Source organism: Aplidium turbinatum, chromosome 11 (assembly GCF_918807975.1).
Source record: "Aplidium turbinatum chromosome 11, kaAplTurb1.1, whole genome shotgun sequence".
NCBI lineage: Eukaryota > Metazoa > Chordata > Ascidiacea > Aplousobranchia > Polyclinidae > Aplidium > Aplidium turbinatum.
The window spans coordinates 8662455-8781351 of record NC_137482.1 but is presented as its reverse complement, the minus strand read 5'-3'; the positions used below and the strand labels follow the sequence as shown (position 1 = coordinate 8781351).

Below are 118897 nucleotides of genomic sequence, written 5' to 3'. Positions count from 1 at the left end.
CAACGCCCAGATGTCGACTCGACACCATAGAAAACCTCAAAGTCATTGCTTTTTGCTATCAACTATTAGGCTACTATCATATCTATGCTACTATTATTCATTCAATTCTTAATCTTCTGTACAGGGTTGCCAGACTGAAATTTGAAAAAAAGGCCAAACTCACCAAAAAAAAGGCCAAATTGAGGCCAAATAGGTAGAAAAGATGCCAAAAATAAGCCAAACTCAAACAAGATAAAGTAAGCATTGTAAGTCGTGACTCAATGTGCCAGAATTCGAGCTTGGATTTGTTCTTGTTGAATATCAGCATTTAGAAGCAGAGATGCCAGACTATGAAAAGGTCTTAAAGCCAAAACAATACAAAAGGTTTGGTTTTTGGTTTTGAATCTTTATCCTCGGACTGACAAAGCTTTGATAGGTTATTCTTGGTAGTTTTGCATACTTGTATTGTAGAGGCTTTTGACGCCGGGCTGGTTACCGAGATTGACAGAGTTAAATTTCCGATTGTTGAAGTGTTGTTGCTGGGGAATTATTCCAATTCCATCCATTGGGTACCGCTGAATGGAGAGCAGTCCTTAGAATGCGTTGCTCAAGCGCACACCCCGAGAGTCGAATCAGCGCCGCTTGATCTTGAAGCTTCTTCGTTCACGAAGTCACGCGCTAACCAACTGAGCTATCGGGGCGGACTTAAAAAAAGCCAAACAAGGAAAACATCCGATAAAAATGGCCAAATGGATATTTACCTGTTTCTATCAAAATACTGTCTATAATATTCATATTTCTTGATATTTTATGACTTGTAGCGGATTTTAATAAATTGTAGCAAAAATATTTCTGAAAGTAGCTCGAAAAATAACAAGTAGGCTAGGCTATAAAAGATCTGTAGCGGATGAGTTTAAATCCGCTACAGTGGTGAGATCTGGCACCACTGGCTGGCTTAGAGGTGAGCGCATTCTGACTCGGCGCCAGCGTCACATCACGAGCATAAAACAACCAGCGTTGCCTAATGGTTAGGGCAGAGGAGTAGTAATTTCGATTTTGTGGGTTCGATTCCCACCCTCTGCTAATACTATTATTTCTTCTGCAACTGAACTGAGTGCAAGAAGGATCTTAATGACTGCAATCAATCGAGTTTATAAGGAAAATTGTTACTAAAACACAAAGCAATTTCACATTGAAAAGCAGGCACTCTTCGACGAGTGGGTGATGTTAAAGTGCCTACGATACCTAAACAAGTAGCCTATAGCCCTATAGTAGGCTATAGAACATGTTTTGAACAATGGTGAATATGGTTTTCATCTGGTAAGGTTACGATATATGAGAAATATTGATTATTATGCATTTTGAAGAATAAATTTAAAAAAGGCCAAATTTAAGGCCAAATCTAGAAAAAGGCCAAATGTATAATTTCTAAGGCCAACTGACTTTAAAAAAGGCCAAATTCGAGAAATTTTGCCTTAAAAAGGCCAATCTGGCCACCCTGCTTCTGTACAAGATTTGCGAGGTTCAGTACTGCCAGACACTTCCAAATGAATTTCACCACAGTGACTTCGAAAATCTCCCAATCGCATTTTCATTTCACCGCCAGTTTTTCGCCAACTTGGAGATGATCTCTGAAGAAAAAAAGGTTTCACCTCAAAATCACGGTGCTTTTCGTCAATTTCTAAGGCACTATTTCTATTTCGGTTTTGATAAGCTTGTTTAGTGAAAGGAAGACAATTCAATTCAATTTATTTTTCTTTGTCAGAATGCAAAAGAAATGATATTGAGAAAAAGAAATACAGTAACAAAACTAACAAAAGGAAAAGGTGGCAAAACCTTAATGGTTTAAGACGTGCGTGAAAGGATCTAATATTGCGGTATATGCATCAATAAATATAGTTAAGCACGGCCACCAAACCTGATACTTTAAAATAAGTTGATGAATTAGTTAAGAATCAGTCGCCTCCTCGTTCCTGGAACAACTGGAGCGCCAATTCTTAAAGCAATGAGAACACGACTGAACCCAACATCACAAAAACAAACTAATATACACAGTTACACACACATATTGAAATTACATAACGGACTATCAAAACAAGGACTATTTACAGATTTCATACAGAAATAAAGTGTTCGCAGCAACGATATTAAGTAGCCTATATATTGTAGAACAAATACATAATATGGCAGCTCATTATCAAGATAAAATAGTTAAAAAAGCTTTGTTTTTTAAATTAATTTCCTGCGCATGTAAGAGCATAACAAGCATGATGATATAGCAGCGTGTTTTTGGTATTTCTAATAAGAGTTGAATCATCTTTGATAGCGTCAGTGAGGGATGGAGTGTTTTTGGTATCGCTAATGAGAGGTGGAGACTCTTTGGTAGCGCCGATGAAGGATGTAGTGTCTGAGTTGTTTCATGCATCTTTTCCAAACCAACCTAAATAATAATCTTACGAAAAGTCAAGCGATCCTCTGAACGAACATAATAGCTTATAATAATCAGGGGAGTAGTTAGATGCAAGCTGGTAGTAACTTAGTGATATATTCTTATCTGGCAAATATTAAATTATGCAATACGGTATAGTAGCTTATTCATGAAAGAGTAAAGATAGTAATCATCATCCTTATCCGGTCGGGTGTAATATATAAGATATACGTATAGTAAGATATGTTAATGTATAATATAGTAATATATGATATGTAGGATAAATTTACAAAAGTGGCATTTGGAAAGGCATGCTATACCAGGATATGGTGCAACAATCAATAATACAGTCAGATAATTAAAGAGTTACAGCATAGGTTGTTAGAGGTTAATTTTCAAAACGCAAGTGCTTTTTCAGGTTACTGCAAAATATTGAAAAGGTTTCAATTTCAGTGATGGTTTTCGGGAGATGGTTCCACACTTTAACTCCACTAAACTGAATGGATTGTTGAGTCAAGCTTTTGGAGAAGTAGGGGAGGAAAAAGTGATTGTTGCTTCTGGTTGATATTGAGTGCAAATTGTTATTAAGTTGAAATAGAGAATTAAAGCATTGGGGTAAGTGATTGTGTTTGAGTTTGAACATAAATTTTGCAGTTTCTATTGTGTATAGTTCGTCAATTGTGAAGAAATTATGGGATTCAGAGTGATTTGATTCATGTTTTGCAATCATTTTTATAAATTTGTCGCAAATCTTTTGAAGCTTTTTTAAAACAGTTACATGACCATGCTTCCATACACTTATGCAATACCGGAGATTGCTTTCAATTAAGGAATGGTAAAGGCAAATCAAATTGTTGGTGTTTAGGTAGGGCTTAACCTTGCAGATAACTCCAAAGTTTTTGCGAAGTTTTTGCAGTAAAGATAGCATGTGGGGTTTCCATGACAAGTCTTCGCTCAGCAAAATGCCCAGAAAACTAATAGTGTTGACACGTTCAATGGGTTGATTGCATATAGATAGTGTGTAAGAGAGGTTTGAAAGTTTATTTGTATTATTGAATAACATGTATTTTGTTTTTTTTACATTTAGTGATAACTTATTTGCTGCTAACCAATTTGTTACTCCTGTCATTTCCTCATTCGCCATTTCGAAAAGTTTATCATAATTTTTACTGCAAAAGAATAAATTGGTATCGTCAGCAAACATTATAGATTCAGAGTGTACTAAACATCTCGAAAAATCATTAACATAGATTAAAAATAATAGTGGTCCAAGGATCGATCCTTGTGGTACTCCATAACATATTTCTCTTTTAGCAGACATTGAGTGAGATACTTCTACAACTTGAAATCTGTTTTGTAAGTAACTTCTGAACCAGTCATGGGCTATACCCCTAATACCAAAATAGTACAGTTTGTTTAGCAGAATGTGGTGATCGATAGTATCAAATGCTTTGGACAGGTCCAAAAATATACCTAGTGTTGTTTCTTTTCTTTCAATTGCATTTGAAATTTTATCAACAAGATGTAATGCTGCATGACTTGTTGAGTGATTTTGTCTGAAACCAAACTGCTGACCATAGAAGAAGTTATTGCCTTCTAGAAAATTGTATATTCTATTGTACATTATTTTCTCAAGTACTTTTGAAATTGATGGTAATAAACTGATAGGTCGATAATTACTGCAGTCTTCTGCTTTCCCTTTTTTAAATACAGGTATAACTTTAGATGTTTTGAATGATGATATGAATTTGCCATTGGTTAAGGATAGATTAAATATATGTGCAAGTGCAGTAAGTATATTGTCTGGGGAAGCTTTTATAATTTTTGTTGGTATTTCATCAATGCCACAACTTAGTTTGGATTGAAAGGAAGAGAGAATTTGCTTAATTTCAAGAGTGGTGGTGGGCTGTAAAAAAATTGATTTACTAATAGGATTGGAAAGGTATTCTGAAAATTGTGAAGTTTTGTTTGGGATTTTGGGACCCCGACAAACTTCCTGTCCAATAAATTTCAAGTGGAGTAGGTGATCTTGCAAAGCTGGCATATAGGCCTACACAGTTCATGTTTAAGTATGCACAGTTCCACAGTTCATATACCTACACAGTTCATACAAAAATGATTTATTTCCAGCTTGTTTCTCTAGCTGCTTTGTTTAGCTTGATCACATACATGGAATACAAAACAAAGACTATAGAAACAGATTTGTTCTACCCAGATTTGAGACCAACTTTGGCAAAAAAAAAATCCATTTCTTGTGTGTCCATTGTCCAAGTGTGGAGTGACATTTCACACGACATAAAATTTTTACAGTTCCAGCGCTTTGAAAAGCGTGTTAAAGACTAACTCGTAGGCCTACGTGGATATACATGCACACTTTAAAGCAGTGGCTTTAAAACTGGGGGGCGTGCCCCCCAAGGGGCGTGCCCCCAAGGGGCGTGCCCCCCAAGGGGCGTGTGAGGCCCACAAGGGGGGTGCAAGAAATTGAAAAACTCAGCATGGATTATGACTAAACATGTCTTCACAACTACGCTGGACAGTCGATTGTTGAAGATGAAACTTTATTTTACAGTAGTATCAGTGTTTGTAGAGCGTGTTGTTGTCACATCTCGCATTCTTTGTGATGTTTTAGACGTTCCTAAATATTTCTGCGACGCAGAAAAAACAGTTACAGAAAAAACAGTTACCAAAAAAACAGTTACATCCTTTGCATTAATGCAACTTAGGCTACCTGGAAACGAATTGCTGTTCTGCGTAATGTTTTCTGATTTTTAAACAAGGTGGGGCGCAAATTTTGTTAAAATTGTAAAAAGGAGGCGTGTCTCAAAAAGTTTAAGAACTACTGCTTTAAAGTGTTTAAAGCAAAAGATCCTACCTTTCTCAATATTATTGAACCGTTTTTCATAATCCTATGTCTTTTACAGCAGTACCAAATCATTCTATTCATATCTGTTTTCCATCATAATTGTTACATTGTGATGGTGGTCTTTACGTCTTTCCCTTCACATATTGTAGTAAAACTTTGGCGAACGCTGTATAGCCTAGGGCAGAGATGGCGAACCTTTTTTAGTGCATGGGTCACAAAAGAGACCTTAATCCTTGAAAAAGCAAAAGTGGGTCATACATTTAATTACATGTTAATGCGAAACTTGCTGCTGCATCTTCTCTGCAAGTCTTATTATCCTTGGTTGGTAATCCGTAGTTTTTAGCTTCACACATGCAGCACTCATATCTGAGCTGAGACGATTCCGTGTGCTAGATTGTATAAAATTTTTGTGCGAAAATAAAGATTCGCACGAATATGAAGAACCAAACAACGTTAACAGAGCTACCGCAAATCTTTTCATAGTTTCAAACGAATTTGGCAGGGAGTTCCACTCTGTAAGAATTATATTTTCAGCATGGTTTTCAACAGCTCCATATCCGTTTTCATTTCAATTTTTTGTAGGAGATGATCTAAGTCTACAAATTTTGTTTTCCAAACTGCACTTTCTTGAAAGTCTATCATTTCCATTTCCAGTGTTGTACGTTGACGCCGTCAATTTGACGGCGTCATTTGACGGCGTCAACTTTTTGTTGACGCTGAGGCTAGCGCCGTCAATTTATTTTTCAGTTGACGGAAGTGATAGCGCCGTCAACTATTTTGCCGATTTTAAGCGTCAAGCGCTATGCGTCATTTTTTATTTTCATGGAAAAAAAATGAAAAATCTCGTTTCACAATTAGAGATTCACCTATGGTTTCACAATGTATTCTGGCCAGCGCAACTCATCCGAATTACCGGCTTTTGCGTTGGTTGGAATGGCTCCCTGGAATACACGCGGAAGAAGTTCGCCAAATGGTGATCAGTCTAGGGCCATTTTTATTTTGACCTAAAAAAGAATTTTTTGACTTTATTTTTATCAAATTTTGACTTTATTTTGACCTAACGAAATTGCTTATTTGTAAAGGTCACATTTCTTCCTTGAATTGATACTAGTTATCCAAACATAATATTTTGTCGATTTCAGACCCAAACGTAATATTTTGTCGAAAAGTCAAGGTTTTTATGGATTATAAAAAGTGCGTCGTGTTTTTCGGCGATAGGAAAATCTCCACAAATCTGTCTAAATTTTGCTGAAGACGATTTAGCTTGGCTATTCCTAAAATCCAAACTGTTGATTTTCGAAAAGAATATCACGTGTCGAGTCACATGACTGAAATCAGCTGAATCGCGAGTGAACATGTCACGCATGATTGCGTACCTCTTCGACGAGTGGGTAATGTTAAAGTGCCTACCGGGTTAATATGGTTTAATTGTGTCGCAGTTCCTGATTTACAATGCTTCCACAAGGATTTTGACAAAAATTACTTTCAAGAAACACAAAAAGTTTGTCAAAAGCCATAATTTGACAAATTTTGACTTTGTTGAAAATTTTGACTTTATTGTCAATTTTGACTTTATTTTGACCAATAAACTTCTTAGAAACAGTCCCCTAGGTGCTAAAAATAACTTTATTCTTGGATTCGTGGATAGACGAGGTCCTTAAAAATTTTTGACTTTATTGACTTTTGCGAGCCCTAGTGATCACCCATGTATTGAGAACGAGAGATCAGAGACAGAAAGCGAAAAATCCATGATCGGCTTCGCGGAACGTTGAAGATACTTTATTTCAAGAGCTTTATGCCTCTGAAAAGAGCGATGTTGGTGCAGTGAACCTGGTTAAAACATTTATACATGCTAAACTATCACAGCACGTTAGGAACAGTGATACCTTTCCGAGTAAACGTTTTCAATTTATTTTTGAAATACAACACACCAATACCAACCAGCGCTGCTGTGGAACGCATGTTTTCACTTGGAAAGGACAATAGCCTAGGCTATGCGTCCCAAACGCAGCAAATTGTCAGACAAACGTTTTGAAATGCTTGCTTTTTCTGTAAGGAAATAACTAATAGGCTAAGCAGCTAATTACAATACAGTCTCAAAACATAATATCTGCTCTTTATTTTTAGCTATTGTTAGCCTAAACTTGGTTGAAATATTTCCGTTTTATGAGACGCTGGCAAAAAATAGCGCTAGAAATTAGCGCTGACGCCGTCAATTTCTTTAAGAGCTTACGCAGTACTTTACGCCGTAAAGTTTTTAGGCAATTCGCGCTGACGCTGACGCCGTCAATTTATTTCAATGACGCCGTCAATTTATTTCAATGACGCGTGTACAATTGACACCGCCATCAATGACGCACTACGCACTGTGACTGGATGCCTGCGTCCCACTCCAACGGACTGCCTTCCCATCCTTGCAGGCATCCAACCTGCTGAGCTTCGCCGTAAAGGAGCCATGATTTCCCTTGCTCGTCGCGCACTGGACCCCGACCACCTCCTCCACAGTACATTCCAGCGCCTACCTGGAGGACAGCAGCGACTGAAATCAAGACGCCCATTTGTGCCCGCCGCACGACAGCTTCTGAACAACGTTGAAGATCTTGGAATAAGTGCGGCACACTGGACGAACTACACATGGAACATGGAGTGGCAAAACAACACCTCCCGACTCCGTGATTTCCTACCCGACGTCGATCCCCACCCTCCGGGAATGTCCCTCGCAAGACTTGCGTGGGACCGGCTTAACCGCCTACGAACCGGCGTCGGTCGCTTTCGTTCAGACATGTGCAAATGGGGCCTGGCTCCCTCACCGGGATGCGAGTGTGGCGCCACAGACCAGACAGTAGATCATGTCGTCCATGACTGCCCAATCCATCAACCACCACATGGAGCGCTTGGACTGAAGGCCCTGGATGACGAGACTGTCGAGTGGCTGATGACATCATGCCCAAACATATAGTCCAGAAGAACAGCTCATACGACGAAGAATGACGCGTACAACACTGTCCATTTCCAAGTTGTAAAGAAAAAGACAAGTGGGTCACTGAAAATCTGTGATGGGTCACTTCGTGACCCGCGGGTCAGTGGTTCGCCATCTCTGGCCTAGGGCTACTCAACTGGCGGACCACGGTCCGAATCTGGACCTTCTGGGTATTGAAGGTGGACCTCGGGCTTCTGGAAGAATAACCTCATTGCCACATTTTAGAGCCTTATTAAACAGATTTCCATTAGGGAAAAGCAATTTTTGTGATTATCCAAGGAGCTGGGGGCTTCGCCCCCAGTTCCCCCTACGCTTTGCCGTCTTCTCTGATGTGCGATCCACACAGCTACACTACAAAGAAACACAGTTCATTTTTTCTTTTCTTTGTTTGTGTCAGACAAAAATCCAAGTCGTGTTATGTACTACCTGAAAAGTGTTTCGGTGCTCGTAGGCTACTGGTTGTTTAATTTTCGTGGTTGCATATGAAATATTCACCGGACCGCAAAAATATTCAACTTGTCCAAATGGACCTTTGCTAACATTAGTTGAGTACCCCTGCTGTAGCTTATTTTAGCATACAATGACAGATTGGTTGTTGGCTTGAATTTTTACCCTTTGTTTTTTTAGTCTGAGGCTGGAGATTCAAACCAACAGGCAACAGCTGTTGTTGTTTTTTAATGTCAGCGGTTAAAACTTTTTTATTTTCTAAAGTAGTGTGCCTGCTGCCTCCGCACACCTGTGTGTATGAATGTGCTAGTTAGATTTATTGTTATGGGTGGTGGCTTGATAGATGAACGCTTGTGGTCTTTTGCTACCATCCTGATGGCGACATAATCTAACCAATAGCTTTAACTTACAAAGCATTGTTTTTGCTTTTCATTTACTCTGCTTCTTTATTTGTATGTGGCGCTATTGAAACATAATCTGATAGACTTGGAGCGAAATTCTACTTCGGTTTTCGTTATAGCTAGGCTATAATATTATGAAATATAGCAAGGTAGTCGCACATACCTAAACTCATGTTGTGCCATGCTTAAGTATAGACAGCTTGTTCAAGCTTTCAAATCAGGATTACTTTGTTGCGTGCCAATAATTTCTTGCCACGGTTTATTGCAAAACCTTTAACAAGATAATAAAATACAAGTTGTTGAGCTTGAGCCGGACAAACAGGTTATTATCGGTACCGTCCGAACTCCGAACAAGTAAGTTATTACGTTGACGTATTTGCCGTTTCATGCATGGTCTTCAGCATTTAATCGATACAAGCAGCAGCAAGCAAATTTCTTCAGTAAAAAAATCAATATATTTTCCAGAATCAGCTAAAGACTTAGTGTTCATTCTTACATTAGACGAGGTAAAATGCAATGAAAAGATGAATCAAACATTCTTTTTCTATTACATCATTGTTTTTTGTCGAGTGTTGCTGGAAAATAAATTTCCCGAATTAAACAATCTGTTCGCTTGCGCTACTGGTAGTGTCGTTGCGAGGGAAAGAAGTATAGTTGAGGCAATGTAAACCTTTGAAAAAACTTTTAAAAGATAATCTTTATTAAGCAAAACGTAAATTAACCTGACATCCAACACGCTTTTGCGAGCCACGAGATTCAGAAACGTGTAGATGCAGTTAAAACATCAAAGTGTTTCCAACATAATATCTGTTACATACAGTACTTTAAAACTTTTCACATAAACCAGACTTCCTGTGTAACCTACAATAACAAAGTACAATAGATATACATTTATTCCACTGAGAACATCCACACAATTTATTGTACGCAAGAAAAAGTACGTTATCATTATTCAAACAGCATATCAGAATGGTATGACGAAAACATGAAACCAAACAAAAGTTGAAACACTCGTCATGTTGAGGTAAACACAATTTAACAAACCTGTAATTCCAAGTCCTTGCACAAATAAAACAAGAAGCAACACAGAAACAACATACAGGGCAGGGGGAAGAAAAAGTCCTTGAACTTTGTTTCAAATTAATTATTAAACATAATAATTATTAAACATATTGAATCTCACTTATATGCCTTTTAATATGCTAAATATCTTGCTAAACTAAAATTTAGGTTTAATGGTAAAGTCTAAAATGAGCCAGAGAAGCCATCATTCAGCCATATAGCGCGAGGAAAACCAACTCTGAGATCATTAAGCTCTTAAAAGTTGCTAAACCCACCGTTCACCATGTTGTAAATAGTTTAAGGGACTTGGTACATCAGAAGATCGTCCTATGAGTGGAAGACCTCGCACTGCTTGAACAAAAAAGGGGATAAGGCTGCCCGAGAAAGGGTGAGGAGAAACTCAAACGGATCAATCTGTCAAATGGCCAAAGACATGAATGTGAGCAACACTTCAATGAGAAACACTGTGGAAAACAATCTTTAGTTGTTTCCTTACCTCACCAGATGATAAAACGGAGTTCCTTACACCTCTCCAAAAGCAGCACAAATTCCTCTCAGAGAACTGAGGACAGGCGTGGAAAGAGATCATTTTTTTCAGAAGAAAAACTCTTTACAATTGAAGCCCAGTTCAATAATCAGAATGATAGAATTTATGTAAAGTCTTCAACAGATATAAAGATGAACTGTAAGAACCGTTTACCGCCGTCAAAAACCATGGCATGGTGTGGGACGCCATCTCCAAAACTGGGAAGTCTCCTCTGATTTTCGTGGAACAAGAGGTTAAAATCAATATTCAGATCGCCACATCAACGATATTTTGGTTCCAGCCCTTGAAGAGATGAAGAAGCACAAAGATCAGCCCTTCTCATACACCATACCACACCTCAAGAAAGACTCAGGACTGGTGCTCAAGTCAACTTCCAAGATTCTGGAGCAAGGAAACGCGGCCTCCCTCTTCGCCTGATTTGAATCCCATGGACTTTTGTGTGTGGTCGTTATTGTAGGCAAAAGCCTGTTCTGTTGCTCACCCAAGTGTTGATGCTCTGAAGCAATCACTCCTGCAGGAATGGGCCAAAATACCCCAGGATGAGCTACGTGCCTCGGTCGAAAACTTCCGACAAGAATTGAGAGAGTTACCAAGTGAAGGGCGGCTACATTGAAACTATTTATTCCTAGTATTGTAAGCTCTCATTGTGATTTCTTTTTGATGAAATTTTATTAACTATTTATAAATCGTTTATAAGTTGGTCCAAGGACTTTCTGTTCACCCAGTATATGGCAAACTCGCCTTGCATTACACTTCAACCTCAGTTGGAAAAGCGCCCGAATTACAAAATGAAAAAACGACGAGATTAAGAAACACTGGGTGAACTCTGGGATCAATGTTTCATCTACATGGGGCTACATAAGCGGTTTAAAGCTTATCTAAGTAGGTATGTGAAATCGCCAGAATTAAGATTCAAACCAACCAATCGACATATTTCCAAAAAGAGAGAATGAAAAGTTTGAAAGCAAAAATAAAGAGAAATTGAAATGTGATGTCTGATCGAGTAATAACACTGAGTTTTCTTTGACTTGTTGAATACAATAAAGGCGAAAAATGATTGTAATTTGAACACAGCAGATTGCAACAATCCTCTCGGTACAATAAAAAACAACGTGCGAACGACAAGTCAAACCCACAAATATCGTGTACAATCGCCAATATACAGTACAATACAATCAGACAGCAATTTTTGAGATGATTTTTGCACTGAGAAGCTGTGAACACTGGCGCCGACTTACGGGGTTACGGGGTGGCCACGCCACCCCGTAACCGCTGTGGCGGGGTGGCAGCCACCCCATTTAGGTTACATTACTTACTGCAAATAAATGTAATTTGAACGGACGTTTAAATCTTTTTTTGATGATTGGTTTTCGCTTCAAGTCAACGTAAAGCAAGAGGTGAACCAATACAGTATTGCGAAGAAAATGATTGTTTTTGTCACAAGCATGATACTCGCATAACATCAAGCAGGCTACGTGAAGATTACGCAACATGTGGCTACGAGTTTTTTCCTTGTTGTTGTTGCGATCGTTTTATTTGTTACTTGTCATAAGTCATTGTTACATTTGTTAGGTTTACAATGGGATTTATTAATCAATAAAATACGATCTTTCCCTTGCCTCCCTCAAAAATCTTTTTTGAAAATTTTTAAACTGCTCATAATATCGCTATAAATTATGCCAGCTATAAAATACTTGGAAATAAAATTATCTCGATGATTGATAGCTCCACCCCCTAAATGAATATCAATTTTCAAATTTCATTAAAAAAATGCAATTTTTGAAACTTTTTGAGTTTTATTTAAAAAGTGCACTTAGTAAAGTAGCAGTTTCAACGTTCTGCAAATTTACACGTTTACATGATTCTATTCGAGGAAAGCTACACCGGTACACCCCCTGCCAATTCCCAATAATAAAAGCAACCTTTTTCAATTACTCAACATTTTGCATTTTGAATTATTTTCCGATTTCAATTGGAGTGTACTGTCATCTACTTCATGCTTTAATTTCTACTTTGTTATCTACTTCATGCAGTAATATTGCGTCACCGTGTCAATGCGTGACAAACTGTGAGGCGGGAATTTTTTTTTTTTTTTTTAAATTAAAAAAAAAAAAAAAATTATAATCCATCGTCGGTTTGTTCCCCACTAGTGGGGGTGGCCGATTGTTTCCGCGCAGCAATTGTTTTTATCCCTTTCATACATCATAGAAAAAATTACGAAAAGTCGTCCAGTAAAAGTTTTCGCCGACATTCCAGTTTTATTCAACTTAAAGATGCCACTGAAAAAGCGTTCAAAATTGCAGCCCTCCATTGAGTCATTTTTTGTTGCGTCTACCGTCTAGTCAGGATTTCAGCCAGCATGAAAGTGACCAAACGCCTGAACGAAACGAAAGTGTGCCACTGCCAAAAGGCGTTAGCATCATCAGGGAGGTGAAAGAACCGAGCACGAGCAGGATAATCGCTGTTGAAGGGAGGAGCTATCAAAAATCGTGGGAGAGCGACTTCCCGTGGCTAGAATACGATAGATGCAAAGATAGAGCATTCTGTCCGATTTGCAACTATGTCGCAACTGCTTGATCTATTTGCAAGCAATGAAACAATTTCATTAATGCTTCCAAACGTGGTCTGCATTGTGAAAATATACTTATCGTTGCCTTCCACCACCTGCGAGGCGATCGTTTAGTGCACTCAGGAGCCTAAAAACCTACTTGCGATCTACCATGACGCAACAGTGATTGAACCACGTCCTAATTGTAAATGTTTATCAAGCTGAAGCTTCACGGTTACAACTTGACCAGTTGATTAACAGTTGGATTGACAGAGCTGCTGTTCGCAAAAATACTTTTGCCAAATGTTAAGTGTCAGAGCAGCAACGTAACAATAAAATTCACGACATACCTCCTGTGCTTTGTTTTAAAGTTGCTTTATAAATTATCGAGCTACAAATCAGGTGTGAAATAACAATTGCATCTACGAAACACGCTTAGTAAAAATCAAACAAAAACATGCAGTTTGAAAGTTTTTAGGTTGCCATATTGTGCTATCCGCCACCCCGTGCAAAAATAAAAGTCGGCGCCTATGGCTGTGAATAATAACTATTTGAATGAAATAATATTTAAAACGGTTTGAGATATTGGCAGCACACGACAATACAGTACGTCTAGAAAAAAAATATGAAAGACCCAAAACATATTATCCCAATGCAAATTATCATGAACTACTGAGAATGCAAGTATCGTAAATTTTCACTATGTAGTAATGTGCAAAAAATGGAATAAAAATTTCATTACAGAAAAAAATAGCAAAGTGCCCAGCCACCAAACATTCAAGCGACTTTACGTAATCTGTTGTTAGCAGAACTACTTCAAAGAAGTTGGTCGATGAAACATATTTACTAACATTAAAACAAAAATCATTTCACGTAGCAAAGCACTAAGACAGGCGTTGGAAAGGGAGATTTCATATATAAATTCAATAACTGCATTTTCAAGCTAGCAAAATCTCAGGTTGAAATGGTTGGTGATTAAATTAAATTTGACTTAGCATGAAGCATGAATAAACTATACACAGCTCTTGCCTGTATTGAATCACCATCTTCTCACTGAATCATACAAAATTAGAAAACAAACAGCAAGCAATTGAATTAAACCAAATTAAAATATCTAATCGCGGAGTTCTTCAAAAGATTTTAAACATACTTTTCTGCCCTCTATTATGTTTCAAGTGAACTTTAAATAGTCTTTCGTGTTTTTGCACTGCATGTTTTAATAACGATTTTTTTCGGAAGAACCACAAAAACTATTTGCTTTGTTGGTGTACTGGATGTAGCTTAATTTAACAAAAATACAATAATAATTAACATAAGTGTCTTCATCTTCAAACAAAACTGGTGGGGCTAGTGGGCCTGAATTATATAATACTTATTCTAAAATAAAAAAAAGTAAATATATGTAGAAAACATAACACTGATGAGCAAAACAATAGTCACTGTGCTGTATACATTTTTCAATATACATTTGAAGTTAATTTTCAATATATATTTGAAGTTCAACAGTGTTAATACTAAGCACCAGACCGTAAATAAAAAAAATTCATGTTTAAATGTGTAATACTGTATCAACATATGCATTAGTGAGTGATTTCATTATAATTCAAACACACTTAATAGTACTTTAATTGAGTATAAATATAATAGCATATTTTACTTCTGAGATAAAAAGTTTTTTGAAAACAAAGTCATGCATAGCTGCATGACAAAAAACAATTGTATCAGATTCAATATATATAATTATATATATGTTTTGGTTGTTGAATAATTTCCATAGGGGTGCTTTTATATTCTCTACATGCAACAGTTACAATAAATGGCATTAATACCAAAAAAATGCAGTTATATTTCAACCAATTTTCTCTCTGTGCCACAACAAATAGATTTGAAGAGTTTAATCTAAAACAATCATGTTCTTGAGTTGATTATGCTTAAATTGCAAAGAATGATAAATCAAAATACTTAAAAGTCAACACCACATTATTAATTTCCAAAAAAGGAAATATAACTACGGTACCACATTATACTTACAAGATACTAAATGTTAACAAAATCAACACTCACTTGTCAAATAAACTTAGTTTTGAAAGTATACATGCAATTACTTTCAAAATTACATATGCAAAATAAGACATATACTTTATCCCTATACTTTTATACTCTATGCAATGCATACATCACTGGCTTTGCTTTACATGATGCTGCACAAACAGAATCAAGTCAATGTTGCACTATATTTCTTTATCCATTGTAAGAGTACCATAGTCTGAAACACTCATATCTTCATGTTGTAAAAACACAACTGGTCTGTCTTCACGTTGCTCCCATAGACTTGGCCTTTTGTTGTCAAAATCACTGGAATTACATCTTCGTAGATTGAATTGTGAAGTTGGAACACCACTGTCTCTCCAATTAGATCCACAATCTGTGCTTTTTTCACCCAAGACTTCTGATCCTAAGCTTTCACTGTTGATGGAAGTAATAAAGTCTCCTTTGGATTCAGAATCTCCTGTTATAGGACTATCTTTGACTAAGCCTTTTTCTTTTTTACTACAAATGTCTTCATTTTGGTCAGTATTTTGCAGTATCGTATTTAGGTTAAGATGATGGGAAACATCAATAAATGAGTGGCGCAATGGCTCATGATATATTTCATCCAGCGGAACAAACCATGCTCTTGGATGCCCATATGCATCAAGTGGTAATGACGATGCCACTCCATTGACAGATACAGGGCTCATTTCAGAAGCGGTCGATACAGGATAATACTTGGACGAGTCAGCATCGTACAAGCAAAGTAACTCAGCTCTTTCATTTAAGTCACCATCATAAGACAGCTGTTCAGTGCAATCATAAGAATCTGAGATGTGCAATGGAGCAGTTTCATACATTTGCATGGCATTGTTAGCAGAATCATGAGGTTCTGGTGTTTGCCAACCAACATGACTTGTATCACGTTGTGATATTGGTAAAGTGAAATGTTCCATTTTTTGCAGAACAAATTTTGTGAAACATTGGTCACAAATCACCGTTTCACTTGTGTCATCAGCAAAAATAGTAGAATTAGATTTAAAACAAGCAGCCTTCTTCTTACATTTTCTTCCATCTTCAACTAATGTTGACTGCAATGACGAAGAAACAACATCTCCATCATTTTTCAGAACTGCTGCAACAGTTGGTTTGCTTTTCAAATGATGTTTAGACAAACATTGTTGACAAGTCAACTGATGATTAAATGTTGAAAAATTTACATCGGTGCATGTTTCTTGCTTGGTTAGTTCTACCTTTATTTCTTTCTTTTCTTGAGGAAAAGCATTACTTTGAACCTCATTAAGTTCCGTTGTGGATGTAGATTTTGACAAAAAAATAGTGGGATAATATATGACAGAGGAGTCATGCTTGACATCTTGTGTGAAAAAATTGGACTTCCTGCAAAAGAGACCAATACCACATAGTAAAAGTAGCAATATCATGGAGGTGATTCCTATTATAACAAGCAGCAATATTGTATCATTAATTTCAAAATCCATTGAACTTTCCATAAAGTCATCTTTAACTGTTGTTTGGTTTGAAATGTCGATTGTTGACATTGTCCAAAACTCTCCAAAACCCGAGAATGTCATCATAAAACTGAACCATACTATGCTCTACCACTAATGTACAGTAAATGGATTGGTTTTAATTAATGGTCTTGCCATATCGTGCCTGCATCATAAATAAATAATGTGACATAAAGAAGCATAAAATATTTTTCTTGAAGACAGTTAGCCTACAAAACTTGAATAAAATTTTTGATCCCCGTTAGTAACAGCCTACAACAGAAGTACCGTAAATCATGCTGATGTTAACATTTTTATAAGTTATTGAGTATGGTATTCCATACAAATTTATTGATATAATATTAAATTAGACAGAAGCTATAAACTGGGATAATTTTGTTTAAAATCAGCACTACTTTGTTTAAAAATTTGGGCCTGCATCTGATGGAAGTCTAATATCTTCTTAATTATAACACTTGTGAGTTGACAAATAATCATAATAATCATGATATATTTTGAGCCTATTAGCATAACATACAGCAATTACAGCATACTGCAATCACAGATATGCCAAACAACCAGAAGCAGTGAAAAGACATACAGTCATGGAGTCAGCATCTTCCATTAGTTTGACATGCCAATTTAATGTTATGCCAAGACACAGCCACGTACACTGGAGCATGTTGATCGTTGAACTGACAACCTTTCGAGCGTTTGTTCCGAAGACGTCCTCATTATTTAGCTATCAACATACTTAACCAAATAAAATTTGCAAATTTGATATCTTACATTAGGCTACTATATGAATATTGAATACTCAAGTCAAAATTTAAGGACAACAAGCATAGAAATATAGACTATATATAGAGAGTGCAACCTAGTTCGTACCCGGAAAACATCGAGAGGAAAAATTAAAAAAGCCAAAGTCGCTGATTGCAGTTTCCACAAACATTTTAATATCTTCCCCCTGAAAAGATCGAGAGAAAAACGCAGTTTCCGCAAACAAACAAACTGAAAAGATTGAGAGAAAAAAATAGAACAAAGCCGAAGTCGCTGATCGCAGTTTCCGTTTTTCCGCAAACATTTTAAAATTTCCGTTAATGATCCTAAGAGTTTGCCGAAGTCGCTGATCGCAGTTTCAGCAAACATTTTAAAAGGGCTAGGAAAAGATCGAGCAGAAAAAATTAAAAATAGCCGAAGTCGCTGATCAGAGTTTCCGCAAACAAACAAACTGAAAAGATTGAGAGAAAAAAATAGAACAAAGCCGAAGTCGCTGATCGCAGTTTCCGTTTTTCGCAGTTTCCGCAAACATTTTAAAATTTCTGATAATGATCCTAAGAGTTTGCCGAAGTCGCTGATTGCAGTTTCCGCAAACATTTTAAAAGGGGTTAGGGTTAGGAAACGATCAAGAGAAGAAAAAAAAGAAGTTGCTGATTGGAGTTTCCGCAAACAAACTGAAAAGATGGAGAAAAAAATAGAACCATTTTTCCGCTGTTTCCGCAAACATTTTAAAATTTCCAGTAATGATCCTAAGAGTTTGCGGAAGTCGCTAATTGCAGTTTCCGCAAACATTTTAAAAGGGTTAGGGTTGATCAGAGTTTCCGCAAACATTTTAAAATTTCCGGTAATGATCCTAAGAGTTTTTGTTTGTTTGCGGAAACTGCGATAAGCAACTTCGGCTTTTTTAACTTTTCCTCTCGATCTTTTCAGGGTACGAACTGTTCAGGCCAAGAACCCCCCCTCACATCTATGCTCTCACTCACTTTCCTATTCTCGCCTTTCTGTCGCTTGATTTCTATTCTCGATATTGTGGGAATTGGACGTGAGTGCAGTGAGTTAGTTCTCAATTCTTTTAGTTAAAATTAGGTACCGGTTATCCGTTGATTCACAGTTGAACTTGAGTAGCAATGACAAAGATCACTGAGCTTCAACGTACAGTTCGGTATGATAAGCTTAGGCTAGTGGTAGGCCTATCCTTCCGGTTTAGAAAAGTTAGTTATAGCCTAATGCTATCTTATTATGGTGTCATAATAGTAGAGCTAGCTATGCTGTGTATGTGTGTACAACATAGTATACACACAGTCAGACTGAGTCAGTATCATGAATAGGCCTGGTATCTTGAAGTTTTTCATCAGTCTCAGATGATTGTGAAGACGTTACTGACAAGGAGAAAAAAGAGATAGCCTAGCCTATAGTGTTAAGTTAGCACATCAAGAAAAACTGCACTAAACACAAAAATAAATTTGTTAATGAATGGATAATTCGTTACGGTAGCCTACTGGATATTTACCACCTGTACATTTTCGATGTTAGTAATAGGTTAGGAGCCCGGGTAGGAAAAATGAGAGTGGTACGGTAATTGGTAAATGATGTCCAGGACTCCAGGTGGTAAATGTCCCAGAATCGACTAACTGATAAGCAGTTTTTTGGCTGGACAGTGAACGAAGGTAGTAAACCACGTCTATTGTATTGCTTTGACATACCGATGCTACCGGTAATGAAAAAAAAAATCAAGATTAAAATAACTTTAGTAATAAAATGTATCTGAAGACCCTTAACCCTTGTTCTGGCTTCTCGGTGTTTAGAGAATAGGACATACCGTATATTATTTGTAGGATCAATGTAAAAGGATTTTAACCAAACGTATAAAATCAGTAAAAAAGATAGCTTTACTTTTTACTACTAAAATAGCTTTAACTGAGATTATAATAACTTTAAAGTTATATTAGAACCTTTTTTAACTTAAATAACGTCAAAAATAACCTCGCCTATGAAGGAAATTTTGAAGGATTTCCGACTGAGAAAAAAGGGATTTTTCAGGACAAAAAAGGAAACTGAAGAGGATTTATCAATTGTCAGAAGTGGAAGCACTGAGTAAGACCTGATGACATCGTTAAGCAATCAACACATCACAATGTAGATTTTAACAACCTGTTTTTGCCGGTTTTTAGCCTGTTTTAGCCGGTCTAAAACAGGTTGTTAAAATCTACATTGTGAATGAAGCAACGATCATGCTGCTAAAAGCAAAACTCAACCAATCAATAAGTGGCTATCGTCAAATTGTGACTCTTCTAGCACTCAGCCAGAGGATTGATCTGTGCTTTGAACTTTGCTTGGTAGCCTACTTGCAGAAGAAAAAAGAGTTATACGACACGGGTGGAAATCAAACCTACATCATCGTGATACCTTTCGCTACCATCCTGATTGCCCCATAATCTAACCAACAGTTGTAGCCTACAATGCATTGTTTTGACAATTACCGTACGTTTACTCTGCTTGTTTGTTAATATATGGCTCTGTTAAAACAAAAATAAATTGACTTGACTTGATTTGATATATTCTCAAGCCCAAATCTTTTTAGCCACTCTGGCTACGATGACATTCTCAGCACTTATTATTATTATTGTCCGCCCAGATAGCTCAGTTGGTTAGCGCGTGACTTCTGGACTTAAAAAGCTTCAAGATCATGCGGCACTAGTTCGACTCTCGGGGTGTGTGCTTGAGCAACGCACGTTAAGGACTGATCTCCATTTAGCGGCACCTAGTGGATGGAATAGGCTAATTCTCCGGCAATAACACTTCGACAATCTCAATTCTGTCAATCTTGGTGACCGGGCCGCAAATATTTTTCTCACGAACTTGCTGTCTCACTTGCATATTTCTGTGAGTGTAGGCCTAACTATTACTGGTTACCGCACGGCGCGCGTAACTGTTTTCACCGATTCATTTTTTCGCGCGGTTTTCAAAGTCAGCAGCCAATTTTCGCCCCCCAGGTCCAAATCTAAACATTGAACTTGAAAAAACGAAGCCTGGAGACACACCTAGTCTATTCAAGTTTAAAAAAGTTGAGTAATTAAATTCATTCTGGTCACTCTAAAAGTAAGATTTTTCGGATTGATTAAGAATTAACCCCAACCCATTAGGCCTAACCCTAACCCTACTTTTTTTGAAAAGCTTTTGTGCACCGCAAAAATAAATTTAAAGAAACAAAATTGACTCCCATGGGCGTTGAACCGTTGTCCTCACAAACATAAGGCACAAGATGGAACCACTGAACTAAATACGCCAACGAAAAAATGATTGCATTGACACGGTATTAATACAAACTCTACGCGAAGTAACAGAAAGTTCGTGGGGAAAAAATTTGCTACCGGGCCTGTGTTAGTGATTCAAAGCCTCTACAAGTAGGCATGCAAAACTGCCAAGATTAAGCTCTACAAAAAGCCTTCCCAGTCCGAGGATAAAGATTCAATCAATCAATTATTATGCTTCTCCTTTTCCGGAAAAGGACAACTCTTCAAACCACACAGATGTCCGTCACTTCCTTGATTTTTTCCAACCAGTTCTTATTCTTAATATCTTTGAATCTTGCACTCTTCCTTCTGTTGTTGTATTTCTGTTGTATTCTTGTTTGTTGTGGTATCTAGATTGCAATGGTGCTATTTTGTTCACATTGTTTATAATTGTGCCGTATTCTTCTCGCAACAGACAAAATAAAAGTTTGTTTCTCTCTCTTCCATTCCACCCATACTCAAAACATCTCCAGTTTGTCCCCATACATAATGACTGTTCATGTCATTCGTTTTCCTTTCTTGGTCTCTAAAGTACGCTAAACTGCCAGAATAAAGCTCTCATAGAAGCTTTCCAAGTCCGAGAATTGAAATTAAATCAATCAATCAATTCAGCCAAAAATTTACAGATAGAAGATGTAAGAAGTTTGTGTGATAGATGGAATGGAAGATTTTATGATAGAATGGAAAAGGAAGAAAATCTCAAGATGAAAAAAACATGAGCTATTCCATCCCATACCATGATTGTTTCGAAAAAAATGTTTAATTGGAGACCAAGCTGTAGTCAACTTTGTGTTTATTTGCCCACTTGCTTTTTTTTTTATTTATGATAGTTGGCAGTTTGGCGTTCTATCTAAGTTGTCTCTGATGATGCATTGATAGATTCGTTGTGAGATTTTTTGTTCTCTTGCTGAGAAAGAGTTTTCGTAAGCTTAATCTTAGCAGTTTGACATTGACCTACTTGTAAGCGCCATTTAGCCCACCATTGACACCATAGGCCTAGTCACGAGGATTGGCAGAGTGACTTTTTTGGTGTTCAAAGTGTTGTTGTCTGTATATTATTTCATGCTCTAAGTTGTGTGTTGTTCAAGCGCACACCATGAGAATAGAACCATCGTTTCTTGATATTGCAGTTTTATCTTTTACTGCACAAAGTTGTGAGGTTGCTTGATCGCGCTTATTGCAGCAATAGTTGGCAGCAATAGTCGAGTGGTTAGCGCGTTGGGCTCGCAGTCGAGAGCCTGCATGTTCGACTCCAGCCACCCGCACTTGCTGTTGTTTCTCTGGGCAAGAAACTTTACGATAATTGCCTCTACCCAGTGATCGATTTCGAGTAATGGGTAGTACCAAATTTACGTCATAAGTAGAGTAGACAACCGGAAGCAGACATTGCCGTCGGCTGCAGCGTGGGTCAGGTGTACGTCGGAAGGCGTACACCGATGCATAGCGCTCAAGTCCGCTTTCCCGCAATGCAGGGTAAAGATATAAACAAACAAAAAACAAACAAATTGCAGGCCTGGATTGATTGTGGGAATCTTCATCCTCGGACTGGGAAAGTTTCTTTGAGAGCTGAATCTTTGCAGTTTCGCATACTTTTAGAGGCTTTGAACCACTGACGCAGGCCCGGTCACCAAGATTGACAGAGTAGCCTAAATTAAGTTTCCCCTTGTTGATGTTTTGTTGTTTGCGAGCTATTTCATGCACTTATAGGTGCCACTAAATAGGGAGCAGTCCTTCAATGCGTTGCTCAAGCGCACACCTGGACAGTCGAACCAGCTGTTTGATCTTGCAGTTTCTTCGAGAATAAAGTCGGGCGCAAAACCAACTGAGCTACCGGGGCGAACTTTTTTCGTAAGCATAGATTTTAAGTTCAAATGACCATGGAAAATCCCATTGAGTTCAAGTAGTGTTGCTGACGTTAGTCTATCCACTAGCAGTTTAGTTGTAAAAGGTTGTGCCCAATGAAAATGCAAACCTAAATTAACAAGAGAAATTAGGCATAGACTGACTTGCACACATTTTGTTTTCTTCTTATAAATTATTCTATAAGTTCTATTGCTGTTTGTTGAATGTTGAGCAACGACTTTTAAAACTGCCGGAGGGCAACTATTTCTCTTCATTGTACCGAAATAAAGGTAAGCTACAGGTTGTGTTGACTTGAAGAAGTGAAACGTTATCAGTACCGCTTTCTACGCATAGATTAATTTGTTATTATAGTTAATATTGAGTGTAATGTGCAAGATGTAAAATGTATCTGGTAGGCCGAGTGTAGGCTATTGCATTACTGCAGATTCTGCAATAAAACAAGGATCCAAGGAAAAAGTTTTGCTAAATTTATTATTGTTGGCCTACCTTTGGGCCAGGGATATCTAAAGATCTAGATATCCCTGCTTTGGGCGCAAAGAATTTTATCGAAATCGACGGCTTAAAGGTTAGGTCTATACCTAAACCTCAGTCAAAAAACACCTTTTCACTGGACAAGGCGCAGATAATCCCTTGCACTGTTTTTTTTGAGAAAAAATCCCGATGTTGTAAGCTGATAGTAAACTGACAAAATGGACTCAGCGCTTTTGTATTTTAAATTTTTGGTAAACTTAGGCTATGGAGTTTAGTCATACAAGGAGAAAAAAGTTGGTTGGTTGGTTTTGAATCTTCATCCTCGGACTGCAAAGCCTTGATAGGTTATTCGTGGTAGTTTCGCATACTTGTAGAGGCTCTTGACACAGCGCCGGTTACCGAGATTGGCAGAGTGAAGTTTTCTAATTGTTGAAGTTTTATTGCCAAAAAAATTATTCCAATCACTAGGAGCCGCTGAATGGAGAGCAGTCCTAAAATGCACTGCTCAAGCGCACAGTCGAAGTGTTTGATGCATTCCAACAAACTTAGGTTATGGTTTACTTATCACAGACATTTTGTTTTAATTTATCCTATTACCCCAATATTGCTTTTTCAGACTTACAAAAAGAATGGGTATTTATAACAAACTAAAGTTTTTTGGATTTCTTTGCATTGTTGTTGCGGTGATAATTGTTGCCACAAGCCAAGAGCTGGATAACAACCAAAGCTATTTTTTCTCAAACAAAACTTTTTTAAGTAACATTTTGCGGAAAGTAAGAATACTTCAACAAGAAAATATTCAATTGAAAGCTAAAGTAAACAAAATCGAAAAGAAAACAAAAGAATATTTACCTGTGCCATTTTTACCCGAACAAGATAGAAAACGGATTCTTATTACAGGAGGAGCAGGATTTGTCGGAAGTCATCTCGTAGATAAGCTGATGCTTCAGGGACATGAGGTAACTGTTGTGGATAATTTTTTCACCGGAAGGAAACGGAACGTTGAGCATTGGATTGGTCATGAAAATTTCGAATTGATTCATCACGATGTAGTGGAACCAATTTATCTAGAAGTAGATCAGATATACCATCTTGCTTGTCCAGCTTCACCCCCTCATTATATGTATAACCCAATTAAAACAATAAAAACATCCACGGAAGGAACTCTTAACATGTTGGGTCTTGCCAAACGAGTTGACGCAACTATGCTGTTGGCTTCAACTTCGGAAGTCTACGGTGATCCAGAAGTGCATCCCCAGACCGAATCGTATTGGGGCCATGTTAATCCTATTGGTCCAAGAGCATGCTATGATGAAGGAAAGCGTGTGGCAGAAACTATGTGTTATGCTTACAAAAAACAAGAAAGTGTGAACGTTCGTGTTGCAAGGATATTTAACACATTTGGTCCGAGAATGCACATGGCCGATGGAAGAGTGGTTTCAAATTTTATATTACAGGCCCTTCAAGGACAATCCATAACTATTTATGGAAAAGGAGACCAAACGAGATCTTTTCAATACGTAACTGACTTGGTAAACGGACTAATAGCATTAATGAACAGCAAAGTCACTTCGCCAGTCAACATTGGCAATCCTGATGAGCATACAATACTTGAATTTGCCCAACTTATAAAAAAACAAATCAACAGTACTTCTGAGATTGTGCACAAAGATGCTGCAACTGATGATCCTAAAAAACGTAAACCAGATATCACTAAAGCAATGACTGAGTTGAACTGGAAACCTGTTGTGCCCTTGCATGTTGGCTTAGCAAAGACAATTAAATATTTTGAAACTGAACTGCAGCAATCTATGGAAAACAAACGGAACGTTTTCTTGCCTGAAGAACTTTGATTTGATGGTGCCTTACCAAGCAAAGTTGTTAAAGCTTCTATAATATACAGTAAAAGCGTGTGCAAAGCAGTTTATTTAAGGTTTCACAACCTGATTATTCTCTATTTTCTTACTTAGGTTGTTTTAATGAATTAATGTGTCTTGTTGCATATTTTAACATTTTCGATTTTCTGTTTATTTTAGCTATAGCCTACTTAACCGTAGCTACACTTTGAGTTTTCGCGCAAAATTTTGTGAATAATTTTGTACGGTATTTAATTTTTGATTTAGTGCTCCGTGAAATGACGACTCAGATTAAGTGGATTGAAATTCGATCAAAACCTTCTTCGCGTCCACTTTCAAGAATGCTGTTGGTAAAAACACAGCCACGTGCTTCCTCAAGAGTTAAACACTTAGACACGTAGACAGGTCATCCACCAGCCACGCAGGCTAACAATCTGACTTGCCCAGAACAAAAATAAATGAAGAATGAAAAAGGTTGATGTATGGATGAGAACTGATAAACCATATTATCATCAAATTCATTAGGCTATCGCCTGTATCGATAGCTTAGTGCCTTAGTTCAGGGATTCATACTATGAATCCCTGCCTTAGTTAGTTAAGAACCTGACTTTCATCACGACCAAGCGCCGGCCGGCGTTGCTTCCACTCTTCTGATGTGCGCTTGAGCAACGCATTTCAAGCACTGCTCTCCATTCAGTGGTTTGCCTATCAGATAGATGTTTATTGGCTGCTGCAAAAAAGATGTAGGCTACGATAAATCAAAACACAATGTAGGCCTACAGTAAAACTGTTGAAAAGATCACAATTAAAAAAGAAAATGATAATAGTGGATGAAATAGTTTGGTTTTGTTTTGAATTGTTATAGGCTACTCGGACTGACAAAGCCTTGATAGGTTATTCCTGGTATAGTTTCGCATAGCCTATAGGGTACTTGTAGAGGCTTTTGATGCAGAGCCGGTTACCAAGATTAACAGAGTGAAGTAATTTGATTGTTGAGATGTTGTTGCCGAGAAATTATTCCGTCTTTATTAAGAACTTCTGAATGGAGAGTAGCCCTTTTGGAATGCGTTGCTCAAGCGCACACAACGAGAGTCGAACTTGCGGTGCTGGATCTTGAAGCTATTCACGAAGTCACACGCTAACTGACTGAGCTAACAACACTTTAACAAGCGAAAATTTCACTCTATTAAACACGGTGACCGGGCCTGCGTCAGTTGTTCAAAACTTCAACAAGTATGAGAAATAGCCAGGATTAGGCTCCTACTGTCTGTTGTGAAATTTAATTTATTATGGTGTTATTTTATTCGAATTGTTTGTAAATGTAGACTACCGTATGCTACTAGCCTATATACTGCATACTCTCACAACAAACGAATTAAAAGTTTTCTTTCTCTCTCTACCTCAAAGAAGTTTTCTCAGTCTGAAGATAAAAATTCTATCAATCGATCAAACAATTAACTATGATAAAACTAATTTGATGATGATTTGTTTTGAATTTTTGAATTATGAAGTTTTGATTTTAATGTAGTGCTGTAGCCTAGGCTACATGGCAGAAAATTAATACATTAAACACATAACTTTTATCAATATGGAAGATACACCGTGGAGTCACCGAAATAAAGCATAAGGATTTTGGCGTGTCCGGAGTCGGCCAGTTATAAACCAAGAAGTTGAAGTCGTACACAGCCCTGGATTCTTCTTGTAGCTGTAAGCTAACTTCTAACGCCAATCAGTAGGCCTACGGTACGTAAATCCTCAGAAAAGTATTGCTGTTAAATTTTTAGCTGAAATTTAGCTACAAGATTTGCAATTGGAGGATGGAAAGGAAGATGGAAAAATTTTGAGATGAAATAGAAGATTTGTTATAATTATTTATTTGCGCAGACAAAGCTGTCTAATCCAAAACAAAGCAACAAAATATTAGCCTATAGGCTACAAACTGCAAATACACAAAGATCACAGAGAGCCACTTTGGATGTCGTCAGTTTAAGAGCTCACCAAATATCTACTGTTACAAATTTACATACAACGAGCGTTGAAAGAATTGAAAATAGCTTATTCAGAACGATAAAAACAATCAGATGACATCAGATCTGGTATAAAGCGATTTGAGGAGTGTATGCAACGGTTAATAAACGAAACTTAGCTACAAAATGGTGGAAATCCATAGAGATGGAATAGAAAAAAATGTCAGGATGGAAAAAACGTCTTTCATTCCATTCCATAGTCTGCCTGAAATGCATTGCTCAAGCGCAGGGCGTGTGAGCACTATCTTGCCCTCCCCACCCCCGAAATTTACTAGTGGGTCCCTATATTTAGTGATGGCCCCAATATTTAGTGCTTACAAATAGGACAAGAAAGCATTAGGTTAAGACCACAAACTTTTTTAATGTAAAGAAACGTTCACATTCATTATTTTATCAAAGAGTAAACTACTCTCAGATTTCTACAAAAGGAAATACAATTTACAAGTTATAAGCCGACATTGCAGCTGATGATCGATGTAGAAAAAAGTTAGGAAAGGATCATAGTTTTAAAGTTCATAAAATAAAAATAAATGGACAATGTAAAATTTATTGTCAGAAGAAGTAAGGTCATAAAGGGGGTGTGAGAGCCTGCTCCCTAAATTTTTTACAAATGTAATCTTGTTTGGTTACTTTTTGGACATTTTTAGAAGCAATAATGTTTTTATTTTTATCGAGATGCACATTTTGTATGACCGTAGCTGCAGCCATAGGTCGCTATGTAGCCTATGTAACAAAATTCATCAAATTAGGCTATAGCCTAATAAGATTTGGTGAAAATGGTTGGGTTTAAAATTTAAGGTAGCTTACCATTTAAAAAAAAAAATCATTCACGATCACAGAAATATTTCAATAATTTTTTTTTTTTTAATTTTTATAGCCTAGTGTGGTAGCCTATAGACTAGGCTATAGCCTTTCAGCAGGTTAGAACTTCGATAATTCACTTCACCTTCACCTAGTCCTAGACTATAGCCTAGTAGGCTAGGCCTAGTCACGGCACATATAACTTCGCCCATCTCCATTAGCCTAACACTAAAATGTATCGATTTAATTGTAATTATACGCTGTTTGAGTGAGCAGTGTTTATTTCAGAATATTAGCCTACATTGTTTTCTTAGGTCTTTGTGTTAGGCTAGCCTACACAAAAAAATTGCCCACTTATTCCACTTCTGAAGCTATGCATGCTCAATATCGCTGGTTCGGTGAATAAAATGTGGTTGAGCGAGCAAAGCAAGAAGAAAATTTTACAAAAAAAAAACAAAAAACATATTAAATGAAAAAATACAAGCCAAAAACCCACGAACTAAATATGCACGGGCCCTTAGACGTATAGCCTAGGTGGGCCCCCAGCCGAGGTTTGTAGCCAAAATACGGCGTTGCATGATTTACGCTATTGATTATTATCGTGCTTCTGTAGCAGGGCTGTTCTTTTTCAAATGGCCAAAAAGCAAGAAACAGACTAAAATGAGTGGGCCCCGTCCGAAAAGTAGCCTACGGGGGCGGTTAACACGGCCCTGCTCAAACGCACACCACGAAAACCGAACCAGCGCCGCGTGATCTTGCGTCGGGCGCTTAACCACTGAGCTAACAGATTGGAGAAAAACTACTGTGTTCTGAGAAGTGAACAGTAGTGGATCCAGAGGGGGCAATTAGGGCGATTGCCCCACCTAAAAGCCTATTGACGGTATTTTTGCTAAGTCGGATTAATTATTAGGCTAATGTAGACCTACACATCACTGCGTTGTGTTGAAATCGTCCCCTCTAGAATTACTTGTCGGATCCGCCCCCGGAAATGAACAAAACTACTTATGCAACCACATTAAGTTAACAATTAAATTACTCTATACCAGTGGTAATAAACTTTTACAGAAGTTTAGCTTTGATGATTATTGTCACATAAGGTGCGCGACAGGCAATGAAATAAGCTAGAAGATGTGAAATGTACGACCCCAAAGTGTAATTTAAGACCCCAAACACTCAGTAAAATTTGTTGCTTTTCGGAAGTTTAATCTTTCTATTGTTCATTTTCTTTTAAACATTTTTGGTTCATTGAAAGTGTGGTGTGTTTCTCCAATAAAATATTTTTTAAATCTTCTCCTCTAAGAATTAAATGGCCGGTTATACTTATAATCTTTTTTACATCCTTATTGGGCATAATCTAACCTGCAGTTACACAATGTGTTGTTTAAAAACTTTTATCGATGACTAATATCGTCTTTCGCTGCTTCCTGTCTGTTGTTGAATATATTTGTACTGGTTTATATTTGTACCGTATAGTGTATACTATTTTTGCAGCAGACAAAATAAAAAGTTTTTCTCTCTCTGTTTGTAATTCGGTACTATTTAATTTATTGAAGTGTGAGATCTCAATCATCCGTAAATATATCTCTAGCGCGACCTTCAGATGGAAACTATGGAAACACGGCAACAGGTTTCTGCTTTCCCAATGGTGAGATGTTGCTTACTACTTTATCCTCTACTACATTTTCAGGTCAGCCCTGTGTAAGTCATCTTAGGTGGCACAGATTTTATGTTTCATTTTATAAAGTTTGCGGTGTGGTCTTTAAACATTTGATTGAATTATTGTGCTGAAATAGATGTGTAGGACACATTTTATCTTGCAATGGTCAAAAGTGTTAAATTTTGTTAGCTTATTTGACAAGCACAGGATTGTGTTCAGAATAGTCAGTAAACGCTTTCGATACGGTACCTTACTTGTTGTAAAAATATTGAAATTTATGTTGATTTTCATTATTAGTTTAGTTATTTTTTTTTATGCAAACATCTCATGGATTCACTTTGGCGTCTGTAGAAGTGACACCACCTTTAGTTTGTCCCAGGGAGCAAGTACAGCTAGATTATTCGTGCAAAACAGTTTTTTATGCATTCATAATATTATTCGTGCAAAAAAGTTTTTTATAATAATAATAATAAATATTTGATGTTGTAAGCACCGAGGTGCTTTTTCATCATTCTGATATAGGCTACATAACGCATTTGCTGTTAATTAGGTTAACAGCTAGTTTAATAACTAATCACTCTAACCGTCAATAACATCTGATAACATATATAAACTTTTAGAAGACATATTAGTGGGACCAGAAAATAATACGGTGATATATACATGAAAAATGCATACACAATAGTACTGTCACTTAATACATAACATCATAAGATGATTTCAAGGTAAATTTCAATGGATCGCTGCTCCAGTGCTTGTCAAGCCTTGCCTTGAATGCATTCAAGCTAAGTGCACTTATGACTGTTGGTGGTAAATTATTCCAGGCATTTACTACACGCACTGTAAAAAAGTTGCTTCTCAGCCTTGACATAGTTTGTGGCTTATACAATTTTAAGTTATGGCCTCTTGTATCATAGGTATTTGGATTCATTTGAAATAATACAGTATTATATAATTTACATCATAAAAACCATTTAAATATTTATACACTTGAATAATATCATGGCGAAGATGTCGGAATGCTAGAGTAGGCAAGTTTAATTTTTCTAATCTTTCAGAATATGACAAATGCCTTAATCCAGGAACCAATTTGGTTGCACGCCTTTGAACATTTTCTACTACAGCTACAGAGTACTTATATGTTGGGAACCAGATCAAATTATTGTATTCCAAAATTGGACGAATTAATGCATTAAAAAGAGTGACAAATACTGTGGTATCAAAATTAGATATAGAACGTCAAATCAGTCCTACCATACTGTTAGCTCTAGAAACCATTTTTTCTATGTGTTTTCTGAATGATAAGTCCTGATCAATAACTATAATATACCAAGGTCCTTGTAGTCACTCACAAATGTCAATTCCTTTCTTGAGTTGTCAGTATAGTCTTGAATCATGGTATACTTGAATGTTGGTGGGTTTTTTCCCATTCTTAAAATACAGGACTTTTCTGGGTGGAATTTCAATTTCCATTTTCTGGACCACTCATTCAGTGCATCAAGATCATTCTGCAGTTTTAAACAGTCACTTCTGTCCGTTATTTTTTGATATATTTTTGTGTCGTCTGCAAATAACTTAATATTACATTTTACACTTTCGGTCATGTCATTAATATAACATGCAAATAATGTTGGTCCCAATACACTTCCCTGCGGCACACCACTTTTAACACTTCTCCAATCTGAGTAGTGTCCATTCACAACAACTCTTTGCTTTCTTGATGTGAGAAAAGATTTTGTCCACTGCAGTACAAACTTTTCTATGCCATATGCCTCAAGCTTTGTCAACAACCTTTTATGAGGCACAGTGTCAAATGCTTTCTTTATGTCCATAAAAGCAACATCTACATTACCACCTTGGCCCGAAATTTCAGTCCAGTTGTCTAGTGCTTCAACTTGTTGAGTCATACATGACCTACCAAGCATGAAACCATGTTGGTGTTGAGAGAAAAATCCATTTTTTGTCATGTGCAGTGTAATTTGATTTCTCACAAGTGATTCCAGAATTTTACCAACTACTGAAGTGAGACTAATTGGTCTGTAATTTAGTGTGTAATTTGGTCTGTAATTTAGGCTTTTATGCATTTATAATGAGAGACAGTTCGTTTATAGCTCTTGCACTTGGTAAGTAATTTAAAAAAAATTTAATATTTAATTTAATGTTTATTGTCAAATTGATGCCAGTGCTAAAGGTGAGTCTTAAGCTGACAGGTGAAATTATGTGCTCACTTTTTCATGTGTGCCATCATATACCGTAGGCCTAGGGTCTTCTGCATTGTTGTCAACCAGCCTATCAATAACTTTTGCTGCATAGTCAATGGGATTTTATGTTGGTATATAAATATTTTGCACCAAAATAGGTGTAGATGTAATCTACAAGTTTCATTTTTTGACAAACTATTAAGCAGGTTATGTAAACATATAGCCTACCCTAGGCCAGTGCTACTTGAACTTTTTGATACAGCTTACTAGCAGAAATTTTATTGACATTTATCGTACAAGTTCAATCTTGGTTTTACAACAAGCAAATTTACCAACAATCTTTTATTGGCATTTCACCAATAGTGTGTGGTTTTTGAGTTTTTGCAATCTTGAACGCTACTTCAATAGATGCACAGAAAGCTTTCTATAGTTATAAGAGCATCTGTATGTTTGTTTTTGCACAGCTTTTAATTAATTTTCTTTAAAAAAAATTGGCATTTACCTTACCTAATTTAATTTAGCCTGTTAATCTCCAAAATTACACCAAATTAAGTTTTATATGAATGTTATAATAATAATATCATCCTTTTAGTTTTTCTACAAGATACAATGCATAAACAACAGTATAAACAGTAACACACTGACTACCAGACTACAAACTAGCTTTGGAAAAAGAGACGCAATTTTATTTTTCCTTTCTGCGGGGACTTATTAAGTGGTAAACGTAAATAATTTCAATTAATTATTTTGCTTAATTTGCTAGTTTAGCTTGACAAATCTTTTTTTTTTCTTTATCACATTGGGTACCGTATCCTAGAAAACTACTTTTTTGCAAAGTTTGACATTGAAATTTCTGTTATGGTATGTAATGTACGGTACGGTATGTGTGCATTTGTGTAGCTTGTAGGTTGTCGCAGCAGATGGAGTGTTTTATCATAGACACTGTAAAGATACAACAATTTTTCCTATGAACCAGCTGATTGCAGTCCTTGTGACACTTCTAGTACTCAGACAGAGAATTGATTCTTGCTTTGAAGTTTGTTTGGTAATTAAACAAGAAAAAAAGGAGCTGGTACACAAGCCCCCCTCCCCCCTTGGTAACTCATGACAAAGACAGGACTCGACCAAACATATAGGGTGAAACTACTTTACCTTTGCTTTACTGTTCACACACTTTAATCCACATGTTTTGGTCAATTCCTCTTTGTCATGAGTTTACCAAGGGGGGGGAGGGGGGGACTTGTATACCAGCTCCGAAAAAAAAAATAATGGCAGCAGTGAGAATCAAACTCACATCATCAAAATGATTAACTCCCAAATGGTGTTGACAAAACCATCTCATTACTCTGTAGACGCCAAATTGTTTGTTTAATTTACTTCTTATCAGAAAGTTTCAAGAAGAGTGCTCACAATATCACGTGGTTGCTGCAGCAACTTGCAGATTATAAATACGCCTACGCCGGTATAGGCTTAAATTTTTACATCAATTAAACAACCTATTGCGTACAACTTTGAAGTTAAAGTTTAATAAACATAAAAGCTTATACATGATATTATGGAAAGCATTACCTGACAAAAGAAGATAAAAGGCTAGAACAAAATAACAACACATTTTTATCTCATTTCATTAAGTTTTCTATAGTTACCGTACTTAATTTTATATAATTTAGTTTGCATTACTTCAGAATTTTAGGTAGGTATAAACAAAGAAAACTGTAGATGGTATCAAAATAGATTAATATTGTCCTAGTGGTTTCATCGCAATGGATGGGGATGTGGCTGGTATTAGAATCATACCACCAATAGTTGAATTTGTTGACATTGCTGCCAATCAAGCATATTCAACAACACTTAGTGTTCAAAATGTAAGCAAGTTTAGCAAGAAAATTCGATTCCATGCGCCAGGTTCAAGGGTAAGTAAATTCTATATTACGAACTACGGTACTTTTGTTTATTTTTTGCAATTTGTTGATGTGGATTGTATATATGGAAAATATGATTCTTTGCATGCAAAAAACTTGCAGAGCTGATTATGTAAAGTACATATGGAAACATTAAACATTTGAAAAGTACACATCTGAATAAAATAAATTCATATCACTCTATGCAATTGCCCAATGAACTTTAAATGCACTGGAAAACTATCTACACTAGAAGAAAACGGCACTATTAGAGACTTAGGTACCGTACTAATTCTAGGTACAGATATCGCTAATGTGTTCTATGTCCATTTTACAAATGCTTACAATGCTCTGAATTTGTTTTATTCAAGTAACCCACATTTCGCACATTTCAAAGAATTTAAAACTAAAATTTTGCTTATTACGTGAAGTTGTTTGTGTCTTGCAGTTTTCTGTAAGATTAATTCTTAAGTGGAAAAGTGAAATGCAATTTTAGCGACTTCATTATTACACATCCATAATTTCAAAAATAGTGTACGGTACGGTTATCACAAAAAATCAAAGTATATACTTATTGCTCACCACTCACATATCATTCCTGACAAAAAATGTTTTCTTTAGAAGTTTAAACTGTCTGTGAAGAACCCTGAAAAACCTGTTGCTCCCGGACTGGACGTCATTGCAACAATTGAGTATGAGGGAGATGCTGCTGAGGATGCAAGAGATCGAATCATTCTCTCTGTTGATGATGATGTCATTGAAATACCTTTATATGCGTGAGTTTTGAAATAAACTCTATTTTTTCTATGTACATTAATATGTTGAACCCGTATGCTCTACAAAAGGATGTTGTATGCATGCTTTATACGAAAATTAGTATAGATTTCAACAGCCTACAGTTTTTTCAGCTGCCTGTATGTTTTTTCATTACAAGTTTACTTATTTAATCTTGAGCACAAAATGGCACCAACGCATTTTTAATTCAGCAAATATTAAAATGCATTTGCATCACAAGCATTAGGCTATGCACTGACTAGGCGAAGCATTTGATATAATAAAGTTCATATTTAATATTATGTCTGGTTTACTCACTGTGTCTTTCAATCCTTATTTTTGCTCACTTAGCGGTGCATCTGCGTGTAACGTTCTTTTGTAGACTACGAAACATCTCTGAGTGCTATTGGAACCAAAAAGTAAACATGTCACAATGCTGAGTTATGAGGAAGATAAAATTACTAAAAAGCGTCGAGATCAAAAAGTTTTACACACACCGCAATACAATTATGCTTGTGGACTGTGGTACCGTATATGCTACAGTAGCTTGCAACTGCGCTAAGTTTGAGTGATTATGTTTCTGAAAAAAGATGTAATTATTCCTCAGTTGTAGCTACCAGCTCTTGTAAACTACTGTTCATTGTTCAAAGAGAATGAATGTTGTACTGTTCTAGTATCCTTGAACAAGTTTTTGAAATTACGTTAATTATTGTGAAAATGATGTAAATATTTCTAAGGTTAACTACACGGTATGCATATTAACATTTTATTCATTGTCCAAAAACGTTGGCAGTTTTACTGTATTCATTTAGATACACCCCAACCCCGTTACTGGACATCGAAGGGCCAGTAGATTTTGGGATGGTCGTGGCGCATAGCCGAGTCATCAGCCAAGAGGTAGCTCTTATCAATCACGGTTCCGTCACCGGAACATTCAACATTACTTACGACGGGAAGGAACCGATAGTGATTTTTCCAACATCTGGAGAAGTGCATCCAAAAACAATTCAACTAATAAAAGTGGATTTAGTGACGGATAAACCTGGAACTATTAACGAAACTGCAACGTAAAAATTTTTTCATTGCTCTTCTATTTCGTATAGCCTAATGTAGTAGCCTACTGTAGGCAGCAGTGGCCGAGTGGTTAGCGCGTTGGGCTCGCAGTCGAGAGCCTGCATGTTCGACTCCAGCCACCCGCACTTGCTGTTGTTTCTCTGGGCAAGAAACTTTACGATAATCGCCTCTACCCAGTGATCGATTTCGAGTAATGGGTAGTACCAAATTTAAGTCATAAGTAGAGTAGACAACCGGAAACAGACCTTGCAGTCGGCTGCAGCGTGGGTCAGGTGTACGTCGGAAAGCGTACACCGATGCATAGCGCTCAAGTCCGCTTTCCCGCAATGCAGGATAAAGATAATAAAACAAAAAACAAAAAGAACAAAAAAGTATTATTAAACTGTGTATATATATGTTTTTTCCCGAATAGTAGCCTAGTGATACAGACAATTTCTTGTCTGGAAAATTTGTAATTTTGAGTGTTTCAACTTTCAATGCACTTTGTCCTTTCGTTTTATTTAGTGTCTTCGATAAAAATAAACTAAATGAAAAAGTTACCTTAAGCCGCGGTATGATGCAAAAATTTGACAAAAGAATTTATTTTCATGTTTACAGAGTAAAGTTGGAAGGCATGAAAGATACCAAACTGGAAATTAAAGGATGCATTGTTGACCAATGCCTTCAATTTTTGGCAAGTGACCAAGAAAGTCCACTTTCTTGTGTCGCTTTTGGTCCAGCTTTTTATGGCACTGATCGTATTGAGGAAGGTTTTCTTTTCAACAGCGGCCCAGAACCCGTCAAGTGGGTTTCAATACTCGAAGAAGGTGCTGATGGTGAAGAAGCAGTAAGTTCCTTACGGGGTTTTCAATACTTCTTTTAGTGGATGTTCGCCTTTTCTTGTCAGTCAGTCAAGCAATTGATATTTTTAGGGAACGGATCTGACAAAGTCAACTGCTGCCATGCTGGCTACCTCACCAGTAGAACGCATCAGAGGACGTGCATATGACGTATTGACTTCCCTTGTATCAACCTTTCCCAACCAAGGACAAATTGGACCTTATCAGAAAATTCCAATCACTTTTCGGTAATCTAACGTACACAATCACTACATGTAATAATTACTTTGAATTAAATAGGCTATTAAATAATGTTTACGAGCTGTCAAGTATGCTTGCAAGTGTTGTATACGTAGCCTATCAAATTGTCTTAGCTTCTACAACGTAGATCGCACTATTGCAATATGTCTTTCCAATGTAGATATAACTAAACATTTTATGACTCTCCTCTCCAACGTGACCGGGTTAATTTTCTTAATCGTGTGTTCTTTTAGTTGTATTTCATGTGTTTTTTGTTTACTCAATTTGCTTGAACCGTATAAGGTATGGAAGCGTTGATGTGATGCTCAGAGATAGACAAACTGAACCGTATGGTTGAAACCAATAAATTGACTAGATTTGACCTTAGCGTTGTGCGTTGATATAGTTTCATGACATACTTTTGTTTGTTATTTTTAGTCAATTTGTTCAAATGTCATAATGTGGATAAGGAGACTTAGATTCAGCTGCTCTTTGGTTGTTTCTTATTGTAGTCCGAGCCCACGTTTCGCTAGGGAACGGTAAAAGAATTGGTCACTACCACAGAGCAAAACGAAAAAGTTTAAACGGAGAAGAATGTGTGAAAATATTTTGTTGTTTGTTCTCTTAGGTTCAGTCCTCGCTTCAATAGTTGCAACATCGGCTGGGAGGCATCAGAGAAACCGCCACCTCGCCAGGACTTCGCGTTATTCATGACTTTTGAAATGGTTGGAAGCAATGACAGTTTCATGTCAGATGCCGTCAAACGTACGTAATGTTTTGTTTTGTTTCTCTTGATATCTTGCTATCTCGTGTCATTCTAAATCTCTATAAAATAATTTACCTTCAATTTGTTAGCTGAAGAAGCTGCTGTCATAGAGTTGATTCTGAATAAATATTTTTTTTCTTTCGTGTGAGATAGGATTGTTCAGATTTCAGGGCAGATGGTGGAAAGCCAGGTGAGTGTAGCTTCGTCAGTTCTGTTATGCCACACATTCCATTTGGCGCCTTGTAAATGGGACATTCAAGAATGACATGGTCAGCAGTTCTTTCGCGCCGCACTAGCAGGCCGATGAGCGAGCCAAACCTACTTGTGCAATTGTGCATGTTAGAACGGAAGCGGCCGACTCCTGTTCGGATTCTCCTAAACTAAATAAATGATTTCAAGAAAGTAGATGTCTTTGCAAAATGACAGCCTGTAAAACAAATGTGACATCGCAGCACGGGTAATTTTTTTTTACTCTGATATTAACAAAATTTGATCGTAAATGTTTCTTTTTAAAGCAAATAAGAGGATTGAAGTGGCTGTGACTGCAACAGCTATTCCTGTGCTAATCAACATTCAACCGAGCAACACTTTCGATTTTGGGGAAGTAAGTTGCTTTGTCAAATTGTCATATAGACTGTAGGACTAGCCTACGGACTCGATTATGTATAAGTCTTCATTTATGCCATATTTGATTTTGAAATGGTATTATTTGGAATAATGGTTGCAGTGATACAAGGGAAACATAGGTATATTTCCTGTTATATATACACTAAACCTTCAAATTAGTTTTTTTTTTAACAAATTTCATTATTGTTTGGGAAAAAATGGCCGACTTCCACACAGTATTGATGTTGGTTACGACTTCCTTAAATATGGGTTTTAACTGTTTATATTTGATTAGGTGATGTGTGGAGATCATTCCAGCACTTTGTGTACACTCTCCAATGAATCTTCATTGCTTCCAATTAATATCCACTGCAGAAAAGTGGCCCATTTCAATGTTGTCCCCAAAAATGCGAAGATAGGTGCAGGAAGAAGTCAAGTGAGTAGAGACGAACTTTTCAATCAGAAAAGACAATTGATGATTTGTTTTTTTATTTATTTTTCTATATACCTTTCCGCTTTCACTTCAGTTTGTAAATGCAGTTATGCTCCAATATAGTTTTTATGAAAATTGACATGCAGAAATTTGTCTTTCTATTTTATATTGATGTACTATGGAGCGGTGAGATGGCAGACAAAGTGGTTGTAGTTCACCATCACTTAACTGTAGATTTGAATGAAAATCGTTATGTATAATATCTATCTTTACACTTTGGTTGACGCAACGTGTGTAGACGTTAAATTGACGAAACTGCTCTCTAAATTCCTCCAGGATCTTTTGATATCGTTTCAACCGAATCAAGCTGGGACTTTCCGACTCCTTCAAGTTCTGGACTTGATCGGAAAAGTGTGTGGAGTTAGCGATTCTGATGAAGATGTCACAAAACTTTACAGCAAATCCTTCCAGACTGTTCCAATCCAGTTGAATGGCGTGTCGGTTGCTTTGACAAAGTCTCGTGTCTTGAAGTTAGTAGCCTTGTTTTTTTCAAGATCACGATTTCAAAATATCTCATCTAACAAAAATGATGTTGTTATCGCAGTTTTAAGACGAATATTCTTGGTTTTATGCTGTCTGTATGCTTTGCTTTACACCTAAATGTAAAGATTTTAAATTGTGAAAAAATTGCAGATTGAACCCTGGCATTACACCGTTGCTGAACAACGAGATCGGACCATGTGGTGATGTCCAATTCGATGAGATCAACCAAGTGGTGCGCCAAGTCCGACCTTCCACCATAAACTCTGCAAAAACCAAACTGCACCAGTCCGACAAAATCCAAGACAAAGCGTTGGTAGCTTTTCCCAATGACAGGTATGCCGTGAGACAAACGTTGAGATATGAATCAGTCGACTGATCGTGTGCTTTTTGTTGATGTAATACAAAATTCACTTCTCTTCAAGCTGAGATGACGTTAGTTAGGCTATAATTTCTTCTCTTTTTCTTTCGTATGAGACATGATTGCTTAGATTTCATGGCAGGTAATGGTGAAGCGGTGGGATGGCGCAACTCCTAGCTCCCTCTTCGACTCACCGCTACCTAGGGTTTAAATTGGATGGGCATAATTGCTGAAGGAAAAGCTGATGAAAAAAACGAACTGGCCACCCTACTCTTTTTAGTTGCCGATGGCTTAGTAAACGAGAGCCTTATCTTCTTATGCCCGACGCTTGAATCAAGTATAGGACCACCTTTTTTAAGGGGAAGCCATGCTAGCGTAGCTTCGTCGGGTGCTATTATAGCATACATTCCCTTTGGTACTTCGTCTTGAAAGATTATGTGTGACTCTGCTTTCATGTCTCATGTTTTGGGCCTCAGGTCTCAAAGTATTCGTCCATCAAAGAGGGGCGAGGCCCATCAGACTCCTTATACCGGCATCCACAGACATACGTACATCGACCCCGATTACACCTACACTCCGGAAGAAGAAGAAGCTATCAAAGCACACAAAGACAAGTACAAGCTTTACTTGCAAGAACTTGGACAGAAGAGAAGGGAAGCTGATATAAACACGTCAGTCATAAGTAGTCTTTTTTCTTTTTTTCAGCAGTCTTTTTCAGTCTTTTTCAGCAGTCTTTTTTTTCAGCAGTAAATTTGGAAATCGAGTTGCCATGTTTGTTTTATTGATTTTAAGTGCTTTTATTTGGGTTTTTATTACTGTTCTTTTGTCATACGCAGTTAGATTAATAAGTGTGCTGCCATTTTCTGCTTACTTCACAATGCAGATATTAACGACCTGTTTTAGCCTGATGCTGCGAGTTCGCTGTGGTAATAGCGAATTGCACTAGCTTTCGGAACACTGTGCCCTAGTCATGTGCATTCGTCATAACACATGACTAGGAAACTGTGTTCCGAAAGCTAGCGCAATTCGCTATTACCACAGCGAACTCGCAGCATCAGGCTAAAACAGGTCGTTAATATCTACATTATGAAGTAAGCAACGATCATACTGTGCTGCTAAAAGCGAACCTCAATCTACAGTATTGCATTCTTCTGCTTAATTGTTTTATCCAATTTTTAAAGTATTTTTTAGTTTAGTCGGCTATTGTACTGAAAATTAAATAGTTTCTTAAAAAAGCCGTAGATAATATGACAATCTAGAAGACAAAACTAGTGTCATGATATGGCCGGGAAGTGCCAAAGAAAAACAACGGGGTTATTGCAACAGCACATTTTGTCAAGTTAGCTTGTCGTCTGAAAATCATCCAGAAACGGACATAAACCTGAACGCGACAAATCAAGTTAACTTGATTTGTTTTTGCTTCAGAGAGTTTAAAAAAATCAACAACGAAAAAGATTTAGCCATCAAGCCAGCTAACGGATTGCGACCACCAAAACTTACTGCAGCGGAGATAGAGAATTCAGGTATGATAGATTCACAAAATCATATCGTTATTTTTTCACCAATGTTGCCAGTCGTCGTCTGAGCTTCTGGGGCCGAGGGCCTATCCTTTTACCACCCCAGATTCACGATGTTCCCGGACTACACTGGAAGGCTGCTAGAGAGCAGCCAGTCTTTAGTTTCATCATCCATGACGCGCAAACCTTCCACTCCGTTAGGTGGCTTGAAGATGGTACAGTCATTGATGGTGTGGTCTGCGGTCTGTTCCTCGGCACCACATTCACTGGAGGAGGAAGAAGCCATTCCCCATTGGTGCATGGTTGAGCGGAAAAGCCCGACACCCGTAAGGAGACGGTTGAGGCGCACCCATGCCTGTCAAGTTGCCAGTAATACATGTAATTGTTTCAGCTTGATAGAAAATGATGAGGTGTTTAAGTCTGCAACTGCAATAGTTTTACTGCAACATTATGATGTTGGTTTATCAACACCAGTTTTTTTTTGTTTTAGATGACACATCATTATATTTTACACCAACAAAACTTTCAGTGTCCAACCAACCCGTGTTGCACGAAAAGCATCGCCTTCTCACAACAAGACAGTTGGTCAACCAGGAGCAGAAAGCCACTACTCGGCCGATCAGTCAAGGCCTCAACGCTGTTCCCACCACCTCAGTGGAGAAGTCAGATTGCAAACGAAGACTGTCGCCTCAGGTAAGGCCATGTGAGCCTTGGTTAGTTTAAATTGTTATCGTTGGACTGAGATAGCCTCTGAAAGGTTGTTCATGGCAGTTTTGCATATTAGTAGAGGCTTTAAGTTTAAACCACCGACACAGGCCTGGTAATAAAAACTGGCTGAGTAAAGCTTCCGATTTTTGAAGTATTGTCTGTGAATCATTTCATCCACTAGATCTTTGATTAGGCAAAGTTTGCACACAATAATTGTAAGAGCGTTTCATTTATCTGGGTTTCAAGGTTCACTCCCTGCTCATTTGCAAGAAATGGTAGTTGATTGTTTTCTTATCATCCAGGATCTCCACAAGGTGATAATCGGCCCTCCAACCATCGATTTTGGAGAGATATGTTTACGTTCCACCAACTACAAACAGCTGCATATCGTCAACAATCTCAACCACTACATCCACGTGCAAGTATGGGCATTTATACTGTACAGTATTTCATGCAGACAATACATTGTGTACAGTATTTCATGCAGACAATACATTGTGATTAGTTGAAGTGTAATAATTGTTTGCGTGCATAAAATAAGCACGAATTTTGCGCACGAAATTTTTGCCTACGCTTTAGCGCTTATTAATATGTTTAACACTTTGTTATGTGTTAAAATTCATATGTTATAATGTTTTTCTTATCTCCCCGTACACGCTTGTAGGTGTTGATCAACTGCAAAGAGTTGAGGCAAACATCTCCTCTTTCACAAGTGATCCCCGCCCTGTCGAAGGCACAATTCACACTTGTCTTTGAATCGAATGCTGAAGGAAAATTTCAGCGCTCAATTAGGTACGAAAATTGTTTCTGCAAGTAAGTTTGGATACTGAAAAGTTTGGGTGGTTATCAGGATATTTAATATTTATCGTTTCTAGTGCAAGTTGCAACATTCATCGTTTACTTTCACTTTCATCAGATGAACGTTGCAACTAGTGTTAGAAACGGTTTGTAAGTTTTGTGAACTTAAATACTTTTGCGTGCAGTACGTTATCCATGTTTTACATTTAAAACTTTATTTCCATGTTTTAAACAAACAACTTTGGTTTAGCTATTCGGTCAACTCTCAGCACGAGAGTCATGTATTGGTGCTAGCCAACATCGTGCCAGTTGCTCTCGAGTTGTCAGATTCCAATCTTGAGCTTAGCCCTGAACCCGGTCTGCCTGCTGATGCCGGATACAGGTGAGTATGCTGCCTTCTTGTTGCGAATTGTGACTCTTCATGTCGTGACAGTTTTAATCATAAACTTGTCCGTAATAAAAAAAAATTAGTTGCCACTACGCTAATAAGCAAGAAAAGATAGCAAAGTTGAAGATATGAAAGTTTTCATGACTTAAAACTCGTATAAAAAGTAGTTGGATAGCAGAAATATAATTCCACTTCTGCAGAATGTTTTGTTAATTTCAAAAATTTCCAAATAAATTTGTACAACAGATCAACAGTGACTTTAATCAATCGAAGAAACTACCCAGCTGATTTTACTTGGTCTCCGATACTGAGCGACAGAGGAACCGCCTTTTCTATCAGGCCTGCTACTGGAACTGTTGAAGCTTATAAAGATTTACAATGTGAAGTAAGTGCTGAGTTGCATTCTCCAGCACTATGCAAGGTTTATTCTTGACATTCCATGGACAACTGAGTTGCGGTGGATAAGTTGTCTGTGTCAATGCAGTGGTGCCCAACCTTTTGTAGTCACAGCCTTCTTTCAAAAAATCGTTGAGTCAACGGACTCGCAAACTTTCACAAGTGATTCAAAATGCCTTTTTTTTTTTAAATACATTTTTAGAACATGTGCAATGTGCATGCTAGTGGTTGAATTTCAATACATTTTCTTGAAATTGCTGGACTACCCTGATGATTCGGGATAATGTCGACTCCAAACTTGGAACCACAGATCTATGGTTACCGAAAAATGCAGGATAGCGAAGATATATCTAAAATTGTTATTAAAGCAGTTTTTGTGAACTTTCCTTTAACAGAAGTTAAGCAATTTCGTGTCACGATTCATAGCTACAGAGCACAGGTGGTACATTCCTGGGTGTACTCAAATAAGATATAGAAACCTAGCATGAAGTTACTGCAATCACGAAACGCGTGATTTGATCAATCGGTTCACGACTGCCAGCTGATATCTTTTAGGTTGTTTTTCACCCGAGCTATTTTGCGCCACTTGAAGGAGAATTTTACATGCAAGTCCAAAATGGCAACTCCATGAAGTTGAAGTGTCGCGCCACACTCGGTCCAGCCAATGTGAAGGTTGGTTCTGTGGAATATGTTTGATTAGCAATGTACAGTAGGCCTACTGTATAACCTACAACATATGTTACAAAATGTGTAACTGTAGGCTACCTACACTGTATGCTACGTGGCGTGAATATATTGACCTAGGCTGCTACACTATTACAAGCTGTTGCAAATGATAAAACAAAACTTTTATTTCCGACGTTTTGTCAGTTAGCACGACTTTCTTACCACGGGACGTTAAACGGTTAATTTACTTGTTTACATTAGTCGCGTAAGGAGACATCACAGAAACACGTTTTTCTAACTCAAACTGAAACGATAATGAAAACAATGTTCCAGTTTATTGAGCGCCGGATTCAATTCGCGAAAGTTCCACTGAACATGCGCACAACGAAGACGGCATTACTGCGCAATCCCGGACCCAACCACGCGATGTTTTACGTCATCAACTCCACACCTTTCCCTGGCATGACAGTGTCGCCTACACACGGGATTGTACCCGTTGGTGGAAACGCGGAATTCAAGGTAATGGAAGTAAATGGGATTGTTAGAGCAATCATGATAATATGATCATGATACAACTGTGTTAATCATGGAATGTAACAACATCAGCATCAGAGAATTACGAGACTTCGAACACATTGCAAAAAGCAACTCGTTGGAAAATGTCATGTTGACTGGTGGTTCACGCCAACCGAGCTAACGAACGACCAAAAATAAAATATTTTGACAACATCAAGAAAGTTACGAGAATGAAAATCATGTCGGAATTATTAATAAAGACGAAAGATAGAACAGAAATAGAAGGGAGTTTGTGAGGGAGGTCACAGTTAATTAAGCATGACAATATGTTAATCACGAGTTAAGAAGTTAATCATAAGATAGCTGAGAACTTTATTGCAATCGTTTTTTTTTTGTTCCTATACCAAATTTCTTCATTGTTGATTGAAGGTGTCACTGCTGCCAACCGCAGTGGTGAAATTTGACACCTGGATCCAAGTGAACATCCGTGGATGGAAGACGATTGAGCTGAGGATGGGAGGAACAGTGGAACCACCTGAGGTTGACATTGATGTCAAGGTAAGCTTGGAAGAGCACTCCGATTTTTTATACCAAAGCTTCGAGTAGAAGTTCGCACATAGCTCGAAGCTGCAGGTTTTTGTCTGATGCTCTTTAGGAGCTAACATCAGAATAAAATAAACCTCAATGTGGGGAAGCGTTTATAGTAAAAGAAAAACGAAATGTAAATTTGGCTAATCAGAATAATAGGCTTTATCTGCAACCAAAGCTTCATCTGCAACCTTTTCTTTGTTTACGAACGCTTGGTTACTCAAGTGTGGTTATGATTAACCTTTGACCTTGAACTTTAACAGGCCTTCAAATTCAACGGGGTCTACTGCGAATCTACTGTTTCTATTCCCTTTAATCTCATAAACCTCTCAACGACTCGTGTGTGTGCTGAAGTTGATCTTTCCAAACACACCGACTTCACACTTAGCATTCCAGAGGAGACAATTGACAGTAAGCTGACGCTATTGGGATATACATATACAAGGCATTAAACGATTCTGTCTGTTCTTTTTTGTCAAAACAATACCATTTGATGTCGAAAGGACAAGCAATGACGTAGTTTACTGAAAACAATAGACTATTTGAGTCTGGTGACCCGTTTAATTCTGTTCCTTTGTTGTTGCAGAAGAATCAAGCACAAACCTTGAAGAAATGTCCCCAAATAAGCATCTGATCGAACTGAGTGGCGAACAATCTCTTCCTTGCCAACTAATTTTCACCCCAACTTCGGTTTGTTTGATGACGATGTTGCATCGGCCATTCCTCTAATTTAGCTTTATAAATATAAACTTTTTTATTATTTAAAATCTAAAATGGCTACATTCGAGATGGATTTATTAAGCGAGTTTTTTTTCTGCATTCAATATATAAAACTTTATGGAAAAATTATTAAAATGTTTTTTTCTTGAGCATTTAAATCTGAAAGCTTTCATTATTGGACTGCTTATCAAGTACACCGTCAATTTGCTAGACTTTTCGTATTTTGCACCAATTCAAACTTCGATCTTGTTGTCTTGTAGGTCGCATCCTACGACTTCACACTCCCGGTCCTTATCAACAAAACTGGGGCCCCAAGCCCAGCCCCAAGTACGTTTCCCCCAACCCCCGTCCCTTCTGAGCGCCATATTATTACCCCAAGACCCATCCTCATGTCAATACCAACCCCAAGAAGGAGAGTCGTTGCAACTGCGCTCCGACCAACTTTAGTCCTTTCTTCACATGTGTGAGTAGATTTTTAGTTTAAACATCACTGACTTGGTTTTTGTTACTGTTCCAGTGTTCCTAGTTCATCATCTTTGGTATGCTCTTTCATGTTTTATTAATTTGAATGTAATATAGGTATTATTTGACAATAGAATTGCAGATTGCTCAGCAAGGAATACTTTGTGATGTCATTAAACACGTTGCCAAACACCAAGATAGACTATGTTATAATTCATTCTTTTAAAAGCAGGTTTCATACAGATGTTAACGTTAGTTTTGTGAAAACAAACACCTTGAACAGCTTAGTTTTGTTGAATTGAAATTTTAAAAATGCTTGTTTCAGCAATGCGGTCATTCTAGTGCTGAAATTGTTACACAAGCTTAAACATTTATGAAAGCCATAGCTCACCGCTCCGGCAGTTTGAGCACTCTGGCAAGGTGGGTGGCTAGGTGAAAGTATCCAAATGTGGTTCCTTGCGTACCACAAATGGAAAAATCACCACGCTGAATTACTTATATAGTAATAAGGCGTTCAAGTCCAATCTGCGTTTACACTGATGAAACCTTAAGGTCGAAACAGTGACGTCCTGTCTGCAGTTATGGAAACCATAATATGTTCTTCAGCAACAGCTTGTTTTGCTCTTACTTGGGATCATCAGAAGGTTTTTTTTAGCCTATTGAAATAGAATGAATAATTCTGGTTTTTAGCGAGTAGAGGTTTTTAGAGAGCATAACTAAGCTTAATGTAATTTGCTCTGCTCAGCTTTTTTGCTTGGCATTGAGCACTTTTTGTAATATTAATAACATTTATTGTTCTTCAACGACGATAGATGTGTGTGTGTTTCTGTGTGTTTGTGTATTGTATGTGTGTGTGCTCTTTATCTGCTGTTATTTTCATTTTTGAAAGTTTCAAAATGTACTGTTTTCCAAAACTATGATGATTGTGAGACACGTATACATTTTCTCAGTTTAAATTTCTCGCTCCCTGTCACCTACATGGAGATGAAACTTTCTGACGACATCGGCGGAAATCAACAGCCACTCGTTCTCAGTAACAACAGCGACAAGCCATTGCACTGGGAGATATGCGCCAGTGCTTCCAAGTCGTTCATAGAAGATTGCACCTTTGCGTAAGTAAACCTCCTTCTCGAGATGACTATGCAGATTTTTGTTTGGCGACTCATAATTCAGCACTGGTGACACTGATAAAGTAGCGTTACATTATTTACATACTGTATACTGTATATATATTTTTTTGTTCTCAAAGTGATAAAATAAAATAAAAACGTTTTTGACTATTTTTTTGTTTTCTTTTGCATCATGATAAATGCCTTGATTTTGCTTGGTTTTGTTTGCTAAACGTTTATCAAAGTAACTTATGCAGCAACACTGTGTGTATTTCTAACGAGGTTTTGTATTTCTAACGTACTGTAACTAAATTATGCATGGTGAAGAAAAGATGTCAATTTTATTCGCTTTTAAACTTTATAGATTTTTGAAGCCTGGGGGAGCATGGTTTCCGTTGGAAAAGATATCTGGAGATTTAAATCCTGGAGATTCTTACAAAATTTCCATTGTCTTTAGCCCAAAGAGAGTCGGAAAATATCACTACAAGTTACCAATCTATTTGAATGATGATAAGACCACACCCTACAGGTTCATGCACCAATAATTTGTTAATATTCCAACTTTGTAGCACTTTCTTAGCTTTTTCAGCTCACAGCCCATTTTTGCTGGCTATCTTTTGGTGGAAAATTCACTACAAACAGCTTTTGTAGCAAAATTACAATGAAAATTCCAGTGAGAAAACAATACAATCTTAACAAAACTTATGTAATTTACTGTTATGGGAAGCTTGGGATTGAGTGTTAGATGTGAGAAGATCAACGCAAGACTGGATCTGGGAAAGGTCTTGATGCAACTTATGGTATTCAAAGTATCAGTTTTAAAACTGGTGGTGGCCTTCCATATTCTTATCCACACAGTCTCGTTCTCACACAAGGTTTGTGGCATTAACTTGGATACTCACCCATCACATTTTCCTAAGGAAAGTATGAGTTAGTTCGATGGGAGGAGTTCGCTTAAAAACAGGAGGATTGCAACAAGTCGAAACGCTTTGTGATTTTCTTAAGGAAGCACACAAAGCCAAGTACGCATCGTGTGCTTACGGCACAAGATAAGCTCTACCGAACCTCTTAAAAAAGCATTGCGATTCACTGGTTAAAAGCGCTACGCACATAGAAAATAATGTGTGCACTGAAATAGCCATTTTCGAATACCTTCAATCCTTTACAGAGGAATAGACTGAATGTTACTGTATTGCTTGCGTGCGTCAAAGCCAGTTCAGCATATATATTTTTTTAATATACTGTAAGTAAACAGAATATACGCAGCAAGTAAATTTTATTTTTACGTACAGACATTTGACCTTGAAAGCTTTTCTTCAAGCGCCCAACATCCTGTTTAATCCTCTTGCTTTGGTTCTAACACCAGTTCCTCTTTCGACAACAGTCTATGCTGAATTCAATATGACGGCTAGTGGGTATATCAGGTAAGTGGTAACTACATTTCTAGTTTTTCACGATAATCTTTCACGGTTATGCAACTGAGTACAATGCTTCAATGGCTTGGATCTCTTTTGCTGCTGGAAGAAACTTTCATGAACGTTTTAAACCTTGCAACGTTTCCTATGATTCCAGTTCATCGGTGTGCTTTATATCGCATATTCTAGCCACCACCCTTTTTTTCCTAAGGCACATTATTCACAAGAAACGAAACTATATAAAATTACTGTTTAAAGAAATTGGTATTTTTTGTAAAAAATTAAAAACAAATTGCAACAAATGTTAAAAAGAGTCACTTTACAAAAGCCCACGTTCGATTTCGTCTGCAAGGAACAGCTTAAGTATGTAAATTAGGAAAACATGTCACATTCAACTTTATTGTCTTATAGGATGCAAACATGACCACTGACCAGGTATTAATTTCAGGGAGCAGAAGTTGAAAGTGAACGTACCTGACGCGGAAGGTGACGATGGTTCAAAGATCTCCTGTTTCTCTCTCGAATTTCCGCAAGGGTCGACTATTTCCGCGGCCAGCTTTACCGGTGAGTAAATTCATGCTTTCCAGTGGTTTACTTGCATTGCAAAAGTTGTTAAAGTTTGTCGAAACTTACTAACTGCTATTTGAACCAACGAGTTCAAAGTAAGATACCTTTTTGAACAGTTTGTTTTTAAGTATTTTAGTTGTTGCTGTTATAAAAAAGCGATGGCCAAACTCGACTACGTTTATAATCGTTCCCGTTGCTGTTCTGTGAGAACTCTTTTTGCCTTTGAAAATATTTAGACATCATGTCAACTTATGGTAACGTTATATCAACGTTTGTCGTTTCAGGAATTGATGAAAACGTGTCGGTGACTCTGCCATGCATTCTCACCTTCAGTTCGGAGAAACCAGTTTCCGCAACGGTTGACATCAGCATCACTGACGAGACTGGAAGGCGGTGAGTTTTCATTCAATTGTGTTTCCCAGTCAAGAAAATCTCTTTTTTACATCATCTCAAAGTCGCCAAACGTTGAAACAATGTAAAAATGCAGGTTTTGTTGGTTGGTTGGATTGTTAACTGACTATTAAAGCAGGAGATAATATTTGTCATAACATAACATGGGTCCAGCAAGAGGTAGAAGCGACAAACGCGAATTTAAAGTGTGCTCGACGCCGAAATGATATACTAAGGAGCAGTCGCTAGTTATTGTGTTTGTAGAAAACGCCACGTAGTCACATTGCTTGTATTCGTATGTTTGCTTTGTTGATTAATTGTAACTTGTTTTGCAGATTTTGTATTCCTGTTACTGCTACTGCAGACAACTGTCTTCTGACTGTCTACCCCTTCATTGCCGCGCATAGAAATGATCACCAAATTGTGTGCGAACAAGACAAGTCACTGAGGGGACCTACACAAGAAGCTAACTCCGGTAATGCAAAGCTATAAAAGGGTAACGCGTTCTAACGCGTTACAATTAATCGAACCCCCTAACGTTTCTCATTTTTTTACATTGATTCAACGACTTTATGCGTTGAATTAATGTAAAAAATATTTGATTTGTTGTCTGCGTTACAGCTCTTATTGAATTGCTTTCATCTTTTGACAAAATTTGTTTGCAGCTAGTCTCGGAGAAGCCGTACTGTTGCCTTGTACGTCACCGACGCGATCTTCGACCCGGGGAAGCACCAGCGTGACGAGTTCTCATTTTGGAACGACGAGTTCATCTTTCGACGAATCCACGGGTTCTGTGTCAGGTTGGTACCTTTGTTTGGTTGGCAGTTAACATCTTCAACGTAAGTGATGAGCATTTTGCTAACTACTCTTCTATTTTTGAGAGAAAAATTGATATATGCTTTCAAAATCCGTTTATAAAAACATCGGCCAGCTATTTTTGTGTTTTTCTTCATGTTAAGCTCTGTTCTATTTGATTGAGTGGCGAAATAGAAGCAACACTAACTACAAAGGTATTACTTCGCTTAGCAGAGACAGCGGTACAAGACCAGATGGTCATCTAAATTCCAGCTACAATCTTGTGCATGGTAGGCTACTACTACGGAACCAGATACGATATAAATTTTCTGTTGAGTGTTTCCTCAGATAGCTACACGATGAGTACGTCATATTACACCTCTTATTCGTTGCCAATATCGCCAAGCACACCATGTTCTATTGTATTTAAGTCGTCAGCAGGTGAGAAAGTCAGGTACAGGGCAGGTAGTTAGATTTTTGAAGACAAGTCAACGAAGAAACTTAGCAAGAAGATACCTCGGTACTCTGGAGAATTGGCTAGCCAGTCAGATTAGTCATTCAAGTTGAAATTGGTCAGGCAAACAGTCAGTATGTTTTGTAGAGGCAAGAGTGTGCAGAATTATAATCTCCAGGTCATTTCAAGAAGTGTATAGCAGAATAAAAACACAATACCAAACACACATGTGTCTGCTTATGGGCTTTGTGTTTTCGGTCACTCTGCCTCTAATGAGTTTCATTTGCGCGTATTCGTTTTTTTGATAGTTAGCAATGCAAAACTGGTATAAGCAATGTACTAGATCAACTACTTCATTTAAATATGAATCTTCACGTTTGGTGGTGGAGAAAAAGCGAAAATATAAGATTTTGAACTTGTGCTTTATTAGGACATGGCCTGGAGAGGATGCATCCTTTCGCGTTCACTTCTTTATTTTTATTTTCAGAGTCGGAATTTCTTCCCAACTCTCGGGATGGCGCCCAACAGGCTGCGCCTGATAGTCTCAACACTCCGTCGTCGAAGCAGCGAAACCGACAAAAACAATCTTCTTCAAAGGAAATGGCCCAAGATGTTGCGCCCATTCAGAAGGTACCTTCACTGACATGTACCAACGATAGTAGTTGAGAGTTTTTTCAAATCTTTTTTAAATGAACAGTCTACCACTCTACCTGGTAGTTTTTTTTAATAAATAACAAGGTTATATTTTGTCTTCTATCTCCGTGCAAAAACTAATTCATTTATTTATTTCCAATCCAGCTTGTCCGCATGAACCAGAAGAATACTGACGATTCGACGACACAAAGAGACCTTGTTTCTCGCTCTCTCGGTTCTGCCGTCTTCCCTTTTGAGAGTTCGGTTGAAGCGCACTTCCACCACGAGGTGCTGATGGCGGCTCAACGCTGGTTCTCTGCAAACGGTTGGCCCGGTGGACCTTTCCCGATAATCGTACCAGAGACGATACGAACGTAAGAAACATAAACGCATTTTTAACATTCAACATTTTAACTGTTTGAGTGTTTTTTTTTTATTTCTATTAATAAATCATATCATATCGCGCAAAACCGACAAGACATCAGCAAACGCTAAATTAACGTTGAAACAGCGTCAGCAAACGTTGAATCAATGTAAAAAAGAACGATCAGCATGACCCTGGTTCACCTGGTTTATCTTTACAGTCTCGTGTCGAGGAATATGAATGATAACGACGTGGGCTCAGCTGTTCGCAAACAAAATGTAAACGAGGCACGCAGGCCGTCGTTGCTAGGCGACAGTAGTCTCAGGAAAGACGTGAAGACAATCTACGACATGTTACAGCATTTGTGTGGAAGGTGAGCAACTTCACGTGTGTTGCCTAGACAGCAAAATCCGTAATTTTACATTACTTTTTACGTCTGCAGACGTTGAATTAATGTAAAAATGACGGATTTTGCTATCTGGGGTTCATTTGATCTATATCTAAAAAAAGAAACAACTCCCGAGAATTGTGGCCATGAAAGTTGTGTGTCTATGATTGAAAGTTTAGCACATAGGGTCGTAACGACAGCAATAAACAGCGGAAACAATTATTTTGTTCACGATAAGAGTGAATGTTTAAACTAAAACAACTACAAAACTGTCGTTACTACAACGTTGTGTTTTGAAGTCAGTGGGTTACTCTAGATACCGGTCTTTGTGCATTCCAGAGTTGTGCCTGGTATACCAGTCAACCAAGCTCTACCAGCCGACCCCAAGGAGAGGGTCTTACAACTACACTGGATGCATTCCACTTTGTTAACATTCTTGAGGTATTCTTGCTTTTACATGTCACTTCTCTAACATGTTTATTTGTCGATGTAGCTTAGTTATCTGTATTCTCATGAAAAACGCGTTCAATTTTTTTGTGAAGTTTTTAAAAATTTAAAGCGAATGATTTTCTGATGATGTTTTTTATGCTGCAGTGTCGCAACCTTCAAGGGATGCTTTAGTCGCTAACATCTTTGAGTGACGTTTCAGGGGCCAGGGAGCATCTGTGTCAGCGATCAGACCTGAGTTTCTGATGACACCTCAAGACTACCGATGCTGGGTCAAAGTTCGCGAGCGCGCGGCAGCCAAGCGTGAATCGAAACAGGAAGGAAAGACGTGCGGAAACGGTCCCATGGAGGCAGACGGCACGAAGCGAGTTGTTGAAGAGAAAGAGCCCACTTTGTCCACGATCCATATTGAAGATGAATTGTTCGAATCGGTGTCAAAAAGAGCGTGGACTGATTTGCTGCTCCAACTTTTCAAGGTGAATAACAAAGAAGACTTTGTGAGTAAGACGCTCTGTTTTACACACTAGCAACAGTGGAGAAACAAAAAATTACACGTTTTTTAAACGACGGATGAAGGTATTTTTTAATGATTTGTTCATCTACTGCAGAATACTACGAGGTGTAGTCTTAACTTACACTTTATACATACCAACAAGGCAGTTTCTAATCTTTTAGGTTCTGGTGCTAGCTCGTGTCACACCTAACCAATACTCCAGCATGAGGTCTTTGAGCAAAACAAGTCCTCTTCCCAAAGTTAATCCCGATCCTCTTGTCAGCAATGTCTACAGGTAGCACTGCAATATCATTTGTCTGCTATTCATTTACTAAGTAGTTAGATGTCATTTCTGTTTTGTTTTGCTTTTTTTCTTGTAAACTACTGTATAGACTAGACTTAGAGTATAATATTCAAAGGCAAAATGTTTTCATGGACTTAGTTTTTGTTCACACAATATGATCTTCCAGTAGATACAGATTAAATAAAATCGTTTTTCCAATTTTACGCCAAGTATAAATAACATTGAAACCTAGTTGTGTTACGTTTTTAATTTTTTTATGCCTCAGCTATGTTGATGGGTTTTTATTTTTGCTGTGATAGATAGAAACAAAAACAACTTAACTGAACTATATTTGTTACAAGTAATATTTAATGGCGGTAACAACACATTACAACCGCAAGGTATTTGTAAATAGATTCTTCATGAAAAATTCTGTGTTTATGCTGATTTGTGTTTGTGGACAGCGTCGGAGAGAGAATCATTCTTGCGTGGCTCAACCATCATTACGGTCAACAGCGCCACACGGTGTGGGGTGATCGAGACACGATCCCGCTCGAGAAATCGAAAGGGGCGCTCCCCCCTTCAAGATGGGTTGTCAATTTTGATTACGATCTATTGGACGGCTTGGTGCTGGCATCAGCCCTAGCAGCTTATTGCCCGTGGCTCGTGAGTAGATTTTTCTGCAATAGGATCCATGCCTGAACGCATTGACTTTGATTAATTTGTCTTGACCTTGAAGACATTTGTAGCCGAATTGATCGGTCTTATTAAAAAAAAAAAAAAAAAAACATTATATCTTATTACACTGAATCTGTGGCTAACGGCACAGAGTGCCCACGTCTGGATCGGCAGACGAGGTTTTTTGTTTTGTTGAGTAATAACATTAAAAATTTACGAAAATGCCTCTGAATTTTGCTCTTGCTCTGCACTCAGTAATCAAGGAATGAATTCAGGGTAATAGGCTTAATGTACTCGGAGCTCCTCTATACGACTGCTATAATCCTGTCTGTTTTGTAAAGCGTGTCTGCGATGACTACATCAGTGCCAAACAAAAATACCCATCCTCATTATCATTATATATTTTGCGTACTTTCAACAGATAGCGGAATTCTTTAGCCAAATGTACACCTCACCTGCCAGTCCAGAGCAATGCCTGCACAACACACTGATACTGGTCAAAGCCATGAGAAATGCTGGTATTGATTACGACATCCAGGCGACCGACATAACCGATCCAAACCCGATTTCACTGCTTTTGGTAATTTTAATTAACTCAAAAGTACAAAAATGTCATTTGTGAATTATAAATAACCTAAGCATTGCTTTCTTCAAAAATTAAACCGCGCAAAGCCTGAAAGCAGTCTCAGTGAAAGCAACATACGTACAACCGTAATTTGATCGCAAATTCTTACTTTGATTTTGTTAACAGCTGTGCGTGCATTTGTACCAAAATCTGCCTCAGTACTCAGCAAAAACGAAAGTTCACTTTGTTGGCTCACTCCATGCGTCTGTGCGAAGACAGGTGAGCTGTAGACAACCAATAAGTTGATCTGATAAAATGTAGTGTTCAACAAACGCTTTTCGAATCGGTATGTTTGCATTGCTTGCAGCTTCGATTGACAAACTCGAGCTCGAAGCCTTTGAAGTATTTTGCAACAATATCCGGTCGAGATGCTGCAGACTTCCATTTGCCAAAAGGAGATGAAATTTATCTTCCTCCAAAGTACGTTTCAAAATTTTTGCTCTTCTTATTGTGAACCATGTTGGTTTTGCAAAGACGTCCCATAACATCATTTTCTTTTTTGTCTATACGCGCCAGGGTTTACTGGTATTGTTTAACTTTGGATTTTCTGAACTGACCATTCAAAGCACTTTGTGACACAGTCTTTCATTTGAATTCTTACCGGTATTTTTCATATGAAACCAATTCGCTGTCTGAACATACGTGTACTTGAAAGCCTCAAAGTTGAATGCACTGACGCTTGAACCTAAGACTTTGGCTTCATTTGAAACGACTTTCCATATTGACTCTGGTTCTCCGTATCGTTCAGATCTGTCGCAAGCCTTGAAGTTGCCTTCACGAGCCGATTGATTCGGCCAGCAGAAGCTGTACTTGTTTTGGTTGGACGTCGCGAGTGTGGGAAGGTGACGACAACAATAGGCTCGACCTTGGTTTTCGTGCTTGACACAGCTATCGATGATATTCATCCGAGCGGGATATCTCGCGGAGAGGCACCTTGCTACGAGTTGCAAACGATTGGCGTGCCGGTGAGATTATTGTAATTTTATTCAGTACAACAAAGCTTGATGTATGGAATGATAGTTTTTTCATGTTTTTTTTTTTTTTTTTCTGAAATTCCAATTAATTAACCCAACTCCGAAATGTACTCAGTTAGTTTATCTTATCTCTACATATTTCTCTGTGTCTTTTAAGTTTTCCTGCCGTTATTAATAAAGACACATTTACTATGAGGTTAGTATGACGGAATATTTTGTTTGACTCTCCACCATGTTTTAGGTCACTAATCCTTTCAAGAAGTCGGCAATGTTTCGCATCGTCCTCGTGGAGTCATCCGATGGTCCACCATCTCCCTTTGACATCGGGAGTAAAAGTGGCTACAGAAAGAATTCTCGCAAAACACTTTCCACTCGAATTAAATCAGTACGTTTCAGCTTCTAAGATTTCTTTCTGACCAGTTTCAAGATGAGAGAACTCTTCCTTTTAATGATTTTTGTTTTCAGATAAAATCTCGAACCGACCATGGACAAACTAAAGAGCCGTCTCCTCCTCCTTCTCCTCCGTCAGAGGAGCGGATGGTACCGGAGAAGGGATCTCACCATACCCCAAAGCAGAACATGACGTCGCAGCTGACGTCACTTTTTTGTCATCAGTCGGAAATTTTTTTGGAGAGTCAGCAGACAACTACACTGCAGGTGTTGGAAGCAGGAAACTTTTGTTTAAAGCAGGAAAATATCCTTCAACTGTGATGCTACCTCTTTGATTATACTCAACGCTCAAACATCAATGTTTTGTATAATCTTTCTATTTGTGGTCTTATTTTAAAATTTTATTGCTTAACACTGCCGTTTATTGATGTTTTTCAGCTGGAATTTCTGCCATTTAACATTGGGAAGAAGCATTGCTCTGTACTCTTTGTAAATGAGGATGTAGGAGAATTTCTGTACGCTGTGGAAGCCGTGGCCACCCTTCCTCTTCCATCTGCTGTCCCCCACAACTCCGAATCTCAACATTCTGTTCGGGTATCCAGTGCTGCTGCACCGATCAAGAGCGGTGAGTTTTTATAAACGGCATCTGGTCATCACAAGATAAGCAGACTAGAAGTTCTGTCTGGCTATCAACTCAAAGCTGGTTACATGCACAAAGTTTTCTGTGGTCAGCCACTGATATCTACAATTACCTGTTGAAGACAAAGTTTGTTAGCTAAAATTTACAAATCTCACTCTACAAAACAACTTTGATGTTTATTATCGGCATGTTGAATGCATATTTTTAGGCAAAACAGCGCGCAGTGACCCTGACAATGTGGTATACTGGAAATGTGAAAACAATTCGGTTTTGCAAGAAAATCTTCAGATTCCAGTGACGAATGATTCGAAAGAGCGAGCGCTTCGTGTTGCCGCCCGACAGCGAATGTCAAAGAGAGAGGAAGAGCGGAGAATACTCACCGGTATGTGCTTCCCCGCCGCCAAAGTTGACAGTTTGGCATTGTTTCTACGTCTAGACATTAAAATGATCTAAAAATGACAATTTTTGCTGGTTGCCTGCACGCCAAGGGCTAAAGGAATTCCCCATAATAATGGTTTCGGTAGTTCGCTTGAATTGGTGCAGATGTAGTGGTGGGCCAGTTATACTATTGTTATATATTATTATTTGTTAATTAGGAAATTAAAAGATATTATATTTCAATTCTTATTTACGTTGCATGGAGTTAACGCTGTTGACATATTTTGCATTGAAACCTGGAGTTTGATTTTAGTTTTGTAAGGTATGTTTGTCGCTACAACTAATAACGGTTAAACAGCCTCATTCAATTTTTTACTAATAACGCTTTTGTAACGTTGCTTTGACAGTATTTTTTCAACAAATTTTTGATACAGGGACCTTGAACAGTGGATCTGTTACTGCGGCCATTGCTGCCATGGGGATGATGAACGTGTACGACCAGAATGACAGGGAAGGTAAATTCGTGTCCGCATCCGCTCCTCCTCCTCCGCGAAGCCATAAGTTCACCGTGGAATGCTCATCGCAATGGTTCCAAGTCCCAGACTCCATTATCATCCCTTCTCCGATGACATTCGGTCCACCGCCCGCGTCTGAGATGAAAGCGCTTCACGCGCGACCCAACGACAGACAGGTACTGAATGTGGTTGACGAATTATTTGGTTCCCTCTTCAGATCTCATCATTGCTTTTTTCACCTAAGCAAGAATCTTGTATTCAGACTTTTTAATTGTGCTATTTAACATTTTTTTAAATTCATTAAGCAATCTGAGACTATCATCGATATATATCTCTGTTTGTGTTATCGGAACCACGTTTAGCGTGTTTAGAAATGAGAATACAGTTATCTTCACTTTTTAATAATATTTTCACTAACATCAATTACTGTTTTAGGATGATGGGAGTGTTCCGCTACCAATTAAGTTTGAACCTCAAGGTCCAGGACACTACCCATGTGACTTGATATTGCGCTCTCCTGGCGACATCCGCTTGTACAGGATCGACTGCACTGTGAACCCTGCTGGTACAACTGCTAAGTTGGACTTCCGCACACCGGCGCATCAGAGCATAACGCAGAACATACCCATTGTGAGTTTTTGGCTGCCTGTTATTTTCACGATTTCTGCATCTTTTGTTTTCATATACTTCCAATCGGATTTTTATTATTCTTTGTAGGGAAACTTTTCTGTACTTTTGAAATTTATTTTAATATCACTTTAACGTTAAGAAGGGTTGGATTGACGACATTTGCTAACGGAATTCATGCTTTTTGTTCCCAGCAAAACTCGTCCAACCATGATTGGGATCTTGAATGCGTGATAGATGCAGACGAGTTTTATGGCCCAAGCCACATGACTGCCCGTGCTGGCCAAACCACCTACTACCCTCTCATGTTTAAGCCACACTTTGAATGCACCGTGACCGGGAATCTGATCATTAAGAACAAGTAATGAAAATTAGCAAAAAAACCCATCTCATATCTAGAGCTGTAAATACTTTCAGAGTGATACCATTCAACGTTATCATTGCTACCTGGAGATGCGGCTTGATTCGTCCCTTTTGCCGATTTTAATTACCGCTGCTGCTACTGTCTGACTGACTTAAGTTTTTTAAGATTTCTTTACTTTTTTTCTGACTCGTAATGATATAAAAGCTTTCTGTTGCCTTGGAAAGTAGAAGAAACTAAGAAAGAGTAAGTTAAAAAATGCTCAATGCAACTGTTAGTTAGTGGCTAACAGTTTAAATGAAATTTCATGAATCAAATTGTCTTTGGTCATCTTTGGTCGATGTAACATCACATTGTGTCACCTGGGAAGACAGTAAAGAAAACGTTAAAATATTTCATTCATACAATCATCAGAAGTTAGCAAAATCTGGAAAATTCTGCAGAATGTGACAATTCAGACCGTATTTCTATGTAGCCATAACGTTATGTATGATTTTCTTTAAAGAAATGGTAGACAAAGATAGGCTTATAAACTATTTATTTCTGCTAGTTCAAATTGTTTTCTACGTTAATAGATGCTCATTTTGCACATTAACTTTATTACGCAGAATAGAAAAATATTTCTTGCTTTCCTTCACTGCTGTATGTAAGCTGTCACAACGATATCCCTTAGGTCTGGCTCCCAGCACCTGTTCAATTTATGTGGTGTTGGCGAAAGCCCACTGGCACTGGAACACATTGAAATACCGTGCAAGTGCAGAGATGTGACAAAATGGAGCGTGAAAGTGCCAAACTATGCCCCACACAAACTCGCATACAAAGTGCTGACCGACATTGGATGCTTGGAAGGGAACGATATTCTTCCTGTGTTGAAGGTTGGTTATGTAGAGACTGGAAAAGCATGATTTTTTTTTTGCAGTCATCTTGAATTCAGAGTGAACACAATTATAATGTGACATGATCCTGTTATTTATAGATCTTCCGTGTTTTTTACGTTGTTTTTATGTCAAGATGGAGAAAGTTTTAAAGGAAGTCACAAAGAGAAGTTTTGAATCGATGATTTTCGTATGTTAGATAATTTCAAATCATGGTCGTTTAATTCCGTTTTAAAATTACTACACTTTAGCATGATACTGCTGAGTACCACTTCACTGTGTCTCCATGGAAACGGGGAACATCTAGTGGAGTGCTAGCTTTCATCATTGACGACATGGAAAAATCTAAGCTCCTCTACAGAGAAGACAGTGATTCTGATAAAGAAGATAACGAAAACGATCTCGGGAGGCCAAGCGCTGAAGGATTGTCTCCAGACCAAAAAACTCCAGCTTATCTCAAGCCAAAGTCAGATCTTGGCCTATCTGGATATAGGTAAAAACTATACCTGTGACACAGTTAACTATTTAGAACGTAGGATAGTTATTAACCCCTCTGTTCAATGTATTGCTGAGTTGGTATACTGTTAGTTTTGCAGTTAAACTTATGATCATGTTATCCTCTCATATTCTCGGATATTTAAAAAGTTTTGTTTTTTGCAGAGTCTGGTTCTCCATTGACATTCAAGCTGAACCCGCAGCACCGATTGGCGTCATCAACGTCGAATGCCCTGTTCAGAAGCTCAAAGAAATCGAAATCCCCGTCAAAAACCCTTGCGGAGAACGTGTTGAATTTAACGTAAGCCCTCTGCCACGATTCGGCATGGAGTCAGTTTAATCGAGATAAGGAGCTTGGCTTAAACACGATAGACTTTATGTTTGAATCACGAAGAACAACTAATTACAAAACTACAAAAAAAAATTCAAATACTAAACGTATTTTTATCTTGCAATGACTCAATAGTTTTTTTTTCTTTTCTAGGTTACTATCAAAGGAGATTTGCTAAAAGGGAGTTGTAAGTTGGTGCTTACTCCATACACACCAGCCACCTACAGGATATTCTTCGAGCCTTCTGTGATTGGACAATCAGAAGGAGAAGTTGTGTTTTGCAGCAGCCACACCGGAGAGTTCTGGTACAAGCTAAATCTGAACTGTGTATCTCCCCCACCGACCACTTTGCCTTCCATGGAATGCCAGCTAGGTGAGGAAGACCCAACCTCCAAACTTTGCCTTTGCTTGATGTGCAATTTTTTAGTTTCAATACTGTTTAAAGAAATAACTGGTAAATTATTACATAAAACCTATTAATTGTGATGTCGCTCAGGCAACATACGTTGTATCTAATTAGCGATAAGTTATTTTAACCGAAGCGCTTTTACAGGCCGATGGTCGAGACAGTACATCAATGTTTCCAATCCGACCGAAGAACCAATGGAAGTTGAAGCCCTGATATCAAACGAAGCCAACTTCTCATTAGATGTTCCAGTATCTCCTGTAAGCTCAGCTTCTGACATCAGCCACACGTTTATAGTGCAACCGAAGTATAACCTCGACCTTCCCGTCCAGTTCATGCCCACCTCGCTAGGACTTTCTACCCACCAAACCACTAGTAAGTCTGACCGGATGAACTAAATACAAAGTGAAAGTTACCAACTTGTTGCTTGGTTTCCTGTGTAAATAGGTGGGATGACATAGTTTCTCTTATAATAAAATATCCAACAAAAACAAGAGCAAACTATTGAGGAAAAAGTCCCTGTTGGACCGATACTGGTTTGTTCGGGATGTATTAATGGTGCAGCTGCTTAGTATTTGGAGTTAAAAACGAATGAAATGTATCTATGACTGAGAGTTGTTTTTGCAATGAAATCAACTTTGTTCAATGGAGTCAGCTATCTCAGTGTTTAAATGAGTTGAGTTACCTTTACTGCTAATTATACTTGTGTTACGTTATGTACGCTCAATTGGATCAGCGAAGATACTTAATCACTTTGAGAAAAAAATACTATTCGCTGCTCACTTGTTGTTTTTCAACTTACTTCTGAGTTACCACAACCACACAAACGATTGCTTGTGAGAAACCCCTCATCTTGCTTTTCAGTTACATTGAAGAGCAAGCACATTGGTGAGGCTGTGTACTTGATATCTGGACGAGGATTAGCTCCTCATCCCATGGAGCCGGTTAGTGTCAGTGCCGCTGTTGGATCCAGCACCTCTCTCATCCTCCCGTTCCGTAATCCTACGGACATTCCTGTCTTCGTGGATGTCATGATGTCGGATCATGAGCAAACCTTGAACAGCGTCTCGACTTCTGTCATTAGGTGAGTGCTGAGCCTGTTGTATTTCAGCTAAAGTAGGAAAACGTTTGTGTTGAGTGCCTGCTCGCTGTTTTAGAAGGTAGAGTTCCCACCGTTCAATCGATTTGGGTTCAAAACCCTTTGGCGTCATAACACAGACCTTGCACTTTACTGAACCTCCATTCTGCTCAGCACTCAGTATTGAAGGAATGGATGTAGGGTAATAGTGTATTCGGCTGCGCCTGTATTGTGCAGCACTGAAACTGTTTGTCTAACTGAGCACTGAGAGCAACGCATATTATTCATAATTACTAACATAGATCCTTACTTAAGTAATCGATACTTAATCTTACTTAAGTAATTATTAACTTACTTATTAACTTACTTTATTAACTTAATTAATTATTTAACTTATTATTTAATTAATTAACTTAATTATTAACTTACTTTAGTATTAACTTACTTATTTAATTAATTAACTTAATTATTAACTTACTTTAGTAATCTTACTTAAGTAATTATTAACTTACTTAAGTAGAGTAAGGATCGATATTTGAAGACGATGTTAGGTAAGATTGAAAATAATTACTAACATATGTTATCCGAAATGATCTACATGTCCCTATGCGTGTAATGCGTCATGCAGCGCTCGTTGAAACAACAACATTGGCTGCTGGATATTCTGTCAGCAACAATTTTATCTCTAATTTGCTTAGAAATCACGTGACGTTGGAGTCGGCATTTTGTCTACTTCTGAAGCATTCCAGCAGCATCGCCTTGGAACCGCGTCAAACTCTCGACATTCCTTTCACGTTCTCCCCCGACAAGGTGTGGCATTGTGATGCTATTGATTGTACTTTTTAGCCATCCTTTGTTTAATTTTCGAATTTTTAGTTCACTGAATCTCCACGTGTATAGGAGAATATAGTCACACCAGACGGGTTTTTAAGATTATTGCTCAAAGTACCGTTTCTCAATGGAAGCAGAAGTTGTTGTTTCAGAATAGCACTTGGTTTCAGCTTTGGGTATACTCCAACCTCAAATAGAATTAACACGGATTTCGTTTCTTCGCTGTATTTCTCCTTGGTCTTTTCCTTCTTCAACCCCAATGCTTTGTTAGTATCTTCTTTGGTAAAAATCCTTGATCTTCCTTGATGCAGTCCTTCCATCTTTGCTTCAGTATTGTCATCAAGGTTATTGATTCGGGCGTACCCAGATACCATTAATGTAGCTTTTTCAAACACCTCTGTCCCTCATCAACGGCAATTTGTGTTATGCTCTCCATGGTCTTGTTCTGATTGGTAGAGAAAGGGTTTTGTTTGCCAATTTCTCTTTTTAATGCCATAATTTGGTTCCCAGTGAAGTTTATTAGCAGTTTCTTGTTGACTTTCAAAGTTATATCTTATTGTATATTATGAAAGTTTGTTGTTTTGCTATAGTAAAGCCCAAAATGCGTCCTTTTGAAAGGATTTCACTTAAACACAATTTGGACTGCATACATTTACAATGTGTTTGTCAGAAAATTGTTTTTAATCATGTGGAAATAGTGTACTGACAACGGTATTGTAACATCAACAATTCAACATAGCGAATTTTATAGAGTTTGTTCTTTTCCAGATGCGTCGCTACGAAGGAGCTCTTGCCATCGCACTGAGAAGAGAAGACGGACTTCCATGGCCGGAAGAGACAGAGGGGTTGGAGGATCTATCAGGTACGTCATGGTGTAGTACTTTCCCAACTAACAACAGCTGCCGTTTTCATATCGTTTCTACGTCTAACAACATGGAAATCACGTAAAAGCGGCAACTTTTGATGGCTTGGTATAGATCATTGCAAAAATATGTACTTTTTCTTGACAAAATATTCTATGTAAAATAAGTAGTTTAATCGTTGCAATAAGACATATTTTATGTCTTGGTTTAGACTTTAGCGAATTGCTGAAATGAACGAGAACTAACTTTGCGATCCAGGTTTGAAAGGAGCCTCAAGTGAAGACTCTAATGTACTTCGTTCCCTGCAACGAAACGATGATGGTTCCATCGCTGCTGTGAGATGGATATTTCCCGTCCACGGCATCCCAGAAGTGCGATCCCACGAGTCGAAAGGTATTTGACGTTTTGCTGTGCCTTGAGCAAAGAATGTTACGCTCTCACAAATTACGCTATTTTTTATGTAAATTTTTTGCAGTTATGTTTTACTATAGATAGTCACCACAACAGCAATAAAGTTTACATTTTTAAAGCTTTTCATCTTCCATCACAGAAGCCGTTCTGCAATGCCAAGCCAGAAGCCGCATCGAGGAGAGATTGGAAGTGACTTTGACTGGTGCTATGCCCAGCTCGTCAGCTGCGTATGAAGTAGCGAAGCTGCGTGCTGTGACTCCAGTTGGTTCTTCCGGTAACGTTGATGGAGTGGTTGTGGAAGGTACAGAAGCTGCTTTGTTGATAAGTGATTTTGACATGAAATGTTGGTAGTTCTTACCAAGTAACTTCAAACCGGAATCGTCGAAGCACACTTTTTAACCCCGCAGCGCCCTATGTTGCATATATCCAGCATAGATGTTTGGAGAGCACATAGACTTTGGTTGGGAGAGTAAGATGAATATTTTTGAAGAAAATTAAGGAAAAAATACTTTTAATTTACCCTTTATAGTCCAGTGTTCTGCTAAATATTCTGTGTTGGTTGCACTATACGCTTTTCCAAAATAAAAATTTTAAAATTGGATTTTTATTGGGCGCTACGGCAGTTAGATTAGGCTACATGGCCAATAACGCCTAAATTTTGTGAAAGTAACTTTATCTTTATGTATTGTTACAGTAACTTTGATCGTCAAATGCAAACTAAACCGTTGCAGTAGAAAACATAAATAAAAACAATTAGTTGGTGAAGCCATAATTGACACAATGCACTCTCCTGAAATTATACTACTTTGTGTTGTATAGTGCTTCGTGTCACTTAGCCTAATGAGACTTAACTTTTTAAACGATCTTCACTGACAAGTTTTTTGCACAATATTCTGGTACGGGTTCACCTTTTACGCTTCATTTAACATCAGTCTTACATCTCACAAACCCCTCTGCACAGGACATACAGTAGCCGAAGAGTTTTCCTACGCGATTGAGTATCCCGATGACGGAGATGCAAGGCAGCACTTGGAGCAGGCGTTGGCTGTCAACTTGGTCAGGAAACAGCGGGACCCACACACCGGATTGGTCATTCTTGTCTTCAATCTCGTCTTTTCACCATTCCGCCAATTCAAGTATGTTGTTTCTTACCGAGCGTTGAATTTTGCAAGTAGGTTATACCTTGATTGAACGTATAATATTGTTCATTCAACACAAAGCAAGATGTCACAATAACCTCTACATTTTCACCTGGTGAGCATTTGCAAGGTTTTCAATGTTTTCCACGAGCCATCAAAACTCGTAAAAAATTTTTTAGCGCAACGAGAAAATCTTTATTTATGAAAAGCTGTTGTCGAGTGCTCGCAGATGTTGAGTGGGTTACGGTTCTTTTAACTTTCGAATCTAGATGAATTTCCAATATCCCGGAATCAAACTGAAAACTCTATGTGTGACAATTCAACATTCAACAAGCAACGATGTCTTTTTCAGTAGTTTCGCTTTCTTGCAGTCACGTTATCACTTTGACGGTGACGTCAGCAACCGGTGGTGTCTGGAGCTTCCCGGTTTCCATTCGCGCGTCGGAGCCTCCTCCCGATGACGTCATCAGCGTGGAGGCGGCAGGCTTGGGCAAAGGCTCAACGGTCAACTTTACAATGTTCAGCCATTCGAAGTAAGGTTGATCTGGTCGTAGCGAAAACAATTGGTTGTTTTGTACATAATGCATTTTTTCTTTCTTTCAAGTTTAGTGTAAAGCCTTGATGGGATGAGGGTTTGTGACTTCCTTCAGTCCACCTCTAGACGCCTGATCCGAAACTGTCTGCTTTGTAAAACCCTGATAACAATCCTTATCTAACATACATAAAACGCGATTAAAAAAGTCTGATGATTAATAGTAGTTATTTTTTTCGACAACTCTTTGTTTAATTCTCGGAAAGCGCATTTGTTTCTGTTGAAGCGTGGTGCATTTTTCTGACCAGCATTTAAGATCATTTGGAACCATTTTGTCAATTTCTGAATATGAGATGCCATGAAAAGCTTTTCTAGAAACATCTAGCATTGGAATTTAATAAAATTTTTATACCTTGCGCAACCTCAATCAGGAAAATCAAAAGCGCTTCGGTAAGCGCAACTTACGCCATCTTGGTTCTGAGTGTAAAGTGCGTGAAGCAAAAGTGTTACCAGTCTTTCTGTAAATTTCTAAATAAGCTCCTATCTTTAACCGTGTAGTTGAAAAGTAAACCAATCTTTTTCAGAGGTGCATGTAGGCCTACTCATCAACCAGGTGCATGTAGGCCTAATCCTGAATATCACAAAAATAACTAAGGAACGTGATAGTTTAATAAATTTAAGCTGCTCAGCTTTGTAAAAGTTACAATCTGAAAACAAATTCATCACTAAATAAACATTGCACCACAACTCATGCAGGAATGCCATCTTATATGAATTGATAGTTTTGTGCAAAAGTAGTTATTTGCTTTTTTCCGACTGTAATAATTGATTTCAACAGTTTTAATTCCCAGTGATTGTTGCATTGATGAGTTGATAAATTATAAATTAAAGTATGTTTGAAAATTCTGTGATAGATTTACTTAAAACAGTATTAATCTACTTCTGAGCCAGTTGAAAGTAGCATTAACGCACCCTCTTCTGAGCAGACAGTTTTCCACTCCTTACCTCTAGAAGTCCCTGACTTCAATGTAACTTACAAGATCACTGTTTATTTGACACACCATGCATCTTCTATCAGGCATCCTACCCCGTTCAACACCTTCTTCGTTCCTGGGAGTGACCAAGGATTTACAGTGTTTCCCGAATCAGGTGATTTGCAGCCCCAAGGTACAAGCGGAACGCGGTTATCCGTCACCTTCACCCCAGTGATGTACGGCCGCTCGTACAAGGCCCGGCTCATTGTTCAAGTACGTCAAATTTGTAGACACAGCAGTAGCTGAGAGTTTTTAATACTAGTGGTCTGTAGGAAATTTGTAGACTTAACCGATGACAGTGTTTAATCGTCGTCAGACGTAAATGTAAAAAAATACAAATCTTGCTAGCTCTCTAGCCAAGAGGTTTGACACAGTGATTAAGTCATAGCAAAGCGAACCTCTGTCCACAACTTTATTGCCGATGGAGTTCTCATCTTATTTTCCTATTATCACTTAATTTGTGTGATAGAGGAACGTTGTCAAGCGATCATCAAAGCGAGAGAATGATGTAGTGACGAATACAGCAAACTACACATAAGTTTTAAATCGCTTAAAGTGTTGATTTTTTAAACGTTCTGTTTCTTTTACTAAACGTCATTTTTCAACTTTCTGTATTGTTTCTCTTAGACATCTGATATGCAATGGGCTTATGACGTCAAAGGTATCACTCCCGAGTACCGAGTTCCCAATGTTCCGTCAGCCATCTTTGCTTCGACTCTTTCTCGCCCACGTGCTGTGGCACAGCGTCCTCGAGTGAATTACATTCGTAAGAACATGAAGTTGCGAGCCACAGCAGTCTCGTCACCCATCAAAGGGATGACCCTGTTCAACCACATAAAAACACAATAAACTCAACTTGGTCTTGTTTTGACGCCTGTTAGACACAGCTTGCAAGGATGTGAAAAATAAACCACTATACCCTTCTCTATTCGAGCGATGTATTTTGTATGACCTCTCATGCCTTTTAACATAGGTTAGTGGCTACCTATCTAGACAGCAAATCAACCACTTTTTACATTGATTTGCTGTCTAGGTATTAGCTAGATGTTTGCAAACTGCTATTCATGACAGGTCGTTTGCGATATCTTTACTGTTGTATGTTGCCGAGCGAACCCGATTGATGTTTTAGTTGGTTATCAGAGATATAAAAATATTTAACTTTATTTTTAGTTTGTGTAGCCTCGGCCATGTCCTGGTTGCCAACGAACTATTACCTAGACATGTTGCTTATGTTTCATTGTGTCACGGTTACTGTTCGGCATTTTTTAAGGTTTTAATAAATCTGTTTGAAAATTTTTCACATGAAAAGTTTCTAATAGAACCCTATGCTTGTTCGTGATTTTTTAATGCTCGTGTGCTTGGATATCTGTGTTGCCAGGTGCCACGTTTATGTTTGCGGCGCGTTCGTTCTAAGTTTAGACTATAAGTATTTATGCGATTTTAGTCAAGTGATGTGAAATTTTGTTCTAGTGTTATTGACGTTTTTAGTAGTGTAATTTGCTTGATTATTCACTGTGTATAATATTATATAGCCTACAATGTGTTGTATAAACGCTATTTTAATAAAAATACAGATCTATATTTTGTGGCAAGTTATAAGATCTTGTATTGTAGCCCACAGAAATAGAGTTTCTAGGCTGGCACTGAGATCAACTAAGTTTGCCCTGATGAAACTTTCGCATTAACTTATTCGCATTAACATTAACTTATGGGCTTGTTTCCAAATGGTAAATCACATAAAGCAGCAAGCAGATTTGTCAATACAAATCAAGCGCAAAAGGCGCTATAGCTTATGTAGCATAGCCTACTACCTCATGGCACCATGTGTGAGAGATATGGCACAATGGAAATTTCTAGTATCTTGTTTATTTTCGGAAACGTTGATACGCAGATATTGTCCAGTGCAGTCGAATGTTTGACATACCGGTAGCCTATAATTAGTTTTAACACGTAGCCTAGCTTACACATCGTATAAAGGTGGAAATAAGGCAACTGAAATGTTACATCAGTGTGCATAACCTAAGCTGTTGATAGTTTCAAACATTGTCTTACATAAAGGGCCGTATGTCTAGTCAGATTTTATTGCACAAAGGATAAATAAAAATGATAAAATTTAGGCAAAATTTAAAACACGTATTTCTAGCATGATCTTTAGATTTTTGCAGGGGAGCAAACCAATTTTCATTGGGACTTGTTTTCTGGGCTGGCTATTGCCTTATCTACGTTCTACATGTGCAATATGGTGCGCGGTGGCTAGATGGAAATTAAAAAATTGTCTTTTCCAAACAAGGTTACAGTTCAGTTTTTGCGCTTGCTGCTTTGTACGTCACTGAAACTTCTTTCACCCGATTGGTTAAAGCTGTTCGCACCACCGCCATAGAAATCAAGCCTGCAGGCTCATCGGATCTGCGGCCTGGAAGAATCTTCGAAGAAACAGAGAGATGCAATTATTCGCAAGCCTACCGTATCGAAGCAATTTCAACATTTTTTTATTTGTGGACTTTTCATACAATTGAGTTAGACAAAATGGTTGATTTTAGAAATTTTTATCCTCGGACAGAGAAAGTTAACTTCTGGCAGTTTCGCATAGCTTTGTAGAGGCTTTGAAGCGTACACCACTGACGTAGGGCCCGTTCACCGAGATCGACAGAGTAAATTTTGTTGTTGTCGAAGTGTTGTCTGTAAATTTATTCCATCCACTATGGGCTGCTGAATGGAGAGCAGCCTTTGAAATGCGTTGCACAAGCGCACACCCGTTGCACAAGAGAATCAACCAGCGCCGCTTGATTATGTCGTTTCTTCGTTCATGAAGAGCCTTTTAACTTAGCCTGCTGACCAAACCGGGTGGACAAATAACCAAGTAGGCTAACTTAACCAATGATTAGGCTACAAATGCAAAAGTAAAATGCAGTAATTTACGTCAACGTAAAAATTATTAGCGGCTTATGTTTAGATGTGAAAGATAAGATAGCCAATCCTAGACTACGGTAAGAAAAATTTCATTTTGAGAAAACAACTCCATTAGGCTGCAGTTACCTCTCGATAATCTTCGTTTGCAGTAAACAAATATTTCACTATAGATCGAAATTGATCAGAGTTGCCGTACTTTTCTTGCAGAAAAGGGAAAATGTTGAAAGTCATTCCAAAATCTCCTTTTTTCATATCCTCTTGTGATGGCTCTTTTCCAAGCAAGACGAGATAATGAGGAAAAACCTAAAGATACAACAACGACTATAGGCTGCAAACCATGTGTCGCAACCTCGCAACCCTAAGACAACAGGCTAGTTTGAACCTTTGCGAAACTAGCCTATCTATTTGTTTGGCTACTTTTTCTAAATTTGAAATGGATTTTGGAATTAAAGTTCTTTCTAACATCAGTAGATTTTTGAATAAAAGATATCTTGTTGAAACATTGTTTCATTGTTGGTAGGTCAGAAGTAACCTAAATAGGTTTTCTTTTTCGTCTTGTTGTTCTTGAGAAGCAAACTTTTACGTGGTTTTAGAATTTAGAGAATCCTCGGAACCACTTTTATAAAGTTCGGATGGATTCTCCATTTTACGAGAGAGTGCGAGACGTAACAATTATATTTAGGTTTGAAGGTTAAGTGTTGGCTTTCACAGAAAAAAAAGGCTACAGTAAAGTCAAAAAAGTTGAAGGACCGTATGACAAAGAAACTTACTTTAGGAGCAGGTACTTGTTTCAAGTGAGCAGTCAAATCATTTACATTGGCTTTCCTTACTAAACCGAATGAAAAGAATGTAGAGAAATAATTGGAGATTGCCAATAGCGATATTGGAATTGCCGGTTCTGGTTCATCTGTGATGCAAAGAACTGGGAATCTGCAAAAATATCAGACTTGATTAGCTCAGACGTCGTAACATACGGTACCGATATGCGATATCTATTATGTTTAAAGTTATAGAACTTCAACACTGCACTTTACTTTGTTGTAACTTGTAGATATATATATAGGCTGTTGTTTCAATATAGTAAAATTATTTTATAATTAAAACAAAATATTATTCGAAGTTGATCCGGATAACTCAGCAAGTAGCCTAAACATCCGGCTATATGATTGATAAACCTGCAAGATCCAGCATCAGTTGCTCATCTCTGGGTGTGCATTTGAACAACGCATTTAAAGGACAGATCAAATTTAGCAACACTGCATTACTAAGTAACAACACTTAGAGACTCAAAGCTTCCACATTTTACTAGTAAGCTATAAAAAACTACCACGATTAACTTAGATCAATTTGAAGATAAAGATTTACACAATATAATTTAATGAAAAGGAAGTTTAAAATCTTTACACTCACTTACTTAGGTGGCTGCGAGTGATAGAAGGCATTTAAAATCCATTTCTGAAAACTTTCCATATCATCAGACATGAAAGTAAATGTCTCCATTTGGTTTGGAATGTTCTTCATTAAAATATCTTCAGCTTCTTTTGGTTGATAAACTTGTCGAGGCCAAGAACCTTTCATGTTTTTTAAATTTTCTTTCTTTGATTTGCCATATGGAAATACAACGGCTACTCCAGCCTTTAACTTTTCTTCGGTTAAATCAGCAGCCTATGCATTTCATAGATATGTAGTTGAAGCTTGCATACATAATATTACAGAAGGAGCGACTTTTTAGTTTAAATGAGATTAAAATATTTTGATCCTTAATTTTGGAAGTGTGTAATTAAGTTTGTTTCTCATAAAAGCAAATCTTAGTCAGTAAAAGCAGTCCGTAGTCCTTGCTGATATTTTCACACAAGTTGAAGACTTCAAGCCACAATTCTCAAGTAATTGTGCGAATTCAAGTGGACAATGGGGCTGGGGAACAAACCACTCAGATAAGATTACACTTATGCATTGGTTATTCAATCCAAAACAGAAACTAAGAACTTACACAAAAAGGAAAAGTTTAACACAACCGACCTGCATTAAGCTACATATGCAGAAGCATAATAAAAATGGAGGTTGGCTAAAGTCCAGTTGAAACAATTGGTTGCAAATTAAGAACAATCAAGAATATTGAAAAATTTAAAGAAATATTATAAAAGGATTTCTAAAAGTTTAACTCATTTAAGACAATTCTGTACAAACGTTAGCTTGCTCACCCAGCTTTCTGCTAGCTCTTTTTCTTTATCAAAATTGATAGCTCCGTACCATATAGATCCCATCAACTGTTCTGCATGGCGTCTCCATTTTCTAAACGACAAATTTGATGAGTTGAACAACGTATAGTAGGCTACATTTATAAAACGTACAGAAATGTGCACGTATCACACCTATAGTTTACTGTAGCCTAAGCTTTATACAGTACAGAAAACTTTTCCATCAAGTCCTATATCAACTACGCTAGATAAAAATTTCATTTAAAATTTGCTTTTTCGGTCCAGCGTATGTATAATCGCGTCACAATCTTTCATGGTGTAAACATTTCGACTACAATTACAACCGGAAACATCTGTTTACAATTGTTTTGAAAAAAGTAAAATATCATTTCATGAACGACGAGCCATTGCCAAACTTCATTTTCCCTCACCCATGCACTTTTCCTTTGTAAACAACAACGATCCACGCATCTCGACTGAGTAGAACTTTAGGTTTGAAACTTTCTTTTGAAAGTTGATAAATCGTGGAATACTTCTCATCAGTTGGAAGACCCCATTCAGAAGCATCGATTGGCTCCATGTTTAGGCTTTTTTTGGCCTAAAATATTGGATATGCAGTAGTTTAAACTTAACACATTCTTCAAGATCAAGCGGCGCTGGTTCAACTCTCGTGGTGTGCGCTTGAGCAACGCACTCTTTGGATTGCTCTCCATTCATCGGCACCTAGTGAATGGAATAATTCCTCGGCAACAACACTTTAACAATCGGAAAACCTCAGTCTGTCAATCACGGTAACCGGCCCTGCGTCAAGAGCCTCTACAAGTATGCGAAACTACCAGAAATAACCTATCAAGGCTTTGTCAGTCCGAGGATAAAGATTCAAAACTAAACCAAACCAATGGCCAATAAGATGCTGTTTTCTTCAGCAACCGGTTTGCTTAATCTGATATCTTGAGAAGAAAAAAACAGTAATCGATTTGATGATTTTAAGACCTGATTGAGATCTAAATGTCTGATTCCACCACAAGGAATTCTTAAAACGCCTATTCAATTTTACAGTAATCTGTCACAATGGAATAGGGTTAGGGTAAAGCCTAGCATTTAACTACAGCACTAAGATACATTTTAACACTTAGATAGCCTGAATAACTAAACTGATAACCACTGAGATAAATTTCCAGAAACTTTTGTTTAATTTTGCGGCTACCTGAAATATTGTAAATGCCTAAAATTTAACCTCACTATACTGATTCAACTTAAGTCGTCTGATGAATGCTGGGTAGCCACTGCTGCCTGGAAAATATTATCTACCCCTTTATTAGGTAGCTTGATAGGCATTTTCATAAGTTGGTTAGTCCATTAGCTTACAGGCATCTATTTGCAGGAATAAATATTGCATCACACAAAGGTAATAAAGTAGACTATACTTACAGCTGAGGATACCAAAACCACACAGACAGCAAAACAAAGTCTCATTAAAGCATGCATGGTTACTGCACAGTAGTTTTCAACCAAGGCGATTCAGTTCAGCTATTTCAGCAGACTCTTACAATTGAATTCACAGTTGATTTGTTCAAATAAGTAATAATCCCACCATTAGGTTGTTGATTCATAAACACTTGTATATTTAGGTTAGTTTACCACAAGTCCAACAATCACCAAAATAACCTTACAAGTTCAACTGAGTAAAAAATAACTCAACTAGCTGAAACTACTCTAATTTTTCTGTGGTCAACCGGTACATTGCCTGCGGCAGAAACAACAAATTATTTGCTTTGTAAAAAGAAAAACGCGCTCTTAATGTAAAATCGACTCATTGACCAATTGATTATAGGCTACCGTCATTGCATCGGATGGGACTGTGTTTGATTTTAGACCTGATCAAACCACCCAGCATTTGGCAAAAAGAAGATTATTTTGAAAAGTTTTAAAAAATATTAAATGTCAGGTTTCAACTTAAATTTTGTTTTTGGGAAATTTAGAGTTTTGTTGACGATTAAAAAACGTTTAGTTATATCGATAAGCGAAAATTCTTAAAACTCTGTGTAGGCTTACATACAAAAAAAAACCATAGACTACCGTTTTTTTAATTTTCTAAGTTATTAGACTTCAAAAAATGATCATTTGGTTATTAACGAATCATAAATTACATACATTTGGCAGTATTCAAGGTGTGACAATGTTTTTTTTTTCAATAATACTGGCTGACAGGACATGAAGAACACTAAAACCATTCTGTATTTTAAATGTATAGTCAATATTTTTTAATTTTATTGTCACCGCGTGGTGACGCTCTTTCTTCAGATATCTTGTTGCTATTCACTTCAATGACATTGCAGCCTACTCTTGCATTAAAGCGATCACCATTCTCCATTCAATGTCTTTGTCTGTTTGGCGGAGTTATATCTTGCGGTTGCGAGCTTGGCAGTGTAAATATAATAGTAATAATAGTTTCGTATAGCCTAAAAATTCTATAGCTCAGCTCGTGTTTTTGAAGCCAGTATTCAAAAGTCCAACACAAAGACATGGAGATCGCTTGATAGCTCGAGGCTTGGGAGGGGACCATCTTTTCATTTCAACATAAAGAAGTATCTCAATAAAAATTAAATTTGGAAATTCTTTCTGATGCATGACCCTTCGCAAAGTTTTTGAGCAAATAAAATCATTTCGGGTCGGAAAGCATAGGCCTACCCTGGACCAATCTTGTCAACAATAGGCTACTGACTGCCAATATTCAACATCTCCCCCATTTCAGAAGCATTGTCACGTTGGGCAAGTCCTATTCTATCAACTGTTAAAAGATATTTTCCAGTTCCACGGTAGCGAGAAGATAACATTATTTCCTTTTTTTAACTCAAACAAAATAGCATATAGTTTACTGGTTTCGTTGAAACGAAATGGTCATACCAAACGATGATTGACAACGGAATACCTCATTGAAGAAAACTATTACATTTAGAGCTTTTGTAGCCGTATTTTCGCTCTTTCACTTTAAATAACTGAACTGGATCAACAAAGTATGGGTGGACCGAAGGTGTGGGAAACGGTAATTGCGACCTTACGTTACTTAAGTCGTTGAATATCGAGCAGAATTGCCGTCGTTTTGTATTTGAAGCAGTCAAAACACTACAGGTCAATGCTAGTGGGCCCCTAAAAGGCCATGGACTCTCCTACCAGGGGGTACGAAGGCAGTTAAGACGACTCTGCTCAAAACTAAATTACTGTAGAAAAAACAAACTTGCAGCCGTTTTAAAATAAATATCAATAACCGTTTTTGCTAAAATGCACTATGAAAATTTTCACCAAGCGAAATATTAATTAAATTATTGTTATTGTCCTGGATTAATCCAAAAAAGTGACCTGTTTGCTGCAGAAATGCAAAGTGCATCAACAAACGACCGCTGTCGGTTTTATGTATGACTTACTGTGACTTGTCCTGTTGATTGAATGTTTTGCCTCTTACGCAAGTCTTTACCGTTAAATCGATGTTGGTCACTTTGGGCGTTGTACCTTGGATTCAATGCATAGTTATGTCGAGTAAACGCTTTTCAGCTTGTAAGATTGTATTATCGGTTTGATAAATCAAATTCAGGTCAAAACGATTTTTTTAATCCCCACACATAATCACACATGCCCTTTGGCAACAACGTCCACACACATTAGCAGGGCGATGGTTGCTTTGCAAACCTAATAACGTTCAAGTTGCCTAGAAATACCGCAATGGAGTGTTGGATAGTTTTCTATGAGAGCAGGGTCGTAGCGCACTAAGTTCTTCTTCATGGAAACAAATAATCGTTTAATGGACTTCTATCGTGTAACCTCGAAATGTCAACTTACCTATGAGGATAAAGATCTTTAGCGACGGTCCTCGATGCAAAGCACAAAAATTACTAAGCTAATTGCAATATAATGATGCTAGACTTTCTCGGATGATCGGTAGATTGTTGTGGCAGATTGCAATCAAGGTAGAAATTTTGTCAGGAAGAATTGAACTGAGGGCCGCTTTTATTTCGCAGCTTTGCATGTCGTACATTTGTACTGGCAAACATATTTGAGCATTTTAGATTATTTAGATTTTTATCCCCAAAGTTGTTTAGGTTAATTGGCAACAGTGCAAAAGATGAGGCTGGCAACATCAATACATTTTAGTTCTAAACTTTCAGGACTGGCTGTAAATCTGCTTTGAAGTAGGCTTCCGGTACCGAATTGCATTCGTTTTGGCAAAATTGGCACTTTATGTCGGTAAATTTGTTTTTGTACATTTGAGCGATATAGAAAGTTGACTTTATTTTACGGGTGTTTGTTTGGCGTATCCAGGCTTACACCAGGTGTTTGAAGATTTAGATTAAGTGGACGGGAAGGCAAGGAAGCCAATCTTCGTGTCCACCTTCAGGCATGCCTTTAAGTGTCCTACCAGAGACACAGCCGCATGCTCTTAAGCGGTGTCGAACCGGCGCCCTTTCGATTGCCGTTTCAGCGCTCTCACCACTCGGCTATGCCGCCGACGATTTTACTGGTTGAATGTTTTGTTGTTAACTGGTTACTGGTTTGAATGTTACTGGTTGAATGTCTACGTTAAATGTAGTGTTGTTGCTGAGTTATGTCTGTTTATGGTTTAAAAGAGTTACCTCTCTACCCAGATTTTACTGGTGTCTCCCATGTTCGAAGTTCATTAGACTTGCGCTATTCATATGCGATCGTTGTCGATTTTGTAACATTAACTCCGAGTCAAACTTGTAATTCTTTGTATCGTAAATAATTTTAATAGGGCTTTTTACAGAAAGCATATTTTGAAATATTTTGTTTTGTTTCAATGCCAAACCATATTTTCGTTTCGATTCAAAGTTAGCTTAGTAAAGAATTCTGTTCATTTTTTTTTTCAAATTCAAACAATGCGTTCGAAATGTCAAGATTCTCACGCCACAGAATGCAGCAAAAGTGCAAAGAAATTTCAGAGTTTCAAAACAATTGGTTTTGTTTTAATGAGTTTTCTTTATTTCATTGGTTTTTGTTTTGAATTGAATTTCTTTGTGAAAATTTTCGTTTCGGCTAAACCTACCAAACTAATTAGTGATTTTTATTTGGCATACTTAAGCATTCGATGGAAAATGCACTGCAAGGAGTAAAGATAAAATACTTTGTGTCGTTGCCATGCTGTTTATCTCGCCTAATGCTAATCCCTTTGCGTGTGATGAATCACAAAGACCTATTAACGACTGAACTTGCTTCTGCCTACTTTTCATGTGTAAGTCATGTTGATGAGAAATCTATTTCGATGAAAGTTTTGATCCATTGCATTTGCCAGAAAGTTATTTTTAACTTAAGTAGAAACAAAAGTGTCTAAATTTAAGTGCAGAAAAATTGTCGATGAATATTCGATTTTTGTGATGTACCTGTTTTTAATCACTAATAATGCAACTAGAAAAAAGTCAGCTAAACAGAAAAAAAAAGGTTCAGAGTGGACCGAGAAGTCAGTACTGTAAATTAACTTTACAAAGCGCAGTGCCGGTCTTTGGGGTGTGCAAACCGTGCGATCGCACAGGGCCCGCAAATTAGGGGGCCCGCAATTTACTCAAAAAATGCAATAATTTTGTCATTTTCAATGGAAAAATTCAGCAAAGGAATTAACAACAAGAAAACATAGAGACTCAACGAATTCAACCTATTTCGTCCCCTGAACATTTCGTAACCTGAAAAGATCGAGAAAAAAAACACGACATAGCCGAATTCGCTGATCGGAGTTGCCGCAAACATTTCAAAATTTCTCGATCTTTTCAGGGGACGAAAAAAAAACATTTGTTACACGATTTCAGGGTACGAAATCGGGGTACGAATTTTTCAGGACACGAAATAGGTTGCATCCAGACTCAACATAGAAACATAGCTTTATTTCCGAAAAATGCCAAAGAAAGCATGATCTTATCCTTTTGCTATGCCACTGGACAGCACCATTTTACAGTAATATTCATACCTAAATTTTTGTTGAACATGCTCTAAGAATGCCCCAAATTTAAAGTAATTTTTCAAAATTTTCTGGGGGAGACCCCCCAGACCTCCCGCCGCTGGTTGTCGCCATCGGCGATCACGCCGCCCCTCCCCTTTCAAAGTACCTAGCTACGCTACTGAATTGGATCATTGGCATTGGGGCCCGCAAAGCATATTCCGCACAGGGCCCGAAATACCCTAAGAGCGGCACTGCAAAGCGTAAGACAATCACTTTTGTCGATGAAACTGAGGTGGTCTGCAGAAAGTATATAGATCTACAAAGAGTTTTATCTAAACCAGATTGAACACAGCATATTTTCATACCAAACTGTTCAAAATTTCATCACTAGTTATTATGACGCAACCAATATCACGTGACTGACATCACTTTGACGTCTGCCGAACCTCATTGGAGCATTCTTGAAAAGCTTGGCCAAAAAGTTTCCTGCTTAGTTCAATCACTTTCTGCAAACGGTCATAGTTTGCATCACATAAAATGCAAATCAAGGCTAACGTAAATCACTACTTACTCAAACTTTTATTCAATTTCAAACTGCAATTTTAACTTATTACTTTTTTTAATTGTTTCAATCGTATTTACCTCTCTCTGCTGATATTTCAGTTAATAGGAGATGTGGGCAACCAAGACGAAGATCGTAATCTAGGAATTTCTTTATCAGCAAACAGTTTGTTTGGTAAACACTTGATGTGAGCTTTCTCGGGATCAGAGTAACCCGTCCAAAGGCTACAGCATTGTGTGGAGAAAACATTCTATGTTTTTGCGAAAACTGGTTGGCGAGGTCACCACCATTCAGGACGGCGAACACAATCGACTTCGAGCTTGGCTTCAATCTTGATTTTGAAAAACAATTGACTTCGAAGACAATTTATTCAAGCTCAAATTCGATTTCACAAATCAATTTTAATTTCGTGATTTTGTTCCTAATTTTTATCATGTTTATTCATAAGCTAAGTTTGTTTGTTAGCTGAAGATAAGTGAAATGAGTTGTGTATAAACAAGCATGTAGCTTACGTTGTATAGCAACTTGCATAACAAAAAAGTGTAAGATAATTACTAGAAGCGATGCTTTTTGCTCATTACGTGCACAGCAAGGTCCAAGAAACAGGTAGGCCTGAGTTATGTTGTTATATGTATTACAAAAAAGAGGAATGCTAAAAATTTTTCTTAGCAATTCATTTCCTGTAAAAATCATCAATATAAACAAAATCTTTTGCGATACGTGGTTGAGAACTAATACTAAAAACAATATGAACAGAATTACGATAACTCAACACATGCTAGTTTCTTGTTTGCTCTCTTACATGGTGCTGCATAAGTCGGCGCGCTACACAGAATGTGTTGAAAGATAAATCAAAATTCACAATCTTTTGTGTTTCTTCTGTTATCAAAATAACATAGAGTTTCGCATTCTCAATGAATTTTTGCACCTCCAGTCAGCAACAACTAATCTCATCCCTATGGGAAATAAGACCCGTGATTCTTGACTTTTGCCTGCTGGGAATCGATGTAAGTAGAAGCAAAAGTGCTTCTTCGGTGTGTTAAAAATGTATGAAACTGCAAACTGACATCTCACCAATTTGAGCCACGTGGTATTTCTGACTTCTTTAGTGTCTTGGTACTTTTTCAAGGTTGAATATTCTTGTGTTGGGATATGGTTGTGTTACGTAAGTTATAGAATTAAAAAAAAACGTAGTCATGTGTTTTTTCACGAGAGAATGTCACGTATGCAAGTTGAATTGAGTTTGTATTTAGGCTATTTCTAAATATCATTCATACAGGATAGAAACTACCAGATAACGCCGGAAAGTTATATCACAACAAATGCAAAACAAAGATGTAGGCATAAGTTATTTGAACAACTCCTGATGTCGAAAAATATTTTCAACAAAAATAACTACAGTTGATTCATTTAATACTGTTTTAAACGTTTTTCCTAAAAAAATGTTTACTTTTACCATACATTCACAAAATTACAATCACAAGAAATTCAGTCAATCAGACAACAAAAGTTGTTAAAACTGATTGATTTATTGTGGGAACCTTTATCCTTGGACTGAGAACTTTACTCTTCAATTTCGCATAGCATTTCTGAGATTAATTAACAGAATAAAGTTTCTGCTTGATGAAACGTTCTTATTTGTGCATTATTTCATTGATTGGGTGCAGCTGAATAGTGAGCAGTCTGAAAAATCTGTTGCTCAAGCGCACACCCCGAGAGTCGAACCAGTGATACTGGATCTTGTGGTTTCTTTGTGCATAAACTTTTATATTTAAAATCTTATGAAGCTGTTTTCATAATCAACGCATCACAACTTTTACATTTACTATTGAGTCATGATGTAGAAATTTTACGTCTCTTCGTGACAGTTTTGTGCTTGAGTCACAAGTGCTATTTTTAAAAATAATGAATCTGACTTTGCAATTGTGGACGAAGGGTCTTCACGAATTGTCGAAATGAGGCGATGCTTTACATTTGTCGTAAACAACGGTTGGGCATGCTGTGACCTTACCGTGCGGCACATCAAAGAAATAGCACGTGTGTTTACAAATTCTTCGTTGTAAGAATTTGTAACTTGACTTGGTTTTAGACAACGTTATGAGTTCGGGTAATTAGTGAGTCTCAAAGAGCTGTAAGCAAGCGACAGGCTAACGATTTTGAGCTTGTAAGTGTTAACTCGTGAGAGGATTTTGAGATCACTACTATGACGTACTGTTATCGAATTTCAGGTATGTCTAAGTTATGTCGAATTTAGTAACTAGTAAACAGTCATTAAATGAAACTTTTGCAGCATATATTAATGGTAGTCTGCAGAAGCAAGACACAAACTTCGGGGGAAACTTCCTCTGGACAAGCTTTGTCGTTGTAGAAACCGTTATGTTGATGGGATTTATTTACATTTTTTCTGCTAAATTGTATCAAATTTTAAAGAGGTAAGCTATAATAGTTTTAGTAAAAAGCAATTTTCTTTGTCAGTAGGCTATGCTTTGATGTTTTATTACTGTGATGTTTCGTTCACCTTACCTTGCTAAAAGGTTAAATTTTATTAAGGACCGCTTGTGTTTTAGCATTAAATCGTTTTTAAGTTTAAAACTGCTCATTAAACTATGCTAGTGCATTTTTTTAGAGTTATTTTGGGTATTTGTCTAACAATATTCATCAATTGAAGCAAAGTGCCATAACAAAAATCAATCCAATAGTTTTATTGCTAACTAACGTTTTGCAAAATACGTTGACATACATGCTTAGAGCGATGTAAGGTATGTTTGCCGCTGACTTTTTGTTGTTGTCGTATCCAAGTTTACGCCGGTGGCAAAAAATTTGATTCAGTAAACAGAAAACCAAAGAAGTCAATCGTGTCCATCCTCAGGCATGCCAATACGCGTCCTGCCAAAGATATAGCCACTTGCTCTTGAGCGGTGTCGAACCGACGCGCTGTTGAACGTAGTATCAGAACTCTCACCGCTCGGCTGAGCGTGCAGAAAAAAGAAAAATATATAGGATGTTATTGGTTAATCTTTTTTTTAGACCACGTCACAGCATTGGAAAAATGTTTTCGAAAAGAACAGAAAAATTCCGGAAGCTCTTGCTTCTTTCCGTTTTGTTTTATGCATCGACTGGAATTGGAAAATATGTGTTGGCACAAGTTATTGCTCATGTGTCCCCAGATAGGTGCTTGTGCACCTGGTTTGCCAAAACAAGTAGAGCATTGCATATTACAGGTAAGCATTAGGATTTCAAAGCATTTTAGAAACTGTATGAAATGGTTGTAACAGTTCCACAGATAGGCTACAAATCACGATGTCAGCTTACAGAGCAACGCCTAAGCTAGAAAAATCTATTCGTTTTACATTGATTCAACGTCTTAAAAATGATGTCTTTTTTAATTAGATTTGTTTCTTGTTTATTGTTTTTCAGGTTATACATTTCTATGTTTATTTCTCTGGGTTCGGCAACGAGTTTTATGGTTTGTTCCTCAACTGCAACATGTCACTTCAACCTGCATTTTATGGTAATATGTAAGTGTTAAAATATTTATGACTTCAATACCTCAAAGTTGGTTTGTCAGCCCAGACTCTTTCTTTAACAGTTTGTCATTAATTCAACTGGGGATGTGAGGATAAGGCTACCGTTGTGATCATGATTGTAAGTAATTAAGTACCGGAATTATAAGTGACGTTCGAACTACAACCTAATAAATTATAATTACATAGAAATACTATAGCGGCTCTGGTTCGACTCTCGAGGTGTGCGTTTGAGCAACGCATTGTAAAGACTGCTCTCTATTCAGCAGCACCTAATGGAAGGAATAATTTCCCGGCAACAACATTTTAATTAATAAGGTTGACGTCAGACTCAACAATGCTATTCGCATGACAACTAGAAATTATAAATTTTGTTCTCTTAGTAATCTATACAATTCATTACAATTTTTAATGCGGAAAGATATTAACAAACTGGAAGTTGCCAAAATTATGCATCAACTCATCAACAACAATCCTCTATGCGTTTTTCAAGAACGCTTTACCAAAATTCAGAACATACATACTCATAAGACCAGATGGTTAGATAAAACTGTAGTTTTTCTTGTACAAGTAAATAAAGAATTTGCACAAAACTTGCTGTCTTATCGAGAGACTAAAACTTGGACAGAAATTAACCAAGCAATGAAGAACTTGCACGTGAACTTTTTTAAACAACACAATAAAAACATTTTACTTGACTCCTATCAGTGCCGCTCTTTGGGATGTGCAAACCGTGCGGTCGCACAGGGCCCGCAAATTAGGGGGCCCGCAATTTACTCAGAAAATGCAGTAATTTTTGTCATTTCCAATGGAAAAATTCAACAAAGGAATTAGCAACAAGAAAACATAGAGACTCAGCATCGAAATAGGTTGAAATTCGATTTTGTTGACAGCGGACAGCACCATTTTACAATAATATTCATACCCAAATTTTTGTTGAACATGCTCTCAGAATGCCCCAAATTCACAGTAATTGTTCAAAAATTTCGGGGATGGTGCCTCAAGACCTCCCTCCGCTAGGTGTCGCCTTCGGCGAACACGCCATCAGGCATAGCCCGCTGACCGTCAAACCACTCCCCTCCCCTTTTAAAATTAGCTACGCTATTGAATTGGATCATTGTCATTGGGGCCCGCAAAGCATATTCCGCACAGGGCCCGAAATACCCTAAGACCGGCACTGCTCCTATGAATAGCCCTCTCGTTTCCAAATAGAAAAAAAATGTGCAATTGTGCACGTATTATTTGTTGAGGTGCTTGGTTTCGCCCCTGCATCACAGTGGGGAGTGGGCTGTGTGTCGTGGCCGACAGCATTCCGATGTGCTGTTGTACTCAATGTCATTGGTTGTTGAGTTTCCTGAATAGCTTGAAATGGAATTATCAATTGTTTTAATGAAGTTACTCATGAACTGATTATGTCGATTTAATTGTATAAAAGTTAACCTTTTGCGGCCAATTACATCCCTGGGATGCAAAATAAAATTATGTAATACGGTCCAACGTAATTCCTGGGATGATGTCTATATGTTGCTGCTCAACAAGGTCCAAGCATCTCCGTGGGGTGCTTTTGAAAATTTAAAAATTTTGAAAAGAAAAAAAATTGGACCTGTACGGACTAAAACCGGAAAAAAATCTGGACCTCGACAGGTTAAACTTCATATGCACTGCAGGTTGTGAACCTTTGTTTGTGCTACACGTTTAATGAGTTGATACTATTGCTGTTACTTGATGACAGAAAGCACCTCGACTCGGAAACCGCAAGGTTATTCGGTGCTGCCAGTCCTTTCTCCATTATATATGTGTTGTTTTGTGTAACTACTCGATTATTCTCGTGCTGAAAGGACCATTAAAAAACATTTCACACTCTCACTCTCTCTCCCTCTCTCTCTCGCTTTCTCTCAACAATCGGAAATTTCATTTTTTCAATCTCGGTGATCGGGCCTGTGTTAGTGGTACAAAGCCTCTATAAGTATTCGAAACTGCCGGGAAAAAGCTTTCCCAGTCCGAGGATAATAATTTAATCAATTAATGAAATATAAAAAATATTTTCCGGCAAAAATTAAACAACTACAAAGTCACCTTATATCCTGTTACAGAGTAATATTGTCTACTTGTGATATGCGAAAATCAGAATGCTGAACATCACAATGCCAGGCTTAGCAGTTATACAACAACGCACGGTGCCTACAAAACTACATGGGCTACACACCACAGGATAAGCAGCCTATGCTACTATGCTTGTATGTGAAACAGTAAACCTACAGTAGCTATTGCTGATGATGTAAACAAAACAAGATTATAGATTGTAATCACTGTGAAACGTTTAAGGTGGAGCAGAGTTAATCTGGTCGGGATTCTTCTTGGCTTCGTTGTGGGAGTGGGTGCGGTGTTTTCACCTCTTATCGATGAAAAGAGATACGGAGTGAAAAATGGAATGTGCATAAGCTTAACTAGCGGCTTATCTTTTGCCGCCTTTGCTGGAGTCTTATCAAGTGTTATAATACATGGTTTGTATAGTGATGTAACAATAATTTGCACATTAATTTGTTTAACAAGCGTTTGTTAAACTGATAGCTATAACCTTTCTGTGGTTACGGACTGCTTTTATCTTGCCTTTAGACTTCTCACTCAGAATGATCCTGAATAGAAACTATATAAAAATTACTCTTTAACCTGTGGATTTTAGTGCTCTAACTTTAATGTTTTGCCCAAAATCAATCCTATTCCAAACAGCTTTAAAACTTTCCATGAATCTGAAGAGACCAATGAATCTGAAATTAGGAACTATTGCACTGAAATATAAGTTAGTAACAATGTGTTATTGTACAGTATAACGCTATATTCACAGCACTTAAAGAATGTGTTTTTCTAAGCGTTTTTGCAAATCAAAAGTTTCCCAAAAAAATAAGAAAAAAAAGTTGCGTCATTGGATTGTGGTGCTTTGCTTTTTACAAAAAAAAAATAGAGGGCATTCAGTTAGTGAGACAGCCAGAACATGTTTAGGGGGGGGCAAAACGAACTGTTGGGGGTCAATGATGTAAAAACGTGATAACAGTATTAAAGCGTATTTTTTGGAAGGGAAGATAACATTTCGATTTCCCCAACCACCCCCTCGTGGTTGCGTCCCTGCATTCAGTGACACATTGTGGTGGGTGGAACTGAGAAACAGACGCGATATTGAAGAGATCCAGTAACCCGATGCAGCTATTTGCCACTTCCATTTAGTTGTTGTCTATTGTCTACTGCTGACATAAGAACATCCGTTTGTTGTTTTCTAGGCTCCCTTCTTTTGTCATTTGTTATACTTATATTGCGACGTCATGTTCAGAAAACGCAAAGCAGCATTGCTGCGAAAGATAAAAAAGTCAGCCAGTTTGTACGAAGGTGCTTTATTCTATCTGGAATCAGTATGCTGAGCGACATTCTTTCCTTGACTTTAATTGCTATACTGAAGGGCAATGTTTCTGAACTGGTGAGATATAATTTTTATTTTTCCATTGAGATAACCTACGTTTCTTCACTCGCAGTTAAGGATCAGATCTGTATAATTGGAATAGTAAAAAATGCTTCTACTAAATTCTATTTTTACGGCAAGGCGCAATTATGTGGACAATCTTTTGTTGCGTTGAAAATAATTGAGAAATTATCTTTATTTAAAAAAAAAAGTTTTCTTTAAGTAGGCTAAGAGCAAACTTTTTGAATGAAGCTATGTGCAATTATACTAGCCCAGAGGTGACGAACCTGCGGCCCGTCATAGAATTTTGTGCGGCCAGCAAAACAATTTGACAATCGCTCATGCATCAAAGACAAAAGACATCTCAAAGCTGTTTTATGCCTTCACTGGTACACCTTTCCTTTGCTACAGGTCGTTACAGGTCGAGGCTGACAGATGAAAATCTTAGTGTGCAGTTGAGAGTTGCCGCATCGTCTGTTCGACCTAATATTGAACGCTTAGTCAAGCAAAAAACTTTCCAAAAATCCCACTAATCAAAAAACTTCAATGCTTCAATGTTATTTTTTAATATTTTATGCTCCAATGCTGCATTAGATAGCTTCAGCTATATGATTCGCATGGACTTTTGTTTGTTGTTTGAAAAAGAAATTTCATTAACTGATTTGTTGCTTCGGAACATAATGGTCGAAACATTTCGTCAAATTGAGCAAAAAGGATAGAGCCAAAAAAGAAGAAATTATACTCATATAAAAGCAAACGCTTAAACTGGAATATTAAACTTTGAAAATCAAACTGTCTTCAGTGCAAATAGCAGCCTATACTGTTGCTCTATCCTTTTTGATCAAGTTGATTTGTTTTTATTTTTACTGTTGTATGTTTCGATTCTGCGTAAGATAATTTCAACTGTGTGGGTTTTATTACTTTCATTTGCCGTTTGTTACTCTTCATGAATAATATCTTGAGTCGCTTCTAAAACACTTCATAGTAGGTTACGATTAAAAAGTTGTGTAGCCCGATAACTCATGTGTAATTGACAATGTGGCCCGCGACCGCAAAAAGGTTCGTCACCCCTGTACTAGTACTAGCCTAACTGCTTTCTCACATGGCGGAAACAAAAGTAAGCCTAAGATCAGTCACAAAACTTTAACTTTCAGCTCTTCAACCCTTTGCGCACGCTAAGAACCACCCCTATAAGAACTATATTATATTGCAATAATTAGGAACCTTCTCAAAGCTGTAAAACAACACATTAGGCCTCGATATCGCGTCGTGATTGCTTGTGATTGATAGCGATTCTTGTCGTGATTGCTTGTGATAACGCTTTCCTTGCCATAAAGTATAAACTCTTACAAATCTTCTTTCGTTTTGTCTCTTGGTGGTAATGGAAATCTTTCGTCATTGGCTTTTCAAGTCTTTGTTGACTCTTTTAATTTGCAAATTTGATGTTCTCTCTTACAAATCATAGCATTATTTTCCGTGCTTTATGAAAAATATTCTTTACTCTGCTGGTGTGCTTATGTTTGAATAATCACTTGCAAGGTGCTTTGTTTTAAAAACTTAGGCATAGCTGATATACTTTAATTATGCAATGATTTGTATTGTAAACAGCTAATTTATTTGTAAAACGCATACGATCGAAACTGTTTCGTTTGTTCTTGATGTACAAGCTGCACTTTCATTTGATGATTCCACCTTAATATAGCCTACAACAACAAAAAACAAAATACACATTTTACAATAATTAATATAAATGAACTCCAAATTTATTAGTTACGATTTCTATGAAATTCGTTTCTGATAGGCCTACAGTTTCAAATGATGTTTTTATATATTAGACCTACTCATCATAGCCTAAGTTCATTGTCAATAACGACATGTAGAATTTCGATAGGTTATTTGGACTGGTTTAAAACATTAAATCATGAAACTTTAATTACTAAACGCTTTTTGATTTTTAGACGACGATTCTTATTTTGGACGTTGACCAGTTTTTAAACCTCGTGTGCATTCTGTTTTGCTTTTCCAATTGGAAGAAATCGTTTTATCCTTGGACTGTGCACAACTGCAAAAGTAAAAAATCTGAAACACGTAGCCGAAACGAAATTCATCTTGTTACAGTTTTTAAACAATTTCGATGACAAATGTTCGGGCATTTTATTGTTTACAATTGTGTTATTTTCACAAGTATTGACAGACCGTCAGTTGTATAAAATAGCGATGCTTTGTGGCCTCTATGTATGCATTATACATATTTTATATAAAATTTTAATACTTACTGTTTGATTATGTTGTATAAATCAAACACTTTGGCCTTGGTTTCATTTCAAAATTTATTTTGCATTGCAGCATTTTTTATGTTCAGGGTTTTAAAGCATTATTATCATCATCTAGGAGGAAATTTTGTGTTGAAAGTTAGATCAAAAGCATGGCTTGTTACATCACAGTTGCATAAAAGAAAATATTAATATTCATATTAAAATTCTATTTTATTGAAAGTAATATTTTACGATATACCTTATGATATCATATCAACAAATTCAAATCCTTAACAAAGATAATTTTGCAACGTAAAGCAAATATAAACAGCTGGTAAAATACATGCAATGTCCTCGCATGAAAGGCAAGCCCTTCAGTTTGTGAAAAGATGCTCTGCATTGACTGGAATCTGCGTATTTAGTGATATTTTATCAATGATACTGACTGTATCGTTACAAGGAAAGATACCACAACTGGTGAGCAAACTGGCTTTGAATAAATATAGGCTACAGTAGATAAAAGCAAACTTGTTAAAACTCAGATTTAGTAACTCATAATATCTTACCTCGCTGTTGAAAAGATCAACTGACAAGGAGTAAGGATCAAACTCTGATACACGGCTGACTAAGTCTGGTAACCGATCCTTCATCTTGCTTTGCGCTACAGCATTTATATAAAATCGTGGCCACTTGGTTGTTTTCAGCGATCTTTAGGCCATCTGGCACTAACCTCGTGAAGTTATTCAACTGTTGAGGTCATACATTCGTACTCTACAACCGCGATGAAAAGACGTCGCTGCAAAGCAGGATACTTTATCAAATTAATCTATTTCATTTGTTGCAACACGACACATTCTATGATACAGATTTTGTATATTTACATCACAAAACCACAAATTTACGGAAAACGAAATTCGACAGTGTTGCATGATCAAAACCCTGAAATGTTTGTGTAAAAACACAAGCGCAGAATTGCTACAGTACATATAAGCGAAGAAAAGAAAAGTGAAGTCAAGTGAAGAAAAAACACATTAAAGTGAAGAAAAACGTAGCACTAAATCTTGAACTTTTTGTTACAATAAACGCTCACTGGTTAATCAATCAGTGTTGCCAGACGCCGTGAAATAAATTTCCTCGAGGTGCCTTGAAAATTCACCACACGCAAATTTATCGGGGACCTTAGATAGTTTTTGAGCTTTCAGTTTTACATGCATTCAGACTAGTTTGCATAACGAATTGTGTTTCTTGAAACAATGTTTAACAGTAGGCTATAGCCTACCCAAATCAGACCAAAAAATAATACTACACCAAAGTTTTCATACCAAATGTACTAACAAATTAATAAATGTCTCTAAGTTACCAGGCGAAAAACAAAAACTGCAACTTTGTAATTTACAACATCTAGAAATTTGTAAGTAGCACATTTAAATAAAGATAAATGAAGCAGTCAGCATCACCCTACGTTTGGCCAGACGTTTTGCACGCACTTATCTGTGTTATGATGTTAATGCGTTTAGGTCTATGATTTTTTTTCAATTTTTTTTTCTTTTATTTAAGTAGTGTGCCTGTCTCTCTGAACCTCTATGTGTATTGTGTATGAATATGCAATTAGATTTATTATGAGGTAGTAGCTGACAAGATGACCTTTTTTGGTCTTTCGCTACCATTCTGGTTATGTCATAATGATCTAACCTACTGTTAACAATGTATTGTTTTGAAAGTTTATTTTATCTGTTTGTTATATGGCGCTACCGAAACAAATGAATTGACTTGACTTCCACTAATTGACTTAACGATATTTTGTTATTTGCTTTTGGAACCCCTCCGAAACCTAAATCCATGACTGCAGATTTAACCCCAGAACCTAAATGATTGCAATTAAGACTTCCTTTTGTCACTTCCTTAAAAACGTTGGAAGCACGATGTTGATTGTGAGAGTCTTCATAATGGGAAACAAACTTGATACTTGCAGTTTCGCACACCTGTAGAGACAGGCCGTTGAGAAGATGCTTTGGGATCGATGCCAAAAGGGGATTCAGGTCCCGCAAACAAAGCACCTCTAATAAAACAACACCGTACTTTACTTCGAGAAAGTTAATAGTAGGCTAAGCTTGTAGAAGAAAGAAGCATTTTTTACCAAAAAGATGAAGGATCGAGTTGTTTTTAAAAAATCTTGATCCTCCATGTAGCTGACGTATGTTCTCATTGTTCTTTAATTTGCTGCGCAACTTTAAAATGAATTTTATATTTAATTCGATTATTTTGTACTTAGGTCACAGTTTTTATTGTACACCTTGACCAGCTTTTGAATCTATCCTGTACCATATACTGTTTTGCTGATTGGAGAAAGTTTATTTTTTCTTGGCCTTGCATTTCTTCGCAACAAATTATTGGTCGTGATGACATCAGGTCGAGTAGGAATGATATTTTTACAAGATGACACCTATTGTTTGATATTTTTTTGCCATTTCATGAATAAACGTAAAAGTACAAAAATACACAGAATCATCATGCAGAAAGTTATGCAGAATCATTAGCGCAGGCTACTGTTACGAATTTTGTTCATCGTAGTTAGGCCTATGTAGGCTACCCGATATCTTGCCGAAAATCAGCAATTTCTCAGGACATCTAATCTATCTCCACACATAACGATAATAAAATTGAATGATGCCTAATACCCTGTAGCCTATATCCGCTTTGAAAACCGGATGACGAGCTAGCTCTGAAACACTTCGAAGGCAGTGCGCGGTCTAGCGGCATTTAATGGATGAATAAGCTTGTTCAACGTTCCAATTGGAAAATTTCAACTACAACAAGTTCTAATAGTTTAAAGCCTCCTCCAGTAGGCGAAGCTGGCAAGATTAAGATTGATAGCCTAAGCATCTTCTTAGTCCGAAGATGAATATAGAGTACTCTTTGACTACCGTAATTAAACTTTTTGCAAATTTGCAGCTAGTTGGCTCGCAAAGAGATGAAAAAGCTTCAAATTCTATCCCACACCGTTTAATTACCCTTAACCTACTTTATTTTTTTTCAACAATTTTGAAAAATTGAACACATCTTTGATTGAAACTTATCTTGTCGTTTAGCGGTAGCCAACATAAACAAGGGTGAAAACTGAAAATCATACAGTAATGATAACGATTCATTTCCCAATTACTTTAGCTTTTTTCTGCATCCAACATGTTAGAAAAGATTACACAAGCAGATTAAGTTCTTTGTGTCGTGGAAACAGAAATCTTCTGCTACTTGCATTGGCTGCAAATATCAATTTCACCTTCTTTCCAAGACCGGCAGGTCAGGCGTTGGTGAACAATAAAGAAAAGCCAGATTGTTTTCTAAACACTTTCCTCTATGGAATATTATTATACCATGCTTAAGCAATCATTATGAAAGCGAAGCCAAATCTGCAGTTGTTTTTGCAGATCGAAAGGCATCTCTTCTCCATTTCTCAGCTCTGTAGTTCTTGTTTGCAAAAGCTTCGGCCAGATTCAAGTAAGGCCAAGGCAGCAATAACTCTTTCCAATTCGAAAAGCAGAAGACCACACTCATCAAATTAATTGCATTATCGACGTCCCACATTGCATTGACAACCTGTTAAAATATCGAACCATTGCATTTCTAGTGTTGAAAACCATTTTTGAGCAAGATAAGGACATTTTCCAGAAATATAACCTTCCAGAAACAGAACCTCAGAAATATTATGAACATGATTTTTTATAATTTTTAAAGTTTAATTGAGTTTTAAGTTTTATTATAAGCAATTTTGTCGTTTGAAATGTGAAAATCCAAGTAGCCTAAGCAGTCGTAGCTAGGAAATGTGCCGCCCGGGGCGGACTCAGATTTTGCCGTCCCTTCAAGAAAAAGCATGTGAAAATGAAAAGCGTTTTTTTATCAGATTAAAATCAAAATAAAAAATCGTAGTCTGAAAGTTTCGCCCCCAGACGTGCCGCCCGGGGCGGTCCGCCCCCCCCCCCCCTTCTAGCTACGCCACTGAGCCTAAGCCTGTTACCACGGGCGAATCCAGTAAGTATTTTTAGGGAGAGGAGGAGACAATTTCAACAAAACACAACGGTTGTAGCCTGTAGGTCTATATTAATCCGACCTTGCAAATGTACCTTAAATAAAGTTACTTTTCTGAGTTTTAGAGAATAGCCTCCCAGATCGGCCACTGCCTGTCAATGGCCTAGTAAAATATGCTTAGGCTAAGCTGAGCCTGAATTAGGCCTATTGTAAAATTTGCTTACTAGTTGGGAAATCGTGCCTTTGAGGATGATATCAAGCGCAACTACACTTATGCTTGACGCCGTGGATACAATGGCCGCTATTGTGCAATTTCGAAGCAACTTCCTCACTCGACATGAGCATCGCGATTTGGAACCAACTTTGTTTTTGAAAAAGGTTAAATCTTTTTGATTTTTCCTCAAAATGTAGATGAACAAGAACAGAATGCAACCTTGAAAAAAAATAGAGAACATTCAACAGGTCCAGTGTTTTTTTTAAGGTGTTTTGGGGGACCGAAACGGTCCCCCAAATTTCTCCAGCGGTTTCCCAAAATTTGGACTTGCAACTACAGTAGAAAAGTAATGGTTGTTTTTCGCTATGTCTTAAGCAAATATGGCTATTTTTTGGTATTTAAATGAAACACTTGCGGTCTCTTAAAACTACTTAGCGGTCACCCAAACCAAGCCTTAAAAAAAACCCTGAACAGGTCTATATATTTTATTAAGCCTTGTCAATATAGGTTATGTTATCCGCAGGACTTTAGGTCGAGATAAGCTTGAGTGCTTATACTCGTATTAGTAATGGAAATTGAGTAATCGAGCGTTTGTATCATCGAAATCGTATAAAAAGACAAAGAGTGATTCAAAAAATAGTAAGAATAAGATAATACTTTCATAACACAACTGTCATTCTTGTGTGGCCCATCTACATTAAACCAAACCACCGAATAAAATTAATGGTGTCACTGTACGAAGCTCCTTTGACCTGACTGCCCACCGCCTGCGCTGAATTAAAAAAAATGTGTCTCATACAAAAAGAAGAACACAATTGAATTTTAACACTACTTAAATGTAAGCATTTACCTTGCATTACAATGACCACTGCATATCCTACATAAACTATGATGGCATTGACGCCTGTTTGCAAAGCATATGAGCACGCATTGGTGCCATTTATATACAGAAAAACGCCATTTTCGTTTGAGATAACAACACCCACGGTAGCGGCAATGCCTGTGACGACAATGATTCCCAAAATACCCCAACTGAATCTGAAACAAGACAAACATCACAAAATAAAGTTATTTTTGTGAATGTTATTAATAATATCCTTACACTGTTAGGCTATGTGACGACATGTTAACGAAAAGAGGTTTGTGGCATATAGTTATTAATATGTTACTGTTGATACTTAGGCCTACTATATATTTCCATACAGGGCCGGATTAAGGGTACTGTAGGCCTAAGGCTGTTTACTAGAGAAGGGCCTAATTTTGCAAACCAAGCTAAAAAATTAATAAGAATACATACATAAAAAATTCAACTTATTTTCGGCAAAATAACATAAACAGAACAGAAAAATGGCTCATGATGGCGAGTAATTGGTTTTGGAAACAAACGTAATTTTTTTGTCAAATTTGAAGCAGATGGAAAAAATTTTGGAAAGAAAGAAATGGATGGTACGTACCTATGGTAATACTCTACCTAATGACACTCCAAACCAGGGGTTTTCAACCTTTTCCCCACCGTGACCTCCTCAGAGCAATCAATGTAGTCTCGCGACCCCCCCCCCAATAAAAGTATTCAACAAAAGCATATTTAATGCAAAGTTTAACCAAATTTGATTCATGTCGACATGTAGATGTTTAGTTTTGCTATTCCAACACAAATTTCCGAAACTAAAAACGATTTTTGCGATGTTATTAAGGCTTTTATTACATTTTCTCCGATTGTTATTTCCATTTTCTATCAATCTTAACTAGATAATAGGAGAAAAAATAATTAAAATAATCTATATTTATGCACTTTTACCGGTTGAATTTATTACATTCTTTTATGGATTTATTTAAATCAATTTAAATGAGATGGTTGGTGTTGCATATTTTTAACTATTAAGTTTGTCAATGCGTGCACCTGTTGTTGAAAGAACTTTCAAACAAAAAATAGCCGACACTAATTTTTTTTCCATGCCATTGAAAACCATATACTGAGAAATCTATATTTTGCATAGGATTCTACATAATTTTGCTTTTTTACCATAGCGTTGTTACTAACTTAGTTAACTTTAGTCTGCACAAAGCAACGTACAAGAATTTGGTGAAAAATATCGAATGCTTTCCTATATAGTTAAAGCCATTTGCAACGTCTGAAAGCTAAAACGATATGACAACCTCAAGTGGAGGAATGGTCAATTGCGAAAAAAACACAGTTTTTAATCTTTTCTGGCAAAAAGAATTGAAAGCAATACACTGGAATTTCAAGCGCCTTGCGACTCTCCGATAAACGGCTCGCGACCCCCAGGTTGAAAGCCCCTGCTCTAAACTCAATTTCGGTAAACGTGGCGCCTACGTGGTTTTGCAAATGGGCTCTTTATATGTATTGACTCAACTCAGTCATTCGTTTTTAAACAAAAACTGTAGCCTACTGTAGGCTACTGGCACTGGATCTGTATCACTATAACAGCCTTACAAAAATTTAACCTTAAAAAAAAATTGAGGGCCGAATTTTTCCAGGGCCAAAGGCTATAGCCTTATTAGCCTAATGGTTAATCCGGCCCTGTTTCCATAATATTATATATTTGCAAGAAAACATTTAATTTAAAGAGCATTACTTACTTTATAATGCAAGTAGTAGCCAACTGAGTCAAGCAGATTTCTTTGTACAACGAATGTTGCCGCAGCCATAGAAATATAAACATACTGGTACTCCCTAAAAATACAGGCTCTCAGTGAAGCTATTGTATATTTATAGTCTACAATTAAGGAAGTATTGCTACAGCTTTTTATCGCATAACAAGGTCACAACAATTGATATTAGTAGTGTTTTTAAAGTACTGTATAATTAAAAGAATTCGTTTTTTTTTTCGTAAACGCTGTTGGTTTCAAAAAAGCATTCTACCAAAAGGAATTTCAGATGTTACTTGTCACGAATTATAATGAATATGTCCGTATTATTTGCGTGCGAATATATGTAAAGTCTACTCTAGTTCAAAGTCTCTGAAGGTAACATGTAATTGTTTATAATGCTGGGCTTAGCCTATGGCCTATGCAGCCTATTCTCTCATGATAGAAATAGCCTACTATCTGGAAATAATTTTTCAGTCTGGAAATAATTTTCCTCACAACAAACGTCGGGCAAGCTAAATGTAACTTTATTTTTTAAAAAATAAGTTTTGGGGATAAGCTTTGGTCAATTTACGTCGGCTTAACTATAACCAATTTCACACAAACTGGTCATATTTATGTCACAATTTTGTGCATGCGCAATGCGCATAGCCATACGCACAAAGCAAAATGTCCATTTTACCATTTTTTACGATGAAACTAATTCCAAAAAATTGTTTACGGCTGTCTTGCAACATTTTTAAAGTCTTTTGGTACAGCAGCAAACTATATTTAAACTTAAATGCGAAAAACAAAAATTGACATGCACACAATAGCCTACAATAAGGCAATCTTACGCAAAATTAACTTTCAAGGTAAGGGAAGTTTTAGACGGAAATTTCAATTGTTTTTACTAAGGGTCTTAGAATAAAAAAAAATATACTGTTGTATCCTAAAATCAGAGCCAAAGTTGAAAAAAAGCGTTAAAAAAATCGGTAAAAAAATCACAGAGCGTTAAAAAAATCTGATTAACCCCTCCTCCCCCTATCCATAGAATATAAATGTCTTAACAAAGAACGGATATAAAAATAGACACTAGAAAGGAACTTGAAGAGACTGAATTTACTGACTGGAATCTTACCAATTGCATGGGCTGATTGAAAAATCTTTCCCATTAATACACAATGCCTTGTCTCCATTGAGGGCTCCGGACCTGGCGCGTAGTAAACCCACTGAGCTAGAGCAAATTTAAAAACTGATGTCGTAGCGTAAAAGATTAGAAGCCCGAGCAAAGTATGACGAATAGTTAAAGTTCGGTTGTCCAGTAGAGTTCCATTTCTTTTTATTCTGTTAATATCAAGAATAATTATATAATCAATATAAATATATAATGTTATTAGTGTTAGTGCTACTTTAACAATGTATATTGGCAATACGTTTTACATTTTTCTTACCTTTTTAATACGTAGTATGATAGCGCTGAAAGCAAATAAACTCCAAAAACGAGAAAAATGGACTCGAGTGAAAAAAATATAATCCATCGCGTATGGCTGATCTCGACATCTGATAAATGAATTTTGAATTGATTGGTTGTCAGAAAAGTAACATTTTCCATGGCACAGGATTTTAAAAATGAGACTCGATCACTATAAAGTTTAAGGAAGTGAATAAAATTTTTTCACATTCTTTATATACACGCTATAAGCATGAGGTACTTCGTGACAATCACAACATTACGGGAATGCACATGACGTCAGTGATTAGTAAGAACACGGTATTGGAGGAATGATTTAATTTCATAGAACAAAAAACAAATTAAAACTGCTGACACAGTTTGTTGGTAAATTATGATGTTTATGTTTCAGGAAGAACAAGCACAATAAATTGTATTAAATTTTCTAACTAAAACTTGGCAAGAACTGCGCTTACAAAATAGTGATGATTAAACTTCGGGCTGTAGCAGGTCTACAAAAAAAAGTTGGGGGGCTACTGGAGCTTAAAAAAAAAAATTCCATGTGAAATGAACAATGAAAAAGTTCAAGAACGAAAATGAAAATTGTAGCGTATAAAAGGCTAGAGCAGTGGTTCCCAACCTTTTTGTTGTCACTCCCCCTTTAGACAAATTATTAATTCTGCGGACCCCTATCTAAATTTTGCCTGAAACTCAATTAGCATAGGCTACTATTGACTATTGTAATAATTATGCTACTCAACTACTGTGCTGTGTCATATTGCATTGCCGCTATGACTCCTGCCGCAAATATCAGCAGGGAATGGGATGGAAGATAGATTTTGGGATGGAAAATGGAAAGGAATGAAAGATCTTGATGATGGGATGGAAGACAATCTTCCATCATTCCATCCCAATTCCATCATTAATTTTCTAACGCTTTATAAAGACATACAAAATATTACGTTGCTTGCTGAAATGATTCGAACGGTACGTTCAAACAATAATTCAAACAGTACGTAATCCTTAGGAAAATACTGATGTTAAATTTTTAGCTTAAATTTAGCCTATGGTTTTTAGGATTATTTGTGGCATATTCAACGCGGAGATCACAAAATGTGAAGATGGAAGAGATTTCTGAGATTGAATGGAAGATTTCTAAGATGGAATGGAGTAAAATCTCAAGATGAAAGATGGAAAAAGCGTCTGCCATTCCATCCCATACCCTAAATATCAGGTCAAACAGTTGCTCAAATAAGAAAATGAATGAATTGTTCAAGAAATGTCAGCAGTATTTGAATATTAAAGTGACCCAAAGTGTCATGCCGAAACTTTTTCAACGTAAGCAAATTTAATGAGAGAAATGAAAGTAAAAAGATCGCTTTTAGTTTTTTTTTCTCCAAATTTCATCACGGTAATCACGGAACCCCAAATGCTTTCTCACGGACCCCCAAGGGGTCCGCGCACCCCAGGTTGGAAACCACTAGGCTAGAGGTTTATGGGCTTGCACCCAGAAAGTTTTTTCAAATTTTACATTGTGTTGGTCGCTATTTGTGCATTTTGTGGCCCAAAGCGTTCTCGTTTCATTTAAGACGCACAGCTTGTATTTGGCCAAATAATTTAACCTAATTAAAAGCTATATTTCTGTAGAAGATAAAGTTAAAAGCTTTGATTAAAACTTGTAACTAACTTTCAAATCATTTTTATGATAAACATAGAAAGATTCCAGTAATTTATTTTTTGACGGAGCTTTTTATGGGCCTATTCTTGTAGCCCATGCTGTAGTGTTACATGACAGAGAATTCTCAGATACAAGGTAACCTACACTTCTATTAACTCTGGGCATAGATAAACAGTGCCTTGTGAACACCAGCTCAGGCTCAGAGTTTTCGCAAAAAAATTTAACTGTGGGCTTCTTGTTTGGCGATAGCAACAAAATTGTTTTACAGCAGTGGTTTTCAAATTACTCTGCTCCAAAGTGGGCATGGAAGGATCGGGTTTGGGTTGCATTTTCCTCATTTGTCAAAAACAAGATTCAATTTATTTTCTAAAAATTTTCCAAAACAGTTATCACAAAGAACTTGCAGAGGAAGGTCACTAGCTCACAGTAACGCCTCTGTTTCAAAATGACGTTGCAATAATCTTTTAGATTTATTCCCACAGTGAGTGGTTACATATTTAAGTTAAAATATTTACATGATTTTAACGTATCGTTTCATTTTAATATATCAGAACTGACTAGAGCAGTGCAAAAAATAGAAGCAACTCTGAACGTTAGGGGCAAGTTAGGTGTTTCAAATGAAAAGAGGTGGATTTAAACACCTTTTAAAGGTGTTTTTATAGTTTTAAATTACACGAAAATATGAACTACTCAGATATAGGCCCTCCTCTTTGCTTTCAGTTGACGCAGGCCTAGTAGAACCTCTTTTCGCTTGAATTGTTGGCTGAAATTCAAATATACAAACAGTAATTCAATGCAAGCCAATTGCTACCGACAAACTGTCTGATTTAGATTTTTTACCATGGAGAAATAAATGACTCAGTTTTCTATTTTTGCCAACTCTTCTTTAAATTTATGTCACATGGCCTGGCCTATTTTCTGCTTGGTATTTTCCAAAATATGAATGCCTTTTATCTTCTTTGACTGCATTATCCCAAATTTACGCAACAGCACTTATAGGCCCCGTTCTTCCAAGGTTTGAAAATATGTCTGAACAAAATTTTAGTTATAGGCTATGCCCCGAAGTAGGCCTAATTTACAGTCCAATTTAATCGAATAGAGTGTATATAGGCCTACATTATTAAGGAGAAGGGTGCACAACTTGCGACTGTGAACATGTTGCCTATAGCGTCGTAGTTAAACGCCCCACTCAAGATTAAGCGCCACTGGTTCGGCTATGTGCTGTGCGCTTGAGCAACGCATTTCAGGAATGCTCTCCATTCAGCGGAACCTAGTGGATAAATAAATTCCCGGCAACAACTATCAGAAACGTCACTCTGTCAAGATCGATAACCGACCCAGCGTCAGTGATTCAAAGCCTCTACAAGTCTGCGAAACTACGAGGAATAACCTATCAACCAAAGTATGAGTTATGGTGTTTTTGCATTCATAAATACGTGTCACCTACCGGCAGGGCCGGATTATGGGTACTGTAGGCCTAAGGCTGTTTACTAGAGAAGGGCCTAATTTTTCAAATCAAGCTACAAAAAGTAATAAAAATACATACATGAAAAATTAAAATTATTTACTGCAAAATAACATCAACATAACAGAAAAATGGCTATAATGATGGCGCGTAATCGGTTTTGGAAACAAACGCAATTTCTAATAGTGTCAAATTTGAAGCAGATGGAATAAATTTTGAAAAGAAAGAAATGAATAGTAGGTACCTATATGGTAATACTCTACCTAATGACACTATAAGCCAGGAGTTTTCAACCTTTTTTCCACCGCGACCCCCTTTTTTCCATGCGAAATGCAAAAAAAATTAATTTTAACATATTGGTAAAAATTTTATTTCCATTGTCAAAAACAATAGAAATGTCATCTTGAGAATTATGTGTCACTATCAAATATATGTGTGTATCATTATCTAATATTAATTTTTATTACCTAAAAAAGCGTTGTATTTTAACAAATACGCATATTACCTCGTTGTATAAGCATAAATAATTTTTTATGTTTCTTAATATTAAAAATGCACACCACGGGGCGTGTAGTCACAGCTGTGACAACACGCCCCATGGTATGAAATCACGTGGTTTCAACAACCATGTGTACATCTCTACTTGCATGTCTTATCTGTTTGGTATGATGAAAAGAACAGGCTTAAAGCTAACGAATGGTACCTTTCCTGATCAGTTATGATTATACCTTAGTTTGCCAGACCATTTTTTAGTTTAGTTATAAAACCTGATTTTGCCCAAAATTCAATGGCACTCCTCATAATTTCTGCTGTGGTGACAAATTTATTAACCTTCACTGCTTGTACGAAAGAGAACTGAAAACTATGCGTTCCATTGAAAACTCGTGGTTATACGCTTGGGTTATCACATGGAAATCGTGCTGTGACAACACGCCCCACTTTGCCCTACAAGAACTTGGTGAAAAATATCGAATAGCAAAAAAGAATTGAAAGCAATACACTGGAATTTCAAGCGGCTCACGACCCTCCAAAAAACGGCTCGCGACCCCCAGGTTGAAAACCCCTGCTCTAAACTCAATTGCAGTAAAAATGGCGCCTAGGTGGTTTTGGAAATGGGTTGACTCAACTCAGTTATTCGTTTTTAAACAAAAACTGTTGGTAGTGGATCTGTATCACTATCAGCTATACAAAAATTTAACCAAAAAATTGAGGGCCGAATTTTTTCAGGGCCTAAGGCTATAGCCTTATTAGCCTAATGGTTAATCCGGCCCTGCCTACAGCATACGAATATTAGTTAAAAGTGCAAAAAGTTTGACTTCCATGCCTCTCCGTCCACGTAATCTATGTCTGTAACTCGTCGTACGTCGGGGTATGACAAAAAAACTTGTCATGAACCTTCATCTCGGCACTGTATCTCCAACTTTGAACGATATTTCTGAAGCAAGAGTCAGCCCTGCTCTAATTTAGCAGTTTTGTCCAGTTGCACCTTTCCTGAAGTCGCTGCAAATCCTGAAGCTCCAAGCTATGTGGATGTGTTGGTTATTTTCTTTGAAAATAATGGTCAACTTTAATTTGGTCGAGCAGTCAGTGGCTAAGAGTGGCTAAGATAATGTCGGCTACGCTATCAGAATGGCACTACGGCGGTGCCTCGAAAAAAAAAACATTTTAGCCATGAAAGACCTCAGTCTCACATGTTTTTGATCAATAATTTTTGTTCTAGCTTTTCTCATCAGTAGGCCTATTTGATATTTGTTACAAATTTGTCGTCGTGTAGGTAGGTTATCTCACTAACAGCAAAAGCAGTCAACTTTACCTACAATACCAGAAATACAGTACCGTAGTTACAATTAAACGTGACACAAACCAGGCATGTCTTTTGAAAACTTCTCCACTTTCGAAAATGAACTGAGTGAAAGACAGGATTACAAAATTGATTCATTCGACTCCGCAAAGTAGCCGATTTGCAAATTGTAAGTGACAGTTTCTTATTGTCAATTTTGTACAACTTTTCTACAGATTCAGTTTTGTTTTCCGACCAATCTTACTTGTGATGTATGTTGTAATTGTAAATAAAAAGCTTAGCTGCAAAGATATTTCATTTTAAAACAAAAGTTGTTGTTTTTTCAAGTTAAAATTTTGCTAACATAAATTGTAGCCACGGTAAAATGCACTTAGACCTAGCGCATTATAAATTGGCGGTATCAATCGCTAGCGTAAACTCTAAAGCCTGTTAGCCTACTGCATTATGACTGCGTAACTTCCTGCAAGTATATTATGTCGGTTGAAAAAAGTTAGTGTATCTTTTGTAGTTTTGTTGCCTAACTTCCTCGAGTTCCTTCGGCCGAGAATAGTTCCTTTTACTTGCTATTTCTTTTTTTCATAACGAAGCACAGAAGTAACGTTCAGTGAAAATGATAACATTGCGACGCACCGTTGCGTCAAACAAGTCTCTTATTTTCTCGATTCAGTCTAACCCTGAATTTGAATTATTATCCGATTGGTGAATGCAATCATATAAGATAACGCAGCCATCAACAAAATTAATCAGTTTATGTAAGGTTCTTTGCTTTACTAGGAAAGTCGTTGGTCATTTGGCACATTTTCATTTGAATAAACAGAAAATACAATGCATTCACACGAAAAACTGTAAATTTCAACCAAGATGTAAAAAAGCAATTGTTTCCACGTAATTGTGCAACATTAAAAATCCGAGAAACTATTGTAAACACAGATTCAATACGTGTCATGTGATGGTTCACGTGAGGATATAGATTGTACAAAGTCAAACAGAAAAAAACACGCCCCCGTGTGAAAAAGAAACTGAAGCGTTACTTGGTCACGTGACATGTGCGTCACCGCACGCTGTTCACGTCACATTCTTATTTCAACCAATCCAGTTACTAACAAACATTCAACTGATATTTGAAGTAAACAGACAAGATCACACACAGTTTAAAAGTGTTTATTTGAAGTTAATACAACTTCACAGGTGGCAGATAAAAATATAAATTGTCAAAACAACATTTTTCGAAACGGCAGCTTTCACACAATTGCGTGAAAAAAATAGGTGTTTGACCAGAATTTTAAGACCAATAACTGACGAATTCACTATATTTTGGTGATAGTTTATCATTTCAATTTCAAGGTCACCACTAAAAGATTTAATTCCGGTTTGGATATACGATAATACAGTTTCATTGGTCCAACTCAAACGACAGTGCCTAGGCTGTTCTATTTCTGTGCAAGTAACAATGTGAATAAGAGCCAAAATTATTTTGTGACCTGTTCCCAGCGTATAGATGGGAGTCCGTAATGAGTGCTCAAATTTGTCTTCATGAAGCACAAATAAACATCTGTAAAGATTGACACAACGTAGAAGTCTTGTAACTTCATTTGGAATTATGGCACGAGATCTTTTCCCATCTCCTGGCTCCTTGGATTGTTAGACTATTATTAGCTAAGGTGCAATGGCAATCATTTTGAGCTATCAGACAAAGACACATACTCCTTGCTGTCAAAGAACGATGATAAGTTTTCATGTACATATGTAAGAAAGGGCTGCACTCGGCTAACCAGTGTACTCATGTTTCTTTCATCAAGATTTGTAAAGGAAAGTACAGAATCAAACTTAACAAAAAATCTTAAAAGGTGAGGCAAGCCATAAATTTGTGCCATTGTTAAATCAGGATAGTTTATTTGCATATCGTTATATTGCAAACGCTCTAATTTATACAAAAGTTGCGAACCTAGCATGGTATTGAAGTAGTCCTTTATTCCGGCTACCAGCTCCTTAATTGAACTTATCTTTTCATTTGAACAATTGGTGGTTTCTGTTTTTAAGTATGAGTTCAAAATATCTTCAACAGTTAGCTTTGCCGGCAAATTAAACAAAGATTTTTGTCGAGTGACCAAATCCCAGTCATCCACCAAAATTGGTTTTAACTCATCAGGGATTGTTATGTTAATTTCAGCTTTAGAAGATGCTGTTCCCTCTAAGTCTCCTGATGAATCGACTCTTGATTTTTTCTTTTTTGGTTCTGCTGATGTTGTTGCAGGCTCAACCTTCTTTGCCTTATCTACTGCATCTCTTCCATTATCAGCTTTGGTTGGCTTTGAAGGTTTGGCTCTTTTGGTTTTGTCTTTTCTGTGTTGCTTCAATATGTCTTTTTGTTTTTGTAAATTTGAGTCATTGTACTTTAAGACTCTTGCCTCTGGTACCCACTCGTCCCAATGTTTATTCCAGCCATTGTAATGAATCAAATAATAATATCCTTTCCCACCGTCCCGTAACTCTGATCGAATGCATTTTGCTTCATACATTAAAGGTCCATGAAAGCACAAGATTCTTTCTCCATCAGAGAACTTGGTTGCTTTGGGTGACATGAAACACTTGATACCATTACAAATTTAAAAAAATGGTTAAACAAGTTCTATCTGTAACAAAATGAAGACATGTGACAATTGTGACATGCCGATAGTCATATTAATGATATCAAACTTTGATAACTTTTCATAATTCAAACTTTTACAATTTGATTTCTTGATAGAAAAAAAAGTACGGTATCAAACGATCTTTACGTTAACAAAATAATTACAATTCAACACCTCAAGGAAAAATTAAGTAGATGGAATATTGTAGTCAGTGTTGTACGCGTTAACGAAATAAATTGACGGCGTCAGCGCGAATTGCCTAAAAACTTTACGGCGTAAAGTACTGCGTCAGCTCTTAAAGAAATTGACGGCGTCAGCGCTATTTTAGCTAGGGTCTCACAAAAACAATCTGTTGCGTTTGGGACGCATAATGCACTGGATGGTATTGGTGTGTTGCATTTCAAAAACAAGCCTTGAAAACGTTCACTCGGAAAGGTATCACTGTTCCAAGCGTGCTGTGATGGCTTAGCATATATAAATCTTTTAACAAGGTCCACTGCAACAAAATCGCTCTTTTCAGAGGCATAGAGCTCTTGAAATAAAGTATCTTCAACCTCAGATGACATTCATTGATTTTTCGCTTTCTCTCTCTGATCCCCCGTTCTCGATACTGCTTACAATATGAGTGATCACCATTTGGCAAACTTCTTCTGCTTGTATTCCAGGTAGCCATTCCAACCAACGCAAAAGCCAGTAATTCGGTTGAGTCGCGCTGGCCAAAATACATTGTGAAACTCTCATTGTGAAACAAGATAACAAAAAATGACACATAGCGTTGACGCTTAAAATCGGCAAAATAGTTGACGGCGCTATCACTTCCGTCCATTTTTTAAAAAATGACGGCGCTAGCCTCAGCGTCAACGTACAACACTGATTGTAGTTATGTGCTCGGCTGTCTTGAGCACAAGAAAATGTAGACTCACGGTCGGTTAGTGACATAATCAACAATACGGTAACTAATCAACTCATATAAGTTTGCAAACTCTTACATTTATGATAAATTTTCAGATCAATTCATAGGTGTCATCAAATACGATACATGGGTGCAACCTAATTTGTACCATGAACAATTCGTACCGTCAGTTCGTACCTTGAAAAGATCGAGACAAAAAATTAAAAAAAGCGGAAGTCGCTGATTGCAGTTTCCGCAAACATTTTAAAAGGGTTAGGGTATCGGAGTATCGCTATCCGCAATCAAAAAAACTGAAAAGATCGAGAGAGAAAAAATAGAACATCGCTGATCGCAGTTTCCGTTTTTCAACAGTTTCCGCAAACATTTTAAAAGGGTTAGGGTATCGGAATATCGGTTACCGGTAGGTACGGTATCGGTATCCGCAAACAAACAAACTGAAAAGATGGAGAGAAGAAATAGAACATCGCTGATCGCAGTTTCTGTTTTTCCGCAGTTTCCGCAAACATTTTAAAATTTCCGGTAATGATCCTAAGAGTTTACCGAAGTCGCTGATTGTAGTTTCCGCAAACATTTTAAAAGGGTTAGGGTGTTTCCGCAAACAAACCAACTAAAAAGGTTGAGAGAAAAAAATAGAACAAAGCCGAAGTCGCTAAATGCAGTTTCCATTTTTCCGCAGTGTACGCAAACATTTTAAAATTTCCGGTAATGATCCTAAGAGTTTGCCGAAGTCGCTGATCGCAGTTTCCGCAAACATTTAAAAAGGGTTAGGGTTGATCAGAGTTTCTGCAAACATTTTAAAATTTCTGATAATGATCCTAAGAGTTTTTGTTTCTTTGCGAAAAATTTTAAAATGCTTGCGGAAACTGCAATCAGCAACTTCAGCTTTTTTAATTTTTCTCTCGGTCTTTTCAAGGTACGAACTGACGGTACGAATTGTTCATGGTACGAATTAGGTTGCATCCAAGGTACATCACACACACATTTAGGTACGCCCATTTAGGCAGCACCTTGACTGGTTAACCGCAAGGTTGTTCAGTGCTGCCAGACCTTTCTATTGCTATATTTTGATTTGTATGTAATTGTGTTGCTTTTTCTCGACTCGTATTAGAAAGGCAAATAAACAAACATCTCTCTCTCATCACACCATCAATCATCACACAAATACATTAAATATCGTAGGCCTATATACACAGAAAAAGTTGAAAAGTCTGGAAAGCTCTTTTTATCAACAAATTTATCAACAACTTTTATCAACAACTTACAGTACTTGTTATCCACCCTTGATAAATCATTTGAGTTGCATCTAATTGAATGCTGGGTCTTACTTTAAACAAACTTGCTGAAATCTGTTTCTGAATCTCTTTTTTTTTGATTTATGCACATGACATCCTATCCTATCACTGAGCATCTTATGTTTTATCACATGGGATCCAAAACATCTCCAGACTAAAAACCACTCTTTTATAAGTGACTTTTTTATTTTTGCCACTGACCCAGGGTTGCCAGATTTTGAAAAAAAAAGTAGCCAAAAAAGTAGCAAATTTGCTCCCAAAGTAGCCCAATTTATAGCAGGAGGAGCGGAAACTATGTTTTCCAACTTCTGGGGGGCTTTGCCCCCCAGACCCCCCGTTAGACGTTCTAACACTGACACAGCTACAATCTTTTGGGTGTCTGTGTTAGGCATGGGTTACTTCATAACAGAACTGCTTAGCCTCAGCTTTACCTTGAGTTGGGTATTTTTCACTGAAAGACAAGGTGTACAATCATCATTACATAAATTCAACATACATACATTTTCATCAAGCCATTCATCCTTATTTCAATTATTACTACACTGATTAGTAAACTATATCATATATGTAAAATCTACATGCCAGTCAGTGGAAGAACCTGAAAAAGAACAAAAGAATGTTAATTAATAACATACAAGCCGTCAAATGCTCTAAATATACAGCTATATATATACTTACATAGTCACATATATATATATGGAAAGTCAGCTTAACAAACCCAGGGATATCTAAAGAAGGGGATACGAAGGTTTTTAATACATCTGATAATAGAAGGGCTTCTGTTTATCGTAAATAATCTCTGTTTACCGTAAAATAACAATTGACACTGATAGTACTGCTATTTTGCATTCATCAAATGCTGGCATTTGCACAACAATTTAACACTGATAGTAGTTTAATAAATCTTGTTATAATAACCTGCATTGCGCTATTAGCATAAGGCCTGGATGCTGACTGCATGCTCATGGTTAGTGGTTACTTGTAAATTCAACTACCCATATAGTTGCTTTACATCTGGCTTACTGCAAAGGCTTTGTTAAGAAAAACAGCTCACTGGTAACTAAACCAGTTACATTCTTTAAATATGCTCTATGTAACGTACTGTCTTTGGTAGCTGACTGTACCAGCTGCACTACAAAACTTTCTGCAATTTTGAAAAGAACCGCATGTTTCACGCGCTACAAACTACCGCCCTGGTAGTGTCATAAGAATAAGGCAATCGCTGTGAGCCTTCACATCTCCTTCTTTAGATATCCCTGAACAAACCCAGTGAAATTGCAAAAAATGGTATGTTACACAGTGACAGTATTTCAATCTAGTTCATCACTGGAAAAACAATGTAAATTACAACATAGGCCTACCGGACTGTTGTTAATTTTTGTTAAAAAATGTTCATAATTTGAAACAATTTAAAAAAAAAATGTCGACTCATCACTTAAAATGTTAAATTCAGGCAAATAGCACAAGCGTAATGAGAAGCCCACAGTGGGCTTATTAAATGTACTATATTAAAAAATCCTTTCTTCTTTATTGTACGTACACAATAGGCTGTTATCCTGCATAGGCTGCTGGTGTAGTAGAGCAGCACAAACACAATCTTTACATATTAAAAACTAAAGGTATTATGCAAAGTTCTCCAATATTTCACAACCATTCTCTTCTGATGTATCATTTTCATAAATGGTACTGTCATATTTCAGCATTGAAGCAGGAGGTTCAAATGTTGCACAACATTTCTTCATTTCTTCCAATGATGTCTTTACTCTCAGTAGTGACGAAAGAAGTTCAAGACCCATGCGATTTCTTAACTTGGTTTTCGCAGTGGTCACTCTTGAAAATACCCTTTCTACTAGCGCATTGCTAACTGGTAAGCTATATGCAGTTAGACCAAATTTTCCAATGTCTCTGAACATATACTCTCCAGCAGCATCCTTCATTTCGTATACTTTTGTCCAAAAAATAGATCCATCTTGTAAAGTTTTCACATCATAAAAGGATTCCCAGTTTATGCTTAACAACTTTCGCCATTGAGTTTCAATGTCTCCTAATTTTTGTGGTTGAGCCAGTTCAAGTGGAAGATTTCCAAATGGTGGCCGAACATTACTTAAACAAACACATGGAGACAAGTTATTCATCTTTTTGAGCAGGCTTAAGTTAGCTGGTAAGCGCATAAGCAGTTCTTTACAAATTTTTATCAAAAATGTGTGGCATCTACTTTTCACAGAAATCTCAGTTTCCTCAGAGACTGAGCCTTCCATCTTTTTCACTCTCAGAAGTTCAGTAAATTGGTATCCAAAATCAACCATTCCCAAAGGCCGGAGTATAGACTGGAAATTAAAATCGACACTTAAGCTCACATACTCTTCAACCACCACTCTTCTCAACATCACAAGTGTCAATCCTTCAAGTTCAGCCAAAAGTTTTGAAAAATCAACTTTGTCCTTTTGAAAAAGAAGATTGAGGGACTCAAACTCAGACAAAATTGGTTTCAGGAAAGTCAAAAACAAAAGATTACATGGATCTGAATACATTGCTGATAATTCACGTGAGACATATTTATCACATGATGATGCAGCAATCTGAAAATGGGTTTTAAGAGTGTCCCACTGTTCCAAAACACGCTGCACACAACGGCTACGAGCAAGCCACCTAGTGCCAGATAATGGAATTAACTGTAAAGGCTCCTTGCCATCGTTGATAAGCTTAAAAATATCTGTGTATGACTGCCTCCTCAATGATGACCTATGAAACCAATTATATGTCTCCCGCAACATATAATCGATGTTGGATGGTAACTCTTCGGATGCATGTGCGCATACCAAGTGCAAAGAATGACAGACACACTTCAGCAATATCAGATTTGGTATGTCTTTTTTTAACAAGGTATACAATGAATGGTGCATACCACACAGATTTGATGCACCATCTGTGCCTATTGCAATGCAATTATTGATATCAATATTGACTGACTTAAAAAACTCTTGCAAATGTTGATACAATGCCTCTGCCGTGGTAGTTGTCACTTCAATTAATCCACAAAATTTTGAAATAATTTCATTTGCTTTCGTGCTATAATAACGCACACAAACACAGAGGTGTTTCGTACATGCAACATCCGTTGATTCATCCACAATGATAGAAAAGGGGGTTTCTTTCATGTCATTAACCAAATCATGCAAAAAACATGGTGCGATAACTTTCTTTATAAGGGCTGTGCATTTTGTTCTATGCAATCTAAGGTAGTCTGAGCTTGTTGAACCACATAAATTTGTTTTGTTCCACAATTCACTTAAATGATCAATCGACCTGATTGCTGAGTGACAAGCCACATGCAAAGCAAGACGAATTTCCAATTTCAATAACTTTTCGCTTTTGGGGGTAAAGACTGATGTAATGGTGGGTTGATCCAGCAACTTTTTTACATTTTTGGTATGTTTTGTAGTGAGAGCATGCTTTTCTAAATCACCCTTATGGGCTCTCAATTCAACTTTACAAGACTTGCAAAATGCCTTCTTGCCTCCATCACTCGCTTGTAACCAGTTCTTAAACTGTTTTTCTTTCATCCATGTTTCGTGGAAATTTTTGCTGTATTTAGCCCACTTTCCCATTAATATCAGCAGTACAATCTACAATTTAGTGTTAGACAGCAACAGAGTTACCGGTACAGTAAGGCACATTCACATAGGGACAGTAGAATATCGGGACGACTCACTTTACTGATTTTTCTTGCAAAATGGACAGCTGGAGGGTTACTAAGAAGCTCAAAAATTAACAGAACTGCACAACGTTTTCTTTGATTTTAGGTAAATTCATTCTCATAAAATGAATTGCTACTTGGTTAAAATTTTGGGTGCTAGAAAATCTGCAAAACCTTACTGCAGCAGTGTGAAGCTACCTACCGTTACCGGTGTTGTTGCGTGAAGTCTACCACTACATTATCACGATTTAAATACTATTAAACATGATGTCACATATTTCCTACATTTATTTTAGCGATACACACTTTGTACACACGTGGGCAGGTCATATAAACTGCACCTGAGTATGCGACATATGGCAGTAGACCTCAAGCTGTAGTTGCGTCAAATTTTGTCATAAAATTGTGCCATCCAGTTGTCCACCTTACTTTTGAGTGAGCAATCCCCTACTTCTACCATACCTACATTCACAACAGGCTCTATCGGGTACGGATTAGATTCTCACTACTTTTTCAGCACACTACTTGTCAAGCACTTCTGTGTTCTGACTTCCACACTACAGTGAAAGACATAGAAAGGAGATAGCGTAACGCTGGAATAGACTACAAACTCACTCAACCATGTCCCTTCACTCCCTTGCTATGTCTTGGAAACATGAGAATGCGCTGTAAAATTTGTAAACGACAAATAAACTGTCAGTAGACTGCAAGCGAAACTTACTTTAGTAAGAAATTTCCCATGTAAAAAAAGTCGCAATTTTGTTACATTGTCGCCAATCTAAATTTAAAAGTAGCCCAAAAAGTCGCAAGTCGCAAAGCTCAATTTTTTGTCGCAAATCGCATATGGAAAGTAGCCCAATTTGCGATAAATCGCCCAATCTGGCAACGCTGCACTGACCTGTCATACCCATAGACATCTTATTATAACTAGACCGCGCATCGTCACTTCTCTCGTTTACGATTTTTGAAGAAAGCAGGTTCAGACGTCAGCCATTATTAGTGTACCTATTCCGCGCGTTTGCCAATGCTTTTGTAGGGACCCGTAATGAATTTTCATTGTTTTGAATTCAATTCAATTTATTTTTCCTTGTCAGAATGCAAAACAAATGATATTGTGAAAAAGAAATACAGGAACAAAACCAACAAAAGGAAAAGGTGGCAAAACTATTATGGTTTAAGACGTGCATGAACGGATTTAATATTGCGGTATATGAATCGATAAATATACAGTAGTTAAGCACGGCCACCAAACCTGATACTTTAAAACAAGTAGAAGTAGATGAATTAATTAGTTAAGAATCAGTCGCCTCCTCGTTCCTGAAACAACTGGAGCGCCAATTCTTAAAGCAATGAGAACACGACTGAACACAACTTAACTTTCTACAAAATGTAATTCTCCTATAATATTTGCGTTTCTTAAAAAACTCAGTTGTTGTGAACAAATAATTGACAAAACAAATAGTTTTCTATGCAACAACACAACCGCAGCTTTTACCAGGATTCTGTTCAATAGAGATTGATGGCTTTCGATTTTCTCCGTTGTAGCAAAACGTTGCATTATGACGTAAATTCGTGTGATTTCATCAACAATAACTTTTAAAGAAATAGCTTCAGTTTCAAGTTGCTGTGAAATAACAACTAATAAATATCTCCGCAATTCACCTAGTATGACGAAATCTTTATATGATTTCACCTTTGCTGTTCTACAATCGCAAACATATTGTTAGAATTTGTTAATTTATGCTGCCAAAATGTGCGCAAAGATAACGTTATGTGCAAGGTGCCGCTTTGAACTGAGTTCACACACTTTACCTGTTCAACCCAGCTTCTTATCATTTAAAGATAGAAGTGGACTTTTTAAACCTTCTTTCAGTGTTGTATATATTTGTGAAGAAACTGAATTATGCATTAAACGGTTACTAACTACCACAGCTGGGAGATTACCTCTTCATCCAGGCATTGTGGAAGCTATTGCGGTAGCTGTGCTTGGAAATATAAACCATTCCAAGATATTTACTAATCTCACGGATCTTGTGTTTGAATGCACCGTTACCGATAATCACATTTTTACGCTAGTCAAAACTGTGTCCAAATGTTATTTAAAAATTAGGTTTTACCACATTGGTAAGGAAACCTGCAAGCAAATACAAGGCAAATTGGTTCGTAAAACGCTTAACAAAACAGTACTTTTCAAACACCAATAAACTACTTCCTTTCGACATCACATCAGTATTGGTGAATATTTAATTTGTTTTGATTTTGTTGAGCTATAGGCCTACGTTATAGCCGCTATAATATAGCGTATCATTTGCTTAGGTTTGATGTAATACACTGTTTGTTGCTGTTTTTACAATAGGCTAATCATCAGCTCAGCTGTAACGCCAAATTGAATACGGTAAGAGTTCTGCTGAACTGCTGGAAATGATGCATTCAGTGTATCGTATACGTGCTCTCGCATCGCAGTGTTTTTGCTTTATATTATAGACTGTATGTATAATTCTGTGCAATTTAACACATGCTTTTATTCATTTCATAGATGAATAAAACCTCTATTACACCAAAGTTCTCAATTATAGTTAACAAGTTAGTTTTCTGCAGAAGCGCAACCAGCTCAGAAATGTTATCGTTAACAGCGCAGCTTTCACGCGAGTTTGAGACACTAACAATGGCCGCCGCCTTTTTTCAATTTCTTCAATCGAAATACGAGAAGCGCAGGATGTCTGTGGTCATACCTTAATAACTTTAGTTGACTTGATGCCTGCACAGCGTTGCCAGATGCTGGAAGCTGCTTGGCACCAAAAAGTAACTAAAATATCACCAGATTGCATTCAATTTCACCAGATATTTAAAACACCCTAAATAAAGCAATTTGGCCTAAAAATACAAATAGTTTTTAAGACATAAGACTAAAATGAAACAAATATGCAAAACATATGTTTTGTCACACATTGCATACACGGATTATAACTGTAGCAGTCATAATTATCAGTATAAACATCAAAAGTTCTTAACCAAAAAAGTTGTTGTTTTTACTTTAAAAGCGGAAACTGTTACTTGCAGGGTTAAAATGCACTCCGAGATGCAATAACATCCCAATGAAAAAATTTGAAAGACTTATGCATATCCTGCACAGGATATCCATGAAAATGAAACAAGTGGCCACTGTAAACTTTTTGTGTAGCCTATGTAAGGTCACTGATGGTGATAAACTTCTAATTTTGGGGCAAAAAACAACCTCCTTCACTAATTTTAAATATAAAACTTGCATTTTTGACAAGTTTTTTAGTAAAAAGAACTCTCCAAAAAGCATTGTCTCGCCACTGCCTGCAACCATGCCAGTGGCAAAAGCTACACGATTGCTGGTACAGTGCTGTTGTCAGATTCAAAAGATTGCTTGAAGAGCGCAAAACCTCTTGCAAAACGTTTTATGCACGAGCAGAGATTTTTTAGCTAAAAAGTTTAAAAAATTTTGAAAAACCTTGAGTTGTGAATATTTCACCAGATTTCACCAAAACGTTGTCTGGTTCCAAGGTCAAAAAGCGTGGTACCAAAGACCTCTAAATTTCACCAGATTTTTTTTATTTGGTATCCTATTTCCCCATCTGGCAACGCTGTGCCTGCATAAAATAATGGGTAGCCACTTTAACAAGTCGAAATTCTGCCACTGAAATTGACTAGAATGAAACCGCCAACCAATCATAAGCTACGGTTTAAGTGACGTCAAAAATGGCGAAAAGAAGATCATAGAAAGCAAATTAAGTGATGGATTTTTTGTCACCTGGTTGGCTTAGGGGTTAGGGTTAGGGCTAGAAAGTAGTCATTTCATTGACGCGTGTTCGATTCTCACCACTGCTATTGCTCTTTTTCTTCTGTAATTACCAAATAAAGTTCAAAACAAGCATTAACTCTCTGGATGAGTGCTAGAAGGGTCACAATTGGACGGTAGCCTCTTATAACACGTTCTGATTGGTTGGCGGTTGCATTGTAGTCAATTTCAGTGGCAGAATTTCGACTTGTTAAAGTGGCTACCAAAATAATGGAACTGGAACCTTTTAAATCAGGGTTGCCAGATTTAAAAAAAAAATAGCCAAAAAGTAGCAAATTTTCTTCCAAAGTAGCCCAATTTATAGCAGGGGGCGCGGAATGACATAACTACAATCTTTTGGATGTCTCTGTTAGGCATACTTCATAACAGAACTGCTTACAGTGCTTAGTTTCAGTTTTGTCATGTGTTAAGGATTATTTCACTGATGTGTTGATACAATGGCACTGCCGTGTTGTTGATACAATGCCTCCGCCGTGGTAGTTGTCACTTCAATTAGTCCACAAAATTTTGAAACAATTTCATTTACTTTCGTGCTATAATAACGCACACAAACACAGAAGTGTTTCGTACATGCAACATTCGTTGATTCATCCACAATGACAGAAAAGGAGGTTTCTCTTATGTCATTTACCAAGTCATGCAAAAAACATGGTGCGATAACTTTCTTTATAAGGGCTGTGCATTTTGTTCTATGCTAAGGTAGTCTGAGCTTGTTGAACCACATAAATTTGTTTTGTTCCACAATTCACTTAGATGATCAATCGACCCTATTGCCGAGTGACTTGCCACATTGCCACATGTAGGCTACAGCAAGACGAATTTCCAATTTCAATAACTTTTCACTTTTGGAGGTAAAGACTGATGTAATGGTGGGCTGATCCACCAACTTTTTTACATTTTTTGTAGTGACAGCATGCTTTTCTAAGTCGCCCTTATGGGCTCTCAATTCAACTTTACAACACTTGCAAAATGCCTTCTTGCCTCCACCGCTGGATTGTAATCAGTTCTTAAACTGTTTTTCTTTCATCCATGTTTCGTGGAAATTTTTGCTGTATTTAGCCCATTTTCCCATTAATATCAGCAGTACGGTACGGTACAATCAAAAAATTGCAGAACTAGCAACCCTGTCAATTTAGCAAACAAATTAGCAGTTGCACAAAAAAGAATGTGGTTTGCAAAAACGAGATAATAAAAACAAGCGACAAACATTTCAAAAAGAAAAGTAGGCTACAAGCAGCAAGGATAAAAACGCACTCTTTTTGTCCATAGCCTACGGCTTATACTTTTTTTCCTCACTGTCTTTGTTAATGCATGATTATGTGCTAACTATGTGTCTTTACCAGACTGCTGTGCACTTCTGATTTCTGAATGTGAAGTCGCGGCAGAAAAAATCCTGTCCGCTGCACCTGCACGCACAGGCTTGCCAGATTGGCCCTTTTTAGAGGTAGTTGCCCCCCAAAAAAATTGTTTGGCCCCTTGGCCCTTTGTTTTCAATATTTGGCTCTTTTTGGAAGCAGTTGGCACATACTATCAAACTAGCTATTTACATAAATGTCTTTCGGAAATTGAGACTGAAAAGTGTAGCCTAATTACGATTTTTTAGACAGTGTTTAGCTGACAATGTTTAATATGCCAATGCCAAGATTCGAGTGGAAACACTGTAGAAGATGAAGATTTGGAATTGTTCTTGTAGAATGTAGACTGTGTTGTTGCAATGTTGTAACGTTATTGACGTTGTTAACGTTATTATGTTTTATTAGCAACGTTATTAACATTATTGAACAATTTGGCTCTTTTTAAACCCAGTTTGGCCCTTTTTTCGACATTGTTTGGCTCTTTTTCTCAAAAGCTGTCTGACAACCCTGTGCACGCACTGCAGTCGGAGCATAGATGACTTGCTAATAGTCGGAGTGAAGTAGAGCCGGATTTTCAGAAAATGGAGTTTGCTCAGAGTTCCATTTTTCACAAAAGTTTTAGAGTGGAGTGCAATCGGAGTTTGGTTGACCAACTCTGCATTTTCGTTAATTATAATGTCCCGTAGGCCTATAGTTCTGTTTGTAAAAGAAAAACTTTTCCCACGGCTTTCCACCTGGTGGGAATGCTTAGATTCCTGTTTCACTTGGTAGCCACTTTAACAAGGAAAAATTCTGTGACTCCAAACTTCATTTCTGCACCAAATAGTTTTGAGATATTGACTCCAAACTCCACTTTGACTCCGAACGCAAACTATAAATCATTATCTAGTTTTTTTATTGCCTACCTTCCCTATCTCTTATCATGAAAAGAAAAATATATTTTTGTTTACCGGTAGACCGCAGACTGATAGATAGGTCTGCAAGTCGTACCGTAGGCTAGCCTATAGGCTACAAAAAAAGCTTAATTATTTCCATCAGCATTGACTTGTGATTAAAGTCTGTTTGCCTTCGGGTGTATTTAATAAAAAAACAAGTGAGTAGGTTTTAAAGCTTTGTAAATTCACTGGCTTAGACTCTAGAACTGTCTAGAACTAGGCCCCTATAGCCTGAAAACATCCCATTTGAATACTGTATGTTTAAAACGAAACGATTTTTTTAGTGAACTTAGCTGCTTTTTATTATCTTATTTTGATTGATACATAATTAATGGCATGAAACTTAGATTAAATGCATTTCTTAACGCATAACCCCAGGGCTATGAAAACGATAATTCGACTGTGACGTCGGTGATAGCCTATATTCGCAGATTAATTTCTTGCCCTATTGCGTAGGCCTATGTGTAGTCGACTGCAATGTTTTTAAATTTTTCAGCCCTGTGAATTTTGTTGAAGGTAAATTAGATGTTTGTTTGCAATGCCATACCGAATTAAGCGAATAAATTTGTTTCCTTACACTGATTGACAACGCACTGCAATCCACAGCTAGCAAGGCAATTAAGATTAGGCTACGCTACTACTACTACAACTTTATAGGCCTAAGTTTCTAAAGTTTTTCTAGAGTGTAAAACTAATTGTTTATGGTGTTGTGAATGTGACCGTGCTATGCTTTTCCTTTTTTTAATTTTAAGAAATATATCAATGATTAGCCTACTGAAAAGTGCGAACAATCGCTCACAACACAGCAGTCCACTTTTGAAAAGTCTTGTTCGTGGTTCAATCCTGTTGAGATTGCGCATAGCCTAGCCCTATTGCATTGCGATAGGCTTACTTCAGTAGGATAGACTCAGATATTTAAAACATCTAGTTACCTTCTACAACGTTTGATTCGGCTCCCTTCAAGTTGTAGGCTACAGGTTTCACAGTAACTTTGGCGTAAAATCCAAATACTGTAAATGTATGGGTTATCCGCTATCTTGTCTGAATTTTCTTTCTTTTTCGTAGGCTATGAGGCTTATTGTTTGTTCAAAGGGCAAGGCAGAGAGTGGTGGCAAGCCAAGTCAGAGTAGGCTAGGTAGTTTTCATAAAAGAATAACAATTTAAGGGAGCCAGAGAATAGGACTCAAGATCTCATTAAATTGTGATCAGGCTTGGCCTATTTTGCTTATGTTAATAATTTCAGACAAAAAAAAGCATTTGGATAAAAAAACTGCCTAAAATTTATTTTAAGAGCAATCAGGCTAACGGAAAAGATTAGGAGTAAATTAGGCCCACCATATTTCCATCGCCTAAAAGGAGGACACGTTTCGCCAGCAAGTCGAATTTTACGCTTGAAGAATCTTTTACGCGTTTTTAGATCATTCCAGTATAGGGCTGCGCAGCAAAAGTTAACAAAAAAAAAAAAAAACAGATTGACTGAACGTTTCATTTATTTTTTCTCATTTCTAGTGCTTCCTTTGGACAACAAATGATTTTATATTTTTAAGAGTAAGCAAAAAGTGAAAAAAAGACCTACAGACAGCAATGATCGCAAAGATTTGCAAAATGTGACAAATCATGCACGACCTCCAGCACGTCAAACCTTAACATTTTTCAACAAGGAATGGTCAGCCTTAACGCAATTGTTAAATTATTTGCAAGAAATATGACTAAAACAGTAGGCTGCACACAGTGATGGGCATTATCGGCGATAAATTTTTATCGCTTATCGTTATCGCTTAATTTTTTTGTCAGTTATCGTTTATCGTTATCGCCAAAGGCAATATTTGATTATCGCCGATAATTAATCGCCGATAAATTTTATTTCGGATCAACACACAAGTGGAAAGAACATGAAAAGTAATATTTTTACTAGCCACCTAGTTCATGAAACTAAAATTAAAACCAGTTCTTCTTCAGTGCCTGAAGTGTGTGTGCACAGGTCGTTGTCATGGGAGGGGCACGCCCCCTGCAGCAACGGCCCTGACAACACAATAATTTTTAGAGTTGCAAATTGCAATGCAATGAAATGCATGCCACAAGCCTCTTGTTGTTTTGCTGCAATCGGCAATCGCGAGTGAATTTTACAATTAAAATGTAAGCGCACAGGCGGTACAGATTCCTTTGAAGCGAAGCGAAAGAAATTGGCAAGTGGTTTATGAAAGTGTCGCAATGCGAGGCCGCTTTTACATCGGAAACATGGTCTTTCGCGCCACTATCACTGAAACAAGTCATTGCAGAATATGATATTGCTTGAAGCATTTGACATGCAGACCGACATCACACTTTTTGCATCTTGTAGTAGTTTTTGCATGACAATAGGCGCATCGAATTGCGTGGTAAAATTATGCAAAATACATTAAGTTTATAACCTTTCTCATTTACCTATGCTGCATAGCCGAGTGGTGAGAGCGCTGGAACGGCAATCGAAAGGGCAGGACACTGTCTTTCGCGGTAGCCATTTTAACAAGTCGAAATTCTGCCACTGAAATTGACTACAATGCAACCGCCAACCAATCAGAACGTGTTATAAGAGGCTACCGTCCAATTGTGACCCTTCTAGCACTCATCCAGAGAATTAATGCCTGTTTTGAACTTTATTTGGTAATTACAGAAGAAAAAGAGCAATAGCAGTGGTGAGAATCGAACACGCGTCAATGAAATGACTACTTTCTAGCCCTAACCCTAACCCCTAAGCCAACCAGCTGACAAAAAATCCATCACTTAATTTGCTTTCTATGATCTTCTTTTCGCCTTTTTTACGTCACTTAAACCGTAGCTTGTGATTGGTTGGCGGTTTCATTCTAATCAATTTCAGTGGCAGAATTTCGACTTGTTAAAGTGGCTACCGTCTTTCGCAGGACACTTAAAGGCATGCCTGAAGGTGGACATGAAGATTGGCTTCCTTGCCTTCCCGGCAGCCGTGGCCGAGTGGTTAGCGCGTTGGGCTCGCAGTCGAGAGCCTACATGTTCGACTCCACCCCCCCCCCCCCCGCACTTGCTGTTGTTTCTCTGGGCAAGAAACTTTACGATAATTGCCTCTACCCAGTGATCGATTTCGAGTAATGGGTAGTACCAAATTTAAGTCATAAGTAGAGTAGACAACCGGAAACAGACACTGCCGTCGGCTGCAGCGTGGGTCAGGTGTACGTCGGAAAGCGTACACCGATGCATAGCGCTCAAGTCCGCTTTCCCGCAATGCAGGATAAAGATAAACAAACAAACCGTCCACTTAATCGAAATCTTCAACCACCGGCCGTAAGCCTGGACACGACGACGATTTATCTATGCGACATAGCCAACGCTCAATCAAATATTTTTATTCCCACAGTGCCTATATTGTAATTCTTATCTCAACAACTCAGCGTTCTGCCATTGCTGTAATGATGGTGTTCACAAAGAAAACAGAAAAATTTATCTGAAATTATCAGTAAATTACGATAATTATGTTAGGCTATTGTTCTTGAACAAACACGACTAATTTGACAAGCTTGATGGATTTCACAGTATGCACATTTTTACCACCAATAACGCTTAACATTACTGATAAATTTTTAAGCATTTTGCGTTTTTTGGAATTTTTTCAATTATTGCTGACTTTGCTGTA

The 118897-nt window shown here is 37.4% G+C and overlaps 5 protein-coding genes, 1 long non-coding RNA gene and 1 pseudogene across 7 annotated transcripts; 2 read left to right on the top strand and 5 right to left on the bottom strand.

The window, feature by feature from the left end:
* The first annotated feature begins 23829 nt into the window (after positions 1–23829).
* LOC145779705 (UDP-glucuronic acid decarboxylase 1-like) lies at positions 23830–25355 on the top strand. The gene has a single exon (XM_082591342.1). The coding sequence runs from the start codon at positions 23831–23833 to the stop codon at positions 25052–25054; it is 1224 nt and encodes a 407-aa protein (XP_082447468.1). The 5' UTR covers position 23830; the 3' UTR covers positions 25055–25355.
* An 8151-nt stretch (positions 25356–33506) lies between these two features.
* LOC145779320 (cilia- and flagella-associated protein 47-like) lies at positions 33507–68111 on the top strand. 2 transcript variants are annotated; one of them, XM_082590877.1, is made up of 63 exons: positions 33507–33656; positions 34266–34420; positions 35231–35485; positions 36090–36318; positions 36404–36558; positions 37179–37315; positions 37832–37920; positions 38218–38358; positions 38692–38885; positions 39049–39231; positions 39733–39927; positions 40682–40779; positions 41303–41466; positions 41784–41903; positions 42146–42273; positions 42530–42661; positions 42914–43052; positions 43619–43735; positions 44063–44248; positions 44675–44803; positions 45097–45244; positions 45420–45523; positions 45814–46016; positions 46966–47127; positions 47489–47653; positions 48417–48548; positions 48988–49103; positions 49391–49499; positions 49832–49971; positions 50162–50296; positions 50640–50732; positions 51233–51375; positions 51544–51752; positions 51963–52115; positions 52470–52571; positions 52780–53053; positions 53253–53365; positions 53818–54019; positions 54453–54611; positions 54783–54875; positions 54964–55076; positions 55405–55621; positions 55872–56015; positions 56096–56287; positions 56459–56645; positions 56869–57042; positions 57473–57729; positions 57989–58183; positions 58375–58541; positions 59215–59416; positions 59668–59909; positions 60077–60212; positions 60396–60615; positions 60796–61023; positions 61513–61732; positions 62425–62536; positions 63326–63419; positions 63679–63813; positions 63971–64132; positions 64793–64967; positions 65342–65503; positions 66581–66749; positions 67164–68111. In XM_082590877.1, the coding sequence occupies exons 1-63, from the start codon at positions 33507–33509 to the stop codon at positions 67383–67385; spliced, it is 10176 nt and encodes a 3391-aa protein (XP_082447003.1). In that variant the 3' UTR covers positions 67386–68111. The 2 variants fall into 2 exon arrangements, with proteins under 2 accessions (XP_082447003.1, XP_082447004.1); XM_082590878.1 differs by lacking the exon at positions 50640–50732.
* Positions 68112–68429: 318 nt separating this feature from the next.
* On the bottom strand, positions 68430–73221 carry LOC145780075 (uncharacterized). Its single transcript, XM_082591786.1, has 7 exons — positions 73076–73221; positions 72076–72242; positions 71648–71738; positions 70861–71111; positions 70217–70376; positions 69573–69749; positions 68430–68959 (listed from the first exon to the last, which is right to left on the bottom strand). The coding sequence occupies exons 1-7, from the start codon at positions 73130–73132 to the stop codon at positions 68828–68830; spliced, it is 1035 nt and encodes a 344-aa protein (XP_082447912.1). The 5' UTR covers positions 73133–73221; the 3' UTR covers positions 68430–68827.
* Positions 73222–80975: 7754 nt separating this feature from the next.
* Positions 80976–87508, bottom strand: LOC145779980 (uncharacterized). The gene is made up of 3 exons (XR_014290582.1): positions 87402–87508; positions 87068–87187; positions 80976–81119 (listed from the first exon to the last, which is right to left on the bottom strand). It is a non-coding gene; the product is annotated as an uncharacterized LOC145779980 (long non-coding RNA).
* Positions 87509–90767: 3259 nt separating this feature from the next.
* On the bottom strand, positions 90768–97243 carry LOC145780162 (uncharacterized). The gene is made up of 6 exons (XM_082591872.1): positions 97191–97243; positions 95348–95553; positions 94219–94312; positions 92468–92655; positions 91628–91836; positions 90768–90974 (listed from the first exon to the last, which is right to left on the bottom strand). The coding sequence occupies exons 1-6, from the start codon at positions 97241–97243 to the stop codon at positions 90768–90770; spliced, it is 957 nt and encodes a 318-aa protein (XP_082447998.1).
* Positions 97244–101748: 4505 nt separating this feature from the next.
* Positions 101749–103229, bottom strand: LOC145779682 (mortality factor 4-like protein 1 pseudogene; annotated as a pseudogene).
* A 3831-nt stretch (positions 103230–107060) lies between these two features.
* On the bottom strand, positions 107061–109046 carry LOC145780161 (uncharacterized). Its single transcript, XM_082591871.1, has one exon. It carries the CDS (start codon positions 109044–109046, stop codon positions 107061–107063), a length of 1986 nt encoding a protein of 661 aa, XP_082447997.1.
* Positions 109047–118897: the final 9851 nt, after the last annotated feature.

Excerpts from the sequence above, each read along its gene's own strand:
- LOC145779705 (XM_082591342.1), top strand. The coding sequence starts at position 23,831 with ATGGGTATTTATAACAAACTAAAGTTTTTTGGATTTCTTTGCATTGTT.
- LOC145779320 (XM_082590877.1), top strand. The coding sequence starts at position 33,507 with ATGGATGGGGATGTGGCTGGTATTAGAATCATACCACCAATAGTTGAA. Across the intron at positions 41,904-42,145 it reads ACCACTACATCCACGTGCAA|GTGTTGATCAACTGCAAAGA; the intron begins GTATGGGCATTT and ends ACACGCTTGTAG. Across the intron at positions 60,213-60,395 it reads GAGAACGTGTTGAATTTAAC|GTTACTATCAAAGGAGATTT; the intron begins GTAAGCCCTCTG and ends TTTCTTTTCTAG.
- LOC145780162 (XM_082591872.1), bottom strand. The coding sequence starts at position 97,243 with ATGAAACGAGAACGCTTTGGGCCACAAAATGCACAAATAGCGACCAAC. Across the intron at positions 95,554-97,190 it reads CAAATAGCGACCAACACAAT|AATAAAAAGAAATGGAACTC; the intron begins GTAAAATTTGAA and ends TGATATTAACAG. Across the intron at positions 92,656-94,218 it reads GCTACTACTTGCATTATAAA|ATTCAGTTGGGGTATTTTGG; the intron begins GTAAGTAATGCT and ends GTCTTGTTTCAG.
- LOC145780075 (XM_082591786.1), bottom strand. The coding sequence starts at position 73,132 with ATGCATGCTTTAATGAGACTTTGTTTTGCTGTCTGTGTGGTTTTGGTA. Across the intron at positions 72,243-73,075 it reads TGGTTTTGGTATCCTCAGCT|GCCAAAAAAAGCCTAAACAT; the intron begins GTAAGTATAGTC and ends CCAATATTTTAG. Across the intron at positions 70,377-70,860 it reads TATCACTCGCAGCCACCTAA|ATTCCCAGTTCTTTGCATCA; the intron begins GTAAGTGAGTGT and ends ATATTTTTGCAG.
- LOC145780161 (XM_082591871.1), bottom strand. The coding sequence starts at position 109,046 with ATGGGAAAGTGGGCTAAATACAGCAAAAATTTCCACGAAACATGGATG.